The 144,179-nt window shown below is 47.7% G+C and overlaps 1 protein-coding gene across 3 annotated transcripts; it reads right to left on the reverse strand.

Moving 5' to 3' along the window:
* Nucleotides 1–2,742: 2,742 nt before the first annotated feature.
* Nucleotides 2,743–106,863, reverse strand: LOC132836248 (serum response factor-like). 3 transcript variants are annotated; one of them, XM_060855606.1, is made up of 8 exons: nt 105,777–106,863; nt 95,696–95,962; nt 53,575–53,815; nt 49,846–50,013; nt 26,491–26,637; nt 24,369–24,566; nt 17,721–17,797; nt 2,743–5,397 (listed from the first exon to the last, which is right to left on the reverse strand). In XM_060855606.1, the coding sequence occupies exons 1-8, from the start codon at nt 106,308–106,310 to the stop codon at nt 5,296–5,298; spliced, it is 1,734 nt and encodes a 577-aa protein (XP_060711589.1). In that variant the 5' UTR covers nt 106,311–106,863; the 3' UTR covers nt 2,743–5,295. The 3 variants fall into 3 exon arrangements, with proteins under 3 accessions (XP_060711589.1, XP_060711596.1, XP_060711603.1); XM_060855613.1 differs by lacking the exon at nt 49,846–50,013; XM_060855620.1 differs by lacking the exon at nt 24,369–24,566.
* Between the last annotated feature and the right edge of the window lie 37,316 nt (nt 106,864–144,179).

Genomic DNA, 144,179 nt, shown 5'->3' on the forward strand with positions numbered 1-144,179 from the left:
TTTTTACAAATACATTAAGGACAAAAGGGTAACTGGGAAGAGAATAGGGCCCCTCAAAGATCAGCAAGGTGGCCTTTGTGTGGAGCCACAGGAGATGGGGCAGATACTAAACGAGTATATGGTATCAGTATTTACTGTGGAAAAGGATATAGAAGATATAGAATGTAGGGGAGTAGATGGTGACATCTTGAAGAATGTCCACATTACAAAGGAGGAAGTGCTGGATGTCTTGAAATACATAAAAGTGGATAAATCCTCAGGACCTGATCAGGTGTATCCTAGAACTCTGTGGGAAGCTAGAGAAGTGAATGCTGGCCTCTTACTGAGATATTTGTATCATCGATAGTCACAGGTGAGATGCCGGAAAATTGGAGGTTAGCTAACTTGGTGCCACTGTTTAAGAAAGGTGGTAAGGATAAGCCAAGGAACTACAGACCAGTGAATTAGACATCGGTGGTGGGCAAGTTGTTGGAGGGAATCCTGATGGACAGGATGGACATGTATTTGGAAAAGCAAGGACTGATTAGGGATAGTCAACATGGCTTTCCCTCATTTACACAAATAATTTGGATGTGAGCATAAGAGGTACTGTGCTGGGTCCTCTACTTTTTGTTATTTACATAAATGATTTGGATGCGAGCATAAGAGGTACAGTTAGTAAGTTTGCAGATGACACCAAAATTGCAGGTGTAGTGGACAGCAAAGAAGGTTACCTCAGAATACAACAGGATCTTGATCAGATGAGCCAATGGGCTGAGAAGTGGCAGATGGAGTTTAATTTAGTCAAATGTGAGGGGCTGCATTTTAGGAAAGCAAATCTTAGCAGGAGTTATACACTTAATGGTAAGATCCTAAGGAGTGTTGCTGAACAAAGAGACCTTGGAGTGCAGGTTCATTGCTCCTTGAAAGTGGAGTCTCAGGTAGATAGGATAGTGAAGAAGGTGTTTGGTATGCTTTCCTTTATTGGTCAGAGTACTGAGTGCAGCAGTTGGGAGGTCATGTTGTGGCTGTACAGGACATTGGTAAGGCCACTGTTGGAATATTGCATGCAATTCTGGTCTCCTTCCTATCAAAGATGTTGTGAAACTTGATAGGGTTCAGAAAAGATTTACAAGCATGTTGTCAGGGATGGAGGATTTGAGCTATAGGGAGAAGTTGAATAGGCTAGGGCTGTTTTCCCTGGAGCGTCGGAGACTGAGGGGTGACCTTATAGAGGTTTATAAAATCATGAAGGGCATGGATAGGATAAATAGGCAAAGTCTTTTCCCTGCGGTGGGGGAGTTCAGAACTAGAGGGCCATAGGTTTAGGGTGAGGGGGGAAAGATATAAAAGAAACAAAAGAGGCAACTTTTTCACTCAGAGGGTGGTATGTGTATGAATGACCTGCCAGAGGAAGCGGTGGAGGCTGGTACAATTGCAACATTGAATAGGAAGGGTTTGGAGAGATATGGGCCAGATGCTCGCAAGTGGGACTAGATTGGGTTGGGATATCTGGTTGGCATGGACGAGTTGGAGCGAAAGGTCTATTTCCATGCTGTACATTTCTGACTCTATGACTATGACATAGGTGATCTGTCAAGTCTCTCATCTTTTCAAATGAACATGTTGGTTTCAGTTCCTTCATATGTAAATTGCAGAACATTTTTAAAGTTACATTCTCAAGCGAACTTTAACAATTGGTGTCATATTGACCCAGATAATGCATTTAACGTGAGGTGCCCTGTGCAAAGCTGTCTGCGCCACAATGTTCAGACTGATTCTCATCTAAAAAATTGATTTACAGCATTTTACATGAATTCATGCAGTTTTTGAGCAAAGTAAAATGTAATTCTGAAAGTACAAATTCACCCCACAAAAACTTATATATGTGTGTGTACATGTGGGTGCGTGTATGGTGGGGTTATGAATGTCTGTGAGAGAGTGTGTTTGAGTGAGTGAGTGTAAAGGGGTAGTAGTCTGTGAGAGGGTGCATGTGAGTGTAGGAGTGTATGTGTGAGTGTATGAAAGAGAGTCTGCGTGAGTGCATGGGTCTGGAGGAGTGTGTGTGTGTGTAGAAGTATCTATGAGTCTGTGTGTGTGCATTGTGCAGTGGGGTCACCTGTAGTGTGACATGAACCCAAGGTCCCGGTTGAGGCCATTCCCAGTGGTACGAACTTGGCTATCAGCCTCTGCTCGGCCACTTTGTGCTGTTGCCTGTCCCGAAGTCCGCCTTGGAGAACAGACACCCGAAGGTCCGAAGTCAAATGTCCTGGACGGCTGAAGTGTTCTCTGACTGGGAGGGAAACACTCCTGTTTGTTGGTTGTTGTGCTGTGTCCATTCATCCACTGACGTAGCCTCTCCAATGTACAATGTACCAATGTACAATCACACAAATACTCCCACACTCTCACAAGTCCTCTCACAGACTTATATCCCTTTACACTCACACACATACACGCACTTTCTCAGACACTCATAATCCCCTGCCCTACCCCCCCCACAAGTCTGTGGGGTGAATTTGTACTTGCAGAATTACATTTTATTTTGCTCAAAAACTGCATGAATCCAGGTCAGATTATGTAAATCCATTTTTAGATTAGAGTCAGTCTGAATATTGTGGCACAGACAGTCTCACACAGGGTACCTCACACCTTCAATGCATTATCTTGGACCAACATGATACCAATTGTTGAAGTTCACTTGAGAATGTAACTTTAAAAAAGTTCTGCAATTTATATATGAAAGAATTGAAAAACCAACATGGTCATTCTAAAAGATGTAAGACTTGACAAGCAAACTATGTCTTTTTCAATATTTAATTTCAGTTACATGACCTTTGCTATAAATTCTGTGTCTTACGAGCTTATACTCCACTACCACCTGATGAAGGAGCAGCGTTCCAAATAAACCTTTGGACTATAACCTGGTGTTGTGTGATTTTTAACTTTGTACACCCCAATCCAACACCGGCATCTCCAAATCATGATTGCTACCAATCACCTTGATGTTAGTAAAACATGACGCGGAGGTGCTGGTGGACAAAGCTTTCGCAGCACTGCTCCTTTGTCAAGTGAAGTCATTTAATGAAGGAGCCTGATGAAGGAGCAGCATTGCGAAAACTTGTGATTTTCAATAAACCTGTTGGATATAACCTAGTGTTGTGTAATTTCTGACTTAATAAAACCAGATTGACTGGCAAGCCAAAAACAAATGATCCGTTGCCGTGTTTCAGATCAGAGGAAATGTGATTTGGCAAGTAGCTAACCTCCCTCACACTCAGTTCCTACACATTCAGCACCAATACCTTCATGAGTCAGTGGAACTGTCGACCTGTCCTCTGGGAGATGCAGCCATTCACTGGACAACAACTCCACAAAGACTAAAACAGAAGTCGCTGAAAAAGCTCAGCGGGTTTGGCAGCATCTTTAGAAAGAGAAATCAGAGTTAATGTTTCAGATCCAGTGACCCTTCCTCAGAACTTCCAGTCACCTGACCCGAAACATTAACTCTGATTTCTCTGCACAGATGCTGCCAGACTTGTTGAGCTTTTTCAGCAATTTCAGTTTTTGTTTCTGACTTACAGCATCTGCAGTTCTAAACTCCACAAGAAGACAGTCATATACTTGAAAAGTGAAGAAGAGGGAGTAATTTGGGGTTTGAAGTATCCAAGCACATGATCCTGTTTAATCCTAGTCTCTTTCTGAGCAAGAAGCACTGGCCAAAGATCAGGATCAGGAACAACACTCATCCCCAATCACTGGACTGCGATCTGGACCAGGGTGCAATTTTATCACAGCCTAAGCCTATCCAGTAGAATTCTTTGGGTTATCATCTTCTACAGGAGAAAGGCCACAGTGTTATTCAAATTAACATAACAATCTTTAAAAGAAACAACCCAATTCCTAATGCTCCCAAAAAGCTGCTCATATAAAACAGCAAACTCCCCACATCTTTTCACTACCAACCCTGCTACTCCTACACCACGCCCCATCCCTGTTTTATCTTGTTCTCCCTAGATGTGTGGTTAATATTCAAATTTGAATGACAGAGGGTGGAAAGAGTTTGAACGGGCCAAATGTAGCCAAAGGACAAACAAACCCAATCTTGTCCAAAACTGAGAATCATGCAGCCACTAAAAACAGAAATTGTTGGAGCAACTCAGTGGGTCAGATATCATCTGTGGAGAGATAATTAGAGTTAATGTTGAGTCCAATGTGACTTCTTCAGAACAAGACTTGAAATGTTAAACTCTGTTTCTCTCTCCACAGACACTGACAAACCTGCAGTGATTTTCCAGCAACTTCTATTTTTATCACAGACATTCCTGATTCTGATCCGCTCCCAGTGAGGGCAGCACGGCCAATCCTGACCACCTCCCCCACCCCCACCCAAACAGGGCAGCAAGGCCAATTGTAATCGTAATATGCACACGTGACCTTGGGGCAGGTGGGGGGAACTGGACAACATTCAAGAGCAGAAACCTTTTTGACCGAATGTTTGCTCCCTTAGTGCAGAGTCATGAGTGAAGTCACTTATGGTGTTCTCCCTCCAAAGGCCACTCTAATAAATCAATTAATTAAACTTGGATCACGTTTCATATAGACTTCATTAAAAAAAACTTTCTAAATACTAAACGTTTTGTGTGTGCATATGAGCAACACATTATATATGGGTGTATATACTGTACCTACATATTACACACATGTATAATATACACATGCATATACACACACACACACACCTCCAACAATTTTGTTTTCAGTACAAATATAATCACAAAAGAATTGTTGGAGAAACAGATATGGAAAATTAATGCCATGATATCCTTTGACTTTCAAAACAAGATCGAAGCACAGACATCACCAAGGGTTGAAGCCAGCATACAGCTTAGGCAGACTCCTGTGTCTGTCCACATGCACCCTGCCCCGTCCCATTCCACTCCAAACCAAGCTAAAGCATCACAGCTAAAACTGGAGCAATGACAAAACCAGACATGTTTAGAACAAAATGTCAATGCTGACTTCGTCCTCCAAGGGACAGGTAGAAGAATGATTTCAGGTCTTTACAAAACTGTCACAACAGTGTTAAATTTTGGCTGGGTTTGGTTTGATATGGGTCCACAGCGTGCAAATCGCTTTGAATTGTGTAAAAGATAATCCTTAGGCCATCGGTAATTTCACATTGATTTAGAAAATGTTCCATCCAATCTTTCTGAATAAAACAGGGGTGAAGGGTGAGGGGAGAAAATAAATAAATATGGCGCTCAGTTTCCTTTTTAAATAGATGCCGCTTCTCTCAGTCCTAGATATGAAGGGTTAATCGTTCTGAGCCAGCTTGTTGCTGTGTGTGGTCTCCAGGCTGCTCACCTGAAGCTCAGTCAGGCTGCCAGTGCATGACTGCTGCCCAATGACTGCCATCTGTAAAATAAAAAGAGGCAAATAGTCACAGCCTGCTCACAGTAGACATTACTTCCCAATTCACCAACCTACCTCACCCCACTCCATTGCTCACACAGGACACCATTCCCCACTCCCACACCCCCAACCCTCACTCACACTGGACACCACTCCCCAATCCCACAGCCCCATCCCTCGCTCACACTGGACACCACTCCCCACTCCCACACCCCCCATCCCTCACTCACACTGGACACCACTCCCCAATCCCACACTCCCCTCCCTCGCTCACACTGGACACCACTCCCCAATCCCACACCCCCCTCCCTCACTCATACTGGACACCACTCCCCAATCCCACACCCCCCTCCCTCGCTCACACTGGACACCACTCACCACTCCCACAACCCCTCTCTCGCTCACACTGGACACCACTCCCCACTCCCACACCCCCCTCCCTCGCTCACACTGGACACTACTCCCCACTCCTACACCACCATCCCTCGCTCACACTGGACACCACTCCCCAACCCACACCCCCCTCCCTCGCTCACACTGGACACCACTCCCACACCCCCTCCCTCGCTCACACTGGACACCACTCCCCACTCCCACTCCCACACCCCCCTCCCTCACTTACACTGGGCACCACTCCCCAATCTCACACCCCCATCCCTCACACACTGGACACCACTCCCCACTCCCACACCCCCCTCCCTCACTCACACTGGACACCACTCCCCACTCCCACACCCCCTCCCTCACTCACACTGGACACCATTCCCCACTCCCACAACCCCCTCCCTCACACACACTGGACACCACTCCCCACTCCCACACCCCCCTCCCTCGCTCACACTGGACACCACTCCCCAATCCCACACCCCCCTCCCTCACTCACACTGGATACCACTCCCCACTCCCACACTCCCCTCCCTCACACACACTGGACACCACTCCCCAATCCCACACCCCCCTCCCTCACTCACACTGGACACCACTCCCCAATCCCACATACACTCCCTCACTCACATTAGAATACTCCCCAATCAAACCGCCTCACTCTTGTTCACACTGGATGCTACTCCTCAATCCCACTCTTTTTCCCTCGCTCACACTGCACGCTACTCTCCAATCCCATTCCTCTCGCTCTGGACACTGTGTCCCTCAATATCCCTCCCTCCCTCTACACATTGTGCTTCTCAATCCTCCTCCCTCCATCCCTCCCTCCCTGTGCCCCTAAATCACTCTCCTCTGCTCAGTCTAAACAATTAATCCTGCGTTAAACACAAACATGCTGGAAACACCGAGTGAAAATCAGTTTTTAAGTTGCAGGTCAAAGGTATTTTAGTTTGAACTAAGTAAAACTTAGGAGTTAATAGATTTTTAATGAATACAACAGGAGGAACACAATTCAAATTGGAAGGCATCGGATATGTGCTACACAGAAGACACTAAATGACAAAATGATTGGTTAAAGATAAATAAAAAATGTTAACGGAACGAGGAAATAAAAAGATGTGTTCAGAGGAAGTATGCACAACAGAATCCTCACTAAAAGATTAAGTCCTGAGATTTAATCTGAAATGACTGAACTGCATGTGGGTTTAGAAGCTGCATATATCCAACTAAAAGATGAGATGCTGTTCTTCAAACTGACCTTCATTCGCAGAGTGATGGGCCAAGGATAGAGAGGTCAGAGAATAAAGGAGTTAAAAATTAAAATGCCAGGCCAGCACACTCAGGACATATCTGTCCACAACATACAATGTGCGTTGCGATTTCACCTGTAGAGGCAACATGATCAATGCCAAGGGAGGGACCTGAAAGAAATACAACTGAAAGGAAGTTCTGGGTTCTGAGCTGGCAAGGACAGAGAAGGGAAGGAGTAAGTGTTGCATTTCCTGTCTTTGTATGGGAAGGTGCTGTGGGAAGTGATGAGAAATGAATTCTGTGCATTTGAGCATGTGCCTGTGCACGTGTGTGCATGTACTCAGTGTGGGTGAGTTCTACATCTTTGAATGACGTGGTTGAGCAAGAATCCATCAACCTCAAACTGAAGCTTCACTGAGTGAGTCGATGTAGCCACCTTTTTGGTTGGGATTTGCAGATGTGGTTTGCTGATCTCTTATCAATGAGAAGTGTCACTGGAAAGCAGTTCCTTTCAAAATCTTGAGTCCCTCATCTGAGTCACTCCATTATACCAGGGGACCAAGGCCCAGTTTCTGTCATCCCCTTTCAGAAGCTAACATCTGGTCAGTTTGGGAGTGTTTTCTGACACCAGCAACCTCACACGTTGAAATTACACATCATGTCATATACATTGCTGCCAACGTGCATGCACACGTGGAGCAATGGAGATCTCATAACACCTCCCCCACCTCGCATCACCCTCTCACAGCCCATACCACAGAGATGCAGGCGATGGTGGTGAATACAATTAACACTGTGCAGAGTTAGAGCAACCAGAGTGAGATTTGGAACTACAGTAGAGACAGAGTGCAGGAAAAAAAATGTTTCATTAGAAGAAGAGCTATTTAAGGGTTAGGTAAAGGCAAGCAAAATATAGACAGCAGAAGAGGGAAAATGAGGAGGTGGTTAGTGTGGTACCAGTCAAGCAGATTACTTTGTCCTGGACGGTGTCCAGCTTCTTGATGTTGCTGGAGCTGCACCTATCCAGGCAAGTGGGGAGTGTTCCATCACACTCCTGACTTGGGCATGGGAGATGGTGGGCAGTCTTTGGGAGTCAGGAAAGGAATTAATTTTCCTAGCTTCTGACCTGCTCTTGTCAGCACTCTTTTTTATGTGGCAAGTCCAGTTGAGTTTCTGGACAAAGATAATTCCCAGGATAGTGGGGGATTCATCGATGGCAAAGCCACTGAATGACAAGGAAAAATGGTTAAATTCTCTCTTGCTGGAGTAGGTCACTGCATGGCATTTGTGTGGCACAAATGTTGTCACATCAGACCAACTTTGGATGCTGCCAGGTCTTCCCGAATATGGAAACAACTGCTTCACTATCTGAGGAGTTACACAAGGTAGTGAACATTGTGCAATCATTGGCAATCTTGGACAGAAAGTCATTGAAGAAGCAGCCGAAGATGGTTGGACTTAGGACACTATCTTGAGGAATACTGCAGAGCTGCCTTGGAGTTTAGATGACTGACCTGCAACAACCATGACCTTTTTCCTATGTGCCAGATATGAGACTAACCAGCAGATTGCTTTTCCCCCTTATTCCCATTGACTCCAGTTTTCTAGGGCTCCTTGAAGCCACACACTTGGTCAAATGCAGCCTTGATATCAAAGGCTGTCACTTTAAACTTCACTGACTATACTAGCTTTTTGGTCTATGGTTGAACCAAGGCTGCAAAGAAGTCAAGAACTGAGTGGTCCTGGTATCACCCAAACTGGGTGTCACTGAGCAGATTATTGCTGAGTAAGTGCTGCTTGACAGTATTTTTGACGCTACTTTCCATCACTTTACTAATGATCACGAGTAGACTGATGGGGCAGTGATTGGCTAGAATGGATTTGTCCTGCTTTTCATGTACAGGACCTACCTGAGCAATATCTCCACATTGTTAGGGAGATGCCAGTGTTGTAACTGTACTGGAAGAGCTTGGGCAAGGGAGTGGCAAGTTATGGAGCACAAGTCTTGAGTACTATTGCCAGAACGTTGTCAGGGCTGGTAGTCTTTGCACTATCCCATGTCTTTATTTCTTGATATCATGTGGAGTGAACTGAATTGGCTGAAGACTGGTACCTGTTATTCTGGGGACCACTTAGCACTTCCACCTGAAGATCACTGTGAATGCTTCAGTTTTATCTTTAGCACTGATGTAATGGGCTCTCCCATTATTGAGAATGGAGGTATTTGATGAGCCTCCTCCTCCAATGAGTTATTTAACAGTCCACGACCATTCACAAGTGGATGTGAAGGACTGCAGAGCTTAGATCTGATCGTTTGGTTATGTGATTGATCAACCCTTTCTATCACATGCTGCTTCCACTGGTGGAGTCAGCCAGTGATAGAAAGTACACTGTACATAGAATACATAGAACAGAATATCATAGTACAGGCTCTTTGGCCCAAGATAATTCTGCTGAGCGTTTATCTTAATCTAAGATCAACCTAACTGACACACCCTTCAATTTACTGCCATCCATGCGCTTGTCCAGCAGTTGCTTAAATGTCTCTGACTCCACTACCACCGCTGGCAGTGCATTCCACCACTCTGTGTAAAGAACCTACCTCTGACATCTCTCCTATACCTTCCTCCAATCACCCTAAAATTATGACCCCTTGTAACAGCCATTTCTGCCCTGGGGAAATGTCTCTGGCAATCTAACTCTGCCTCTCATTACCCTGCACACCTCTATCAAGTCACCTCTCTTCAGTCTTCACTCCAATGTGAAAAGCCCAAGCTCACTCAGCCTCTCTTGATAAGACAAGCCCTCCAATCTAGGCAGCATCCTGGTAAATCTTCTCGGCACCCTCTCTAAAGCATCTACATCCTTCCAAAATGAGGCGAACAGAACTGGACACAATATTCCAAGTGAGATCTAACCAGAGTTTTATAGAGCTGCAGCAAAATCTCGCAGCTCTTAAACTCAATCCCTGTTAATGAAAGCCAAAATACCATTCACCTTCTTAACAACCCTTTCAACTTGGGTCGCAACCTTGAATCAATTGCTGAATTCATTAATCTCTGGTAAGGAGCAGGAGATTTAGAGGGGAGTTGAGCAATAAAGAAACACCAGAGGGTTGATGGGTATCTGAAACTCATTACTTGTAAAGAATGGTAGATGAAGGAACCCTCAAAACATGTTAGAATATTTAGATGAGTACTTGAAGCTCCATACCATACAAGGCTGTAAACAAAGTCGTAGAAAATGGAATTAAAACAGATAGATGCTTGATAATTGGCAAGGGTAGAATGGACCAAAGGACCTTTTCCAAGCTGTAAGAACCAAATGGTGACCCAAACCACGTACAAATGAAAAAGTAATGGTATAGCAACCTTGGAGGGGATTTGAATGACAAAAGCAAAACATTGTAGATGCTGGAGATCTGAAATAAAAACAATAACCGTGGAAAGACTGAGCAGGAGAGAGCATGTTTTATAGAGGTCCCTCAGCTTGCCCACCCTTCAACAAGATCACAGCTGATGTGCCCCAAGCCTCACCTTCCTCTTTCAGGCCATTCAGCAGAATTGTCAACTTGCCGATATTTCAAAAGTCTACCTCTCCCACCTCGAAATGCCTTGTCTGGTGTAGAAGCCACAATTCCGTACCCCAAAGAAATCCTGATATTCACCAAACGCTAGGAGAAAAAATTCCTTCACAACTTCAATATTGTCCCCTTGTTCTGTTACTATCGAAATAGCTACTTGTCATGAATCCTTGTCAAGCCCCCTCAGAAACCTATATGTTTCAATTCAATCACCCCTCATTTTGCTCAACTTCATGTACACAGTATTCAAGTTGTACCTTCACTAATATCCTGTACAGTTGGAACAAGACTTCTCCTATTTTTAAACTCCAAACTCCTGGCAATAAAGGCCAAAATTTCATTTACCTTCTTAACTATTCGTTGCAACAGCATGCAAATATTTCAGGCACAAGAACATCAGATCCCTCTGCACTGCACTACTTCGGAGTCTCTCTCCATTTAAACAAAAGACTTTCTTTTGTTTCTTCTTACCAGAATGCATTCCTCACGCTTTCCCAAACTCTATCTGCCCACTCGCTCAACCCAACTATATCTCCTTACAGATTCCGTACGTCTTCTTCACAACATGATATATCGCCTATTCTGCCCCATCCTCTAAGTCATTAATACAGACAGGAAGTAATTGAGAACCTAGGACTGATCCCCCCCTGGCTCTCTACTAGTCCTGTCTTTCCAACCGGAAAAATAGCCACTAATCCTGACCTTCAGTCTTCTGTGTGTTAACAAATCCTCTATCTATGATATTACATTATCCCAATACGATGAACTCCTATCTGGTATATTAACATTTTATGTGGTGATTATCAAATGTTTTCTGGAAATCTATGTATACTATACTAACCCTTCCCCGTTCCAGATTCTGCTTGTTATATCTTCACAGAACTCTAGCTCTAAACAAAATTACGTTCTAATCTGTCTCTTTAATTCAAGGTGAAATGAAGTAATGAAAAGGGAATCTGACTCGCTATTGGTTGTGTGTCATGATAAGCTTCTGATCTAAAGAAGAGTCATATTGGACATGAAACATCAATTCTATTTCTTCGGCATAAGTGCTGCTGAGTTTCTTCGGCATATTTTGTTTTATTTCAGATAAGGCTAAATGCCACGGGAACCTGTTGAGACCCAAGTGTCAGCATTCAAGAAGATAAAGGCAGAAGCATTCTGCTGGCCTGGCTTTATGCTGGGTTACAGATGTTTGGTCAGTCAGGCACCAGAACTCCTGACAGAGGGGCGGGTAGGGCAGAGAACGGTTGGGGGTGAGGGGGGGGAGACGGAGAGGGAGAACCTAAGAACAAGGAGCGGAAGTAGGCAATTCAGCCCCTTGAGTCTGCTTCGCCATTTAATACGATCACGGCTGATCTCATCTTGGCTTCAATTTCACTTTCCTATCCACTCTCCGTAACTCTTCAACCCATTTACTAATTAAATGTTGTTCCATCTCCTCCATAAAATTACTCCACGTTCCAGCATACATCATGCTCTAGGATAGTGAATTCCACAGATTCACACCCATTTGACATTAGATTAGATTACTTAGTGTGGAAACAGGCCCTTCGGCCCAACAAGTCCACACCGACCCGCCGAAGCGCAACCCACCCATACCCCTACATATACCCCTTACCTAACACTACGGGCAATTTAGCATGGCCAATTCACCTGACCCGCACAGCTTTGGACTGTGGGAGGAAACCGGAGCACCCGGAGGAAACCCACGCAGACACGGGGAGAACGTGCAAACTCCACACAGTCAGTCGCCTGAGGTGGGAATTGAACCCAGGTCCCTGGCGCTGTGAGGCAGCAGTGCTAACCACTGTACCACCGTGCCGCCCAACATCTCGATTTTAAGTCTCTTTTCCCCCCATGCTAAAACTAGAACTGCTTGTTCTAGATTGCCCCACATAAGGAAACATTCTTTGTCAATCCCTTTTATCATCTTATATACCTCAATTAGATCTCATCTCATTCATCTGAATTCCAAAGAGACCAAAACTGCTCAATCTCTCAGGAAAATTGATCCTAGTGACGCCCCTCCTCTCCAATGCAAGTGCATCCCTCCTTAAGTAAGGGACCAAATAAAATGCAAGTAAACTACAGCAGTGACAGCAGAATGCTAATGAGAATTGATCTCCTGTCTGAAAACATGGATCTCACACAGATTTAAAAAATTAAAGTCAGAGAGTGAGAATTTGTTCTGGAGAATTCCAGTGAAAGAATCTGGGAATATTTGCACCAACAGAATGAAGAAAGCCTGTAGAAATGTCAGGAGGGATTTGGGACTTCCAAAATCAAGACTACAGTTCTGCTGAGAGCATGACATAAGATACAAACATGGCTTGAGATTATCAGTCATGTTAAAAAGCTAATAACGAATACCTGCTCCTGGTTTAGACCATTACCTGCAGTGTGTATTTCTTGGTGGACTTTCTTGTTTGACACAGTACGAGTCTTAAGACATGAAATCCTTCATGTGATATTTTGAGTCTGCCATTAGATTTCAAATTTCTGTTTACAAGTTTGTTTAAAATCGTTGATCTCAGTGAGGATCATAAGAATGAGGAAAGGGATCTTAGGAAAGGGTGTTCTTAATAATTCAAAAACAAAATTAGAGATGAGGAGAGTACAAATCAGAAACTCTGTTTCAGGCACTTCAGTGAATCCACAAGGTATAAGGAGAGAGAGAGAAATGTGAAATATTTTACAGGAGAAGTATAGGTTAAAGGTGGATGCCTAAATAAGCCTTCTTTAAACACACACTGTAAACAAAACCCAAGTAAATGATACTAGCGTCCACCACAACCTCTGGCAGCTCATTCTATACACATATCACCCCCTGAATGAAAAAGTTGCCCCTTAGGTCTCTTTTATATCTTTCCCCTCTCACCCTAAACCATGTCCTCTAGCTCTGGACTCCCTGACCCCAGGGAAAATACTTTGTATATTCATCCTATCCGTGCCCCCCATGATTTTATAAACCTCTCTAAGGTCACCCCTCAGCCTCCAACGCTCCAGGGAAAACAGCCCCAACCTGTTCAGCCTCTCCCCATAACTCAAATCCTCCAACCATGACAACATCCTTGTAAATCTTCTCTGAACCCTTTCAAGTTTCATAGCATCCTTCCAATAGTAAGGAGACCAGAATTACACGCAATATTTCAAAACAGCCTAACCAATGTCCTGTACAGCCGCAACATGATCTCCCAACTCCTGTACTCAATACTCTGACCAATAAAGGAAAGCATACCAAATGCCTTCTCACTATCCTATCGACCTGCGACTCTACTTTGAGGTCCAAGGTCTGTTTGTTCAGCAACACTCTCTAGGAGTGGTAGAGGGTAGTACAATTGCAACATTTAAAAGGCATCTGGATGTGTTTGTGAATAGGAAGGGTTTGGAGAAATATGGGCCGGGTGCTGGCAGGTGGGACGAGATTGGGTTGGGATATCTGGTCGGCATTGACGAATTGGACCGAAGGGTCTGTTTCCATACCGTACATCTCTATGATTCTATAAATGCAGACATATTCAACCTGGAAGATAGGGTAAGTAGCCATTACAGAGGAATGTCTGTTACACACATTGGAGCAGTGACAACTCCATCAGGAACAATGAGCAAATTGATAAGAGATGGTGTAGGCTCACTGACAGTAAAGCATGACAACACAAAATAAGAGGGATGCAGGCAATAGAGACTTTATGGGTGGAGTAAAATAGGAAATAAATCAGGCTGGCAGTGGGGTTATATATATGATGGAGGATGTTGATTGTACACCTTTGACCCATCTGTCTGAGATGGACAAAGAGCGAGTCCAAACACTCTACACCTGCTCCGGTGAGAAACAGAGATACCAGACACGATACAGCTGTCCCTCTGAGAGACAGGCATAGAGATCAGGCACTATTTACCTGTCCCTCTAAGACAGACAGACACCAGACCCTATACGTCTGTCTCTCAGAGGCACCGAACGCTATTTGCCTATCTCCTGAAATCTTCAGGAGTTGCTGTTGAATAGATTTGAATTTGCACAGATTGGATTGACAGATGCTATATATCTCTAGTGACAGAGAATCTGTGTTCTCTGGTTCCTCTCCAGTTTCTCAACCCTTCATGATGACAAAAACATCTTTGACAAACATCAAAGTGACCAAATCCCTGAACTAGCCTCAGACCCAGATAAAGCAAACAGGCATCACTTCACGCTGACACCTCTTGTTTCTCCAGCCTATCTGCTGAAGGAGAAGGAGACAAGTAGGGAAAGGAGCAGGGGAGAGCGGGCCAGAGGGTGAGAAGTGGGAAAGGTGATAGAGGAGTGAGTGAGAAGGACAGAGAAGGGGAAAAGGAGATAAAGCACAAGCGGGTGGGGGAGGGGTGAAGGAGAAAGGGAGAGAAGAGGAGACATAAGGAGATAAAGACAGAGAGAAAAGGGGGTGGAATGAGATAGAGCAGAGGGAGAGACTTGGAGTGGAAGAACAAGGAAAGATGGGAGGTGCTGGTGGTGGGGAGGGAGGTGTTGGAGGAGAAAGGAGAGACAGAGCAAGAGAGAAGAGAGCAAGGGACATGGACAAGGAGGGGGCTTGGAAGGAGGGAAGTGGGAAAGTAGAGAGGGAGGGGTGGAAGGGGAGGGAATGGGGGTAGGAAGGAGAGATAGACAGACAGAAGGGATGAAGTAGAGAGAGAAGAGAGAGGGAAGGGCAGAGGGAGGAGAAGGAAGGAGAGAGGATGGAGATGTGGGAAAGAGGAGCAGGAAAAGAAAGAATGGGGAAGGAGACGGAGATGAGGAGAAGATGAGGAGAGAGAGGAGGGGGAAAGGTGAGGGAAGTGGAAGTAGAGAGATGGGGAGAAGGAGAGAGGCAGAGGAGGAAAGGAAAGGAAGGAGGTGTTAAGTAGAGAAAGAGAGGGGAGGAGGAGGAGGAGGGCAGAGACAAGGATGAAAGGGGGAAAGGAGAGTGAGGACAGAAGGGGTAGGGAAGGAAAGAGAGGGACAGAGAGAAGGGCAATGAAGGAGAGAAGAGGGGAAGAAGGGATAATGGACAAAGGGGAAACAATAAGGTACAAAAGCAAAGTTAATGGCTCTCTACCTGAATGCATGTAGTATTCAGAACCAAATAAATAAATTGATGGCACAAATTCTGGTTAACTTGTATGATCTTATAGTTATTATGGAGACATGGTTTCAAGGAAAGCAAACTGGGATCAAAATATTCAGGGCTTTGTGACTTTTTGAAAGGACAGATGGGAAGGAAGGGGCGATATGGGGACTTTCTAAATTTGAGAAATAATAAGTATGTTCATAAAGTCTTGGGTCAGAAGGTATAGAATACATTTGAGTGGTGATAGTGAATAAAAAGGGCAGTAGTAGGAATAGTCCCTCAAATAATCAGAGATAAACAAAGATACTATGGGCTATTAAGTCTAACATCAGCATAGAGTAATACATGGAAAAAAAATTCTGACAGATGGAATTAATCTCTATTTGGAGGCCAATGGTTGATCAAGGATCAGGCTTTGTTGGGGCAGATTACATCTCTGACAAATTTGATTGAATTTTTCAAGGAGATGACTAGGTATGGAGATGAGGGTAATGTAGTTGATACAGTTTACATGGGGTTTAGTAAGGCTTTTGTCAAAAGTCTCACATGGTAGACTGGTTAAAGAAGGTAAGAGTTCATGAGATCCAGTGCAATTTGGCAAACTGTATCCAAAATGGAGTTCTTTGCAGGAAACAGAGGGGGCTGATCAAATGATGTTCTTGTGACTGGAAGACTGTGTCTAGTGGTGTACCACAGGGTTTTTTGCTGTTTGTTGTGTACATTAATGATCTAGACATGAAGGTTGGAAGTATGATCTGTAAGATCACAGATGGTACGAAAATTGGTGGGGTGGTAAACAGTGAGGAGGATGGCCTCAGTCTACAGGATATAGAGGGGTTGGTCAGATGGATTGAACAGTAGCAAATGTAGTTTAATCCGGAAATGTGCAAGGTGATACATTTTGGAAGGACTAACAAGACAAGGGAATACAGGTTGAAAGGTAGGACCTAAGGATGTACACAGGATCAAAGGAACATTAAGCAGCTAGATGTTTGAAGACTGAAAGACAGGTAGATGAGCTGCTTAAGTAGGTATATGGGAGGCTTGCCCTTATTAGTGGAGGCATTGAATACAAGAGCAAGAAGCTTGTGAAGGAGTTGTAGATAATGTTAGTTAGGCTTACAGCTGGATTGGTGTGTGCAGTTTTGTCACCACACAATGGGAAAAATGTGATTGTAAAAGAGAGAATGGAGAGGAGACTCAACAGGATGCTCAGAGAAGGCTGAGGGGGGCCTGACTGAGATGTACAAAGCTCTGAGGAGCATAGTTAGATAGGCAGAAACTTTTTCCTTTAGTAGAGGAGTCAGTAACCAAGAGGCACAGTTTTAAAGTAATGGAGGTTTAAAGAGGATTTTTTAAGGAAGAATTGTATCTGGAACACTCCCATTGCCTAAAAGGGTGGTAAGAACATTCAATAAGTATTTAGATGATCCCTTTAGATGATCACCATGGGACAGACACTTGATCACTGGCATGCACACTATGGGCTGTTCAATGCTGTAAAGCTGTTCGATTCTATGAGAGACAGGAATGGTGGGGAGATGGGAATCTAAAGAGAAAGAGAGAGACAGCGAGAAAATGAGGAGAGATGGGAGAGGAAGGAAAGAAACGATGGATGAGAGAGAGACTAAGAGAGGAAGAAACAGAGGAGCGGCAAAGGTGAGGGAAATGTGGAACAGGTAACACAGAAAGTGGGAGAGTGGGTCAAAAAGGGGGAATATGGTGAGATGGGATAGAGACGGAGGGGAGAGACAGACAGAGAGAGAAAGAGAGAGATTGGGGGGAGGGGAGGGGAGAGACAGAAGGGATGTGGACCGATGGATTAGAGAGAGCAGGTGGAGGAATACAGAGACAGAGACACAGACAGAGGCAGACAGACAAACAGAGAGATGCAGTAAGAGAAACAGAAGAAGAGGTCCATTCAAGAATGACAATTCCCTGACCATCCAGCATGCATTAAAAGTGAATTTTATTGAGCTTTCCTGTAGGTCGGAGCTTTTCAGATAGTCTTGCCACTATACCTGGTGTAGCTGGACAGCTGACAATGGGATTTGAACTGTTCCTGTGGGAGCAGTGAGCACAACCTGAGGAACACCACCTGCAAGAGACCACAAGCAACTCAACGTAAACTCCAAGGCCAGGCTTACATTTTCAACCACATTCTTCACCAACCTTCACTTCCAAATGCATCTTCTCCCTCACACTGGTTCTGTCATTAGTTTCCTCAGAATTGTTTGATCTCATTCATTCTCAGCTCCAAAGATTTACTCCTATCTTGCAACATTCTGGCCCAGTGATTACACATTTACACTATTTCATTGGCTATGGAGTGTTTTGGTTAGAGATATAAAAGCTGCAGATGCTGGAATCCAAAGTAGACAAGGAGGAGGCTGGAAGAACACAGCAAGCCAGCAGCGTCAGGAGGTGGAGAAGTCAGTGTTTTAAGTATAACCCTTCTTCAGGATTCCACCCCCACTCCAAAAAGTTGACGTCTCCACTCCCTGACGCTGTCTGACCTGCCGTGTTCTTCCCGCCTCCTACTTGTCTACTATGGGGTGTTTTGGGACATGTTTACGTTGTGACATGTAAATTTCAAGTCCATCATTCGTTACCTCATGAAAATTTAGCTAAGGTGGACCTGAATGACACAAACCAATGCAGGCAACACACCACGTTAAACTGCACATGTGCAGGTTTCAGCAGAGTTGGGGAGGGGAAGAGAAAAGAAATTGGGACTGGGGATGTGAGGACAAATAGATTGGGACGGAGTGAAATTGAGACTCGGGGTGGGGGGGTTGGAGGTCAGACTGGGGTATATGATTAGAACTGGGGATGATGGGGGTGGAGAGGCTTGGAGATCAGGGATGAGGGAAGAGAAGAGATTGGCAGAGGGTGGGAAGGAAAGCAATTGAAATAGGGCAAAGTGGGAGGGATTAGATTGGGACTGGCCCTGCCACCTACGCCCTCCTTTTGTCAGCACCTCCCGGGTGCTGGGTTCTCCCTGTCAATCCCAACCCCAGCTTCTGGGTTCCCTTCCCTCCTCACTGAGTATTCCCTTTCCCGCATGCAGCGCCCCTCATCCCACTAAACCACAGTCCAAAATCTCCTTCACTCCCAGCTTTCACCTTCTGTCTGATGGCGCGCTGTAACATGGACCTGACCTTTGACCTTCTGTCTGATGGCACGCTGTAACATGGACCTGACCTTTGACCTTCTGTCTGACAATATGCTGTAATAGGATTCTGACCTTTCACCTTCTGCCTGACAGTGTGCCCTAATAGGGACCTGATCTTTCACCTTCTGTTTGACAGTGTACCATAACAGGGACCTGACCTTTCACCTTCTGTCTGACAGTGTGCTGTAATAGGAACCTGACCTTTCACCTTCTGGCTGACAGTGTGCTGTAATAGGGACCTGATCTTTCACCTTCTGGCTGATGGTGTGCTGTAACAGGGACCTGACCTTTCACCCGTCTGGCAGTACGCTGTAATAGGGACCTGAGCTTTCATGTGGGTTATCATTTGAACACCCCCCCCCTTCCAGGTTAAACTAATTTGCCTGCAGGAGGTGGGTTTATCCCCTTCTGAGCAAACATTCACAGTTCTCAGGGTGCTGGCACCATCCAAGTTCCAGAAGATCGTGGCCAGAACTCTTCACAATAGTTAATTTCCTTAGATGCCTCTGATCTGTTCCTGATGCTGTCCTGACTTTGGTGTAAGTCAGCTGTCCTCTTTCACAAATGCTAGCTTTTCAGTATTTCAATTCCCCCCTCTTTCTCTATGACCATGACATTATCTTCTCAGGAAAGACAAGTGCAAAGTACTCATTTTGTAATTCAGCTTACTCTTGGTCTCCATGTACAAGTCTCCATTGTGGTGAAAGTGAGGATTGCAGATGCTGGAGATCAGAGTCTAGATTAGAGTGGTGCTGGACAAGCACAGCAGATCAGGCAGCATCCGAGGAGCATAAAAATTGATGTTTCAGGCAAAAGCCCATCATCAGGAATGTCTCCATTTTGGCCCTACCTCCATAAAAGAACACTGGTTGCTGGTCTCTGCTCGTACTCCCTGTTGCTTGTTTTCCCTTTTGCATTACCTTTCTGAACTTTCTCCATCTGGCCTGACATTGCACTGTAGAATTGATTTGACATCTGTCAAAGTGCCCTTTTTCTGCCTCACCCTAATCTGCCTCTGCCACCATTCAGAGGCCAATGTTTTATTCATTCTACCTTTTGATATGTGGAAATGTACCACCACTATACCCCAAGTAGTTCCTCTTTAACAGCAGCCTTTGTTCAACTATAGCTTTTCCTCCCAATCTTAGATTATACATTCCCTGGGTCAGATGTGTTCTCATCCTATTACTCATAGATTCATATAGGACTGAAAAGGCCTTTCGGCCCACCGAGTCGACACTGACATGACTACCACTAAAAAGTGTGCTAATCCCAGTTTCCTACATTTGTTCCATATCCTTGAATGTTATCATATCTGAAGTGCTCATCCAAATTGCTTTTTTAAAAGTCATCAGGTTTCCAGCTGCCATGACCTTTCCAGACAGTGCATTCCAGATATCCACCATAAGCTGAGGGACAAAAGATTTTGTTAAAATCGTCTCTGAATGTCCTACCACTTACCCAAAAACTATGCCCTATTGTGAACAGCGCCTCAACTAAGGGGATTGGCTGTTCTCTATTCTTCTGTCCATACCACTCAATCTTGCACACCTCGATCATGCCCCCCCCCACCCCCCTTCAGTCGAATATGCTCCAAAGAAAACAATTCCAGTCTATCTCGCCTCTCTCTCTTGCTCAATTTATCCATCCAAGGCAACATCCTGGTCAACCTCCACTGTATCCCTTCTAGTGCTATTACATCCTTCCTGTAGTGACCAGAACTGCAAAAAGGATGACAGCCATGACCTGACCAACATTCTGTACAACTCCAACATTACATAGAAGTACATTACAGGCCCTTCGGCCCTCAATGCTGTGCCGACCTTTTATCCTACTATAAGATTAAAATACCATGGCAACCTACAACAGCCCGCCACAAGATCCACAACTCCACCAACCTTCACGTCACCAGCAAACTTACTAACCCACCCACCCCTTCACTTCCTCATTCAAGTCATTTATAAAAATCACAAACAGCAGAGGTCTCAGAACAAATCCCTGCAGAACATCACGGGTCACCAAGCTCCAGGGTCACCTTCCATCTATTACCACCCTGTCTTCTATGGGCCAGCCAATTCCGTATTCAGACAGCCAAGTTTCCCTGTATCCAATGCCTCCTTACTTTCTGAATGACACCACAACCACTGCTCTATCTTCATCAATGTGCTTTATCATATCCTCAAAAATTTCAATAAAGTTTGTGAAGCATGACCTGCACCTCTCAAAGCCATGCTAACTATATCTAATCAAACTATGCTTTTCCAAACAATCATATATCCTGTCTCTCAGAATCCTCTCCAATAATTTGACCACTATTGACAAAGGGCTGACTGGCCTTTCTTGAACAAAGGAATGACATTTGCCACCCTCCAATCATCTGGTACTACTCCAATAGACAGTGAGAACACAAAGAACATCGCAGAAATCTCTTTCTTCACTTCCTGTAAGTAACCTTGGATGTATTCGGTCTGGCCCAGGGTATTTATCTATCCTCATGTTTTCAAACTTTCCAGCACATACTCCTTCTTAACACCAACCTGTTTGAGTGTATCAGCCTGTTTCCCACTGTCCTCACAAACGACTAGGTCCCTCTCGCTAGTGAATACTGAAGCAATGTATCCTGAATGAATACGTATCGCCTCTGACTCCAAGCACAAGTTCCCTCCACTATCCCTACCCTACCCCGAGGGATTAACCTTATCCTCACTCTGGACATCCTCTTGTTCCTCACATAAGTGTAGAACGCCTTGGGGTTTTCCTTAATCCTACCCACCAAGGCTTTTTCATGCCCCGTTCTAGTTCTCCTAAGTCCATTCTTCAGTTCCTTCCTGGCTATCTTGTAACCCACTAGGATCCTATCTGATCCTTGCTTCCTGAACTTTAAATAAGCTTCCTTCTTCCTCTTGACTAGAAGTTCTACATCCTTTCCCATCCAAGGTTCCTTCACTCTACTATCCTTTCCATGCCTCAGTGGGACAAACCTATCCAGCACTATCAGCAAATGTTCCCTTAACAACCTCCGTATTTCCGTCGTGCATTTTCCAAAGAATATCTGCCCCCAATTTATGCTCCACAGTTCCTGCCTAATAGCATTGTAATTCCCCCTCCCTCAATTAAATGTTTTCCCATACCGTCGGTTCCTATCCCTCTCCATGTCTATAGTAAAGGTCAGGGAGTTATGATCACTATCACCAAAATGCTCTCCCACTGAGAGATCTGAACCTGACCTGGCTCATTGCCAAACACCAAATCCAATATGTCCTCCCCTCTAGTTGACCTATTAGTCCCCTCTAGTCAACATTTTGAGGGAGGAAGTGAGGACTGCAGATGCTGGAGATTGCTGAAGGGCTTATCCCTGAAACAGCAACTTTCCTGCGCCTCGGATGCTGCCTGACCAGCTGGGCTTTTCCAGCACCACACTTTTCGACTATCTACATATTGAGTCAGGAATCCTTCCTGGACACCCCTGACGAAATCTGTTCCATCCAAACTATATGCATAAAGGAGGTTCCAATCAATATTAGGGAAGTTGAAATAACCCATGACAACAACCCTGTAAATTCTGCTCCTTTCCAAAATCTGCCTCCTAACCTGTTCTTCCACATCTCTGTTGCCATTTGGGGGGGCTTCCCAAAACTCCCAATAAAGTGACTGTTCCTTTCCTGTTTCTGACTTCCACCCATAATCACTCAGTCGACAAACTCTCCTTGACGACCTCCCTTTTTGCAGTTTTGATACTACCCTTCGCTTCTTGCTCTTATACTCTATGCCACGACTGGCAAAAGCAAGCTTCCCATTTGCCTTCTTAACTCCCCTAATCATATGTTCTGCTAACTTCTGGGATCTGTGAATAATTCTCCAAGATCCCACTCTTCTTCTGAGCTACCCAGTATCTTGTTGTTCATTAAAAACTCCCACATTTTGTTTCTTCATTGAATGAATGAATATTGAATGAGCCCGCTTCCAATTGATTACTTTTACTCTTTGTTGCTCTGTGCCTTATTTCACACCTGGTTGTGTTCAGGTAAAACTCCTCCAGCAGGTACAGATCCCAGCTCCCTCACCAGCTAATGTGAACAGGCCTGAGCTCGAACCTGCTCCCTTTAGTACCATCTCTCTAGCCAGGCAATCAGCTGCTCAATCTTGCTGTTTCTGATCTCACTTGCATGTGAAACCAGGGGTAATCCAGAGATTACTAATTCAGGGTCCAATTTCCTAGTTTTTTAATGCAGACTTTGAAAATCTGTCTTTAGAATTTCACCTATCTTCTCTCAGTTTTGTGGGTACAAACGTGACTATGACCACTGACTATTCACAACCCAGTCTTCAGGGCACTCTGCACCCCCTCAGTGACACCTTCCCCCCCACTGCCAGCCCTACCCCTCAGGGCACTCTGCACCCCCTCAGTGACACCTTCCCCCCACTGCCAGCCCTACCCCTCAGGGCACTCTGCACCCCCTCAGTGACACCTTCCCCCCACTGCCAGCCCTACCCCTCAGGGCACTCTGCACCCCCTCAGTGACACCTTCCCCCCACTGCCAGCCCTACCCCTCAGGGCACTCTGCAACCCCTCAGTGACTGTTTCCTCCAGCACCTATCATGGTTGCAGAAACACTGGCTTGCTCCCAGAACTGTAAAATCCCCAATTCCAATTCCTTTGCCAGCCTTCCTCCTATATGGCTGAGCTAGCAGTGCAGTGGACTGGGCTTTGGCTACTTGCTTCAATGGAACCAATGCTCTCATCTATATTTACAGTGAAATGCAGGTTGAAGAGCAAAAAGCCCTGCACTATTTTACCAGATTCGCCTTGAATGCCTGGTGGTCAGCCATTCCTTCTTCCTTGTTGGCACAGCCCAATGCTGTAGAGTGAGCCCTTTTAGAAATGTGTCTCCTCAAAGGCTGAGCAGCACAGCTCTGTCACACTGGCTGCTGCTGAACCACCAAAACCCAGCGCTCAGATACAGCATCCAGCAACATGCACTGGTCCAGAATACAAGCAACACATGCACAAGATGCACATAAAATTGCCTGATACTTTTTTTATGTTAGACTGACAGAGCAGAAATAAATTCAAATAAAATGCAAATAGCAAACATTTGCTGGGATCCTGAGAAAAAATAGGGGAGTGACACTAACTGGACATAACAGTTTCAAAGAGCAAATGCCAACAAATAGCCTCTTCTGTGCTAAAAGACCCTGAGATTCTCAATCTAATATCTGAAGCAGTTTCTGCACTGCACATTGGAACTACAAATATTCAAACTCAAGTCACCACGGGAACTTAGAAACTTGAAAAAGGAGTAAGCTTTAGACAGCCAATTTAAATTCAGTCTCCATGATGAAAAGGAACGTGTACAAACACAATCCTTAACCAGTCCAAACATTCCCATGTCTCTAAGGATGGGACTGGATAGATCCTGCTGAACCCTGCTTATTCCTGCACGAAGAACTGCCTTTAGAAGGAGACCCTGTTAATGTTCAGTCATGACCTTACCCTGCTCTTGCATCTGGCCGTGAGAGACCTGCATACCCGAAGAAGGCTGAGAAAAGGCGTTGAGAACTGTGAGTCCGCCATCAGACAGGCCGGGACTGGAGGTCGTGTACATGACCGTACCATGTGGGCTGGGGTACATCACGTGACTGGCCATCGAGGTGGGTACAGACGACGTGACGATGGTTGCTGGCAGTGTCACTGACAAACCAAGAGGAAAGGTTTTGAACGTTTAGAAACTGTGCAGTCACTTTGATCACGTGGCTCGATATGCAAAAGACTATCATTCTCAGGGGAGGCCCCTCACTGACAGGGTAAATATGGCTTTGTAGCTCCCTACATGGAAGGGATGGAAATCAGACAAAATGGTACAGATTATGGGTGAACTCAATGACATGTTTAAGATAATTAAAAGAGTTGAGAGGGTAAAGAGAGAGACAAATTACTTCCTTTGTTTTAAAAGTCCAGATCAAGGAGCAGAATCCAAAAATCTTTAAGCCTTGCCATTAACGTCTGTTAAGAAACACACTCTCACACAGAGTTTGGAACTCTTCCATTAAAAATCTGTTTCATATGGATTTGGTAAGTGTTAAGGGGTTAACTCAACACTTCCAAAAAGAGCTTATGAGACCATTATTGGGCAAAGAGCAAAGGTTAGAGATCCATGACAGAGCCGCAGTTAATGTACAGATCATCCGTGTTCAGGCTGAAAGGGCAGACCAACTACTGTCTCACTACGTAACGCAGACAGAGTAACACATCCCCCACATACTCGTCTAAAGGACAGTAACTGTAAAGGACAAAAAACATTACTCTGTCCTACAATTACATTTCAGCAGACTGTAGGGATGTTTCACCAACAGCACCTCCCTCCATGATTTCACCAAATTCCACCAGGAACACAGTCTACATGAGAAGAGAAGATGACAGGCTATCCCTGTTTGGGTGAACTATCACCAGCAGCTGAGGTTTCCATAGCTTAAACTTCCTTCCATTGCTCAGGGCTGCAGTTATCAAGGGAGACGATACTCAGGGTGACGAGTGTACTGAATGCTGACACACTCTCGGAGACCTCCTGTGAATACGGAGATGAACTAGAAGTGGGGTCAGGCCGGGGACAGGCAGCAGTGCGGGACGGGAATCAGGAGTGGAGGTGTACAGAGATTGGGAGTGATGCTGGATAGGCACTGGGACCAATGGTGGACGGGCACTAGGAGTGGCGCAGGAGGGAAAACAGGAGTGGGGGTGTATAGAGGTTGGGAGCGATGTTGGACCGGCACTGGGAGCAGTGTGGGAGGGGGACCAGGAGTGGGGGTGGACAAAGATTGGGAGTGATGCTGGACAGGCATTGGGAGTGGTGTGGGACAGGGACCAGGAGTGGGGGTGGACAGAGATTGGGAGTGATGGCTGGACGGGCATTGGGAGTGGTGCAGTACCGGTACAAGGAGTGGAAGCATATAGAGATTGGGAGCAATGTGGAACAGGGACTGGGAGTGATGTGAGATGGGGACCAGGAGTGGGAGTGTACAGAGATTGGGAGCAATGTGGGATGGGGTCCAGGAGAGGGGGTGGACAGGGATTGGGAGTGGTGTGGGATGGGAACCAGGAGTGGGAGTGTACAGAGATTGGGAGCAATGTGGGATGGGGTCCAGGAGATGGGGTGGACAGGGATTGGGAGCAGTGTGGGATGGGGTCCAGGAGAGGGGGTGGACAGAGATTGGAAGTGGTGTGGGATGGGGTCCAGGAGAGGGGGTGGACAGAGATTGGAAGTGGTGTGGGATGGGGTCCAGGAGAGGGGGTGGACAGAGATTGGAAGTGATGTGGGATAGGGTCCAGGAAAGGGGGTGGACAGGGATTGGGGGCAGTGTGGGATGGGGTCCAGGAGAGGGGGTGGACAGAGATTGGGAGCAATATGGGACAGGGACTGGGAGTGATGTGGGATGGGGACCAAGAGTGGGGGTGTATAGGGACTGGGAGCAGTGTGGGATGGGCAGTGGGAGTAGTGTGGGACGGGGAGCAGGGTTGGCAGTGATGGTGGACGAGCACTGGGAGTGATGGTAGACAGGCACTGAAAAAGAGCCTGGAAAACTCACTATGTGATCTAGGTGATGCGGGCAATGCTTACTTGCTCCGCTGGTGGAGGCCTGAGAAATCTCGGAGTTGCTGTCGCTGGTAGATGGCGTGTGTTGCGTAGACTGGTGCACGCTCACCTGCCCGGAGGCTTGGTGTAACTGAATCGTCTGCACAGGAACCTGTTGGGCCATTGCACCACCTGGTCAGAGAAAGAGAATCAAGAGGGAAATAAAGACAAGATCTGATACTCAGGCATTGATGTCACATTCTGCTGTTTAGGACAACAGTATTCACACCCCCCAGCCACCTCAGGAAAGTCAGTGTTAAGGGGCAGCTCCAGGCATGTCAGTATTGACCGGGCATCACCAGGAGTGTGCCAGTATATGGGGCATCACCAGGAGTGTGCCAATATTTAAGGGGCGTCACCAGGAGTGTGCCAGTATTTAAGAAGCATCACCAGGAGTGTGTCAGTATTTACGGAGCGTCACCAGGAGTGTGTCAGTATTTACAGGGTGTTTCCAGGAGTGTGCCAGTATATGGGGCATCACTAGGAGTGTGCCAGTATTTAAGGGGCGTCACCAGGAGTTTGTCAGTATTTACGGGGCGTCACCAGGAGTGTGTCAGTATTTACAGGGTGTTTCCAGGAGTGTGCCAGTATCGTTGGTGCGTCACCAGATAGGTGTCAGTATTTACTGGGCATCACCAGGAGTGTGTCAGTATTTATGGGATGTTTCCAGGAGTGTGTCAGTATTTACGGGGTTTTTCCAGGAGTGTGCCAGTATTTATGGGATGTTTCCAGGAGTGTGTCAGTATTTACGGGGTTTTTCCAGGAGTGTGTCAGTATTTACGGGGTTTTTCCAGGAGTGTGTCAGTATTTACGGGGTTTTTCCAGGAGTGTGTCAGTATTTACGGGATGTTTCCAGGACTGTGTCAGTATTGATGGTGCGTCACCGGATAAGTGTCAGTATTTACAGGAGTGTTTCATTATTTATGGGATGTTTCCAGGAGTGTGTCAGTATTTACAGGGCATCCCCAGGAGTGTCAGTATTTATCGGATGTTTCCAAGAGAGTGTCAGTATTTACAGGGCATCATCAGGAATGTTTCATTATGTACAGGGTGTGTGCAGGAGTGTGTCAATATTTACGGGGTGTTTCCAGGAGTGTGTCAGTATTTACAGGGCTTCACCAGGAGTGTGTCAGTATTTATGGGGCGTCATCAGGAGTGTGTCAGTATTTACGGGGTGTTCCCTAGAGCGTGTCAGCATTTACTGGGTGTTTCCAGGAGTGTCAGTATATACAGGGCGTCTCCAGGAGTGTGTCAGTATATACAGGGCGTCTCCAGGAGTGTGTCAGTATATACAGGGCGTCTCCAGGAGTGTGTCAGTATATATGGCATGTTTCCAGGAGTGTGTCAACATTTACGGGGCCTCACCGGATACAGGTTAATATTTACAGGGCGTCACCAGAAGTGTGTCAGTACTTACGGGGTGTCACCAGGAATGTGTCGGTATTTACTGGGTGATTCCAGGAGTGTGTCAGTATCCACGGGGCGTCACCAGGAGTGGGTCAGTATTTACTGGGTGTTTTCAGGAGTGTGTCATGGTTTACGGGGTGTCACAAGGAGTGTGTCAGTATTTAAGGAGTGTGTCCAGGAGTGTGACATTATTTACAGGATGTGTCCAGGAGTGTGACATTATTTACAGGATGTGTCCAGGAGTGTGATATTATTTACGGGAGTTGTCCAGGAGTGTGTCAGTACTTACGGGGCGTCACCAGGAGTGTGTCAATATTTACGGGATGTGTCCAGGAGTGTGTCAGTATTTTTGGAATGTTTTCAGGAATGTGTCAGTATTAACAGGACGTCACCTAGAGTGTGTCAGTATTTATGGAGCGTCACCAGGAGTGTGTCAGCATTTACGGGTGTGTCCAAGAGTGTGTCAGTACTTACGGGGCGTCACCATGAGTGTGTCATTATTTACGGGGTGTGTCCAGGAGTGTGTTGGTGCTTAGGGGGCGTCACCAGGAGTGTGTCATTATTTATGGGAAGTGTCCAGGAGTGTGTCAGTATTTATGGGGTGTTTCCAGGAGTGTGTCAGAAATTACGGGACGTCACCAGGAGTATGTCAGTATTTACGGGACGTCACCAGGAGTATGTCAGTATTTATGGGACGTCACCAGGAATGTGTCAGTATTTACGGGGTGCTCCCTGGAGCGTGTCAGTATTTACAGGGCGTCTCCAGGAGTGTGTCGGTATTTACTGAATGTTTCCAGGAGTGTGTCAGTACTTACAGTGTGTATCCAGGGTGTGTCAGTATTTATAGGGGGTCACCACGAGTGCGTGAGTATTTACAGTGCATCACCAGGAGTGTGTCAGTATTTACGGGGTGTTTCCAGGAGTGTATCAGTATTTTACGGGCATCACCAAAGGTGTGTCAGTGTTTACAGGGTGTTTCCCGGAGTGTATCAACATTTACAGGTTGCTTCCAGGAGCGTGTCAGTATTTACAGGACATCACCAGGATAGCGTCAGTATTTACAAGTTGTTTCCAGAAGTGTGTCAGTACTTACAGGGTGTCACCAGGACCGTGTCTTCAGAATCCTTAAGGGGGAGGGTGTGCAGCCAGAAGTCGTGGTGCACATTGACACCAACGACATAGGTAGGAAGAGGGGTGGGGAGGTCATTCAGGAGCTCAGGGAGTTAGGCTGTAAGTTAAAAGCTAGAGTCGTCATTTCTGGGTTGTTGGCGGTGCCATGTGACAGTGAGGCATGGAATGGGGAGAGAGTGCAGTTGAACACGTGACTGCAAGGATGGTGTAGGAGGGAGGGTTCAGGTATTTGGACAATTGGACTGCATTTTGGGGAAGGTAGGACCTGTACAAGCAGGACAGGTTGCATCTGAACCAGAAGGGCACCAATATCCTGGGAGGTAGGTTTGCTAGCACTCTTCGGGGGGGGGGGGTTAAAACTAATTTGGCAGGGGGATGGGAATTGGACTTGTAGTCCAGCAAGTAGGTTAGCTGTTTTTCAGGTTGTCCGAGAATGTAGGGAGGCTGTGGAGAAGGTAGCACTGACAGGGAATACTTGTGGACACAGAGATGGGTGCAAGTGCGTATACTTCAACGCAAGGAGTATCAGAAATAAGGTGGGTGAACTTAAGGCGTGGATCGGTACCTGGGACTACGATGTTGTGGCCATCACAGAAACGTGGATAGAAGAGGGACAGGAATGGTTGTTGGAGATTCCAGGTTACAGATGTTTCAGTAAGATTAGGGAGGATGGTAAAAAAGGAGGGGGTGTGGCGTTGCTAATTAGAAATAGTGTAATGGCTGCAGAAAGGCAGTTCGAGGGGGATCTGCCTTTGGAGGTAGTATGGGCTGAAGTCAGAAATAGGAAAGGAGCAGTCACCTTGTTGGATGTTTACTATAGGCCCCCCCAATAGCAGCAGAGATGTGGAGAAACAGATTGGGAAACAGATTTTGGAAAGGTGCAGAAGCCACAGGGTCGTAGTCATGGGCGATTTCAACTTCCCAAATATTGATTGGAAGCTCTTTAGATCAAGTAGATTGGACGGGGTGGTGTTTGTGCAGTATGTCCAGGAAGCTTTTCTAACTCAGTATGTAGATTGTCCGACCAGAGGGGAGGCCATATTGGATTTGGTACTTGGTAACGAACCAGGACAAGTAATGGGCTTGTTAGTGGGTGAGCATTTTGGTGATGGTGACCACAATTCTGTGACTTTCACCTTGGTTATGGAGAGGGATAGGTGTGTGCAACACGGCAGGTTTTACAATTGGGGGAAGGGTAAATACGATGCTGCAAGACAAGATCTGAGGAGCATAAGTTGGGAGCATAGGCTGTCAGGGAAGGATGTGGTTGAAATGTGGAACTTTTTCAAGGAGCAGATACGACGTGTCCTTGATATGTATGTACCTGTCAGGCAGGAAAGAGATGGTCATGTGAGGGAACCTTGGTTGACGAGGGAGGCTGAATGTCTAGTAAAGAGGAAGGAAGAGGCTTACATAAGGTTGAGGAAACAAGGACCAGACAGAGCGTTGGAGGGATACAGGATAGCCAGGATGGAGCTGAAGAAATGGATTTGGAGAGTTAAGAGAGGGCATGAAAAATCTTTGATGGGTAGGATCAAGGATAACCCCAAGGCCTTTTATGCGTATGTGAGAAACATGAGTATGACGAGAACGAGGGTAGGTCCGATCAAGGACAGTACTTGGAGACTGTGTATTGAGTTGGGAGAGATAGGAGAGGTCTTGAATGAGTACTTTTCTTCAGTATTTACAAATGAGAGGGACCGTATTGTTGAAGAGGAGAGTATGAAACGGACTGGTAAGCTAGAGGAAATACTTGTTAGGAAGGAAGATGTGTTGGGCATTTTGAAAACCTTGAGGATAGACAAGTCCCCGGGCCTGACGGGATATATCCTAGGATTATGTGGGAAGCAAGAGAGGAAATTGCAGAGCCGTTGGCAATGATCTTTTCGTCTTCACTGTCAACTGAGGTGGTACCAGGGGACTGGAGAGTGGCGAATGTTGTGCCCCTGTTCAAAAAAGGGAATAGGGATAACCCCAGGAATTACAGGCCAGTTAGTCTTACTTCAGTGGTAGGCAAAGTAATGGAAAGGGTACTGAGGGATAGGATTTATGAGTATCTGGAAAGACACTGCTTGATTAGGGACAGCCAGCACGGATTTGTGAGGGGTAGGTCTTGCCTTACAAGCCTTATTGAATTCTTTGAGGAGGTGACCAAGCATGTGGATGAGGGTAGAGCAGTGGATGTAGCGTACTTGGATTTTAGTAAGGCATTTGATAAGGTTCCCCATGGTAGACTTATTGGAGTGGCAGTGTCATAAACTTTGGCGACCTTTAAGCAGCAATTGGATAGGTACATTGGTAGGTGCTAAAGCTAGGACAAATGTTCGGCATAACATCGTGGGCCAAAGGGCCTGTTCTGTGCTGTATTGTTCGATGTTCTATATACTTACAGGTTGTTTCCAGGAGTGTGTCAGTATTTACAGGGCGTCACCAGGAGTGTGTCAGTATTTACAGGGTGTTTCCAGGAGTGTGTCAGTATTTACAGGGTTTCCCAGAAGTGGGTCAGTATTTACAGGTCGTCACCAGGAGTATGTCAGTATTTACAGATTGTTCCCAGGTGCGTGTCAGTATTTACAGGGTGCTCTCAGGAGCATGTCAGTATTTACAGCTGTGTTGAGGTGTGTGTCAGTATTTACTGGGTGTTTCGAGGAGTATGTCAGTACGTGCAGGGCGTCACCAGGTGTGTGTCAGTATTTACAGGGTGTGTCCAGGAGTGTGTCAGTATTTACGGGGTATTTCCAGGAGCGTGTCAGCATTTACAGGACTTCACCAGGAGTGGATCAGTATTTACAGCGTGTCCAGGTGTGTGTCAGTATTTACGGGGCATCACCAGGAGCGTGTCAGTATTTACGGGATGTGTCCAGGTGTGTGTCAGTATTTACGGGGCGTCACTAGGAGTGGGTCAGTATTTACAGGGCGTCACCAGGAGTGAAACAGATGGTTTCTGGGACCATGTCAGTATTTACGGGGTGTTTCCAGGAGTGTGTCAGTATTTACAGGGCATAACCAGGTGTGTGTCAGTATTTACAGGGCGTCAACAGGGGTGTGTCAGTATTTACGGGGTGCTCCCAGGAGCGTGTCAGTATTTACGGGTGCTCCCAGGAGCGTGTCAGTATTTACAGGGCGTCAACAGGGGTGTGTCAGTATTTACGGGGTGCTCCCAGGAGCGTGTCAGTATTTACAGGGCGTCATCAGGAGTGTGTCAGTATTTACGGGATGTGTCCAGGTGTGTGTCAGTATTTACGGGGCGTCACTAGGAGTGGGTCAGTATTACAGGCGTCACCAGGAGTGTGTCAGTATGTGCAGGGAGTCATCAGGTGTGTGTCAGTATTTACAGGGCATCACCAGGTGTGTGTCAGTATTTACTGGGTGTTTCCAGGAGTATGTCAGTATTTAGAGGGTGTTCCCAGGAACGTGTCAATATTTACAGGGTACTCCCAGGAGTGTGTCAATATTTACAGGGCATCACCAGGAGTGTGTCAGCATTTACAGATTGTTTCAAGAAGTCAGTCAGTATTGACAGGGCGTCACCAGGAGTGTGTCAGTATTTACAGGTTGTTCCCAATAGGGTGTCAGTATTTACAGGGTGTTCTCAGGAACGTGTCAGTATTTACAGCGTGTTCCCAGGAGCATGTCAGTATTTACAGATTGTTTCCAGGAGCATGTCAGTATGTACAGGGTGTTTCCAGGAGTGTGTCATTACTTACAGGTTGTTTCCAGGAGTGTGTCAGTATTTACAGGGTGTTTCCAGGAGTGTGTCAGTATTTACAGCGTGTTCCCAGGAGCGTGTCAGTATTTACAGCACGTTCCCAGGAGCGTGTCAGTATTTACAGCACGTTCCCAGGAGCGTGTCAGTATTTGCAGGGTGTTCCCAGGACAGGGTCAGTATTTACAGGGTGTTCCCAGAAGTGTGTCAGTATTTACAGCGTGTTCCCAGGAGCATGTCAGTATTTACAGCGTGTTCCCAGGAGCATGTCAGTATTTACAGGGTGTTCCCAGGAGTGTGTCAGTATTTACAGGGTGCTCCCAGGAGGGTGTCAGTATTTACAAGGTGTTCCCAGAAGTGTGTCAGTATTTACAGGGTGCTCTCAGGAGTGTGTAGTATGTGCAGGGCGTCACCAGGTGTGTGTCAGTATTTACTGGATCTTTCCAGGAGTGTGTCAGAATTTACAGGGTCTTTCTTGGAGTGTGTCAGTATTTACAGGGTGTTCCCTGGAGCATGTTAGTATTTACAGGGTGTTCGCAGGATTGTGTCAGTATTTACAGGGTGTAACCAGGAGTGTATCAGTATTTACAGGGTTCTCCCAGGAGCGTGTCAGTATTTACGGGGTGTTTCCAGGAGCGTGTCAGTATTTACAGGGCGTCACCATTTACAGGGCGTCACCAGCCGTGTGTCAGTATTTCCAGATTGTTTCCAGGAGTGTGTCAGTATTTACGGCGTGTTTCCAGGAGCGTGTCAGTATTTCCGGGGTATTTCCAGGAGCATGTCAGTATTTACGGGGCGTCACCAGGAGCGTGTCAGTATTTACAGGGTGTTTCCAGGAGTGTGTCAGTATTTACAGGTTGTTTCCAGGAGCATGTCAGTATTTACAGGGCGTCAATAGGGAGTGTTTCAGTATTTACACTGTGTTCCCAGGGGTGCGCCGGTATTTACAGGGCGTCACCAGGAGCGTGTCAGTCTTTACAGGCTGTTTCCAGGAGTTTGTCAGTATTAACAGGGTGTATGCAGGTGCTTGTCAGTATTTACAGGGTGTTCCCAGGAGCGTGTCAGTATTTACAGCGTATTCCCAGGAGCGCGTCAGTATTTACAAGGCGTCACCAGGAGTGTGTCAGTATTTACAGGGTGTTCCCAGGAGCGCGTCAGTATTTACGGGGTGTCACCAGGAGTGTGTCAGTATTTACAGCGTATTCCCAGGAGCATGTCAGCATTTACAGGGTGTCACCAGGAGCGTGTCAGTATTTATAGCATGGGTGCAGGGGCGTGCCAGTATTTACAGGGGTCACCAGGAGTGTGTCAGTATTTACGGGATGTTCCCAGGCACGTATCAGTATTTACAGAGTGCACCCAGGAGCGGGTAAGTATTTGCAGGGTGTCACCAGGAGTATGTCAGCATTTACAGGGTGTTTCCACAGGTGTTGAAAATGTGTTGCTGGTTAAAGCACAGCAGGTTAGGCGGCATCCAAGGAATAGGAAATTCGACGTTTCGGGCACAAGCCCTTCATCGAAAAATCGATGCTGCCTAACCTGCTGTGCTTTAACCAGCAACACATTTTCAACTGTGATCTCCAGCATCTGCAGACCTCACTTTTTACCCAAAGGTTTCCACAAGTGTGTCAGTATTTACAGGGTGTTTCCTGGAGTGCGTCAATATTTACGGGGTGTTTCCAGGAGTGCGTCAGTATTTACGGGGTGTTTCCAGGAGTCTGTCAGTATTTACAGGGTGTTCCCAGGAGTGTGTCAGTATTTAGGGGGGCATCACCGAGAGTGTGTCAGTATTTACGGGTTGTCACCAGGAGTGTGTCAGTATACACAGGCGTCACTAGGAATCTGTCAGTATTTACTGGGTGTTCCCAGGCACATGTCAGTATTTACAGGGTGTTCCCAGGAGTGTGTCAGTATTTATGGGGTGTCACCAGGAGTGCGTCAGTATTCACAGGATTTATCCAGGAGTGTGTCAGTATTTACAGGGTGTCACCAGGAGCGTGTTAGTATTTACAGGATTTGTCCAGGAGTGTGTCAGTATTTACAGGGTGTCACCAGACGCGTGTCAGTATTTACAGGGCATCATCAGGAATGTTTCATTATTTACGGGGTGTGTCCAAGTGTGTGTCAGTATTTACAGGGTGTAATCAGGAGCGTGTTCGTATTTACAGGTTGTGTCCAGGAGTGTGTCAGTATTTACAGGGCATCCCCAGGAGTGTGTCAGTATTTACAAGGTGTTTCCAGGAGTGTGTCAGTATTTATGGGATGTTTCCAGGAGAGTGTCAGTATTTACAGGGCATCATCAGGAATGTTTCATTATTTACAGGGTGTGTCCAGGAGTGTGTTAGTATTTACAGGGTGTTTCCAGGAGAGTGTCAGTATTTACCGCCGGACACCAGAGTGTGCCAGTATTTACAGGTGTCACCAGGAGTGTGTAAGTATTTACAGGTGACACCAGAAATGCGTCAGTATTAGCAGGGTGGTTCCAGGACTGTGTCAGTATTTACGGAGCGTCACCAGGAGTGTGTCAGTATCTACGGGGCGTCACCAGGAGTGTGTCAGTACTTACACGGTGTTTTCAGGAGTGTCAGTATTTACAGGATGTTTCCAGGAGTGTGTCAGTGTTTACGGGGCGTCACCAGGAGTGTGTCATGACTTAGTGTGTTTCCAGGTGTGTGTCAGTATTTATGGGGTCTTTCCAGAAGTGTCAGTATTTACAGGGCATCAGCAGGTGAGTGTCATGATTTATGGGGTGTCATCAGGAGTGTGTCAGTATTTACAGGGCATCACCAGGAGTGTGTCAATATTTACAGGGCATCCACAGGAATGTGTCAGTATTTACAGGGTGTTTCCAGGAGTGTGCCAGTATTTACAGGGCATCACCAGGAGTGTGTCAGTATTTATGGGGTGTTTACAGGAGTGTGTCAGTATCTTCAGAGTGTCACCATGAGTGTGCCAATATTTATGGAGCACCACCAGGAGTGTGTCAGTATTTACAGGGCGTCTTCAGGAGTGTGCCAGTATTTATGGAGCACCAACAGGAGGGAGTCAGGATATACAGGGCTTCTCCAGAAGTGTGTCAGTATTTACAGGGTGTTTCCAGGAATGTGTCAGTATATACAGGACGTCTCCAGGAGTGTATCAGTACTTATGGCATGTTTCCAGGAGTGTGTCAGTATTTACAGGGCATCACCAGGAGTGTGTCAGTATTTACGGGGTGTTCCCAGGAGTGTGTCAGCACGTACGGGGTGTCACCAGGAACGTGTCAGTATTTACAAGGTGTTTCCAGGAGTGTGTCAGTATCTATGGGGTGTCACCAGGAATGTGTCATTATTTATGGTGTGTTTCCAGGAATGTGCCAGTATCTATGGGGTGTCACCAGGATTGTGTCATTATTTACGGGGTATTTCCAGGAGTGTCAGTATTTATGGGGCGTCATCAGGAGTGTGTCAGTATTTACAGGGTGTTTCCAGGAGTATGTCAGTATTTACAGGGTGTTTCCAGGAGTGTGTCAGTATTTACGGAGCATCACCAGGAGTGCGCCAGTACTTACGGGGCGTAACCAGGAGTGTGTCAGTAGTTATCAGGTGTTTCCAGGAGACTGTCAGTATATACAGGGCGTCACCTGGAGCGCATCAGTATTTATAGGGTGTTCCAGGTGTGCGTCAGTATTTACGGGGCGTCTTCAGGAGTGTACCAGTATTTACAGGCACCACCAGGAATGTATCAGTATTTACAGGGCGTCACCAGGGAGTGTGTCAGTAATTACAGAGCGTCACCAGGAGTGCGCCAGTATTTACAGAGCGTCATCAGGAGTGTGCCAGTATTTACGGGAGCATCACCAGGAGTGTGTCAGTATTTACAGGGCACCACCAGGAGTGTGTCAGTATTTACAGGGCACCACCAGGAGTGTGTCAGTATTTACGGGATGTGTCCGGGAGTGTGTCAGTATTTACGGGAGCATCACCAGGAGTGTGTCAGTATTTACAGGGCACCACCAGGAGTGTCAGTATTTACGGGGTGTTTCCAGGAGTGTGTCAGTATTTACGGGGTGTTTCCAGGAGTGTGTCAGTATTTACGGGGTGTTTCCAGGATTGTGTCATTATTTACGGGATGTGTCCGGGAGTGTGTCAGTATTTATGCGGCGCCACCAGGAGTGTGTCAGAATTTACGGGGCGTCACCAGGAGTGTGTCAGTATTTATGGGGCGTCATCAGGAGTATGTCAGTATTTACGGGATGTTCCCTAGAGCGTGTCAATATTTCCAGGGCCTCACCGGATACAGGTCAGTATTTACAGGGCGAATTCAGGAGTGTGTCAGTACTTACAGGTATCACCGGGAATGTGTCAGTATTTACTGGGTGTTTCCAGGAGTGTGTCAGTATCTACGGGTGTCACCAGGAGTATGTCATTATATACAGGGTGTTTCCAGGAGTGTGTCGGTATCCACGGGGCGTCACCAGGAGTGTGTCAGTGTTTATGGGGTGTTTCCAGGAGTGTATCAGCACATACGGGGTGTCACCAGGAATGTGTCAGTATTTACAAGGCGTTTCCAGGAGTGTGTCAGTATCTACGGGGCATCACCAGGATTGTGTCATTATTTACGGAGCGTCACTAGGAACGTGTCAGTATTTACAGCGTGTTTCCAGGAGTGTGTCAGTATTTAGGGGGCATCACCAGGAGTGTGTCAGTACTTACAGGGCGTCAACAGAGGTGTGTCAGTATTTACTGGGTGTTTCCAAGAGTGTGTCAGTATTTACGGGGTGTTTCCAGCAGTGTGTCAGTACTTGTGGGGCATCACCAGGATTGTGTCATTATTTACGGGATGTGTCCAGGAGAGTGTCTGTATATATGGGGCGTCACCAGGAGTGTGTCAATATTTACGGGGTGTTTCCAGGAGTGTGTCAGAAATTACGGGACGTCACCAGGAGTATGTCAGTATTTACGGGGTGTTCCCTAGAGCGTGTCAATATTTACAGGGCCTCACCGGATACAGGTCAGTATTTACAGGACGTCTTCAGGAGTGTGTCAGTACTTACAGGGTGTCACCAGGAATGTGTCGGTATTTACTGGGTGTTTCCAGGAGTGTGTCAGTATCTACGGGTGTCACCAGGAGTATGTCATTATTTACAGTGTGTTTCCAGGAGTGTGTCGGTATCCACGGGGCGTCACCAGGAGTGTGTCACTATTTACGGGGTGTTTCCAGGAGTGTATTAGCACGTATGGGGTGTCACCAGGAATGTGTCGGTATTTACAAGGTGTTTCCAGGAGTGTGTCAGTATCTACGGGGCATCACCAGGACTGTCATTATTTACATGGTGTTTCCAGGAGTGGGTCAGTATTTACGGAGCGTCATCAGGAATGTGTCAGGATTTACGGGGTGTCACGAGGGGCGTGTCAGTCTTTACAGGGAGTTTCCCGGAGTGTGTCAGTATTTACAGAGTGTTTCCAGCTGTGCGTCAGTATTTACGGGCATCATCAGGAATATGCCAGAATTTACAGAGCGTCACCAGGAGGATGCCAGTATTTATGTAGCATCAGCAGGAGTGTGCCAGTATTTACGGAGCATCACCAGGAGTGTGTCAGTATTTACAGGGCGTCACCAGGAGTGTGTCAGTATTTACAGGGTGTTTCCCGGAGTGCGTCAGTATTTACAGAGTGTTTCCAGCTGTGCGTCAGTATTTACGGGCGTCATCAGGAATGTGCCAGAATTTACAGAGTGTCACCAAGAGTGTGTCAGTATTTACAAGGTGTTACCAGGAGTGTGCCAGTATTTATGTAGCATCAGCATGAGTGTGCCAGTATTTACAGAGCGTCACCAGGAGTGTGTCAGTATTTACAGGGTGTTTCCAGCTGTGCGTCAGTATTTACGGGCGTCATCAGGAATGTGTCAGTATTTACAGAGCGTCACCAGGAGGATGCCAGTATTTACGGAGCGTTACCAGGAGTGTGCCAGTATTTCCAGGGTGTTTCCAAGAGGGTGCCAGTATTTACGTAGCATCAGCAGGAGTGTGCCAGTATTTACAGGGTGTTTCCAGGAGTATGTCAGTATTTCCAGAGTGTCACCAGGAGTGCGCCAGTATTTATGGTGCACCATCAGGATTGTGTCATTAGTTACGGCATCTGTCCAGGAGTGTGTCAGTATTTATGGGGCGTCACCAGGAGTGTGTCAGAATTTACGGGACGTCACCAAGTGTGTGTCAGTATTTATGGAGGGTCATCACAAGTGTGTCAGTATTTACGGGGTGTTCCCTAGAGCATGTCAGCATTTACTGGATGTTCCAGGACTCAATATATTCAGGGCGTCTCCAGGAGGGTGTCAGTATTTACAGGGTGCTTCCAAGAGCGTGTCAACATTTACGGGACCTCACCGGGTACAGGTCAGTATTTCCGGGGAATCACCAGGAGTGTTTCAGTACTTATGGGGTGTCACCAGGAATGTGTCGGTATTTATTGGGTGTTTCCAGGAGTGTGTCAGTATCCACGGGGCGTCACCAGGAGTGGGTCAGTATTTACTGGGTGTTTTCAGGAGTGTGTCAGGGTTTATGGGGTGTCACCAGGAGTGTGTCAGTATTTAAGGGGTGTGTCCAGGAGTGTGTCATTATTTACGGGATGTGTCCAGGAGTGTGTCAGTACTTACGGGGCGTCACCAGGATAGTGTCAATATTTACGGGGTGCTCCCTGGAGAGTGTCAGAATTTACGAGGCGTCACCAGGATTGTGTCAATATTTATGGGATGTGTCCAGGAGTGTGTCAGTATATATGGGGCGTCACCTGGAGTGTGTCAGAATTTATGGGGCGTCATCAGGAGTGTGTCAGTATTTACGGGGTGTTCCCTAGAGCGTGTCAGTATTTATAGGGCCTCACCGGATACATGTCAGTATTTACAGGGCGTCTTCAGGAGTGTTACAGGTGTTACCAGGAATGTGTCAGTATTTACTGGATGTTTCCAGGAGTGTGTCAGTATCTTCAGGTGTCACCAGGAGTATGTCATTATTTACAGCGTGTTTCCAGGAGTGTGTCGGTATCCACGGGGCGTCACCAGGAGTGTGTCTGCATTTATGGGGCGTCACCAGGAGTGTGTCAGTATTTACAGAGTGTTTCCAGCTGTGCGTCAGTATTTACGGGCTTCATCAGGAATATGCCAGAATTTACAGAGTGTCACCAGGAGTGTGTCAGTATTTACAAGGTGTTACCAGGAGTGTGCCAGTGTTTATGTAGCATCAGCATGAGTGTGCCAGTATTTACAGAGCGTCACCAGGAGTGTGTCAGTATTTACAGGGTGTTTCCAGCTGTGCGTCAGTGTTTACGGGCGTCATCAGGAATGTGTCAGTATTTACAGAGCGTCACCAGGAGGATGCCAGTATTTACGGAGCGTTACCAGGAGTGTGCCAGTATTTACGGAGCGTCACCAGGAGTGTGCCAGTATTTACAGGGTGTTTCCAGGAGTGTCAGTATTTACAGAGCGTCACCTGGAATGTGTCAGTATTTACGGGGAGACTCCTAGAAGGTGTCAGTATTTACAGGGCGTCACTGGGCAAGTGTCAGTATTTGTGGGTCACCACCAGGAGCGTGTCAGTATATGGGGGGTCACCAGTAGTGTGTCAGTATTTACAGGGTCTTTCCAGGAGTGTGTCAGTATTTACGGGGTGTGTCCAGGAGTGTGTCATTATTTACAGGGCATTTCCACGAGTGTGTCAGTATTTATGGGGCGTCACCGGAAATCTGTCAGTATTTACGGGGAATCTCCGAGCAGGTGTCAGTATTTACAGGGCGTCGCTGTGCAAGTGTCAGTATTTGTGGGTCGTCACCAGGAGTGTGTCAGTATTTACAGGGCGTCACCAGGAGTGTGTCAGTATTTACAGGGTATTTCCCGGAGTGTGTCAGTATTTACAGAGTGTTTCCAGCTGTGCGTCAGTATATACGGGCGTCATCAGGAATATGCCAGAAATAACAGAGCGTCACCAGGAATGTGTCAGTATTTACAGGGTGCGATCAGAAGTGTGTCAGTATTTAGGGGGTATTTCCAGGAGTGTGTCAGTATTTACAGAGTGTTCCCAGGAGTGTGTCAGCATTTACAGGGCGTCACCAGGAGTGTGTCAGTATTTACAGGAGTGTGTCAGTATTTACAGTGCATCACCAGGAGTGTGTCAATATTTACAGGGTATTTCCAGGGGTGTGTCATTATTTATGCGACGTCACCAGGAGTGTGCCAGTATTTACAGGGCGTCACCAGGAGTTTGTCAGTATTTACAGGGTCTTTCCAGCAGTGTGTCAGTATTTACAGGGTGTCGCTGTGCAAGTGTCAGTATTTGTGGGTCGCCACCAGGAGCGTGTCAGTATATATGCGGCGTCACCAGAAGTGTGTCAGTATTTACAGGGCGTCTCCAGGAGTGTGTCAGTATTTACAGGGTCTTTCCAGCAGTGTGTCAGTATTTACAGGGCATCACTAGTAATGTGTCAGTATTTACAGGGCATCACCATGAGTGTGTCAGTATTTTCAGGATGTTTCCAGGAGTGTGTCAGTATTTACGGAGTGTGTCAGTATTTACGGGGTGTGTCCAGGAGTGTGTCATTATTTACAGGGCGTCTCCAGGAGTGTGTCAGTATTTACAGGGTCTTTCCAGCAGTGTGTCAGTATTTACAGGGCATCACTAGTAATGTGTCAGTATTTACAGGGCATCACCAGGAGTGTGTCAGTATTTTCAGGATGTTTCCAGGAGTGTGTCAGTATTTACGGAGTGTGTCAGTATTTACGGGGTGTGTCCAGGAGTGTGTCATTATTTACAGGGCATTTCCAGGAGTGTGTCAGTATTTATGGGGCGTCACCTGAAATCTGTCAGTATTTACGGGGAATCTCCGAGCAGGTGTCAGTATTTACAGGGTGTCGCTGTGCAAGTGTCAGTATTTGTGGGTCGCCACCAGGAGCGTGTCAGTATATATGCGGCATCACCAGGAGTGTGTCAGTATTTACAGGGCGTCTCCAGGAGTGTGTCAGTATTTTCAGGATGTTTCCAGGAGTGTGTCAGTATTTACAGGGTGTTCCCAGTAGTGTGTCAGTATATACGGGTCATCACCATGAGTGTGTCAGTATTTACAGGGCATTCCCAGGAGTGTGTCAGTATATACGGGTCATCACCAGGAGTGTGTCATTATTTTTAGGGGGTATTTCCAGGAGTGTGTCAGTATTTACAGGTGGTTTACAGGAGTGTGCCAGTATTTACAGTGCATCACCAGGTGTGTGTCAATATTTACAGGGCGTCACCAGCAGTTTGTCAGTATTTACAGGGTATTTCCAGGGGTGTGTCATTATTTATGCGACGTCACCAGGAGTGTGCCAGTATTTACAGGGCGTCACCAGGAATGTGTCAGTATTTACAGGGTGTTTCCAGCAGCGTGTCAGTATTTACAGGGTCTTTCCAGAAGTGCCAGTATTTACCGGGCGTCACCAGGAGTGTGTCAGTATTACAAGGTGTTTCCAGGAGCGTGTCAGGATTTACAGTGTGTTCCCAGGAGTGCGTCAGTATTTACGGGGTGTCACCAGGAGTGTCTCAGTATTTACGGGGGTGTCCAGGACTGTGCCAGTATTTACGGGGGTGTCCAGGACTGTGCCAGTATTTATCGGGGGTCACCAGGAGCGTGTCAGTATTTACGGGTCATCACGAAGAGTGTGCAAGTATTTACAGGTGTCACCAGGAGTGTGTCCATAATTAAGGGGCATCACCGGGATTGTGTCAGTATTTATGGGGTGTCACCAGGAGTGTATCAGAATTTACAGGGTGTTCCCAGGAGCGTGTCAGTATTTCCAGGGTCTTTCCAGGAGTGTGTCAGTTTTTACAGGGTCTTTCCAGGAGTGCGTCAGTATTTATAGAGCGTCACCAGGTGTGTGTCAGTATCTACAGGATGTTTCCAGGAGTGTGCCAGTATTTACAGGGCGTCACCAGGAGTGTGTCAGTATTTACAGGGCGTCACCAGGAGTGTGTCAGTATTTACAGGGTGTCACCAGGAGTGTGTCAGTATTTACAGGGTGTCACCAGGAGTGTGTCAGTATTTACAGGGTGTCACCAGGAGTGTGTCAGTATTTACAGGGTGTCACCAGGAGTGTGTCAGTATTTACAGGGTGTTTCCAGGAGTGAGTCAGTATTTAGAGGGTGTTCCCAGGAGTGTGTCAGTATTTAGAGGGTGTTCCCAGGAGTGTGTCAGTATTTAGAGGGTGTTCCCAGGAGTGTGTCAGTATTTACAGGGTGTTCCCAGGAGTGTGTCAGTATTTACAGATGGTCAGAGCATGGAGTGTGTCAAGATTTGCAGAGGGTCCCCATGGTAGGCTACTGCAAAAAATATGGAGGTATGGCATTGAGGGTGCGTTAGAGGTTTGGATTAGGAATTGGCTGGCTGGAAGAAGACAGAGGGTAGTAGTTGATGATATAGGTTCATCTTGGAGTGCAGTTACCAGCGGTGTTCCGCAAGGATCTGTTTTGGGACCATTGCTGTTTGTCATTTTTATAAATGACCTGGAGGAGGGGTTCGAAGGTTGGGTGAGCAAGTTTGCGGATGATACGAAAGTTGGTCGAGTTGTTGACAATGAGGAAGGATGTGGCAGGTTACAGCGGGATATAGATAAGCTGCAGACCTGGGCAGAAAGGTGGCAAATGGAGTTCAATGTCGCTAAGTGTGAAGTGATTCACTTTGGTAAGAGTAACAAAAAGATGGAGTACTGGGCTAATGGTCAGATACTAGGTAGTGTGGATGAGCAGAGGGATCTTGGTGTCCATGTACACAGATCTCTGAAAGTTGCCACCCAGGTAAATAGTGCTGTGAAGAAGGCGTATGGTGTACTGGTTTTTATTGGTAGAGGAATCGAGTTCTGGAGTCCTGAGGTCATGTTGCAGTTGTATAAGACTCTGGTGCGACTGCATCTGGAGTATTGTGTGCAGTTTTGGTCGCCATACTATAGGAAGGATGTGGAGGCACTGGAACAGGTGCAGAGGAGGTTTACCAGGATGTTGCCTAGTTTGGTAGGAAGATTGTATGAGGAAAGGCTGAGGCACTTGGGGCTGTTCTCGTTGGAGAAAAGAAGGTTTAGGGGAGATTTGATAGAGGTGTACAAGATGATTAGGGGTTTAGATAGGGTTGACCATGAGAACCTTTTTCCACGTATGGAGTCAGATATTACGAGGGGGCATAGCTTTAAATTAAGGGGTGGTAGGTATAGGACAGATGTTAGGGGTAGATTCTTTAGAGAGTCGTGAGTTCACGGAATGCCCTGCCGGTAACAGTGGTGGACTCTCCCTCTTTATGGGCATTTAAACGGGTATTGGATAGGCATATGGAGGAAAGTGGGCTAGTGTAGGTTAGGTGGGCTTGGATCGGTGCAACATCAAGGGCTGAAGGGCCTGTCCTGCGCTGTATTTTTCTATGTTCTGTGTTTATCAGTATATATAGGGTTGTCCAACAGTCTGAGTGTTTGCAGGGAGCTCTCTGAGATTGCATCAGTGCTTACAAGGTGCTTCCAGAGTGGTCAGTTTTTCCAATTCCATTGTAGCCATACAACATAAATAGACATCATAAATAGTTTTAAACGTTGTAGTTTCTTGCTTTGAACATTAAATGGAATCTTTTTCAAATATGATTGCAAGCGATCACATCATGCAAAGTGACCACAGACGTTTCCAATCAGAAGCTGATAAGACAGAATTCCCATGTCATGTTCCTGGATTGTCACACAAAGGTTTATTGCATGGACCAGTACTAAACAAAGAGTAGTCATTGAAACTTATTATGCCTGAAATGGTGCTCACAGTTCATCACTAATCTCATACAAATGAATGATGGAATAAAACTGAAGGTGCTGTAAAAAGTCAGCAAATCTGGCAGCATCTATGGTGAGTGAAACAGATTAACTTGTCTCGTCCATCACGATCCTTCTTCAGAATGTTTAAAGCCTTAATTCTGTTTCTCTCAAAGGCTTCAAACATACTTAAGGAGAATCATGATGGACAAGACAAGTTATCTGTTTCTCTCTGTCCACAATGCTGATGCAACTGCTGAGTTTATCCAGCAATTTTTGTTTTTTATTTTAGATTTCCAACATTTGGCTTCCAGTCAAATTGACAACAATTTTGGGTCAGAGACAGGAACTAACAGTTATTTACAAAGTATCGGGTCATGTTCAAACTGACACATCCAGAACTCAATTGCAGAAGCAAGATTTCTGGTCATTGAAAGAAAAACTGAATTGAATATCAACTGACCCTTGGCTTGAGTGTAATAAGAATGGGCACCGGATGTTTTTGCTGAATGCCCAGAAGTGGTCAGTCATTGCAGGGGAGTCTCGGGGAGAGCGTCAGTCATTGCAGGGGAGTCTCAGGGAAAGCGTCAGTCATTCCAGGGGAGTCTCGGGGAGAGCGTCAGTCATTCCAGGGGAGTCTCGGGGAGAGCGTCAGTCATTCCAGGGAATCTCGGGGAGAGCGTCAGTCATTCCAGGGGAGTCTCGGGGAGAGCGTCAGTCATTCCAGGGGAGTCTCGGGGAGAGCGTCAGTCATTCCAGGGGAGTCTCGGGAAGAATGTTAATGAGTCCAGCCCTGTCAATCCAACAAAGCCCTCCTTCCCAACATCTCAGACTAGTGGGAAACTGTCTCACAGACGTTTCAAGCAACACCCTAACATTCTCTGCAATGTACGGTTCTGTGAGTATGACTGATACCACCATCACGATTCCTGATATGTCCTGTCTCATGAGAAAGACATGCTAAGCAGAGGAGGTGGCACAGTGGTATATAGTCAGAAAAGAATTGCCCTGGGAGTCCTCAACATTGAGAAGTTATGGCATCAGTCACAGAAGAACCATAGGATCTCTATAGTGTGGAAATAGGCCATCTCTGGCCCAATAAGTCCACACCTACCCTCCGAAGAGCATCCCACCCTGAACAATTCCCCTACCCAACTATTCTACATTTCCCCAGCTAATGCACCAAGCCTACACATCTCTGAACATTATGCGCAATTTACCGTGGCCAATACACTTAACCTGAACATCTTTGGACTGTGGGAGGAAACCCACGCAGACGCAGGAAGAACGTGCCAACTCCACACAGACAGTTGCCCAATGCTGGAATCGAACCCGGGTACCTAGCACTGTGCTAACCACTGAGCCAGTGTACCGCCCTTAAGTTAAACATGGGTAAGGAAGCCTCCTGCTGGTTTCCACACAGTGCTCTCTCTCAGCTAATGAATCAGCTCTCCTCCATGTTGAACAACACTTTGAAGAAAATACTGGTGGTAGAAAGGGTGCAGAATGTACTCTGGGTGGGGGATTTCGATGTTTACCACCAAGAGTGGCTCAGCAGCAGCACGACTGATAGAGCTGGTCAGGTCCCAAAGAACATAGCTGCCGGACTGGGTCCTTGGCAGATGGTGAGGGAACCAACAAAAGGGAAAAACATACTTAATCTCATCTTTATCAGCCTCTGTACATGACAGAATCAGTGACCACTTCACAGACTTCGAAATGAGGTGTCAATCTGGTAAAGTCACCAAACAGCATAAGCAGCAAGTGTTAGACAGAGCTAAGTGATCCTACGACCAATGGATCAGATCTAAGTTTTCCACTCCTGCCACATCTACTTGTGAATAGCAGTGGATGATTAAACAACTTGTTGGAGGAGGCTGCACAAATACTCCATCCTCAATGATGGAAGAGCCTAGCACATCAGTGTAAAACATAAGGCTGAAGCATTTGCAACAATCTTCAGCCAGAAATGCCAAGTGAATGATCGATCATCGGTCTCCTCCAGTGGTCCCTAGCATTACAAATGCCAGTCTCCAGCCAATTCGATTCACTCCGTATCCCCTGACCTTTGTGGAGAAATTTGTTAAGAGAAACACCTTTGACCAAAGTGGTCAGCACATAACGTCCTTGAAACCCTTTAGGAACAGGAGAGGGCAGATCCTGTCAAGTGGTTCTCTGGTCAAAGTCTTTTGGCAGAATGCCTCATCGCCACACTTTCAAACAAGCACCAGGACATGTTTTGGCTGGTGGTGAGAAAGGCTCTGCTGTGAGATCCTTTATGCATGCCCAGAATTTCCGCATCACCGCACTGACTCTTATATGCTGAGTTGCACTTCACAGTAATTGTCCCCTTTGCAAATCAACATGTGGTTTCCAATCCCAACATCTGACTTCTGATGCCTGAGGTGGGTCCCTGTCCCTGTGCATAAAGCAGCCTTGCAACAATATTGTAATGTCAAGTGTCACTGAACTCCAAAGTGCAGAGTTAAAGTGTTCAGCTCCACTATAAAAGTCCAACATCTGTCATGATGATGTGGTGAGGCTGATGCCTTGCCAATGCCAACCTCCACCATTAGTACTGAAGACTTGTGCTCTAGAACTTGCCACTCCCCTAACCGAGCTGTTCCAGTACAGTTACAACACTGCCATCTACCGACAATGTGGAAAATTGCCCAGATATCGCCTGTGCACAAAAATCCAGCTAATTACTCCATCTGAGTAATTACTAATTCATCCATAAAATGATGAAAGGTGTTGTTAACAGCAATGTCAAGCAGCAACTTGCTCAATGGCAGCCAGTTTGGTTTGGCTAGGGCCACTCAGCTCCTGACCCCATTACAGCCTTGGTTCAAGAACAGACAGAAGAGCTGAATTCCAGGGGCGAGATGAGGTGAGGTGAGAGTGACAATCGCTGACATCAAGATCACACTTGACCGAGTGTGGCAGCAAGGACCTCTCACAAAACTGGAGTTGATGCGAACTGGGAGGAACTCTCCTCTGGTTGGAGTCATACCTGACCATAGGAAGATGGTTGTGGTTGTTGGTCAGACAGCTTGGTTGCAGATATCTCTGCAGGAGTTCCTCAGAGTAGTGTCCTGGGCCCAACCATCTTCAGCTGCTTCAATGACCTTCCTTTCATCATAAGGTCAGAAGTCGAGATATTTGGGGCGGCACGGTGGCTCAGTGATTAGCACTACAGCCTCACAGCGCCAGGGACCCGGGTTCAATTCCCGCCTCGGGTGACTGACGGTGTGGAGTTTGCACATTCTCCCCATGTCTGCGAGGGTTTCCTCTGAGTGCTCTGGTTTCCTCTCTCAGTCCAAAGATGTGCAGGTTAGGTGAATTGGTCAAGCTAAATTGCCCATAGTGTTAGGGGTAAATGCAGGGGAACATGTCTGGGTGGGTTGCTCTTCAGAGGATTGGTGTGGACTTGTTGGGCTGAAGGGCCTGTTTCCACACTATACGGAATTTAATCATTCACCAATGATTGCACAATGTTCAGCACTTACTGATACTGAAGCAGTCCATGCAAACGCAACAAGGGTTGAATAGTATCTGGCTTGGGCCGAAAAGTGGCAAGTAACATTCGCACCACACGACTGCCAATCAATGACCATCTCCAACAAAAGACAATCTAACGATCACTGTTCGGCATTCAATGGCATCACCATCACCAAATACCCCACCATCCACATCCTGGCAGTTACGACTGACCAAAAACTAAACCTATTCCAGCTTTGTTTAATGAGACAGACTTGGTCATTGTCTACTCGATCTTAACAAGTGGATATTCAGAATTCAGTGAAATGTCAAGGCACTATGACTGGGTCTACCTAACCACTGCAGCGCTGGGGGACACAGTCTTTGTTCATTTGTTCCACTCTTGACCCTACATTGTCTGGCACCTCTCCCTGTCCTCGCGCTTAGTGGCTCTCCAAGGAGCGAGGAAGTCCAGAACACCCAACCTCATCATTAAGAGGAGCACAAGTCTCTTCACCACATCAAGGTTCACCTTCTAACAGTTCCTATTCTCCCCTTCATATCTCTGCCTTATATGACCCTGACCCTGCCTTTCTCTAACCGTCATGTCCCTGAGCCCTACAACACTTCAGAATGTTTGTGCTCATCTCGTTCTGATCCCAAGAACATCGTCTGTTTGAACCGCTGTGGTCTCAGCCTTTGCTGTCTCAACCCAAAAAGCTCTGAACTTCCCTCTCTCACACCTCTTTCAGACCTCAATCAAAGTTCTGCTCGGGATAAAAGCAAATTACTGCGGATGCTGGAATCTGAAACCAAAAGAGAAAATGCTGGAAAATCTCAGCAGGTCTGGCAGCATCTGAGAGGAGAGAAAAGAGCTGACGTTCGAGTCTAACTGGCCCTTTGTCAAAACATCAACTCTTTTCTCTCCCTACAGATTCTGCCAGACTTGCTGAGATTTTCCAGCATTTTCTCTTTTGGTTTCAAAGTTCTGCTCAATTGGATGTGAAATGTGTTGGCGTCAAAATTCTTTTTCACAATCATTTCTGTCGGAATTCTTCGTGATGTTAAAGATGGCATATTCTGTCAGTATAAAAGATTAACTATCCTGCTGCAAACCCAGAGTCTTTATGCTTTAGCTCCACTGCCAAACTGGTTATGGCGGATGGATTCTTCCGTGAGTTCCTACAATCCCATTGGGAAATCTGGTCCAATACTATCTTGAAACTTCTCGTAAAAATGTTTGTGCCACACATTTTCCACTCAGTGATAAGAGTCACAACTCCCTTGTGGCTAGTTGGCCTAGCCAAACTGCCTGAACTTGTCCTAGAGTCCAGGATCCCCAATACTTTAGACAGAAATCTGCAAACATTATTCAGAAGTTTTTCATGATTCACAAATGGAAGATGATCCAAAAGGGCCTTCTTAGCCATATTCCTTCACTCTCCCCACCCATGCACTCTCCCACCTAAACCTCCGCTCTCTCTTACTTGCTCACTTCTAGCCCACCCAATTTTCCCTCTCCTGCCTGGCTTTGACAAACTGCCTTCACCCACCCTCACCCTCCCCGCTCCCCCAAACCCTCTCCATACTTACTCCTAATCTACAGTCTGTCACATCCTAGACTCCACCAGCCACCTGTCCCGGGGTCACTAACATCAGCCCATCCCCTCTGCCATGGTTGAATGCTCCCAACCTCACAGTAATGTGACGTCTCTCTCTCTCCTACAGGCTCTAGCTGCCTCTTCTCACTGGACACTGTTTGGATTCTGAGCATCAGAATCGGCAGCAAGACATTCACTTTTACTGAGCTGAGCTGAGAGAAGCACACTCGCCTGCAATGGAGACTATTTGTCCGCCTGCAGATGCTGGGAAGCGAAAGACCGTCTGCTGTCCTTGTTGTGACTGACTGGTCACCACCTGACCCTGTTGACCCTGGATGGCCAGGGAATGTTGCTGGAGCTGACCAATCGGGATGGTTGGTGTGCCTTGCAGTGCTGTACCTGTCAGATGGAAAATATACAAACTGCGTGAGTGACTGGAACCACACTCACTCTGGTGGGCAAGGACAGAAGCATGGATACAGGGGTGGGAACAGCTTCACTGAGCTCTGCAAAGCAAGCTAAAGCTGTGTACTGGACAGGGATTAGGATGGTGTAACGGGACCAAAGGTGGCTAATTCAGAAAAATATCATGGCACAGTGAAATATTGTGAGATGGTTGGAGGTATGTTGGGTATTCGGGGGCGGGGTGGGGGGGAGGAATGCTGGGTAATAGGCTGAATGGCTGAGATGGTAGTAATTCCTGGTAACTTCTTAAGTCACGAGGATAGTTATGTGGGGAGGAGTGTAGGCGAGCCTGCAGAGAGGGAGAGAACGTGGGTCGACATTGAGGAGGGCAGTGGGTCGGCTAACAGAGGGTAATGCGTGATAGTGTGGAAGTGTCTGGGCAGGCCTGGGCCAGGGGAGGGATGGTGAATGGTCTGTTGGGCAAGGGTGCGTGTGTGTGTGTGCGCGCGCGCATGCACACGCGCATGCATGTCAAGGCAGGTGGGCGGCTGAGGGGAAATGTAAATGACACATTGACCACAATTAATTGGGACAGCAGTATTACCGTGGGTCTAAAACGCAAGACTATTTTGCACACTGTAGCTTCATATTCTCTGGAGTAAAGATTCTGGGGTTAGGTGCAGGTGTGGTCACTCAGCCGATTGAGCCTGCTCTGCCATTTCATGTGGTAGGGACTGATCTTATTCTAGTCTTAACACCACATTGCTGCCTGTCCTCCCCAATGCCTTCACCCCCTCTACAATCAAAACCTGCTCTAACTCTGCCTCAAATAATTCAATAGCCAGGACTCTACAGTCTGTGGGGAAGATGATCCCAAGGCCTGGTTCTGTTGCAGTAAGATTTCCCTGCTTTATATTCCATTCCTTTTGCAATAAAGGCAAGTTCCCATCTGCTTTCCGCCTTGCTTGCTGTATCAAACATTAACTTATCCATCAGGCAGGAGGTCACCGAGATCCCTCTGTACCACTGAGTTCTGCAATCACTCTCCATTCAAATCTTCTACTCCTTTTCAATTCTTATGAGGGGACAATTAAACTTCACATTATAATCCATCTTCCCATTTTTACCCACTCATTTAATCTACCTATAACTTTTTACTGAGTCTTTACATCCTCTGCACAACTAGCTTCCCTTCCCATCTTGTTCTCATGAGGGCATCTGACTGTAATAGTTATCCTCCATCCTCGTCATTAAGACAGGTTAATGCACATAACACAGCAGCAAGCTAAGAAGCTCAATCCCCTTCACTTGGGCTGTGTTCAGAAGCTGAAGATCAGAGAGCAGGATAAAATCCGAGATACTGAGCTGCTGGTTAAGCACCTACACCATGCTGGGACAATCCTTCGAGCCAGGAATACCAAAGCCAATCTTTTCTGGGTAGCTCATGTCTGGGAAGTGTTCGCACGGTGGTCAAAGGAAGCACTGCATGGACCACTCTGCATGCTTCACTTTGGAGTTTGAATAATCAGTTGCCAAGTCTCACACAGCCAAGTTAAAGAAATACTGTAGCCTCTTTAACAAACACGCATGGGGCAGAAGATGATCGAAATTAGAATCACGGGAAACCCAAAGCTATCACCTCATTCAAAACCCAATTGCCTCCAGCATTTGCTGCAGAACCTTACAGGTACAGATCAGTGTCAGCAGCAATCAATGTCCCATCAGAACATGATCAAACACAGCAGATAATTAATATATTTGCTCAGCTGAAAGACCAAAATGTGACTGGTTTAGAAGTAGTTAAAACCACAGCACTGAACCTAAATCACTCCAATAAGTAATAACCTAAATATGACCCTGTTCTCCTAACTCTCTGATACACGTTAATTATTCAGCCCTCCATCTATCCTCAAAACCAGAAGTTCTCATCTTGTGTATTAACCTTGTAAATGGTGTATTCTGAAATGCCTTTGGGACATCCAAATACACTGCGTGCAGTGGTACTCTGTTATTGACCCAGCTTGTTACATCTTCAAAGAACCCTAACAAATGTCAAATAGAATTGTCTTTCAAAAAGTCTATTATACAATTTGATAGACTTAATTTTTTGAACAGTTTGCTGCTGTATCTTTAATAATGGATTTGAGCATTTCCTAACAACAGATATTGAACTAACTGGTCTATAGTTTCTACTTTATGTCACCTTCATTTCTTGAATAGTGATGTTGTCTTCATGGTTGTTCAGCCTGCTGGGACCTAAGGAATTTTCAGATTTGTACCAATGCACTCCTTATCTCTGTAGTTGCTTCCTTTAAGACCTAGGATGCAGACCCATTAGATCCGGGGAACTTGTCTGCTTTCAGTCCCATTAGCTTATCCAATACGTTTTTCTCCAATGCTCATGATTGCTTTACGTTCCTCCCTTTTAGAATCTCAGAATGGTGACAACAGAGGCCACCTGAGGAACTAACTTTTCACACAGAGGGTGATGCATATAGGAAGCATATATGATGCCAGAGGAAGTAGTAGAGGCAGGCGCAATTACAACATTTAAAAGACATTTAGACAGGTACGTGGATGTGAAAGGTTTAAAGGGAAATGGGCCCATGCAGGCAAATGGGACTAGTTTAGATTGGGAATTGTGATCAGAAGGGTTTTTCCATGTTGTATGACTCTATGTGGTGTTTCAGGCAACTCTCTAAGGAAGAGCCCTGCACATTCTTCCTTTTCAGGTAATTATCCAATTTGAGTGCTGCGATTGAACCTGCTCTCACCATTCTCTCAGACTGGTCATTCCAGATCTTTCAGCTCCACATCACCATTTCAGCTTTTGCCAATTATCTTCAAACCAAGTCAAACGATTCTTTATTCCTCCCACCACTGGGGACAGTTTCTCCCAAATACTATGTCCAGATCCCTCAGGATTTTGAGCACCTGTCTGATTTTCCTTCTATTCCCCAAGGAAAATAGTCATGGCTTCAGTTCTCGAGATAAACTGAAGATGATACCACCCTGTGAAACCATTCTTGTAAACCTTTCCTCCAATCTCCAACACCCTCACATCTCTCCCTCAAGTTACCTGATGATGGTAGTGCCTTTCTATTGTAAGGGTGCCGGGAAAACACAGCCAATCAGTGACTTCTTTCCATTGTTGTTTCTTTGCTCCAACTGAGCTGATTCCAAATCTTGATTTTCTGGACCAAGATTATTTCTCACTGTATGCTGATGCCATCCTTAACCAATAATGCCATCCCACCTTCCTCCTCTTGTTATCCTATAGTTTTGAAAAGTAAAATATTCTTGAATGTTCAGGTTTTTTGCCCCATAACTCTAATGGTGATCCTATGTTAATTTCTATTTGTGCCACCCACCCAATACAGCCTGTTGCAAATGTTGTGTAAAATCAGAAAAGCAGCTTTTAATTCTCTGTATTTGACACTGCTCCACCCTCTCAAGCCTTCTGCACCTCCTCCTCCCTTACAGCCCCTCCCCTCTCCCTCAACCTCAGTCCTCCCATTTCCTCCATTCATCAGAATCTCTCTCACACACACACACCTGACATGATAGTGAATCCACTCGGGAGCTGCACCATGCTGCCAGAGGTGCCTGTACCAGTTGATTTGAAGACGGCGCCGTTGCTATTGGAGATGGCGGTGACAGGTGCAAGGTAGTTGGTGATAGGAAAGTTGTGACCCGTGCTGACCTGGAGATTAGTCGAAGTGTTTGAAGCTGATTGATTGACGCCTGTGGATCCTGGAACATTGGCCACTGTGAATGTTGTTGGTTTCAAGTTGTCCTGAGGAGGGGATTATCCAAGAATTAAACACAACAGAAGCGAGCATTGAATTGAAGAAACAAATTGCAGCATACCCTCACAGTAGATTGTGCCAGATTAGTGACCAAGATACAGTCTCCAGAAGGTTCCGGTCCCAATACCTAACAGCTTGACTAATTACCAGCTATAGTGGGGGCCCCCGTCCAAGACCATCACTGAGGCTCTTAGACCTCCCCCTATCCATAAACCACCCTATCTACATGCCATGTAAAAGAGGACGGGTAGGACACCCTTCACATCTGAAACCCTCAGGATCACAGCATAGAAGGAGACCATTCTGATGTCCGTGCTGGTTCTTCTTAGAGTTAATTTAACCAGTGCTAATTCCCCCACCTTCTCCAAATAGCCCTCCATGTCCTTCCTTCTCAACTAATAGATTCACTTAAGTGGTTTGATTGAAACATCACAGTAATACAATAAGAAGAGCGACATAGAGGAAAATGCAGTTTTAATGGTTCACTGCAGGACTGAGACATTTATCACACAACCACAGTTCTGACAGCTAGTTTGATCCCACACTGCAATCAGTTACTTCACAGCCTCAAACTGTTCTTCTAAAGCTCATTTGGTTCCCCTTGCTCAATCTTCAACCCAACAACTGTGGATAAAAATTAGATGGCAGAGACAACATCCTGGAGACAATCCAGTCCCCCATCACCTCAGCTCATTCAGAGTCTGACTAGTGAGGAAGGAGAAATTCAATTAAATTTTTGATCTAATGTTTCAAAATCATGGGAATTACATTGACTCTAGCATTACACTGCAACTTCCTACTGACGTGCTTTCGTGCCTGATGAAAACACGGGACAGAGTACATCTTAAAGGGAGGAAATTGACCAAACGAGAACCTACGTTATCTTCAATAAAGAAAAGGTACACATCCACTAACACACAATCAGGCACTCCGTCTCTGTGCCCAATCTCCCACAACATCCTAAATCCCATTCGCAAGCCACAAACCTACCCAGTGCCATATCCTAGATTCTGTGATCCAAGCCCCTGCAGCGAGAGACAGGGCCCGGGAGGGACTGCAGGGGAGGGACAGGGCCCAGGAGTGACAGGACCTGGGAGGGACTGCAGGGGAGGGACAGGACCCGGGAGGTACTGCACGGGAGGGGCAGGGCCCGGGAGGCACTGCACGGGAGGGGCAGGGCCCGGGAGGCACTGCACGGGAGGGGCAGGGCCCGGGAGGCACTGCACGGGAGGGGCAGGGCCCGGGAGGCACTGCACGGGAGGGGCAGGGCCCGGGAGGCACTGCACGGGAGGGGCAGGGCCCGGGAGGCACTGCACGGGAGGGGCAGGGCCCGGGAGGCACTGCACGGGAGGGGCAGGGCCCGGGAGGCACTGCACGGGAGGGGCAGGGCCCGGGAGGCACTGCACGGGAGGGGCAGGGCCCGGGAGGCACTGCACGGGAGGGGCAGGGCCCGGGAGGCACTGGGCCCGGGAGGCGCAGGGCCCGGGAGGCACTGCACGGGAGGGGCAGGGCCCGGGAGGCACTGCACGGGAGGGGCAGGGCCCGGGAGGCACTGCACGGGAGGGGCAGGGCCCGGGAGGCACTGCACGGGAGGGGCAGGGCCCGGGAGGCACTGCACGGGAGGGGCAGGGCCCGGGAGGCACTGCACGGGAGGGGCAGGGCCCGGGAGGCACTGCACGGGAGGGGCAGGGCCCGGGAGGCACTGCACGGGAGGGGCAGGGCCCGGGAGGCACTGCACGGGAGGGGCAGGGCCCGGGAGGCACTGCACGGGAGGGGCAGGGCCCGGGAGGCACTGCACGGGAGGGGCAGGGCCCGGGAGGCACTGCACGGGAGGGGCAGGGCCCGGGAGGCACTGCACGGGAGGGGCAGGGCCCGGGAGGCACTGCACGGGAGGGGCAGGGCCCGGGAGGCACTGCACGGGAGGGGCAGGGCCCGGGAGGCACTGCACGGGAGGGGCAGGGCCCGGGAGGCACTGCACGGGAGGGGCAGGGCCCGGGAGGCACTGCACGGGAGGGGCAGGGCCCGGGAGGCACTGCACGGGAGGGGCAGGGCCCGGGAGGCACTGCACGGGAGGGGCAGGGCCCGGGAGGCACTGCACGGGAGGGGCAGGGCCCGGGAGGCACTGCACGGAAGGGGCAGGGCCCGGGAGGCACTGCACGGAAGGGGCAGGGCCCGGGAGGCACTGCACGGAAGGGGCAGGGCCCGGGAGGCACTGCAGGGGAGGGACAGGGCCCGGGAGGCACTGCAGGGGAGGGACAGGGGCCGGGAGGTACTGCAGGGGAGGGACAGTGCCCGGGAGGCACTGCAGGGGAGGGACAGGGCCCAGGAGGCACTGCAGGGGAGGGACAGGGCCCAGGAGGCACTGCAGGGGAGGGACAGGGGCCGGGAGGTACTGCAGGGGAGGGACAGGGGCCGGGAGGCACTGCAGGGGAGGGACAGGGCCCAGGAGGCACTGCAGGGGAGGGACAGGGGCCGGGAGGCACTGCAGGGGAGGGACAGGGGCCGGGAGGCACTGCCGGGGAGGGACAGGGGCCGGGAGGCACTGCCGGGGAGGGACAGGGGCCGGGAGGTACTGCAGGGGAGGGACAGTGCCCGGGAGGCACTGCAGGGGAGGGACAGGGGCCAGGAGGCACTGCAGGGGAGGGACAGGGGCCAGGAGGCACTGCCGGGGAGGGGGAGGGATAGGGGCCGGGAGGTACTGTACTGGAGGGACACGGCCCGGGAGGTACTGCAGGGGATGGACAGTGCCCGGGAGGCACTGCAGGGGATGGACAGGGCCCAGGAGGCACTGCAGGGGAGGGACAGGGGCCAGGAGGCACTGCCGGGGAGGGACAGGGGCCAGGAGGCACTGCCGGGGAGGGGGAGGGATAGGGGCCGGGAGGTACTGTACTGGAGGGACACGGCCCGGGAGGTACTGCAGGGGATGGACAGGGCCCGGGAGGCACTGCAGGGGAGGGGGAGGGTCTGGGAAAAACTGCATGGGAGGGGTAGGGTCTGGGAGGCATCTCAGGGGAGGAGCAGGGCCCGGGAGGCACCTCAGGGGAGGAGCAGGGCCTGGGAGGCACTGCAAAGGAGGGACAGGGCCCGGGATGGGCAGAGTGGTGAGGTACTGCAGGGGAGGGGCAGGGCCGGGTGGTACTGCAGGGGAGGGACCGGGCCCGCGAGGCACTGCAGGGGAGGGACAGGGCGGCGAGGTACTGCAGGGGTGGGACAGGGCCCGTGAGGCACTGCATGAGAAGCCAGGGAGCAGAACAGGGAGAAATTGTTGTAGTGGGAGTGGGGGTGGGGGTTGGGGGGGTGGGAGTGGGAGTGTGTGGGAGGCTTGGAGATGGGACCGGCAAATAAAATCAGGGAGAAGGAAGGTGTAAATAAGAGCATTATTGAGCCAGAATAGAGAGACTTCAGCGTGTTCACATCCCTAGCCAAAAGGAATGGAAACAATTTTGAGAGTTCACGTAAAACATACTCCAATGTGTTTATTGAACTTTTGCAGACATGGTCATGACAATTGCCTCTTGTTCCTCCATATCCTGGTTGTAGTTTAGCTGGAATTCCCCTGTTCTGACCTTGAAATACTGTTCCTGTTGCACCTCATGGCTGTTTAAACAGCTGAAAAATTGCAAATAAAAATCTTTTAAAGCAGTTGGAAAAGGAAAGATTTTCAAACAATGTGTGACAAACTGTAATGCCCACACCCTCCCCACCTAACCCCAAAAGTGGGAACATCACCCACTTCATTCCGAAGCTGAGCCTCAGGACCCTCTCAGAGGTCTCTGTCCCCATCACCGTCAAGTCTCCAATCAGATCCTCAATAAACCCTGAGACATCACGGAGGTCAAATATTAAGGCATTGCAGGATAGAACAACAAAATTATTCCTGTACAGAAGGAAACACTCTGTGAAGGAATTACCCAAGGCCAATGTCTTGTGTTCACCCTATAAATCTGCACACACTATGACTATCCAAAAACTCCAATGCCCTCTTGGATGCCTCAATCGAATCTGCCTCCACCTCATTTCCAGGCAGGGATTTTGGTGGGGTGGAGGCACGGCAGGGTTTGGGGAGGGAAGGGCAGAGTTTGGGGGAGGGGTTTGGGAAAGGGGGTTAGCGGAATAGCGGGCTTTGGAGAAGAGAGGGAAGAGCAGTGTTTGGGGGAGGAGGGAGGGAAGAGTATGGTTTGGGAGAGGTAGGGAAAAGCAGGCTTTGGAGGAGGGGAAAGGAAGGGTGGGATTTGGGGGAAAGGAAGGGCAGGATTTGGGGAGGTGTGAAAGGCAGGCTTTGGGGGAGGGGAGGGGAGGGTGGTGTTTTGGGGGCAGGGAAGAGCGGGCTTTGTGGGAGGGGAGGGGAGCGCGGGGTTCAGGGACAGCGGGTTTCGCGGGGTTCAGGGAGAGTGGAGTTCGCGGGAGAGTGGAGTTCGCGGGGGAGGGGAGAGCGCGGTTTGGGAGAGGAGGAAGGAAGAGCAGGGTTTGGGGGTATTGAGGGAGAGCCTTGTTGGCAGAGTAAGGGATGAGCACTATTTGGGGGACAGGGAGGGGGTGGGAAGAGCAGGCTTTGGCGGAGGGGCGTGGGAAGAGTGTGGTTTGAGAGAGGGCATAGACCAGGGTTTATGGGGGATGAACAATGGAGAAGCGGGGGGGGGGGGGGGCAATATTGGTGGAGAGGTGGTGAACAGCAAGTGGGGAGAAGGAGGGAAATACAGAAAGGAGATTGACGGGACAGCGGAGGATAAAGGACAGGGCAAGGGAAGGTGGGTGAAAAAGGACCAATAGAGAGCACAGTGTGTGGGCAAAAAGACAAAGTAGACAGAATGTTGAGGGCAGGGACTGCCAGCACCTGACCCCAAGGGCTTAAACAGAGTATTTGTTGCCCATCTTTAATTGCCAGTGAATATCTTGGTCAACAATTGCAGAAAGGCAGTTCAGAATTGACCACACTCTTGTGGATACAGAGTTATGATGTGCTGGAGCAGGTGTTGGACTGAGGTGGACAAAGTTAAAAATGACACAACACCAGGTTATTGACCAACAGGTTTATTTGGAAGTACGCGGGCGAGGAGCTTTTTTTTTCATTGAATCGAACTCCAGATAATCGAATACCGGATAACAGTTTAGCCAAGTATCAGGACCTTGAGATCGTGCCAAGTAATCTGATATTCAGCTCAGCGAATGCCGCATAATCGAGATTCCTCTCTACAAGCTTTATGGGCACTGCTTCTTTGTCAGGTAACTAATGGGCAGGATACATAAGACACAGAATGTATATCAAAGGATCAAATGTCATCCAACAGTTGTGATGCATTCGACAAAAACCTGCTCCTCAGATGCTGCCTGACCTGCTGTGCTTTTCCAGCACCACTCTGATCCAAAAACCTTGATGGCTGTTAAGTCTTTAATCACTTAGAGTGGGGATGCAGATTTCAATTGACTAATATGTAAATTCCAGAATTTGTTTCAAGTCACAGCCCTGAGATAACTTAAGGTTTTATCAGTACATTAAAAAAAGTGATATCTCAGCTCATATAATATGTTAAAAGGTGTGAGGTTAGAGTGTGTGTATCCCAATCTGAAGTCAGATGGCTTCCATTTCTAAATTAGGAATTTATAAAATAGCACATTGACTGACTGCCGACAGATTATATTTTGTTCAAAAAGTACATAATGTATCTGCAAACACAAATTCACCCCATACACTTCTTGTGTGTGTGTGTGTGTGTGTGTGTGTGTGTGTGTGTGTGTGTGTGTGTGTGTGTGTAGGAGAGGGAAAGTGTATGCGCGTGTGAAAGAAAGGGGGGCAGGGGGTAGAAAGAGAGGATGTGCGCGTGTGCACCTGGTTGAAAAAGTGTGTGCATGCGAGTGTGATGGAGTATATGTAAGAGGGTGTGCGTGAGAGTGTGTGCGCATGTATGAGAGGAAGTGCGCGGGTGAGATAGAGTGTGCACAAATGTGTGTGTGCACGAATGTGTGAGAAAGTGTATAGTGTGGTGGGGTCACCTGTAGCATGACATGAACCCAAGATCCCAGTTGAAGACAAGCTCATGGGTACCGAACTTAGCTATCAGCCTCTGCTTGGCGACTCTGCGTTGTTTCCTATCACCAAGTCCGCCTCCGAGGACGTTCACCCAAAGATCTTGACCGCTGAAGTGTGTCCTGACTCTGTGTGTGTGTGTGTGTGTGTGTGTGTGTGTGTGTGTGTGTGTGTGTGTGTGTGTGTGTGGTGGGATCCCTGTCTCTGTCTAGCGATTGTTATGCCGTGTCCATTCATCCATTGTCATAGCGTCTGCTTGCTGTCGTCAATATACATTCAGACTCGAACTTTTGGGTGAATGTCCTCGAAGATGGATTCCAAGATAGGCAACAACGCAGAGTTGCCGAGCAGAGGCGGACAGCCACATTTGGTAGCCATGAGGACAATTTCAACTGGGATCTTAGGTTCCTGTCTCACTACATTCTCTCACACACACTCACACAGACCCACTCACATACACACCCTCTCACAGGCATGTACTCGGTCACACTTGCATACACACCGTCAAGTGCGCACTCTCTCTCTCACACCCACATGCATACACCTTCCCTCTCCCACACATGCATAAGTCTATGGGGTGAAATTGTATTTGCAGATTTGTATTTGAAGATACATTCTATTTCTTTCAAAAAGCACACAATCTGTAGGCAGTCAGTCAATGTGCCATTTTATAAATTCCTAATATGGAAATGGAAACAGTCTGACTTCAAGTTGGAATACAGACTCACTCTAACCTCACACCTTTTAATGCATTGTCTAAGTAGAGATATCACTTTTTTCATATTCTGATAAAACCTTAAGTTATCTCAGGGCTGTGACTTGAAAGAAATTCTAGAATTTACATGCTAATCAATTGAAACCTGCATCCCCATTCTAAGTGATTAAAGACTTAACAGCCATCGAAGCCTGTCTACTAACACATTATATCAGTTGTATGACACTTTGATCTTTCAATTAAAAATTCTATGTCCTATGTATTATGCCCTAATAGCTACCTGATGAAGGAGCAGCGGTCTGAAAACTTGTACCTTCACCAGGACTATAACCTGGTGTCTTTTTATTTCTAAACTGATCTACTAGAGTCAGATTTGGCCAGAGCAAGTAATGGTGTGAGATTTCCCACCATGAAGGACATTACTGAACTAGACAGGTTTCTACAACGATTGACTATGATTACATTCCCTTTTCATTCCAGATTTTTATCACCATGTGATGATGGGATTTGAACTCTTGCCTTCACAGCATTAGCTTGACTCTGTAGTTCTAGTGAAGTTACCACAACGTCTCTGCATCAAAATTTTAATCTCATCATTCACAGCTGAATCACTGCACATTCCAACATGAAAGGACTCCTTGGAGAAAGCCAATTAATTGACCTGGTATACCATAGTGTGGCGAAGGTGGACTGGGCCAGCCAATACTAGCACCCAATCAGACAAAGAAAGGCCACATTAATGTCCTATCATCACCCATCACTTTGCACACCCGCCCCTCCCTAGTCTGTGAAGAGTTTTCATGTTCTCCCCATGTCTGTGTGGGCTCCCTCCAGGTGCTCAGTTTCCTCCCAGAATCCAAAGATTAGATAGATTACTTACAATGTGGAAACAGGCCCTTCGGACCAACAATTCCACATCGACCCGCCGAAGCGCAACCCACCCAGGCCCATTCCCTTACATTCACCTAACACTACGGGACAATTTAGCATGGCCAATTCACATAACCTGCATGCTTTTGGACTGTGGGAGGAAACCAGAGCACCCGGAGGAAACCCACGCAGACACAGGGAGAATGTGCAAACTCAACACAGTTGCCTGAGGCGGGAATTGAACCTAAGTCTCTGGCATAGTGAGGCAGCAGTGCTAACCACTGTGCCACCGTGCCGCCCATAAGATGTGCAGGCTTGGTGGATTGGCTGCGCTAAATACGGGAATACAGGGATAGGATAGGGGTCTTGGTCTGGGCGGGATGTTCTTTGGAGTGTCGGTGCAGGCTCATTGGACAAAATGACCTCTTTCCACACTATAAGGATGCTATAATTTGATTCTACTATAACGCGTTTCTTTAATGCAAATCAGCTTTAACATAATTGAAGAATTTAGACTTATTTGTAGAAGGCAAACTTTCCTTATGTGTGTGTGTTGGGTATAACATGATTCCAGTCCCAATAGTTTAAATGGTGTGGCTACTGCGTGATTTTCTTATAACATGAGATAACACAAGAATGGGACTATTGCGTTATATCAGAACCGACTATAGGTTCATAATTTTAGCAGGCATGGTAAGATTACAGATGACACAAAAACAGTAGACAATGAAGATGATCAAAGAGTACAATTTGATGATCAATTGGGCCAGTGAGCAGAGAAATAGTAGATGGAGTTTAATTCACATAAATGCAGGGTGATGCATTCAGGAAAGACAAATTAAGGTAGGACTTACACAGTTAATGGCAGGAGCCTGGGAAGTGTACATATGTCTTTGAAAGTGGAGTCAGTAGGCAAGGTAGTAAAAGGCGGCTTTTTGTACACTTGCTTTCATTGGTCACAGCATCGAGTACAGGAGTTGGAACGTTATGTTATAGATGTACAAGACATTGGTAAGGCCACATTTGGAGTATTGCCTATAATGCTGGTAGCCCTGATATAGGAAGGATATTATGAAACCGGAAGGCGAGCAAAAAAAGATTTACAAGGATGTTATCGAGACTGAAGGGTTTGAGTTATAAGGAGGATCTAGATTGGCTAGGACTTATTTCCCTGGAGTGTAGAAGGGGTAACCTTTATAGAAATTTATAAAATTATGAGGGTCACAGAGAAGGTGAATAGCCAAGGTCTTTTCCCCAGAGTAGGGGAGACCAAAACCATAGTTCATAGGTTTAAAGGTGAGAGGAGAAATTTACAGCGGGCCTGAAGGGCAACTTTTACCATACACAGGGTGGTGCACGTATAGAATGAGCTGCTAGAGGAAGCGGTAGAGGCTGTACAACTACAACAATAAAAGGCATTTAAGACAGGTACATGGATAGGAAAGATGTAGAGGGATATGGACCAACTGCAGGCAAACAGAACTAGTTCAGTTTGGGAAACCTGGTCAGCATGGACGAGCTGGGCCAAATGGCCTGTTTTCGTGTTGTACACCCCTAGGATGCCTCTCCCTCCTGTCCCATATCACACATGCACCCTTCCCCACACAAGCATAGATCTCTCTATGCCAGAGGATAGCTGGTTGTGAACAGGATTGCTCGAAGCCACCACCATCGCAGCAGCAGCAGTTCAGGATGGAGGGAGGTGAACAGATCCTTTATTGTGACAATCCCAGTCACAAGAGCAGCTCTCCCAAAACCACTGACACTGAACCACAGGGCGGGATATTAAAGGAGAGAATTCTAGGAACTAGGGGCTGGAGAAAATAGAGAAACAGGAGAGATGTGATCACTGGGTTAAGAATTGTAAAACGTTGGCAACACAACAGTGTTATTCCAGCAATTATTCCAGCAATATCTGTGTGAACTTTACCAGCTATGAAAAATGCTCCCACAGTTCCAGCAGGAACTTAGTGCAGTACATCAGTTTGATTCTAACCATCCCTTTCACTCACTCCATTCAAACATGCCCCCGTTCCAAACACATTGCTCACTATTCTGCCTAAGTCAAGCAACAGGAACTCGTTTCAATGTTGGATGATCTGTCATGTTTGGTCCACATGAACACACCAACACCAGAGATGGAGAAACAGAGCCATGGTAGGTTCCTACTCAGTTGGCCATTCTACTGAATGTGACAACACAGAGCATACCACACAGAAACTGGCCATGCAACCTGTCAATCCTAGTGCTCTATCAAGCCCATGTTAGTTTTCAGTGCAATTGCTCGTGCAATCCAATTTATTTCCTGAAAGAGCCCACCCTAATTCCTTTTGAAATCACTGATCAGCTTTGCTCATAGTCCACGAGTTTCAGGAGAGTGTGAGATGTATGTCAGGCAAATTCTTCAAGCAAGAAAGAGGCAAAATATTATTAGTTGAGAGGGAGCTATGACTGGCAAAAAAAAAGAGAATATGAAACAGAAATGGCTGTCAACAGAAAAGGAACTCCAAAACCTGTCTACTGGGATGTCAGTGGTTGGTCATGTAACAGATAGTGTAGATGACAGCTGTCAGCTACTAAATGATATCGATGGTTTACTGGAGTTGGCAGATGAAGATCAACTCTGCTAAGCAAGAGGTAATGCATTTGGGGAGGTGAGGTCAAACAGGAAAAGGAAATACACAATAAATGGGAATACACTGAGATGGGTAAATCAAGTGAGAGATCTTGGCGTGCAAGTGCACAGGTCCCTAAAAAAGTAGCATTACAGGTAGATACCGTTATAAAGGCAGCATATGAATGCTCTCCTTGACTGGCAGAGGTATAAAATACAAAAATAGGGATATAAGAGACACTGGCAAGGCCAGAACTGGAGAATTCTGTGCACTTCTAGTCCCCACATTACAGGGAGGATAGATCTGTACTGGAGAGAGTGCAGAGCAGATTCACGAGAATGCTGCCAGGACTGGAGAATTGGAGCTCTGGGGAGAGATTGGGGTTGTTTTCCTTGGAACAGAGAAGGCTGAGGGGTAACATAATTGAGATTAAAGGGTGAGGGATTGAGATAGACCGGACAGGAGGAACCTGTTTCCCCGAGCACAGGATTAAAAAACCAGGGGTCACAGATTCAAACAGTGGCAGAAGGATTCGAGGGGAATAACCATTTTTTTAAACACAGTGGATGGTGGGTGTCTGGAATTTGCTGCTTGAGTTGGCATTGGAGGCAGAGACCCTAAACTCTTTTCAAAAGCACATGTATCTCCATCTTAAGTGCTGCAAACTGCAAGACTATGGGCTATGTGCAGGAATATGGGATTAGAAAGGGTGTCTAGGTATCTTGAGTCAGCATGGACAAGAAGGGCCCAATGGCTTTTTTCTGTGCTATATCATTTCTATGGCTTCTATGTTTAGTTAGTAAGAGCTTAGAAGGATCCCATTAGGAATCAAGTGAATAAAGTGTGCATTGAAGCGGAAATATTAATGAGCATTTTGTATCAGCATTTACTATGGAGGTGTTTGACAAAGTGCCACAGAGCAGTCTGCTTAAAGACACTGAGCTCCTGGAATAGAACAGACAGTAACAACTTGTGTGGAAACTGCCACAAGGAGAGAAAACAGTGAGTTGTTGATAAATGGGTGAGTTTTAGCCAAGCCAGTGGTGTCCCCACGTTAGGAGCTCTGCAGTGCTTACCATACAGAAATAACTTGGCCATTGGAATACAGAGTAAATTTCAAAATTTAGATTTGAAGGACTGGGAAACAAATAACAGATGGCATTTAAATCATAGGTGTGCAAGGTGATGTATTTAACAGAAGGGATAGGTTGAGGCAATGTAGATTAAAAGACCTAGTTCAGGGGACAGAGAAAGCTGGAGTTTCACATGTATCAATCTTTGATGATTTCAGCACATACTGTGATAAGAGTTCACAAAACATATGAGATCACGGGCTTGATAAACAGGCATATTAAACATAAAAGCAGGAAAATGATGCTGAAATATTTCCAAAAACTCTGGTTAGGCCTCGCTTAAGTTAATATATTCAGTTTTTAGATTAGATTAGACTAATTTTAGATTAGACTTACAGTGTGGAAACAGGCCCTTCGGCCCAACAAGTCCACACCGACCCGCCGAAGCGAAACCCACCCATACCCCTACATTTACCCCTTACCTAACACTACGGGCAATTTAGCATGGCCAATTCACCTGACCCGCACATCTTTGGACTGTGGGAGGAAACCGGAGCACCCGGAGGAAACCCACGCAGACACGGGGAGAACGTGCAAACTCCACACAGTCAGTCACCTGAGTCGGGAATTGAACCTGGGTCTCAGGTGCTGTGAGGCAGTAGTGCTAACCACTGTGCCACCGTGCTGCCCACATGCCTGGTTCTGGTCACTATGCTCTAGGAAGGATGTGAGGGTCATTGAGAGGGTGGAAAGGAGATTCCCAGAATGATTCCAGGAACAAGGAATTTTAGCCAGAAGGTTACATTGGAGAAGTTGGGGTTGTAGTACTTGGAGCAAAACAGATCGAGGGTAGATTTTATGGATATGTAGAAGATCCTGACCAGTTTAGAAAGGAAAACAAAGGTTGTTCTCATTAGCTGATAGTTCAACGACTGTGGACAGAGGCTTAAGGTTTTGGATAAGAGATACAAGGGGACATGAACCATAGAATCTATACAGTGTGGAAACAGGCCATTCAACCCACTGAGTCAACACTATCCCTATAACCCTGCATTTCCCATTGTTAATCCATACACCTACAGAGCCCTGGACATTATGGGTAATTTAGCATGGTCAATCCACCAACCTGCACATCCTTGTGACTGTGGGAGGAAACTGGAACACCTGAAGGAAACCCACACAGATATGGAGAGAATTTGCAAAATTCAGACAGTTGCTCAAAGGTGGAATCGAACCCAGGTCCTTAGTGCTGTTAAGCATCAGTGCTCAGCACTGAGCCACCACATCACCCCAAGATAAGCTTTTATATTATATGCTGAGTTGTGAAGACCTGAAACTCGTAGATTATGAGCAAAGCTGATCAATTTCCTCAAAATAAATTTGGGTGGGTTCTTGAGAGAAATAAATTTGCAGGACTAGGGGATAAGGCAGAGAAATGGAACTGACAACTGCTCTACACAGAGCTCACATGGATTTGAATGAAGTTGGATTCTGAATCAATATTCTCACACAGTTGCTGTAACAGTGCAAGATTATGGAGAAAATGAAATATTGAGTTTGCAGTGGATAAACCATTTAGCCTGGATGGCTTGCACCCAAATTGCTAAGGGTAAATTGGTGGAGAAATCAGAAAAGGGCTTGGCATAACTAATAATTTCCCTGGTCACAGAGGAGACGACAGAGAATTAGAGAGGAGTAAATGTGATACTTCTATTCACAAATAGATGTGGTCAACATTGCTCTGCTTACAGCCTTTACCCTTCTCCCCAGTATGAAGGCAAAGTTTACTCTTTTCAATTTCCACCCTAACAATCTCTGCATTCAAACAAGCTGCTAATTCCACCATCTTCAGCAGGATACCACCACCAAACACATTTTCTCCTCCCATTTCACTTTATAGGTTTCCTCTGAGACAACCCCTTCATCATTCCTAACACTTCCTCAAGCTTCCTCTCCACACAATCATAGAATGTGCAACATTTGCCCAATCACCACCCTCCAGCTTACTGTCCAAGGTCTCAAACACATCTCCTCCAGCCTCACTAACAACCCATCTCAGATATCTCAAGCATTACAATGCTTCCTTAACCCAGTATACATCTCAAGACCCGCACCCCTCCCCGTGGCCACGATCCCCTCCCCACCTCTGCGTTCCCGCGATCCCCTCCAGACCCGCACCCTTCCCAGTCGTTGCAATCCCCTCCCCACCTCCGCGATCCCCTCCCTGTCGTAGTGATTCCCTCCCCACCTCTCACCGTTGCAGCGATTCCCTGCGAGCCCCCCAAACCCGTGCCCCTCCCCGGCTACTCCAGACCTGCGCTCCTCCCCGGCTCTTCCAGACCCGCACCCCTCCCTGACTCCGAGAGCCCCTCCAGACCCGTGCCCCTCCCAGTGAGCCCCTCCCCGTCGCAGTGAGCCCCTCCAGACCCGCGCCCCTCCCCATCCCCGTTGCAGCGATCCCCTCCAGACCCACGCCCCTCCCCAGCTCCTCCAGACCCACGCCCCTCCCTGGCTCCGCGAGCCCCTCCAGACTCGCGTCCCTCCCAGTGAGCCCCTCCCCATTGCAGCGATCCCCTCCAGACCCGCGCCCCTCCCCACCCCCAAAGCAGCAATCCTCTCCCCATTCCCGCAATTCCCTCCCTGCCTCCGCGAGCCCCTCCAGACCCGCGTCCCTCCCAGTGAGCCTCTCCCCGTCGCAGCGATCCCCTCCAGACCCGCGCCCCTCCCCATCCCCATCCCCATAGCAGCAATCCTCTCCCCATTCCCGCAATTCCCTCCCTGCCTCCGCGAGCCCCTCCAGCCCGCACCCCTCCCCGGCTCCGCAAGCCCCTCCAGACCCGCACCCCTCTCCGGCTCTGCGATCCCCTCCAAACCTGCACTCTTCTCCGTCCCAGAGAGCCCCTCCAGACCCGCGCCCCTCCCCAGCTCCACGATCCCCTCCTGACCATAACTCTGGGGATTTATGTGCTCCTCTGATTCTGGTGTTGTCTATCCTGGATCTGAAATCGCTTTGGTACTGCTCATTGTTCTTTTAGCCCTCTCTCCCTGTGTTTGCCAAAGGTGCTCTGTGGGCCTGTGGTCAGTATTATCCAATCACAGGTGGCAGCCCGACAGAGAACAAGGTGTCAGGAAAACAGTGATGATCAGGAAGAAGTGTTAAACAGACACACAACAGGCTCATCACAGTTAGGTCAGGCTTATTCTGCCCACTGATGGGTGACAGTACGATAACGGAGCTCATTCAGAGGTGCCTGTAAAGAGAAGGACTCCTGGAGTTCAACCAGATTCCAGCCTAATCAAAACAGATTGGACATAGGGCACATGTGCAATCAGTTCACTACATCACAGGCTAAAAACATCGGCACTCACGGGGACATGTGGCACTGCAACAGATGCCAGCACAGAGACGGCAAGTGATCCCCCGATACAGCCCCTCCTCATAATTCAGAAATGCCTGCCTCCAGGACAGCTGCAGCTTATAAGGAATAACTCAGAGGCCCCAACAAGGATACTGCTGATGGAAGATGGCCATATATGGAAATGGTGGCGAACTCAAACTCTTCTCACTGAGTGAGCCACACAGACGGAGAGAGACAGGGACAGAGTTTTACAGACTGACAGACAAAGAAACAGACACACTCAGAGGCAAAGAGAGACAGGGAAACGAGCAGAGTGAAAAAGGGAAACAAGCAGACCGAGAGAGAGAGGGAGAGAGAGAAAAAAAATGAGAACGAAACAGGCCGAGTGAGAGAAACACAGAACAAACATTCCCCTTCCACTGGTCATCTAACGTATTCAAGTAGCTAATTTACTGTGCAACTACCAACAAGCAGTTTGTTTACTAATTCCTGACATCATGAAAGAAACAAGTGAAAGTTAAATAAAAAACTCAGATTTCCAGCATCTGCAATTCTGAAACAAAAGCAGAAATTGCTGGAAAAGCTCAGCAGGTCTGGAAGCATCTGTGCAGAGAAATCAGAGTTAATGTTTCAGGTCAAGCAGCCAGAGCTCTTATGCTTTTCCAATGTTTTTGTAAGTGAAAGTTAAAAGTCAGCTGAAGGATGATACAGCAAACCCCCTTAAAACCAAAGATCTGATCAAATGGATACAGAGAGAATGCTTACAAATAAGCACCTTCACAAGGAGAGGACACGTGCAATAGTTAAGAAATGGACAAAACACCTTCACCTAATGTTTAGTAGGAATGGAGAAAACATAACTAGAGTGAATCAACACAATTAAATGCACAAGTCGTGACTCCTTTTCTAACAGCACTGTGTGGGTGCCTCCTACACAGACCTGACTGCATTGGTTCAAGAACAAGCTCATCCTCAACACCATCTTCTCAAAAGCAACTGGAGATGCCCCAGCCAGTGACCCCCACAACCAGGCAAAGAATTCAAAATAAAACTGCCTTATTAATTATTTATGCTACTTGCCTGTTCAGTGAGTCTGGTGAATGGTAACCCCAGGATGTTGATCAGAGGGGATTCAGAATGGCAATGCCATTATAGCCTCCCCCAGGAAATGGACTCCCCCTATTTGGAGACGGTCATTTGCTAGCCAAATCCTGAACTCTGGATAACTCTTGCTGCATTTGGGCATTAATTGCTTCAGTATCTTAGACAGTGACTGTAATGGCAACGCCTGGATCAGGAAAGCTGCCAGGGGCACGATGGGTTGACTAGCCTAGCTGAGCAACAATTCTGCAATTTTAGCATCCATGATTCTAAAGGAGGAGACCAAGATGGATCGAGCTGGCACGTCTAGCTGGAGCTGATCCCATTAGCTTTACACTAATGTGTTACCCCCACTACCATGAATCGTTATCCATCATCATTCACTATTGGATGAGGCAAGGCTGCAAAGCTGAGACCTGATTTTTGCCTTTGTGGATTCACTGGCTAGATCACTTGCGACTTATGCTGTGTGATGCACATACAGTCCTCCTTGGTAGTTTCACCAGGTTGACCCTTAGGTACTGTTCCTGGCATACTCTCTTGCACTCTCCATTGAACCAGGGTTTTTCCCCCCAGCTTGATGGCAACTGTTGAGTTGGGGGTATGCCAGGCCAGAAGGTCGCAGCTTCTGATGGAAAACAATTCTGCTGCTGTTGAAAGCCAGTCGTGAGTTCCTACATCTGTTCAAAGTCGATTCTATTTAGCATGATCATCCTGCCACACAACACCATGTAAGGTAACATAACTGTGAAGTCAGGACTTGGCCTCTACAAGCACAGTGATGGTCATTAATGGACAGAAGCATCTGCAGCAGGCAGATTGGCAAGGATGAGGATGGGGTCAAGTACGTTTAGGATGTAATCACCTCAGTCAGTAGTGGGGAGCACTGAAATGGATTCTGGGCTGTGGGCACCCTCACTGCTTCCTCAAGTGGTGTTCATTATGGATGAATTGATTCATTGACTCAGCAGCTGGAACTGGTGGAGCAGATGGACAGGACATACCCAGGGATGGTGACAGCATTACCTGAGACTTTTGATTTGATTTGATTTATTATTGTCATGTTCAGAGATAGTGAAAAATATTATTTTGCGTGCCAACCAGACAAATCACAACCTATGCAAGTACTTCAGGATAATAGAACAGAATGCAGGTTACAGTGTTACTGCTACAAAGAAGATGTAGAGAAAGCTCAACTCAAATAAACAAGAGGTCTATTAATCAGTATGGTAACAACAGGGAAGAAGCTGCTCTTAAATCTGTTGGCCCGTGTTTTCAAACTTCTGAATCTTCTGTTTGATGAAGGAGGGCGAAAGAGTGTGTAACTGGGGCAGGAGGGGATCTTTGATTATGTTGGCTGCTATCCTGAGGCTGTGGGAAATTTAGATGGAATCAATGGAAGGAAGACTGGTTTTCATGATGGACTGGGCTGTGTCCACAATCTTCTGTAATTTTGTGTGGTGCCAGGTCAAGTCGCCATAGTTTTACCAGATGAGAAGGCTACTCTCTGAGATACATGATTGGTGGTGATTAAACCCTGAAGGCCACCATACCTCAGACAAGGTGGAGGTGGGGAAGGGGAGAAAGAATTGAGAAAAAGAGTTCTTCATGGTAACCTCAGCCAGTATGGGCAGAGTCCACACTGTTAGATCACACTGCTTTGCAAACAAAATATCCAGTCAACTGAGCTAAACCAACTCCACCTTGGACAGAGCAGTTGCCATATCAAGCTGTGATGATACAGGTAGGATGCTTTCTATGGTGTATCTATAACAATTAAGAGTCACTGTGACCAAATTTCCTTAGCCTTCTGAAGGAGTAGAGGTGTTGGTTTGCTTTCTTGACTGTAGCATTGATGTGAATGGACCAGGACAGATAGTTGGTGATATTTACTCGAGGAACTTGAAGCTCTTGACCACTGACACAAACAGGGATGTATCCTACACTCCTCTTCCTGAAGTCAATGACAGAGTATAGAATTGGACAGCATAGGAACAGGCCCTTCAGCCCACAATTTTGTGCCAAACATGACGCCAAATTAAACTAATTCCTTCTGCCTCATATCCCTCCATTCGTCACACATGCATGTGCTTATCTAAAACACCCGTATCATATATGCCTCCACCACCACCATTGGCAGCAGGCTCCAGAGTCCTACTACTCTGCATAAAAAAAAAGACTTGCTCCCTCTCACCTGAAACGCACGCACCTAGCATTAAGGTCCTCAATTTTATAGATTTCTTTCAAGTCTCCCCTCAGCTTCCATTGCTCCAGAGAAAACAAGCCCAGTTTTTCTAGCCTCTCTTTCTACTTCATACCCTTAAATCCATGCAGCATCCAGGTAAACCTCTTCTGCACCCCGTCCAATGCTTCCACATCCTCCCTGTAATGTGGTGACCACAATTGAATACCATACATAAGTGCGGACTAACCAAAGTCTTATAACGCTGCAACATGACATCCTGATTCTTGCATCAATTACCCAAGCTAAGGCAAGCATGCCATACACCACCTTAACCACCCTATTTGTGTGGCCACTTTCAGGAAGTTATGGACTTGAACCCAAAGATCCCTCTGTATGTCAATGCTGTTCAGCATCCTGCTGTTGACTATATATTTTTACTTAACATTTGATCTTCCAAAGTGCAGCCCCTCACACTTACCTGGATTAAACTCCATCTGCCATTTCTCTGCCTATATCTGATGCATCCTTTAACAACCTTCTATGCAATCCACAACTCAATCAATCTTTGTATCGTCTGCAAACTTACTAATCCACCCATGTACATTTTCATTCAAGTCATTAATATATATCACAAACAGCAAAGGTCCCTGGAGGAATCCCTGTGGACCACCATTAGTCATGAATTGCTAAACTGAAAAATACCCTTCCACAATTACCCTCTGCCTTCCATGGACAAGTTAATTCACGGTGGATTCCGTGCATCTTAACCTTCTGGATGAGCCGACCATGAGGGACCTTGTCAAAGCCTTACTAAAGGCCGTGGAGACAACATCCACTGCTCTACCCTCACTGATCTCCATCATCACCCCCTCAAAAAATTCAATCAAGTTATTAAGACATGACTCACTTTGCACAAAGCCCATGCTAAAAAAGGATAGATTGTCGTCTTTTGTCTTTCAGGTATGATTCCATTAGTATGATGACGTCAGGCAGTTGCTCGATACGTCTGAGACAGCACTCTTTCATTTTTGGCACAAGATCAAAATGTTAGTAATAATAATTTTTCAGGTCACTTGTGCTTGCTGTTTGTCTTCAGATTAACGTCAGGTGGCCTATACACTTTGATTCTTTTTCAACTTTATCAGTTTGATGCAACTGTGCTATGAGCTTGACCATTTCAGAGGGTTTTTGCATCAACTTTATTGCTATGGTTACTTGCAAATCGGACCAAGAAACTAGGGTGACTTACTTCCCAAAAAGATAAGGGCAGACTGTTTAAAATAACAATTAATGATATTTTAATAGTCACTATTATGGAGACTAGCTTTCCATTCCAGATAAAGTAACAAATTCTATTTAATAACTGAATTTACTTTTCACCAGCTCCAAGGTGAGGTTTCAACCAGTGTCTGTTCAGCACTAACTCAGGATTCTGGATTAAATGCCAACACCCCAGTCTACCCCTAGCATGTGCAGTGGAAAATACATCTAGGCAGCACTGGATGCCACTGTCTGTTGAGTACATACAAGAATACTTCACAACTACTCAGTATCCCAAACAATATCTATCGCCCTACAAATTCTCCCCTCACCTACTTATCCAATTCCATCTTACAAAGGTCAGAGCTAACACTGCCTCCATCACACACAATGTGCATTTCAGACCCTGACCACCTCCCTCTCACACTCTCTGCCTGTGCGCTCCAGGTCTTGACACACCCCCTCCACACTCTCCACCCATGCATTCCAGACCCTGACCTACTCCCTCACTCACTCACAACCTGAGCATTCCAGGGTCTGACCCACCTCCTCACTCACTCGCTGCCCACGCATTCCAGACTCTGACCCACCACCCCCCTCACTCACTCGCCGCCTGTGCGTTCCAGGCCCTGACCCACTCACTCTCCCTCCCTGACCATGTGCTATTTTAGAAAACATGATGAGTTTTTATTCTTAACAGCAATTAAAACTAAACTTGAAATGGGTGTCATAGGGTGGGTGGAGGTGTGGTTCAATTGTTAGGCCACAGCTGGAGTCACCACACTATCGAAACGATGTGCTGGCACTGAAGTGGGTGAAGAACAGATTCTCTAGAGTATTAAATCAGCTCTGAAGAGAGACTAGATACACTGGAGTTGTTTTCCTGTGAGCAGAAAAGGCTGAAGGGGGATCTGATTGAGATGTGCAAAGTTCTGAGGGACGTAGCTAAAGAGAACCTTTTCCCATTAGTCAAGCAGACAGTAACCAGGGGCACAGTCTTAAAGGAGCAGCAGGATCAAAGGGGATTGGAGGAATAATGCTTTCACCCAGAGAGAGTTGTGGGTATCTGGAACTCTACTCCTAAAAAAGGTGGCAGAGGCAGGAACTCTCAAGACATTGACAAGCCATTTACAATTGCCATTGGTATCTGAACAAATAATTGGTTTTGAATGGCAAGAGACAACAAGAAATTGTTACCCGCCCCATTATACAGACTGCTTCTTTCATTTACCACAAATGCCATGCACAAGCTTTGAATACATTCAAACCAACTAGCATTGTCCACAACATCCAAGAGTTGAGAGTGTTGCTAGAAAAGCACAGCAAGTCAGGCAGCATCCGAGGAGCAGGGAAATTGACACTTTCAGCAAAAGCCCATCATCAGGAGTGAGACAGGGAGCCTCAGATCTGGAGAGATAATGGGAGGAGGGGCGCAGCTGGGGAGAAGGTAGCTAAGACTGCAATACCGGGGTGGGGGGGTAAAGTTGATAGGTCGGAGAGGAGGGTGGAGCGGATAGGTGGAAAGGAAGATTGACAGCTGGGACAGGCCATGAGGATGGTGCTGAGCTGGAAGGTTGGAACTAGGATAAGGTGTGGGGTGTGTGGAAGGGAACTGGGGAAACTGGTGAAGTCCACATTGATGCCCTGGGGTTAAAGGGTCCCGAGGCGGAAGATAAGGCATTCTTCCTCCAGGTGTCGGATGGTGAGGGAGTGGCAGAGGTGGAGGCCCAGGACCGGCATGTCCTTAGCAGTGGGAGGGGGAGTTGAAATATTCGGCCACGGGGCAGTGGGGTTGATTGGTGCAGGTATCCCTGAGATGTTCTCTAAAGACCTCCGCGAGAAGGCATCCAGATGGATATGGAAGGCTTCTTTGGGCCCTGCATGGTGGTGAGGGCACAGGTTTTGCAATTCCTGAGTGGCAGGGGAAGGTGGTTCATTAGGGGGCGTGGACCTGACCAAGTCACAGACAGAAGGGTCTCTGGCAGTGGGGTTCATTTGTAGGTGGCGTAAATATCAGATGATGCCATTTTTGTGGAGGTTGGTGGGGTGGAAGGTGAGGATCAGGGGGTTCTGTCCTTGTTGCGATTGGAGCTCGAGGACAGAGGTGCAGGATGTGGATGAGATGCGCTGGAGAGCATCTTCAACCACGTGGGAGGAGAAATTTGTCTTGAGGTGGCCATCTGGTATGTTCTGTAGTGAAACCGGTCCTCCTGGGGGCAGATGTGGCGGGGGAATTGGGAATACGGGATAGCATTTTTACAGGAGGTAGGGTGGGAGTTGGTGGGTTTGTAAAGGACCATAAGACAAAGGAGTGGAAGTGAGGCCATTCGGCTCAAGGAGTCCACTTAATTAAATCATGGCTGATGGCTATTTCAATTCCACTTACCTGAACTTTCCCCATAGCCCTTAATTCCTTGAGAGATCAAGAATTTATCAATCCCTGCCTTGAAAACACCCAACAAACCCACAGACTTCCATAGCTATCTGATGACATCTCACCTTCCACCCCACCAACTTTCACATAAACCGCATCATCCGCTGATATTTCCACTATCTACACATGGATCCCATCACCAAAGATTTATTTCCCTCCCCATCCAGATCCGTTTCCAACAAAGACTGCTCCCTCTGCAACTACCTGTTCAGGTCCACGCCCCCTAACAAACCACCCTTCTCTCCCAGCACCTTCCCCTCCCACCGCAGGAATTGCAAAACCTGCGCACACACCTCCTCCTCACCTCCATCCAAGGCCCCAAAGGAGCCTTCCATATCCATTAGAGTTTCACCTGCACTTCCACAGAAGCCATTTATTGTATCCATTGCTCCAGATGTGCTCTCCTCTACACTGAGGAGCCTGGACACCTTTTCGTGGAGCACTTCAGAGATCATCTCTGGGACACCCACATCAACCCCACTGCCCAGTGGCCGAACATTTCAACTCCCCCTCCCACTGTCGAGGACATGCAGGTCTTGGGCCTCCTCCATCGCCACTCCCTCACCACCCAACATTTAGAGGCAGAACACCTAATCTTCCGCCTCGGGACCCTTCAACCCCAGGGCATCAATGTGGACTTCACCAGTTTCCTCCCAGTTCCAACCTTCCAGCTTAGCACTGTCCTCATGACATGTCCCACCTGTCAATCTTCCTTCCCACCTATCCGCTCCACCCTCCTCTCTGACCTATCACCTTCACCCCCACCTCCATCCACCTATTGCACTTAGCTACCTTCTCCCCAGCTCCAACCCCTTCCCATTTATCTCTCCATCCCAGAGGCTCCCAGCCTCATTCCTGAAGGAGGGCTCCGGACCGAAACATCGATTCTCCTACTCCTCGGATGCTGCCTGACCTGCTGTGTTTTTCCAGCAACACACACTCAACTCTAATCTCCAGCATCCACAGACCTCACTTTGTCCTAACATCCAAGAGTTACCAACTTTGCACAGAGGAAATAGACCAAAAGCACACCAGGTAAATGCACAAGCTTTATTCCAACAAAGCCCCAGCTTCAATCTGTACTAACTTTCTAACCAAACAATTATCCATTTGTGGGACATGGATGCTGTTAGCTTGGCCAAGAAGCAATGTTCATCGCCCATCAAATTGCTATGGTCCCTGTGGGGATCACACACCCAGTGCTGTTATGGAGCTCCAATATTTTGATTTGGTGACAGTAATAGAGCTGCGATTATAGCTCCAGGTCAGTGCTGTGTTTTATGTGTGGTCACGATGTGGAACTGGAGAGAATTAAATAATGAGGTGACATTGCTACTGTCTCACAAACTTGATTAAGTTTTTTGAAATAACAAAGACGACTGATGACAGCAGAGCAGTAGATGTGATCTATATGGACTTCAGTAAGGCGTTCAACAGGGTTCCCTATGGGAAACTGACTAGCAAGGTTAGATCTCATGGAATACAGGGAGAACTAGCCATTTGGATGCAGAACTGGCTCAAAGGTAAAAGACAGAGGGTGGTGGTGGAGGGTTGTTTTTCAGACTGGAGGCCTGTGATCAGTGGAATGCCACAAGGATCGGCGCTGGGTCTTCTACTTTTTGACCTTTTACCTAAATGATTTGGATGAGCATAAGAGGTACAGTTCGTAAGTTTGCAGATGACACCAAAATTGGAGGTGTAGTGGACAGCGAAGAGGGTTACCTCAGATTACAACAGGATCTGGACCAGATGGGCCGAGAAGTGGCAGATGGAATTTAATTCAGATAAATGCGAGGTGCTGCATTTTGGGAAAGCAAATCTTCGCACGTCTTATATGGTAAGACCTAGGGAGTGTTGCTGAACAAAGAGACCTTGGAGTGCAGGTTCATAGCTCCTTGACAGTGGAGTCGCAGGTAGATAGGATAGTGAAGGCGGCATTTGGTATGCTTTCCTTTACTGGTCAGAGTATTGAGTACAGGAGTTGGGAGGTCATGTTGCAGCTATACAGGACATTGGTGAAGCTACTGTTGGAATATTGCGTGCAATTCTGGTCTCCTTCCTATCGAAAAGATGTTGTGAAACTTGAAAGGGTTCAGAAAAGATTTACAAGGATGTTACCAGGGTTGGAGAATCTGAGCTACAGGGAGAGGCTGAACAGGCTGGGGCTGTTTTCCCTGGAGCGTCGGAGGCTGACGGGAGACCTTATAGAAGTTTACAAAATTATGAGGGGCACGGATAGGGTAAACAGACAAAGTCTTTTCCCTGGGGTCGGGAAGTCCAGAACTCGAGGGCATAGGTTTAGAGTGAGAGGGGAAAGATATAAAAGAGACCCAAGGGGCAACTTTTTCACACAGAGGGTGGTACGTGTATGGAATGAGCTGCCAGAGGATGTGGTGGAGGCTGGTACAATTGCAACATTTAAGTGGCATTTGGATGGGTATATGAATAGGAAGGGTTTGGAGGGATATGGGCCGGGCACTGGCAGGTGGGACTAGATTGTGTTGGGATGTCTGGTCAGCATGGACGGGTTGAACTGGAGGGTCTGTCTCGGTGCTGTACATCTCTATGACTCTGTGACACTAAGTGCTTTTGCCTATAAGCTCCTAAAGGCTAAGGTGCAAGTACAGCAAGATATTATGAAATGTTATGAAATGCAAGCATTTATTTTAAGAGTATTTGAGCACTGGAATAGTGATGTCTTACATCAATTGCATAGGATCTTGGTTAGACCACATTGTGAGCAGGTTTGCGGTGGGGATGGTGGTGTGAGGTCCATTGTAGGGCCTCAGAGAAGATATCATTGCTCTACATAGTGCAATGAAATCACACCAGACCACCTGGGATGTTAGGACTTTCCTATGAGGAAATATTAGGGAAACCAGATCTGCGTGTTGTAGAGTTTTGAAGAATTAGAGGGGATTGCACTGAAACTTAAAACATAGCTGAAGGGACAGATAGGGAAGATACTGGTTGGGGAATCTCAAACCAAGAGGCACAACTTAAAGTAAGAGGATTGCCAGTTAAGACCCAGATGAATTTGTTTCTCATTCAATCTTTCAGTGGAAATTGAGTCTTTGAATATGTTTGAGCTTATAGATAGATAGATTTCTGATTACTAATGGTGAAAAGGATTAGGGGAATCGTGGGTAATAGTCATTTGAAGTGTTCAATCAGCCATCACTGTATTAAGCATAAGATCAGAACCGGTCGAGTTGAGTTGCCTATTTCTTTCCCACCTTCCTGTCTACAGAAGATTAGAGATCTCCAACTTATTTAGATAGTCTTCATGTCTTGTGCAACAGAACGCAGCATTCAATCCTTCAAATCCCCCACATCGCTTTTCTAGTCATCCTGTCACTGAGAAGCTATTAAACCATAGAGAGAGATTGCAGAACTATGGTACAGATGGGTCTGTGTAATCAAGTAAGAGTTACAAAACAAATATGCAGATAAATCAAGTCATTAGGAAGAAGTGGAACCAATCACTTATTGTAAAAGGGAATCAACTATGAAGATGGGAGTGCTGCTGCAGTGATACAGGCTCATACAGAGACCATTCTGAGTGGTGCTTATAGCTTTGGTCTCCTTACTTAAAAAAAACCCACATAAGACGATGTTGAAAGAAGGTTCACTCCACTAATTCCTAGGATAAAGGCTTTCCTTTATGAAGGAAGGTTAAAGGGTATCTCTTACTGGATACCTGCTGTTTCCATGTCTATGCATGTAGAAAGAGACTAAAATTAGGGACACAGTTTGACAGTTTATAATATTGTTATTTGGGAACTATGTGGAGAAAAAAATAGATTTTGGTTTTCACTCCCGTGAAGACCTGACTTTTTTTTTTGAAGACCAGAAAGTAATTTTGAACATTGAATTCAAAAAAAGCATAAAAGCCATTTGGGGAGATGAAGGTACATTAGGAAATTTAGGTTTGAACATAGAAAAACCCATCTTTGACTTAAAGTCTGATTTGTATTTTTATGTTGCGTTAAAAAGGAAACACATGGTTTTACTTTCATTTCAGATTTGTTCCAAGATTGGTGCCAGGGTGGCTAATCAATGTAAATATGTGCATTTTTGTAGATACTTTAGAGTCTTGGACAAGAACTAAAGGTGAACAGCTCCCTGCATTAGAAACAAGGGTAGAATAGAAAGAAAACTAGCATTGAACAGCAATAGGAGTTCTGTATAATTAAGGTAGAACCAACTGGGAGCTTTCATCCTCCTTGGTTGCAGAGGTCACTGGTTTGCAAGGTACAAACACAGTTAGACAACTCTTCAAATCCTACACTGGAACATTTGAGAGATCTTAAAAAGCTGTAGCAATTAGAATCAGAGAGTGCATTTCAAGAACATGACTCAACCCAGTTTAAACTCCTACAATGTGAGAAATGAAACACGTTGAGTAAAACTGTTTATAAAATTACTCAAATTTGAAATCTGTTTGTAACAGTACTTTCCTTACAAAAGTACATGCAAAAAAATTTCAATTTAAATTGCAAGATCGATTCCCATGGACACAAAGTTCAGCAACTTCAGAAGACCTTCACCTCAAAATTCTAATTTTCCCGTTTTTGTTTTGATAGGTGAGCTTTCTTTCTTCCTTCATACCTTCAATCTTGCATTCATATGGCATTTTATGGTGCAATTCATGGTAAATTTGGACAAAATCTTATGTTTCTTTATAATGCCCATTACCATTCAGTCCTGCAATTTACTTCATGACATATGTTACTTATTCTCCCTGGCCTCCATCCTAACAGAGGCTTTCTTCTTTGTTCTTTCTGACCCCTCCACATCAACGATAACGCAGTCCAAAAACTAATTCCCACACATCGCTATTGTAAAGGGTTCCAAAATATTTTTTAAAAGAACCTTATTTATTGCTGATGACCGGAAGATGAATAGAAAATTAAGTTGTGAAGACGACAGAAGAAAACTACAAAAAAGTGGGAAAAGATTTGGAAAATGGTGTCTGTGAGAAAATGTTAAATTGCCCATTTTGGCAGGAAGAATGGAAAAGCAACATTTTACCTGAATGACCTTTCAGAGCTGAGATACAGATGGATCTGGGTATCCAAGTGCGTGAAGTGAAAAATATCATTCAGTATCGAAGCATTTAGGAAAGCCAATAGCATGCCATCACTTATCAGAAGTACTGTGCACTTCTGATATTTGTAATTGAAGGATGGATGTAAATATATTGGAAGCAATGTGGAGAAGATTTACAAATTGATTACCTGTATTAGCCGTTGCCTTAGCCGTTTGAACAAACTACACTTGTAGCTGGAGCTTAGAACAGTTAGTAATTTGACTGAAACATTTGAGATCCTGAGGAGCTTGACAGCGTGGTTTCTCTTAAAGAGAAGGTAGATATAGGGGTCACTGTTTAAACTCAGATCTGTATATAGAATTAGGCAAAATGCCTGAGGGTTGAATGTCTTGAGAATTCTCTTCCTATAAAAAGGTAAAGGAAGCAGAGTTCCTAATTACTTTTAAGGCAAGGATAGACAGATATTTCTAAGCATAGGTCACTGGACCTACAACATTAATTCAGACTTCTCTTCACAGATGCTTCCCAATCTGCTCAGTTTTTACAGCAATTTTTGTTTTCGTTTCTGATTTCCAGCATCTGCAGTTCTTTCGGTTTTTATAAACAGATGCTTATTAAGCAAAGGGTGAAAAGCGATCAAGGTAGACAGAAATGTGGATGAAATTCCAATTAGATCAGCCATGACTTTATTGAATAATGAAGGAGGCTTCAGGTGCTGAATGGCCTACTTTTATTCATATAACTGGAAATAACCAGAATAAAAGACAAGTACAGCCTCACTATTTTTAATGCATATCACATATTACACACGTATATATATTACACCAGATAATTGACATTGTGAATATAGGCTCTAGGTAAAGATTATATTTTATAAAAGGATACTCAAACTCCAGTAACTGCAAATGCAGGAGATCAGAATGGAGAGGGTGATGTTCAAAAGGCACAGCAGGTCAGGCAGCATCTTAGAAGCCCTTCATCAGGAATGAAACTTGTGGGCTGAGGGATAAATGGGAGGGGCAGATAGCTGGGAACGTGATAAGTAAATGAACATACAGGTGAAAGCGACAGCTCGGAGGGGAGGTTGGAGTGGATGGGTGGGACGGAAGATGGACAGGTAGGACCAGTCAAGAGGGGGTGCCACGTTGGAGGTTTGGGGCCGGGGTGTGCGCGCGTGCAAGCATGGCTAACTGACCTATATAAAGGGGCTGTGTTTTCTTTGTTCAGAGCCTCACTTTGACCTGACTTCGCATGTCTGTGAAGAGGGTTACCTAGGGTTGTACTGTACTGTGCTTAATAAATTTGGTTGCTTGTTCACAAATGTTGGTGTCCTGCAGTTGCACCAAGTGTAGAAGAATCTCAGGAGTAAAAGAACTTAAGGTTGGAGTGAGTGAGTGGGGTGGACAGATTGAGGCAGTATGTCATGGCAGCAGTTGGAAATGGAGATCAAGGGCAGGCAATAGACCGGCATGGTGTGTCCAGGTGAATGGGGCGTTATGGAGGCAGGCAAAAGGGTCCTTGGAGAGTGGTTGGAGTCTTGGATGAAGTGAGCTCAGAGGCAGAGGCAAACCTAGAGCATCTTAAAGTAGACAACAGCACAATCCACTATATGGAAGTAGCAACAGATCCAAATAGATATGGAGCCAAGGAGAGAGACTCCCAGGGTATGTGTAGAATGAGAGGTGGATTTTCAAAGATAGTCTTATAGGAATGTGAAGGATTTCCACAGCACCAACATACAAGTGATATGCCTTATTGTTTCCCCTCAAAGTGAAGATTGTTGCACAAGGTTAAATTGTTTAGAGATTAAACAGAAAGGGGCTTAGTGATACATGTGCATGAAACAAAGTTAACAGGTGCAGCAGGTAATCAGGAAGGCTAATTGAATGTTGGCCCTTATTTTAAAGGGGATTAAAGCACAGGGTATGAACTTCTTGCAGCAACTCGACAAGGTTCTGTCAGACCATATCTGGAATACTGAGAGCAGTTTGGATTCTCATATCACTTCATAGGAGGCAGTTCAGAGAAGGCTCACTGGGATGATCCCTGGTATGTGGGATTGTCTTCTGAACAAAGGTTGTAGTTATTGAGGAGAAAGTGAGGACTGCAGATGCTGGAGATCAGAGCTGAAGGTGTGTTGCTGGAAAAGTGCAGGTCAGGCAGCATCCAAGGAACAGGAGAATCGACGTTTCGGGCATGAGCCCTTCTTCAGGAAACTGTAGTTATTGACCCTACTCATTGGAATTAAGAAGAATGAGAAATGATCTCATTGAAACCTACAAGATTCGTAAGGAGTTTGACAGGGTAAGTGCTGAGTGGATCCTTTATCTCATGGGAGAGTCTTGTACTAAAGGGCACCGTCTCAGAAAAAAAAGGGCACTAATTTAAGACTGAGAGGAGGAATTTCTTTTCAGTGGGTTGAGTGTCTTTGGAACTCCTTGACACAGACAACTGGGTAAGTAGAGTCTTTATGTATATTAAGAATGAGATTGATACATTTTTGATCAGCAGGGGAATCAAAGGTTACAAGGAAAAAGGCGGGAAAGTGGATGTGAGGATTTGTCATGCTCCTATTGATTGGCAGGGCAGGCTCAAAGGCCAAACAGCCTATTCCTGTTCCTATTTCTTATAGTGTACATGGACATGTACTTAGTCTAACTGATGCCTTGTCACAGTCAATGTGCACATGGGCAAAAGCAAAATTAGAAATTGCTAGAAACTCAGGTTTGGCAGCATCTATGGAAGGAAAGCAGGGGTAACATTTTGGGTCTAATGATCCTTTTTCTAAATAGGGATGATTTAGTTTATTTCCAGCATTTAGTTTTTTTTTGTTTGTTTAATGCACACAGTGTGATCAATTAGGAAAATCTGCCAGCAGAGTTTACAAAATGGCAATAAGGCCTCAACCAGAATGCAATGTCAAACTGTAGTTACAGTATCACAATATAAGGTGCAGGTATTGGAGAAATCAGGTATGGTTAGAAGAAAGAAAATGAAGTACATGAAACTAAAGACAGACAAAGCAGTAGGATTTATAAAATCCTAATACAAAATTCATCAAAGACAATAGCGGCAGCTCAACAACCTCACTTTCTCAATGTTTGGTCATGCTTTTTGCAAACATTTACTATAAAAACACTGACTGGGACTCTGCCAGGATGACAGACCCAGTGTCTGTTTAGTTCCCTGTCATTCATTGAGTGATTCTGATACCAGTTTGCCAATTTCAAGTAAGACATAGTTACCTGCTCTGATCACTATGTGGGACAGGCTTCCTCAGTCCACTCCAAATACTTACCAATTTGTCAAGTTCCAACACAACCTCAAAATGGTTATGGCAGAGGAGGGCATGCAGCTCATTGCGCCCATGCCAAAAATCACAAAAGAGAAACTCATCTAGTACAACTGCCCTGCTAAACTTTTCAGATAATCAGCTAATCTCCTTAGAAAGCCACAAGTGACCCCCACATCTATTCCTGTCAAGCAACGCATTCCAAATAAGAGTCACTGTCCAGACATCTCACGAACATTTCCATTAAATTTGTATCAAAGTGCTCTTCACCAAGATGAACAGACCAACAGTTTCTTCCAATTTTATTGTTTCTCGTAGTAAGTGACAACACTTCTCACTAACTTCTTCCATAACTTAATGCTTCGCATTCTTGTAGAAGTGTGGCATCAGAACTAGACTCAGCACTTTTAGCTGAATGAGCATTTCATAAAGCCGCATCATGGATAAATCCTAACGACCTGATCAGGTGCACCAGAGAACTCTGTGGGAAGCAATTGCTGGATCTCTTGCTGAGATATTTGTATCACTGATAGCGACAGGTGAGGTGCCAGAAGACTGGAGGTTGGCTAACGTGGTGCCACTGTTTAAGGGTGGTAAGGACAAGCCAGGGAACTATAGGCCAGTGAGCCCGACGTCGGTGGTGGGCAAGTTGTTGGAGGGATTCCTGAGGGACAGGATGTACATGTATTTGGAAGGACAAGGACTGATTAGGAATACTCAACATGGTTTGTGTGTGGGAAATCATGTCTCACAAACTTGATTGAGTTTTTTGAAGGAGTAACAAAGAAGATTGATGAGGGCAGTGGATGTGATCTATATGGACTTCAGTAAGGCATTTAACAAGGTTCCCCATGGAGGACTGATTAACAAGGTTAGGTCTCACAGAATACAGGGAGAACTAGTCATGTGGATACAGAACTGGCTCAAAGGTAGAAGACAGAGGCTGGTGGCGGAGGGTGTTTTCAGACTGGAGGCCTGTGACCAGAGGAGTACCACAAGGATCGGTGCTGGGTCCTCTACTTTTTGTCATTTACATAAATGACTTGGATGCGAGCATAACAGGTAGAGTTAGTAAGTTTGCAGATGACACCAAATTTGGAGGTGTAGTGGACAGCAAACAAGGCTATCTCAGATTACAACAGGATCTTGCCCAGATGGGCCAATGGGCTGAGAAGTGGCAGATGGAGGTTAATTCAGATAAATGCATTTTGGGAAAGCAATTCTTAGCAGGACCTATATACTTAATGGTAAATTCAGACTGTGTTACACTCCAAGGTCTCTTTGTTCAGCAAGTTCATAGCCCCTTGAAAGTGGAGTTGCAGTAGATATGATAGTGAAGGCAGCGTTTGGTATGCTTTCTTTTATTGGTCAGAGTATTGAGTACAGGAGTTGGGAGGTCATGTTGCAGCTGTACACGACATTGGTTAGGCCACTGTTGGAATATTGCGTGCAATTCTGGTCTCCTATCGGAAAGATGTTGTGAAACTTGAAAGCATTCAGAAAAGATTTACAAAGATGTTGCCAGGATTGGAGGCTTTGAGCTATGGGGAGAGGTTGAACAGGCTGGAGCTGTTTTCCCTGGAGCGTCAGAGACTGAGGGGTGACCTTGTAGAGCTTTACAAAATTATGAGGGGCATGGATAGGATAAATATAGTTTTTTCCCTGGGGTCGGGGAGTCCAGAACTAGAGGGCAAAGGTATAGGGTGAGAGGGGAAAGATATAAAAGAGACCTAAGGGGTAACTTTTTCCACACAGAGGGTGGTACATGTATGGAATGAGCTGCCAGAGGAAGTGGAGGAGGCTGGTACAATTGCAACATTTAAGAGGCATTTGGATAGGTATATGAATAGGAAGGGTTTGGAGGGATATGGGCCAGGTGCCGGTAGGTGGGACTAGATTGGGTTGGGATATCTGGCCAGCATGGACAGGTTGGACCGAAGAGTCTGTTTCCATGTTTACAATCTCTATGACTCTATATAACTCCTTGCAAGCCGCAGGATCCCATTCACTTCATGAAGAACTCTCTCAACCTGCTTCAATGAATTGTGCACATTAATACAACAATCACGTGCTGCCACCTGGAAGAGAAATGGAGGGCAAAACCAGAATTGGCTGAAAAACCAGAAACAGATATAAATAGAGACGAGGACCAAATGAGGTTTGAGAAAGCCAGAGAGACAACATAATGCCAAAATAAACAGACTGCAGATGCTGGAAATCTGAAACATAAACAGAAAGGGCTGGACAGCAAGAGGATACGTAAACAAAGACTGTAGATAAGCCAAGAGAGATAATTGCTCAGAGGGTACTAATGATAAATACAAGTGGTTAAAAATAGGTTGGCAGTGCATAAAGTAGTCTGTACACAACAAGATGCAAAGATTTGGAGAAAGTAACAAACAAGAGGGTGTCCCCATTCTGAACCTGTTAAACTCAATGTGGAGTCCTGAAAGGTACCTAGGTACATGATGTTGGCCAGGTAACACAGTGGTGTGTTGAAGTGGCAGGCAACTAGAAATTCAAGTCATGTTTAAAAGGACATGGTGTAGGTGTTCCCAGTCTCATGGTTGTACAGCACAGAAACAGACCCTTCAGTCTGATTTGTCCATACCAACCAAATTTTCCAAACTAAACTAGTCTCACTTGCCTGCATTTGACCCACCTCTCTTCAAACCTTCCCTATTCATGTACTTATCCAAATGTCTTTTAAACACCGACTGTACCCACACTCACCACTTTCTCCAAAGTTAATTCCACATACAAACCAGTGCAAAAATGTGGCCTCTCAGGTCTCCTCTCAAATTTAAAAATATGCCCCTTAGTTTTGAGCAACCCCACCCCCCACAGCAGAGCTGAGGGGTGACCTTATAGAGGTTTATAAAATCATGAGTGGCATTGATAAGGTGAATAGCAAAGGTGTTTTCACGAGGTGGTGGTGGTGATTGGCGGGGGGGGGTTGAAGAAGAGAAAGGAGGAAGGGGTCAAAACCAAGGGGCATATTTTTAAAAAGCAGAAGAGAAAGATTCAAAAGGAACCTGACGGACAACTTTTTAAAACAGAGGGTGATTTGTATGTGGTATGAACTGCCAGATGAAATGGTAGATGCGGGTACAGTTACAATATTTAAAAGATATTTGGACGGTACATGAATCTGAAAGGTTTAGAAGAGTATGGAGCTGAAAAATATGTTGCTGGAAAAGCGCAGATCAGGCAGCATCCAAGGAGTAGGAGAATTGACGTTTCAGGCATCAGCCCTTCTTCAGGAATGAGGAGGGTGTGCCAAGCAGGCGAAGATAAAACGTAGGGAGGAGGGACTTGGGGGAAGGGCGTTGGGAATGCGATAGGTGGAGGGAGGTTAAGGTGAGGGTGATAGGCCAGAGAGGGGTTGGGGGCGGAGAGGTCGGGAAGATGATTGCAGGTCAAGAAGGCGGTGCTGAGTCCGAGGGTTGGGACTGAGATAAGGTGGGGGGAGGGAAAAATGAGAAAGCTGGAGAAATCTGCATTCATCCCTTGTGGTTGGAGGGTTCCTAGGTGGAAGATGAGGCGCTCTTCCTCCAGACATCGTGTTGCCATGGTCTGGCGATGGAGGCGTCCAAGGACCTGCATGTCCTTGGCGGAATGGGAGGGGGTCAAACAACACATTTTTCAGCTCTGATCTCCAGCATCTACAGTCCTCACATCCTCCTCTTCAAAAAGTATGGGTCAAACGTAGGCAAATGGGACTAGTTTAGTTTGGCAAACTTGGTCAGCATGGACAAGTTGAACTGAAAAGGTCTGTTTCCATGCTGTGACTATGACTCGAAGTCAATAGTGTGATGGAGTATTCCTCACTTGCCTGGATGAGTGCAGTTCCAACACCACAAGATAACTGACACAATCCAGGACAAAGCATCATGTTTGATTAACACCTCATGCACCATGATTATACTCACTCCCTTCACCACTGACCTCAGCAGCAGCAGCGTGTACCATCTACAAGATGCACTAGAACAGTAAATGGAGGCTCCTGACAACACTTTCCAAATCTGCAATCCTAAACATCTTAAAAGAACAAGGCAGCAAATACATGGGACCACCAAATATCCCTCCAAATCACTCACCATCTTGACTTGGAAATATATCGCTGTTCCTTCAATGGCACTGGGTCAAAATCCTGGAACTCCCTCCCTAACTGTGACAGATGTCCTAAAATATCCATAGTGCGAAACCGTTTACTCTCCTATATTATAGCCAATTTCATATCTATGCTGCTTTTGTTTTTGTTCCATGGATTTAAACTTCACCCACAATTCCGTTTTGTGGAAGTTTTAAAAAGTTGGGGCTTTGCAAGTCAATGTAAACCACAAATAGCATTACTGTCATCAATCTGCCCCTTACTAATTATCTTGCTTGAGATTTTAACACTCAAAATCAATACGGAAGTCTTTAATCAACATTTGTCCAAGTGCCTGTTCCAAATTTAAACTTAGGAAACCTAAACTGACTGGCTTATAGCAGCTTAATTTTATCTTTAAACCCCTTTCTTGAACAAGGGTGCAACATTTAGAATTCTGCAGTCCTCTGGCATCTTCATGAATACTGGAAAATTATGACTAGTGCCTCCACAATTTTGTTCCATACTTTGCTCAGTACCTTTAAGTTGCACCTCATGCAGTTCAGATGTCTCCATTTCAAGAAAGCTCTTGATTAATTTAAGGCCATCCAAACGTCTCACTTAAAAATACTTTAAACTTATCTTCTAATCAACCTGCTCAGAGATGTTATCACATACCTCTGAAACAGATCGGACTCCGGTTTCCTGGTAGAAAACTAGGAAAACTTTAAAAAGGACATTAGTGAACCAGATAGGTTTTTACGACAATCGATGGTTTCGGGGAGCCCCAAAGCCTAGTATTGGATGTAGGCGTGCTCGCCAAGCCGGAAGGTTCATTTTCAGACATTTCGTCACCATACTCCATAACATCTTCTGGGAGCCTCTGGACGAAACACTGAGGATTACTACTTTCTATTTATGTTTTATTTCTTTCAGCTGGTGATGTCATTTCCTGTTCTTTTTATCAGGGGGTAGTAAATGGGGTCCAAGTCAATGTGCTTGTTGACAGTTCCGTTGGAATCCCATGCTTCTAGGAATTCTCATGCAGGTCTCTATTTGGCTTGGCCTAGGACGGATGTGTTGTCCCAGTTGAAGTGGTGCCCTTCCTTAGTGATATGTAAGAATACTGAAAGACAGTCATGTTGTTTTGTGGCCAGTTGGTACAAGACTTGCACGGTATTTTGTAAATTATATTAGTTTTGTTTGTTGTCTGCATAAGGTCTTTCAAGTTCATTAGTTGCTGTTTTAGTGTGTTGGTGGATTTGTGGACTATCATGATGGCAAAGGATCGGTGTAGTCTGGCAGTCATTTCCAATATGTCTTTGATGTAGGGGAGAGTGGCTAGGGTTTCTGGATGTGTTTTGTCTGCTTGTTTGGGTTTGTTGCTGAGAAATCAGCAGATTGTGTTCATTCTTTTTGAATATAATGTCCAGGTGATTTTCCTCTGCTCTGCATAGTTCCTGTGCTGCAGTGTGTGGTGGCTCATTGAAAAATGTTCTGATGCAGCTTCATTTGTGAATGTTAGGATGATTGCTTCTGTAGTTCATTATTTGGTCCATATGTGTTCTTTTCCTGTAGATGGTGATTTGAAGTACCCCATTGGCTGTTCACTTTACTGTGACATCTAGGAATAGCAGTTTGCTGTTTTCCTTCTCTTTCATGGATTTTATGCCAGTAAGGGTATTAGGGATGGTCTTGAAGGTTTCCTCTCATTTGTTTTGGTTAGTGATGACAAAGTTGTCATCCACATAGTGGACCCAAAGTTTGGGTTGGATGCTTAGCAGAGCTGCTTGTTCAAGTCTGCATTATTGTCTCTGTTAAGAACCCAGATATTGGAGATCCCATGGGTGTTCCATTGGTTTGTCTGTAGGTTTTTGTTGTTGAAGGTGAAGCGGGTGGTAAGGCATAGGCCCACTAGCTTGATGATACTGTCCTTGCTGATGAAGTTGGTGGTGTTTCGTGTATGTGTCTTTGGGTCTTCTAATAGTGTAGTCAGTGTTTCCTTGGCCAGTTGATGTTGATTAATGTGAATAGGGTTGTTACATCAAAGGAGACCATTATTTCATCCTCTTCTATCTTAGTGTCTTTAATGGTCTTCAGGCATTCTTGGGTGGAGGGATGGAGTGGCATGAGTCTTCTATTACATGTTTTAGTCTTTGGTTTAGCTCCTTGGCCAATTTGTAAGTTGGTGTTCCAAGTAGTGAGACTATGGGTTTGAGGGGGCTCCTGGTTTGAGAATTTGGGTAATCCGCAGAAGCGTGGTGTGTTGGATCCTCCTGGTTTCATTTTTTGGAAGTCGGTCTTATTTCTTCAGATTTCTCAAGTTTTTTGAGTAGGGCTGTGATTCAGTTCTCTAGTTGTGGGGTCGGGTCTATCGCCACTTGTTGGTAAGTGTTGGTATCTGTAAGTAGTGTGTTTGCTTTTTCAATGTAGTCTCTCTGATTTAAAATGACTGTCAAGCATCCTTTGCCTGCAGGTAGGATAACAATGTTTTTATCTTTTTTTTAGTCTTTCTAGTGCTTTCCTTTCTTTATCTACTTAATCTTGCTGTGACTACCTGTCTGATAGTTGGTTGACTTTCATTGTTTCTAATGTTGCGAAGAAATCTTTGTCCGCATCCTGGAAGTTGTAATTTAATCCTCCTTACTAAGATGGCTTTTTCAGCGTCTGTTAAGGGTCGGTCAGGTAAGTTTTTTTTAATCCATGCTTCTGTGTTGTCAGCATTGTTACTTTGTGAAAGTTTGTCTAGCTTTTTCTGCAGGTCTAGTTTTTTGATTTTCTGTGTTTGTCACTGTCTAATATCTATGGCTTTTTGTACTGTGTCTGTCCATTCATGGTCTGTTGCATGACTGACTAAAGATTTTTGGTGCAAAATATCCTGGTTGTATTTACAGAGTCTGTTGTCAGCATTATTAATCATTTCTCTAAGCATTTTGCTGCTGTTTTGCTCTGATATTCTTTTGGTCAGTGGGGTGTTATGGGGAGGTTTGTATTTAGTTAGTACCTGTTTTCTTAGGCATTCGTGCAGGAGGTACAGCTGTTCATGGGTAGCACCCATTTCCCATTTTCAGGTCAGTTTTAGTGTATTGTGCCCATAGGTGTTAGCAAGTTGAGAAAATTTGTAGCTCAGGTGGAGGTTCTGGATGTAGGTTTGCTCACTGAGCTGGAAGGTTCATTTTCAGGCGTTTCATCACCACACTAGGTAACATCTTCAGTGAGCCTCCTGACGAAGCACTGATGATTCCTGCTTTCTATTTAAATGTTTGGGTCTCTTTGGGTTGGTGGTGTCATTTCCTGTTCTTTCTCTCAGGAGTGAATAGAGTCCAAGTCAATGCGCTTGTTCCGGTTGGAATGCCATGCTTCTAGGAATTCTTGTCCTAGAAGCAATGTGGCTCGACCAACACACTAAAACAGCAGCTAATGAACTTGAAAGACCCTATATAGACAAGCAAAACTAATATAATTTACAAAATACCATGCAAGTACTATAACAAACACTACATTGGACAAACAGGCAGATGACTGTTTGTCATCTTTATAAATGATCTAGAGGAGGGGCTTGAAAGCTGGGTGAGCAAGTTTGCGGATGACACAAAGGTCGGTGGAGTTGTGGACAGTGAAGAAGGATGTGGCAGGTTACAGCGGGATATAGATAGGTTGCAGAGCTGGGCAGAAAGGTGGCAGATGGAATTCAATGTAGCTAAGTGTGAAGTCATTCACTTTGGTAGGAGTAACAAGATGATGGATTACTGGGCTAATGGTAGGCTACTTGGTAGTGTGGATGAGCAGAGGGATCTTGGTGTCCATGTACACAGATCTCTGAAAGTTGCCACCCAGGTAAATAGTGCTGTGAGGAAGGCATATGGTGTACTGGGCTTTATTGGTAGAGGAATTGAGTTCCAGAGTCCTGAGGTCATGTTGCAGTTGTATAAGACTCTGGTGCGGCCTCATCTGGAGTATTGTGTGCAGTTTTGGTCGCCATACTATAGGAAGGATGTGGAGGCATTGGAACGAGTGCAGAGGAGGTTTACCAGGATGTTGCCTGGCATGGTAGGAAGATCGTATGAGGAAAGGCTGAGGCACTTGGGGCTGTTCTCATTGGAGAAAAGAAGGTTTAGGGGAGATTTGATAGAGGTGTATAAGATGATTAGGGGTTTAGATAGGGTAGACACTGAGAACCTTTTACCGCTAATGGAGTCAGCTGTTACTAGGGGACACAGCTTTAAATTAAGGGGTGGTAGGTATAGGACAGATGTTAGGGGTAGATTCTTTACGCAGTGGGTTGAGAGTTCATGGAATGCCCTGCCAGTAGCAGTGGTGAACTCTCCCTCTTTATGGTCCTTTAAGCAGGCATTGGATAGGCATATGGAAGTTATTGGGCTAGTGTAGGTCAGGTAGGATTTGGTCGGCGCATCATCGAGGGCCGAAGGGCCTGTACTGCGCTGTATTTTTCTATGTTCTATGTTTAAAACTAGCCACCAGGACACATGACATCAACTAGCCACAAAACAACATGACCCTCTCTCACTAGTATCCTTACATGCAGATAAGGAAGGACACCACTTCAACTAGGACAACACATCCATCCTAGGACAAGCCAAATAGAGATACACACGAGAGTTCTTAGAAGGATGGCATTTCAACCGGAACTCTATCAACAAACACACCAAGTTAGACCCCATCTACCACCCCGAGAAAAAGAATAGGAAATGACATCATCAACCCAAAGAAACCCAAACATATAAATAGAAAGAAGGAAACATCAGCAGTGCTTCATCCGGAGGCTCACTGGAGATTTACCTCATATGGTGAGAAAACATCTGAAAATGAACCTTCCAGCTCAGCGAGCAAACCTACATCCCGAACCAACCTGAGCCATAAATCTTCTCAAAACTCTCTAGTACCTAGTATTCCCAGGCAATCTCCCATCTAACTACTAACCAGGCCTGAGTCTGCTGAGCTCCCAAGGTCAGATGAAATCGGGCATTTTCAGATGAGCATGACCATATTACCATTTCTTGTTGTGGTTCTGTTCGCCGAGCTGGAAATTTGTGTTGCAGACGTTTCGTCCCGTCTAGGTGACATCCTCAGAGCTTGGAAGCCTCCTGTGAAATGCTTCTCTGTGTTGTTTCCTTCAACATTTATAGTGGTTTGTCTCTGTCGCTTCCGGTTGTCAGTTCCAGCTGTCCGCTGCAGTGGTCAGTATATTGGGTCCAGGTCGATATATTTGTTGTGAGAATCTGTGGATAAGTGCCATGCCTCTAGGAATTCCCTGGCTGTTGTGTTTGGCTTGTCCTATAATAGTAGTGTTGTCCCAGTCGAACCCATGTTGCTCGTCATCTGCGTGTGGGGCTACTAAGGATAGCTGGTTGTGTCGTTTCGTGGCTAGTTGGTGTTCATGGATACGAATCATTAGCTGTCTTCCTGTTTGTCCTATGTAGTGTTTTGTGCAGTCCTTGCATGGGATTTTGTACACTACGTTGGTTTTGCTCATGCTGGGTATCGGGTCCTTTGTCCTAGAACACCGAACGGAGAATTCACCACAAAGGTATACAGGAAAGCCACACACACAGACCAAGTCCTGAACTATGAAAGCAACCACCCCACCACACAAAAGAAGTTGCATCAAGACACTGTTCAAAAGGGCCACAACACACCGCAGCACACCAGAACTGCAAAAAGAGGAAGAACCACCTCTACAATGGATTCGCCAAAAACAGATACCCCAGCAATTTCATCAACAGATGCCTAAGAGAAAGACAAGGAATGAGGACATGCCACAACCCAAAGGACTAGCCACATTACCATACATCAAGAACATTTCTGAACTGACAACCAGACTATTACGACCACTAGGACTCTCAACAGCACACAAACCTACAGCCATTCTCAGACAACTCACCAGGACAAAGGACCCAATACCCAGCAGAAGCAAAACCAACGTAGTATACAAAGGATTGTTTTCTTTATTCATTCACAGGATGTGGGTGTTGCTGGCTGGGGCATAATTTATTGCCCGTCCCTAATTGCCCAGAGGACAAATAAAAGTCAAGCATATTGCTGAGAGTCTGGAGCCACATGTAGGCCAGATGAGGTAAGGATGGCAGTTTCCTTCCCTGAAGGATATTAGTGAACCAGATGGGGTTTTCCAACAATCGACAATGGATTCATGGTCATCATTACACTCTTAATTCCAGATTTTAATTGAATTTAGAATTCCACAATCTGCCATGGCAGGATTCGAACCCAGGTCCCCAAAACAATACCGGGTCCCTGCACTAACTGTCCAGCAATAATATCATGAAGCCATCACCTCCCCCCAGCTCCCTGTTAGTCTATCTGCTAACTCCCTACATCATGATCCTTTATTTTCTGCATTATTATCCAAGTACAGCTCATCTATTTCTATCCCCTTTACCCTCAACAAGTTATTTCACAAAGGACGTGAATAAAGTAGGTAAATACAATTTTCCTTTTACAAGACCATTTTGGCTAAGTCCTTTCACTTCGAACTAATCAAGTGCCCAGCTATAACACCTAACATTTTACTTGAACATAGCTCCCTGCTTTCTGCCTCCTTCCTCTTATGAATAAAGGAATTACATTCATTCTCTTCCAGTCTCATGGGACCTTCCAAGTCTAGGGAATTTTATCACATTAGCCACTCCTTTCAAGACTTTAGGATGGAGTCCATCAGGAGCAGAAGACTTACCAGTCCGGAGCTCCAGTAATTTGCTCAGTAATACTTCTCTGGTGATTCCAGAGGTCATTCATTCATTCATTCATCCTCTCACATTTCACAACACCACATCTTGTATAGCCTGCTCTCTGGTCAGCTCCAGAACTTGCTGTTCTGAAAAAAAACTGTCCTGAACTCATCCCATTAGCTCCTTTTCTTGCATAAATCTACTCTTCTGATCGACTAAAAATCACCAGGCAAGGGCATAGATTGACCTGCATAAAACTGCAACTAGTCTCTCGTCTGTACAGGTCCCAAACTTTACTAGAATCAGTCCCAATGTCCCAGCAAAAGATCTTTCTTAAATTGGTGAAGGCAGCCAGAGCATTGCAATTCACGAATCCAACTTCAAAGCATTTACCTTGGCACTGGGAGTGATGGTACAAGTTAATTGGCCTATAATTCTAAATTCTAACTTATCTGTTCCCACCTCTCTGATATTCACAACTCTGGATCATACCTATCTTGTCAGTATTTTCTCTCTCAGCATAAAGACGTTCAAACACAGTAAAGGTAATGCACAGCACAGCGCAACAAAATGTAAATAAAGGCTGTCGTATTAGTACACATTCACCAACTAGCTTCTAGCATTCTCATATAGCTGAGATGTCAGAAGATCCAGAGGGAGCGATTAGCATCAACCTGGTATCCTAACTCTGTACAAAGCGCAGCAATGCTCTCATTTCTAACAAGAGAAAGCCTGCAGCTTAAAAAAAGCTCTCTGATCACATCACTGTCAACCAACCATGTGAGTTTAAATTACAATGTGGTGCGTAACGTCCCTAAACTTGCTGGCAACCATTGAGGCCTAGGATTCAACCCAGGACCTCTGGAAGTTTGAAACATCTGCTGGGCTCTAACCAAAATCACCTTTGCCAGCCTACAGAGAGAAAACACAACTCTGATCACAAAGATATTGTTGGTCTTTCTGGAACCTGATTACCTGCTGGCCTGTCCCTCAGCACTGCTACATCACATTCTCTAGACATTATCAGGACCATTCACTGCATGGTCCCTTGTTATTCTTAGCATAATAATAGTTTTGATTTTTACCTTATTTTCCCCGCTGCTGTCAGTCTCCGATACCTGATATGTCAGATCGGTTTCCTCAAATCCTGTGGCACTCATCCTCTGATCAGTCGTGGGATCAGAACGCGGTGGTGAATCAGGAGAATTTAAACAGGTCTGGATCAATGCCTTCCCTGTCTCACTGGTAATCATAGGCTGAAGTTTTCTTGTGGCGAAGGTATATACATGTCCTGTCTCACTAGCTACCAGCAGCAGCACCTGGGTACCCGTCAGTGTGGAGAGTTCATAGGCCTGATAACAACACAAGAAACAACAAAGCAATAGTTCATCATTTAATCACAACATGAATCTCAGCAACCAAAAAAATCTATTCCAGTAAAAGACTACGTAATAGAACATGGTGATGACAAGTCTCAAAAACAATAGACAAGCATCTGGGATCCATGTAACATAAAAACACATTCAAGACACGCTGTACAAATCAACACTCTTTTACAATTAGACAATCAAGACTGTCAAATTTAGAGACTTTTGGAGATATAACTAGTTGGTTAAGTAAGGGGAAACCAGTAGATGTAGTACACTTCGACTTCTGAAAGATACAATAAAGTACCACACAAGTTTAATATACAAGATAAGCAATCATGAATTTGGAGATGAGATATTAGAATAGATAGAGGATTGATTAACAGACAAAAACAAACAAACAATAGGGATACATGGGGCATTTGCAAGTTGAAAATGTGTTGCTGGAAAAGCGCAGGTCAGGCAGCATCCAAGGAGTAGGAGAATTGACGTTTCGGACATGAGCCCTTCTTCCTGAGGGCTCATGCCCGAAACGTCGATTCTCCTGCTCCTTGGATGCTGCGCTTTTCCAGCAACACATTTTCAGCTCTGATCTCCAGCATCTGCAGTCCTCACTTTCTCCTAGGCATTTTCAAGTTGTCAGGTTTTAATCAGTGGACTGTCTCAGAGCTTGGCCTCAGTTCTTTACAATCAACATGACTGACTTAAATGAAGAGACATAAGTTACAAGATGGAAATCAAGGCAAAGATGTGTACAGGGTGAGGAGTGGACAACAACGAGGTAGATGGAGCAAAGCTAAAGAAGGTTGAGGTTAGTTACTTTGGTGAAAAAGGTAGGAAACTTGTAAAGACACTTGGGTGTACTTGTACAAGGAATACAGTTGGAATGCATGCACAAGCAATTAGGAAGGCAAACAGGACGTCATTGCATTGCAAGGGCATTGGAGTCATGTGTTGTTCAACAATTCATGCACATCCTTGAGAGTTTCTGCCGATTCTCCACCCTCAGATTTACAAGGTTATGAGGGGCATGGATAAGGTAAATAGGTAAAGTCTTTTCCCAGGGGTCAGGGAGTCCAGAATTAGAGGGCAAAGGTTTAGGATGAGAGGGGAAAGATATAAAAGAGACCTAAGTGGCAACTTTTTCATGCAGAGGGTGGTATGTGTATGGAATGAGCTGCCAGAGGAAATGGTGGAGGCTGGTATAATTGCAACATTTAAAAGGCATTTGGATAGGTATATGAATAGGAAGGGTTTGGAGGGATATGGGCCAGATGCTGGCAGGTGGGACTAGATTGGGTAGGGATATCTGGTCAGCATGGACGGGTTGGACCGAAGGGTCTGTTTCCGTGCTGTGCACCTCTATGACTATGACTCAGATCTTTGTGCACATATCCATGAGGCAGTAGGATTTAAAGAGCAGATTCTTCTTTCCTTCTCTGCTGCCACTCTGCCTCAGTTTGAGTCCATACCCCTGAACGATGATGCAACTTAATGAACGGGTTACTACCATTTTGGAACAATGGGTAGCAAATTCTTCCCATTCAGCCATGTCTATGTTAAGGAGGCCCAGAATTGGCCATCTGAGAGTCAGGAAAATAGGACTTGATCAGTGAGATGCTTTTCTCAAATCTGGACACTGTTCAATCTAGCAGAATTGATTATGCAGGAGTTTAACCTGTATATGACTTCAAGGATGACAATATTTGTTTGATCGCCCTCCACTGAATATGGAGGTGGCACTGCTGGTGCAGTTTATCTAGCTCTGAAAGAGTGCAGGTCTCAATGGAGCACAGAAATACTGCAACACCAACTGATTTGTTATTAAACATTCACATTTGCAGAAACCGAACTAGTGCCTTTAGTGATGTTTAGAGAGAGGTAGGAGAAACAGAACTTACCCCAGAATCTCACCTCCAACAAAAATGGGAGCTAGAATATTTGAGTGACCAGGGCTGATTCAAGTTTTGATTTGGCAACACAAATCAAGTCTATTGGAAATAGAATTGGAGAGATTGAGGTCAACTTGAAAATCCAGTGCAGAGTGGGCAATAACACTGCAATCATTTACATCTATGGTGGTCAACCTCATTTTGATACAGAGGCAACTGATGTGAAATGTTTTTCACCCAAGTGGCATCTAATTCTCACACCAGAAGGCAGTGTGCAGGGATGCCCATTCTCAGTCTATTCTCAGCAACACATTGAATGAACACTGTCCCAAAGTTATCCACGACATTCCGCCATCAAATCTATCCTCAGATCACCCCTTGTATGATATTCTGAAGGAAATCTGATGTAAGGAGGAGACCTCCACATTTATTGGTTCTATTATTTTTAAAAAGGTGCTAACGAAAAACCAGGGAAGTAAAGACCAGTGAGCTCAATGTCAGTAGTGGGTTGGTTGTTGCAGGTGATTCTGAGGAACAGGATTTACAGCGCGTTAGAGATGTACAGCACGGAAACAAACATAGAACAATACAGCACAGAACAAGCCCTTCGGCCCTCGATGTTGCGCCGACCTGTGAACTATTTTTAGCTCGTTCCCCTTTCACTATCCCAAAATCATCCATGTGCTTATCTAAAGGATTGTTTAAATCTCCCTAGTGGCTGAGTTGACTACATTAGCAGGTAGGGCATTCCATGCCCTTACCACTCTCTGCATAAAGAACCTGTCTCTGACATCTGTCTTAAATCTATCACCCCTCAATTTGTAGTTATGCCTCCTCGTACATGCTGACATCATCCTAGGAAAAAGACTTACATTGTCTACCCTATCTAATCCTCTGATCATTTTGTATGTCTCCATCAAATCCCCTCTTAGCCTTCTTCTTTCCAATGAGAACAGACCCAACACTCTCAGCTTTTCCTCATAAGACCTCCCCTCCCTGCCCTGCCCCCCCCCACCCCCACCCCCCGAAAAGACCAGGCAACATCCTGGTAAACCTCCTCTGCACCTTTCCCAATGCTTCCACATCCTTGCCGAAATATGGGGACCAGAACAGTACACGATATTCCAAATGTGGCTGCACCACTGTTTTGTATAATTGCAGCATGTTATTGCAGCTCCGGAACTCAATCCCCCTACCAAAGAAACCTAACACACCTTATGCCTTCTTAACAGCACTATCCACCTAGGTGGCAACTTTCAGGGATCTATGTACATGGACTTCAAGATCCCTCTGCACATCCACACTACCAAGAATCTTTCCATTGACCCAGTATTCTGCCTTCCTGTTATTCTTCCTAAAGTGCACCACCTCACGTTTAGCGGCATTGAACTCCATTTACCACCTCTCAGCCCAATTCTGCAGTTTATGTAAGTCCCCCTACAACCTGTAACATTATTCCACACTGTTCACTTCTCCACCGGCTTTAGTGCCATCCGCCTATGCCTAAGTCATTTATAAAAAATGACAAACAGCAGTGGTCCCAAAACAGATCCTTGTGGCACACCACTAGTAACCGGACTCCAGGCTGAATATTTTCCATCAACCACCACTCAGTGCCTTCTTTCAGAAAGTCAGTTTCTAACCAAACTGCTAAATCACCCTCAATTCCATGCCTCTGCATTTTTTCCAACAGCCTACCATGTGGAACCTTATCAAAGGCTTTACTGAAGTCTATGCATATCACATCAACAGCCCTACCCTCATCTATATGCTTGGTTACCATCTCAAAAAACTCAATGAGGTTTTTGAGACATGACCTGCCCTTGACGAAACCATGTTGACTATCGGAAATCAGACTGGTACTTGCTAGATAATAATAAATCTTATCTCTTATAATCTTTTCCAAAACCTTTCCTACAACAGAAGTAAGGCTCACTGGTCTATAATTACCTAGGTCATCTCTACTATACACAACATTTACAATCCTCCAGTCCTCTGGCACCAAACCTGTGGACAATGACGACTCAAATATCAAATAGCTCTGCTCTCTTCTCCCTGGCTTCCCAGAGAATCCTCTGATAAATCCCATCCGGCCCAGGGGAGTTGTCTACTTTCACTCCCTCTAGAATTGATAACACCTGTTTGAAACTAACATCGATCCCTTCTAGTCTAGTCGAATATCTCGCACCTCATTCTTCTCCTCTACAATATTCTCCTTTTCCCGAGTGAAAATCAATGAGAAATGTTCGTTTAGCACCTCTCCGATCTCCACAGGGTCCACACTCAACTTCCCACTTGTCTTTGATTGGCCCTATTCCTACCCTACATCATCCTTTTATTCCTCACATACCTACAGAAGCTTTAGGGTTCTCCATTATTCTATTTGCTAAAGACTGCTTGTGTCCTCTCTTTAAATCCTTCCTAGCTGATCTGTAACTCTCCATTACCTCATCTGAACCATCTTGCCTCATCAACACATAAGCCTCTTTCTTCTTCTCAAGAAGAGATGTAATTTCTGTAGTAAATCACGGTTCCCTTACCTTATCACTTCCTCTCTGCCTGACAGGGACATAACTATCAAGGACACGCAATACCCATTCCTTAAACCAGCTCCACATTTCCATTATCGGCATCATCTGCATTTTGCTACCCCATTCTATGCATTCTAATTCTTGCCTAATCTCATTATACTTGCCTTTGCCCCATCAATAACTCTTACCCTGAGGCATGTACCTATCCCTTTCCATCGCTAAGCTAAACGTAACTGAGTTATGGTTACTCTCTCCAAAGTGCTCACCTACAACTAAATCAAACACCTGGCCTGGTTCACGACCAAACACCAGATCCAGTGTGGCCTCCCCCAGTCGGCCCTTCGACATACTGTGTCAGGAAACCCTCCTGCACACACTGGACAAAAACTGATCCATCCAATGTACTAGAGTTATAGCATTTCCAGTCAATGTTGGGGAAGTTAAAGTCCACCATAACGACCACCCTGTTCCTTTCAGTCCTACCCAGAATAATTTTGCTAATCCTCTTCCACTTCCCTGGAACTCTGCAGAGGCCTATAAAAAACTCCAAGCAGTGTGACCTCTCCTCTCCTGTTTCTAACTTCAGCCCACACTAACTCGGACGTGTCCTCATCAAAAGTTCTCTCAGCCACCGTTATACTATCCTTGACTAACAAGGCCACGCCTCCCTCTCTTTTACCACCTTGCCTGTTCTAAATGAAAGATCTAAACCCTGGAACCTGCAACATCCATTCCTCACCCTGCTCTATCCACGTCTCCAATACGGCCACAACGTACTAGTCCCAGGTACCTATCCATGCTGCAAGCTCACCCACCATATTTCAGATACTTCTGGCATTGAAGTAGACACACTTCAAACCACTTTGCTATCTAGCAGCACATTCCTGCAAGCCTGAAATCCTGTCCTTGTCCTTCCTACTCTCATCCTCCTGTGCACTGCAACTACACCTCCAGTTCCCAACCCCCTGCTGAGCTCTCTCATCCTTGTCGACCAGATATCCCAAACTAATCTGGTCCCACTTGCCAGCACCTGGCCCATATCCCTCTAAACCCTTCCAACTCATATACCCAATCAGATGCCTTTTAAAAGTGTTGCAATTGTATCAGCCTCCATCACTTGCTCTGACAGCTCCATTCCATACATGCACCACCTTCTGTGTGAAAATGTTGCTCATTAGGTCTCTTTTATATCTTTCCCCTCTCATCCTAAACCTTTGCCCTCTAGTGCTGGACTCCCTCACCCCAGGGAAAATATTTTGTATACTTAACAGATCCATGTCTCTCATGATTTTATAAACCTGAGGTCACCCCTCAGCCTCCAAGGAAAACAGTCCCAGCCTATCCAACCTTTCCCTATAGCTCAAATCCTCCAGCCCTGGCAACATGCTTGTAAATTTTTTCTGAACCCTTTCAAGTTTCACAACATCCTTCCGATAGGAAAGAGACCAGAACTGCAAGCTATATTCCAACAGTGGCCGAATCAACATCCTGTAGAGCTGTAACATGACCTCCCAATTTCTGTACTCAATATTCTGACCAATAAAGGGAAACTTATCAAACACCTTCTTCATTATCCTTTCTACCTGCGACTGTACTTTCAAGGAGCTATGAACCTACATGTATTTGGAAAGGATAAAACTGATTAAGGATAATCAACATAGCTTTGCGCTTGGGACATCGCGTCTCACTGACTCGATGGAGCTTTTTGAAGAAGTGACAAAGATTAATGAAAGGAGAACAGCGGACATTGTTGAATGCTTTGCTGAAGTCCAGGCAAACAAAGTTCCACATGGCAGACTGTTTAGCAAGGTTAGATCACATGAAATACAAGGCAAACAAGCCATTTGGATTCCAAATTAGCTTGAGGTAGAAGGCAGGTGGTGGTGGTGATGGAAGGTTGTTTTTCAGACTGGAGGCCTGTGACTAGTGGTGTGCAGCAAGAATCAGTGCTGGATCCACTGCTTTTTGTCATTTATATAAATTATTTGGATGTGAATGAGGGATGATTAGTAAGTTTGCTGATGTAGTAGACACAAAGAAGCTTACCTCAGAGTACAACAGGACCTTAACAGATGAGCAAATGGGCCAAGGAAAGGGTATGGAGTTTAATTTAGATACATGTGAAGTGCTGCATTTTGGCAGAGCAAATCAGGGCATGACGTACACACTTAATGGAAAGGTCCTGGGGTGTGTTGCCAAACAAAGAAACCTTGGAGTGCAGGCTCATAGTTCCTTGAAGATGGAGTCCCAGGTAGACAGGATAGTGAAGGTACTTCATAGGATAGTGAAGGTACTTGATGTACTAGTCAATAAAGGCAAGTATATCGAGTATAGAACATTGGCGAGGTCACTTTTGGAATATTGCACTCAATTCAGCTCCCCTGCTATATGAAAAATGGCGTGAAACTTGAAAAGATTTACAATAATGTTGCTAGGGTTGGAAGGTTTGAGCTATAGGGAGAGGCTAAACAGTCTGGGGCTGTTTTCCCTGGAGCAGAGGATGAGGGGTGATCTTATAGAGGTTTATACGGTCATGGTCTTTTCCTGGGGGCGGGGGGAGGTCAAAAACTAGAGGTCATAAGTTTAAGGTGAGAAGGGCAAGATTTATAAAAGGACCTAAAGGCAAACTTTTCACAGAGGGTGGCATGTGTATGGAATGAACTGCCAGAGGAAGTGGTGGAGGCTGGTACAACTACATTTAAAAGGCGTCTAGCTGGGTGTATGAGTAGGAAGGGTTTAGAGGGAGATGGGTCAAACATTAGTAAACGGGTGTAGATTAATGGAGAATCTGGACGAGTTGGACTGTAGGGTCTGTGTACGCTGCACAATTCTATGACTCTACTTGCATCAGTGTTTCAATAACTAAGGTATTTTTAAACTATTGTTTTAAAACAAAACTTGTCTTCCCAGGCAAAAGCACAATATATATTCATTCTCATGAAAAATACACTATACTAGAATATTCATCAGGACGACTTATGTGAAGCATAACTGAAAATGATCAGTTTTCCATCTTCTGAATCACTGAAAATTGTTTCAAATATACTTCCCTCCTCAAAAGATGCACATTTAAATTGTTTGAGCTACAACTGTAGGAGTACATGGATTAAAGAACTAATCTCTTCAAGATCACTGCTTCTGCAGCAAGAGAATCTACTCCAACATTTTAGTAATTGTTTTTCTTCAAAACCCGAGCCGCTAGTCTGGCCCCGTCAAGGAGCACTGTTTTAGTATATATCCATTTGTACAATAATGTTCCCCCATCAGGTCGCTCTGGAAACAAATTCTTTCTAGCTCACCAGAGCAACAAATTATTTCCTGTCATCTATACCAATACCACTGTCATCATATAGAATCACTGCAACGTTACCTCTGTGTATACAGCAACAGTGGTATTGATGTACACAATCATGTGTTACCTCCCACTCCCGAGACCATACCAGTCACTATGTAGAAACACTTCAATATGTAGAGTGCTGGTCTCAACATCATTGTCACTATACAGAATGACAGCAACACAATACCATTTATACCCAAACCACTGTGACCATAAACAGCCACAAAGATATTACTCTCCAGGGCTTGCACTTGTACTGCAGTCACCACATAGAACCAGGGCATTGTCTCCCACTGACATGATACAGCATCAGCAGTATAGTAACCTCCACAACTATATTTCAAATCCCCCTTCCAGGCCCTAGCTACACCTCCCACAACTTTCTCTACCCTCCATACCCTGCTGTCTCCCACAGTTTCAACTTCCACTCCTTTCTCCTCCACCTTCAGCACCATTCTTCCTTCACAGCCTCACCTCACTCATCCAGTTCACACTCCAACATCTTTCCACCCATAACCCTGCAAAGACAGTTACTAAGGATCATATGCCTACCTTTTTGCCCCCCAAAACTCTTGCACATTATTTAAACAGACATCCTCTTGAATGCTTACTGTCTTCACCACAGACAGTTCACTGCAGATCTAAACTATGCACTCCGAAAAAGGTTCTTACTTCTATCACATTTACTTTTCTGCCGATCACTTCAATCTATACAATTTAAATTTAAATCCTTCATCCTTTTCAAGAGGGAAGTTTCTCTAATACTTTCCCATAGTATGGTCCGCAGAAACATATACAGTACTCCAGGTATGGTCTGACAAGTATCTTATACATCAAGTCTTTGCACTTGAAATCAATGCACCTATTAATAAAGCAGAGGACATTGCATGCTTTACCTACAGCTCTGCCTTACCAGCATTGCCACCTTCAATCAACTGTGGAGAAATAGACCAATTTCTTTCATCTCACAACTTCCTACTTGTTTTCTGCTGTCTTTCAATGGTCACAACCTGACCCTTTGGGGAACAGGAGTCACTTCTTTCTCTGTCGCTCTCCCTCACTCCACCAGAATCCAGGAGACATCTCTCTCTCTTTCTCTAGAACAGGAGTCACATCTGTCCCTCTGCCAACAGCCCTGCTCTCTAGGACAACGATCACTTTTTTCTCTCTCGATCTCTCTGCCAGCACCACTCTCTCAGGAACAAAAAAGTCTCCTCTTGCTCTCACTCCCCCCATTAGCACCCTTCTCTCCTTGGGACAGGAATCATTTCACTCCTCCTCCCTCCCCCTCCCCAGAGAGCCAAAGTACTGTCCACCAGCACCCCCTCTCTTTGGGACAGGAGTCATTTCTCTCTCTCCCCCACTCTCTGGGTCAGGAGTCACTTCTCCCTCCCTTCCCACCTCCTCTCTCTCCGCCCCCCCCCCCCCCCCCAAGCACCCCCACTCTCTGGGTCAGGAGTTACTTCTCCCTCCCCCAGCACCCCCTCTCTCTGGGTCAGGACCCACACTCTGGGTCAGAGATCACTTCTCCCTCTCCCCATCCCCCATCACCCCCACTCTCTGGGTCAGGAGTCACCTCTCCCTCTCCCTGCCCACCTTCTCTCTGGGTCAGGAATCACTTCTCTCTCTCTCTCTCCATCTCCCAGCACCCCCACCCCCACTCTCTGGGTCAGGAGTCACGTCTCCCTCCCCCAGCCCTCCTTCTCTCTCGATCAATAGTCACTTCTCCCTCTCCCTCCCCCCCCCCCAGCACCCCCACTCTCTGGGTCAGTGGTCACTTCTCCCAGTCCCCCTTCTCTCTGGGTCAGTGGTCACTTCTCCCTCTCCCTCCCCCCCAGCCCCTCCTCTCTCTGGATCAGGAGTCACTTCTCCCTCTCCCTCCCCCCCAGCCCCTCCCCTCTCTGGGTCAGGAGTCACTTCTCCCTCTTCCCCCCCTCCCCCACTCTCTGGGTCAGTGGTCACTTCTCCCTCTCCCTCCCCCCCAGCCCCCCCCCCTCTCTGGGTCAGGAGTCACTTCTCCCTCTCTCTCTCAGACTCACCTTCTTCATGATGCCGGTCTTCCTCTTACTGAAGGTCGTGTACCTCCTCAGTTTGTTATCGATAAATTCCATTTTAATCTTCACTCTCCCCCTGGTTTTCTTGCCAGGTTTTAGTCCGGCTCCTGGTGCAGTCCCTCCTGGGGCTGAGGTAGCCCCATAGCCTCCAGTCGCCGCTAGGCCCCCGGGACCAGGCTCTAGCCCCGGGCCGTGTCCGCTCACACCTGCCAGGCCCGCCGCGGCCGCCGCCTCCAGGTCGGAGAGACGCCTCTTGACCCCCCGTCTATCAAGAGGGACCGGGGCCGGGGCCGGAGCCACCACCAGCTCCTCGTCCTCGTCGCTGCTGGGCTCCGAGCAGCTGTAAGGGGGCCCTGGCAGTGGGGCCTCTCTGTCCCGGGACACCAGAACTGCAGCGGCGGCTGCTTGGGGGCCCGGGCCTGGGCCCGTGCCCGGAGCCGCTGGCTGCAGGCTGCCCGCCGGTGACGACGAAGAGCTGTTGGGTTCAGGAGGAGCGGCAGCGGCTGGGTTCTGTAGCATGGCCCCCGGGGGGCGGGGAACAGCGGCCCCTGTCCCGGTCTATCCCAGACTGTCCAGGTCTGGACCCCGACACTGAGCCGCTCTCTTCTTGTTCCCTTTCGGGGCCACTTGTCCCGATTTTACCCAGGTTCAGCCCCGCTCTTAGTCTGGTTCTGGTCTTCAAATACTCCCGGCCCGTCCTAGTCCTTTATCCGGTCTAGTCCCGGTCTGTCCTCCCGGTCTAGTCCCGGTCTGTCCGGGGCTGCCCTCCCGGTCTAGTCCCGGTCTGTCCTCCCGGTCTGTCCGGGGTTGCCCTCCCGGTCTAGTCCCGGTCTGTCCGGGGCTGCCCTCCCGGTCTAGTCCCGGTCTGCCCTCCCGGTCTAGTCCCGGTCTGTCCGGGGCTGCCCTCCCGGTCTAGTCCCGGTCTGCCCTCCCGGTCTAGTCCCGGTCTGTCCGGGGCTGCCCTCCCGGTCTAGTCCCGGTCTGTCCTCCCGGTCTGTCCGGGGCTGCCCTCCCGGTCTAGTCCCGGTCTGTCCGGGGCTGCCCTCCCGGTCTAGTCCCGGTCTGTCCGGGGCTGCCCTCCCGGTCTAGTCCCGGTCTAGTCCCGGTCTGCCCTCCCGGTCTAGTCCCGGTCTGTCCGGGGCTGCCCTCCCGGTCTGCCCTCCCGGTCTAGTCCCGGTCTGTCCGGGGCTGCCCTCCCGGTCTAGTCCCGGTCTGTCCGGGGCTGTCCTCCCGGTCTAGTCCCGGTCTGTCCGGGGCTGTCCTCCCGGTCTAGTCCCGGTCTGTCCGGGGCTGTCCTCCCGGTCTAGTCCCGGTCTGTCCGGGGCTGTCCTCCCGGTCTAGTCCCGGTCTGTCCGGGGCTGTCCTCCCGGTCTAGTCCCGGTCTGTCCGGGGCTGTCCTCCCGGTCTAGTCCCGGTCTGTCCGGGGCTGTCCTCCCGGTCTAGTCCCGGTCTGTCCGGGGCTGTCCTCCCGGTCTAGTCCCGGTCTGTCCGGGGCTGTCCTCCCGGTCTAGTCCCGGTCTGTCCGGGGCTGTCCTCCCGGTCTAGTCCCGGTCTGTCCGGGGCTGTCCTCCCGGTCTAGTCCCGGTCTGTCCTCCCGGTCTAGTCCCGGTCTGTCCGGGGCTGTCCTCCCGGTCTAGTCCCGGTCTGTCCGGGGCTGTCCTCCCGGTCTAGTCCCGGTCTGTCCGGGGCTGTCCCCCCGGTCTGTCCCGGTCTGTCCGGGGCTGTCCTCCCGGTCTAGTCCGGGGCTGTCCCCCCGGTCTGTCCCGGTCTTGTCCGGGGCTGTCCCCCCGGTCTAGTCCCGGTCTGATCACGGTCTAATCCGGAGGACGCTGTCTACAAGGTAGAACCCGGAGACACCGGGAAAGGAAACCTCAGCCGCATCACTCCCAGCCACACCACACATTAAAATAGTGCCGGGCTAGCTGGACACTCTCTTCAACCAGACCCTCAGTGACCCCTCGCCAAAATGCTGTTTCCCTTCCCCCACCCACCCCCAGGCTACAGTGTCCCCCAAATCCGCGGAATCCACTGCTCTTGTGGGGGAGCTGAGGACGGCAGGCGGAGAGAAGTGATGGGGCCTACATCCGGCACTATTTCCACCATATAAAGACACAATGTTTCCTTTTATGGCGCGGCCGCTCCTTATTTGGTGAGTCACCGCTCAGCTCTCTGATTGGTCTAGAGCCTGGATCCCAACCCCCATCCGGAATAATCCACATACCAGAGAGGCCAGGGCTAGACACAGTGGACAGGACAGGAGGGTTGGACACACTGGGCAGGACAGAATGGTCAGGACCAGACACAATAGACAGGACAGGAGGATCAAACACACTGGGCAGGACAGAGTGGATAGGACAGGACAGGAGGATCAAACACACTGGGCAGGACAGAGTGGATAGGACAGGACAGGAGGATCAAACACACTGGGCAGGACAGAGTGGTCAGCGCCAGACACAGTGGTCAGGACAGGAGGGCCAGACACTGAGCAGGACAAAGTGGTCAGGTCCAGACACAGTGGACAGGACAGGAGGGTCAGACACACTGGGCAGGATAGAGTGGTCAGGCCCAGACACAGTGGACAGGACAGGAGGGTCAGACACACTGGGCAGGATAGAGTGGTCAGGCCCAGACACAGTGGGCGGGATCGGAGGCCATGGCCAGACACAGTGGGCGAGATCGGGAGGCCAGGGCCAGACACATGTGAGGGGACTGAGAGGCCAAGGCCAGACACAGTGGACGGGGCAGACAGGAGGGTTAGACACAGTGGGCAGGACAGAGTGGTCAGGACAGGAGTGTTGGACACAGTGGGCAGGACAGAGTGGTCAGTGCCAGACACACATTGACCAGGGCAGATGGGAGTGCGTGGACAGGCTGGCCAGAGCGGACCAGAGAGGGTGGACATGCTGGCCAGGGCGGACCGGAGAGCGCGGACACACTGGCCAGGGCGAACCAGAGAGGGCGGACACAATGGCCAGGGCGGACGGGAATGGGCAGACACACTGGCCAGGGCGGACCGGAGAGCGCGGACGGAATGGCCAGGGCGGACGGGAGTGCACAGACACACTGGCCAGGGCAGATGAGAGTGCGCAGTCACAGGCCAGGGTGGACCAGAGAGCGCAGACACACTGGCCAGGGCAGATGGGAGTGCTCGAACATGCTGGCCAGGGCAGATGGGAGAGCGCGGACAAGTTGGCCAGGGTTGATGGGAGTGCTCGAACACACTGGCCAAGGCAGATGGGAGTGCTCGAACATGCTGGCCAGGGCAGATGGGAGTGCTCGAACACGCTGGCCAGGGCAGATGGGATGCTCGAACATGCTGGCCAGGGCAGATGGGAGTGCTCGAACACACTGGCCAGGGCAGATGGGAGTGCTCGAACACACTGGCCAGGGCAGATGGGAGTGTGCGAACACACTGGCCAAGGCAGATGGGAGTGCTCGAACATGCTGGCCAGGGCAGATGGGAGTGTGCGAACACACTGGCCAAGGCAGATGGGAGTGCTCGAACATGCTGGCCAGGGCAGATGGGAGTGTGCGAACACGCTGGCCAGAGGAGACGGGAGAGAGTGGACACACTGGCCAGGGCGGACGGGAGTGCACAGACACAATGGCCAGGGCAGATGGGAGTGCTCGAACATGCTGGCCAGGGCAGATGGGAGAGCGCGGACACAATGGTCAGGGCAGATGGGAGTGTGCGAACACGCTGGCCAGGGCAAACGGGAGAGTGTGGACACAATGGCCAGGGCGGAACGGAGTGCATAGACACACTGGCCAGGGCAAACGGGAGAGTGTGGACACAATGGCCAGGGCGAAACGGAGTGCATAGACACACTGGCCAGGGCGGATGAGAGTGCGCAGCCACAGGCCAGGGCGGACCAGAGAGCGCGGACACACTGGCCAGGGCAGATGGGAGTGCACGAACACGCTGGCCAGGGCAGGTGGGAGTGCACAGACACACTGGTCAGGGCAGACGGGAGTGCGCGGACAAGTTGGCCAGGGCAGATGGGAGTGCGCGAACACACTGGCTAGGGCAGATGGGAGTGCTCAAACATGCTGGCCAGGGCAGATGGGAGTGTGCGAACACGCTGGCCAGGGCAGAGGGGAGAGCGTGGACACAATGGCCAGGGCGGACGGGAGTGCACAGACACACTGGCCAGGGCGGACACGAGTGCACGGACACACAGGCCAGGGCGGACCGGAGAGCATAGACACACCGACCAGGGCGGATGAGAGTGCGCAGTCACAGGCCAGGGCGGACCAGAGAGCGCGGACACACTGGCCAGGGCGGATGGGAGTGCTCGAACATGCTGGCCAGAGCAGATGGGAGTGCACAAACACACTGGTCAGGGCAGACGGGAGTGCGCAGACACACAGGCCAGGGCGGACGGGAGTGCACAGACACAGGCCAGGGTGGACCAGACAACGCAGACACACTGGCCAGGGTGGGTGGGAGTGCGCAGACACACTGGCCAGGGCAGACCTGAGAGCACGGACAATTTGGCCAGGGCAGATGGGAGTGCGCGAACACACTGGCCAGGGCAGACTGAAGAGTGCAGACACACCGGCCAGGGTGGACCGAAGAGCGCAGACACACTGGCCAGGGCAGACAGGAATGCGCAGACACACTGGCCAGGGCGGACTGGAAAGCGTGGACACACTGGCCAGGGCAGACAGGAATGTGCAGACACACTGGCCAGGGCGGACCGGAGAGCAGACACACTGGTCAGGGTGGACGGGAATGCGCAGTCACATAGCCAGGGTGTACCGGAGAGAGCAGACACACTGGCCAGGGCGGACGGGAATGCGCAGACACACTGGCCTGGGTGGACCTAAGAACGCAGACACACTGGCCAGGGCGGACCGGAGTGCGTGGACACACTGGCCAGGGCAGACTGGAGCGGGCAGACACACTGACCAGGGCGGACGGGAATGGGCAGACATACTGACCAGGGCAGACCGGAGAGCATGGACACCCTGGCCAGGGCAGACGGGAATGCGCAAACACACTGGCCAGGGTGGACCGGAAAGCGCAGACACACTGGCCAGGGCGGACCGGAGAACGCAGACACACCGACCAGGGCGGACAGGAGAGCGCAGACACGCTGGCCAGGGCAGACGGGAGTGCTCGAACATGCTGGCCAGAGCGGAACGGAGTGCACAGACACACTGGCCAGTGCGGACCAGATAGCATGGACACACTGGCCAGAGCGGATGAGATTGCACAGTCACAGGCCAGGGCGGACCAGAGAGCGTGGACACACTGGCCAGGGCAGATGGGAGTGCTCGAACATGCTGGCCAGGGCAGATGGGAGTGCACGAACACGCTGGCCAGGGCAGATGGGAGTGCACAGACACACTGGTCAGGGCGGACGGGAGTGTGCGGACAAGTTGGCCAGGACAGATGGGAGTGCGCGAACACACTGGCCAGGGCAGATGGAAGTGCGCGAACACACTGGCCAGGGCAGATGGGAGTGCTCGAACATGCTGGCCAGGGCATATGGGAGAGCGCGAACACACTGGCCAGGGCAGATGGGAGTGCTCGAACATGCTGGCCAGGGCAGATGGGAGTGCTCGAACACGCTGGCCAGGGCAGATGGGAGTGCGCGAACACACTGGCCAGGGCAGATGGGAGTGCTCGAACATGCTGGCCAGGGCAGATGGGAGTGTGCGAACATGCTGGCCAGGGCAGAGGGGAGAGCGTGGACACACTGGCCAGGGCGGACGCGAGTGCACGGACACACAGGCCAGGGCGGATGAGAGTGCGCAGTCACAGGCCAGGGCGGACCAGAGAGCGCAGACACACTGGCCAGGGCAGATGGGAGTGCTCGAACATGCTGGCCAGGGCAGATGGGAGTGCACGAACATGCTGGCCAGGGCAGATGGGAGTGCACAGACACACTGGTCAGGGCGGACGGGAGTGTGCGGACAAGTTGGCCAGGACAGATGGGAGTGCGCGAACACACTGGCCAGGGCAGATGGAAGTGCGCGAACACACTGGCCAGGGCAGATGGGAGTGCTCGAACATGCTGGCCAGGGCATATGGGAGAGCGCGAACACACTGGCCAGGGCAGATGGGAGTGCTCGAACATGCTGGCCAGGGCAGATGGGAGTGCTCGAACACGCTGGCCAGGGCAGATGGGAGTGCGCGAACACACTGGCCAGGGCAGATGGGAGTGCTCGAACATGCTGGCCAGGGCAGATGGGAGTGTGCGAACATGCTGGCCAGGGCAGAGGGGAGAGCGTGGACACACTGGCCAGGGCGGACGCGAGTGCACGGACACACAGGCCAGGGCGGATGAGAGTGCGCAGTCACAGGCCAGGGCGGACCAGAGAGCGCAGACACACTGGCCAGGGCAGATGGGAGTGCACGAACATGCTGGCCAGGGCAGATGGGAGTGCGCGGACACACTGGTCAGGGCAGACGGGACTGCGCAGACACACAGGCCAGGGCGGACGGGAGTGCACAGACACACTAGCCAGGGCAGATGGGAGTGCGCAGACACAGGCCAGGGTGGACCAGACAACGCAGACACACTGGCCAGGGTGGGTGGGTGTGCGCAGACACACTGGCTAGGGCAGACGGGAGAGCGCGGACACACTGGCCAGGGTGGACCGGAGAGCGCAGACACACTGGCCAGGGCAGACGGGAATGCGCAGACACACTGACCAGGGCAGACAAGGGAGCGCAGACACACTGACCAGGGCAGATGAGAGTGCGCGAACCAGGTTGCATGGGAATGCGCAGACACGCTGGCCAGGGTGGACCGGAGAACGCGGACAGGCTGGCCAGGACGGACCGGAGAGCACAGACACACTGGCCCGGGTCAACCGGAGAACGCAGACACTCTGGCCAGGGCGGATGGGAATGCACAGACACGTTGGCCAGGGTGGACCGGAGAGCGCAGACACGCTGGCCAGGGCAAACGGGAGTGCATGGACACACTGGCCAGGGCGGACGGGAATGCGGAGACACGCTGGCCAGGGCAGACGGGAGTGCAGGGACACACTGGCCAGGGCGGACGGGAATGCGGAGACACACTGGCCAGGGCGGATGGGAATGCGCAGACACGTTGGCCAGGGTGGACAGGGATGCGCAGACACACTGGCCAGGGCGGACCGGAGAGCGCGTACACACTGGCCAGGGCAGATGGGAATGCGCAGACACACTGACCAGGGCGGACCGGAGAGCGCGTACACACTGGCCAGGGCAGATGGGAATGCGCAGACACACTGTCCAGGGTGGACGGGAATGCGCAGGCACGCTGGCCAGGGTGGACTGGAGAGCGCAGATACACTGGCCAGGGTGGATCGGAGGGCGTAGACACACTGGCCAGGGCGGACCAGAGAGCACAGACACACTGACCAGGGCGGACAGTGATGCGCAGACACACTGGCCAGGGAAGACCGGAGAGCATGGACACACTGGCCAAGGCAGACGGGAATGCGCAGACACACTGGCCAGGGCGGACCGGAGTGTGCAGACACACTGGCCAGGGCGGACGGGAATGCGGAGACACGTTGGCCAGGGTGGACCGGAGAGCGCGGACATACTGGCCAGGGCAGATGGGAATGCGCAGACACACTGACCAGGGTGGATGGGAATGCGCAGGCACGCTGGCCAGGGTGGACTGGAGAGCGCAGATACACTGGCCAGGGCGGATCGGAGAGCGCAGACACACTGACCAAGGCGGACCAGAGAGCGCAGACACACTGACCAGGGCGGACAGGGATGCGCACACTGGCCAGGGAAGACCGGAGAGCATGGACACACTGACCAGGGTGGACGGGAATGGGCAGACACGCTGGCCAGGGTGGACTGGAGAGCACAGACACACTGACCAGGGCAGACAGGGATGCGCAGACACACTGGCCAGGGCAGACAGGAGTGCAGGGACACACTGGCCAGGGCGGACGGGAGTGCAGGGACACACTGACCAGGGTGGACGGGAATGGGCAGACACGCTGGTCAGGGCAGACAGGAGTGTGCAGACACACTGGCCTGGGCGGACGGGAATGCGGAGACACGCTGGCCAGGGCGGACGGGAATGCACAGACACGCTGGCCAGGGTGGACTGGAGAGCGCAGACACACTGGCCAGGGAAGACCGGAGAGCGCAGACACACTGACCAGGGTGGACGGGCATGCGCAGGCACGCTCGCCAGAGTGGACTGGAGAGCGCGGACACACTGGTCAGGGCAGACCGGAGAGCACAGACACACTGGCCAGGGCAGACGGGAATGGGCAGACACACTGGCCAGGGCAGACAGGAGTGTGCAGACACGCTGACCAGGTTGCATGGGAATGCGCAGACACGCTGGCCAGGGTGGACCGGAGAACGCGGACAGGCTGGCCAGGACGGACCGGAGAGCACAGACACACTGGCCCGGGTCAACCGGAGAACGCAGACACGCTGGCCAGGGTGGATGGGAATGCACAGACACACTGGCCAGGGCGGACGGGAATGCGGAGACACGCTGGCCAAGTCAAACGGGAGTGCATGGACACACTGGCCAGGGCGGATGGGAATGCGGAGACACGCTGGCCAGGGTGGGCGGAATGTGCAGACACGCTGGCCAGGGCAGACGGGAGTGCAGGGACACACTGGCCAGGACAGACGGAAATGCGGAGACACGCTGGCCAGGGCGGATTGGAATGCGCAGACACGTTGGCCAGGGTGGACCGGAGAGCACGTACACACTGGCCAGGGCAGATGGGAATGCGCAGACACACTGACCAGGGCAGGCGGGAATGCGCAGGCACGCTGGCCAGGGTGGACTGGAGAGCGCGGACACACTGGCCAGGGCGGATCGGAGAGTGCACACACACTGGCCAGGGTGGACCGGAAAGCACAGACACACTGGCCAGGGCAGATCGGAGAGCGCAGACACACTGACCAGGGCAGACAGGGATGCGCAGACATCCTGGCCAGGGTGGATTGGAGAGCGCGGATACCCTGGCCAGGGCGGATCGGAGAGCGCAGACACACTGGCCAGGGCGGACCAGAGAGCCCAGACACACTGACCAGGGCGGACAGGGATGCGCAGACACACTGGCCAGGGAAGACCGGAGAGCATGGACACACTTGCCAAGGCAGACGGGAATGCGCAGACACACTGGCAGGGCGGACCGGAGTGTGCAGACACACTGTCCAGGGCAGATGGGAATGTGCAGACACACTGACTAGGGTGGACGGGAATGCGCAGGCACGCTGGCCAGGGTGGACTGGAGAGTGCAGACACTCAGGCCAGGGCGGACTGGAGAGTGCAGACACACTGACCAGGGCGGACAGGGATGCGCAGACACACTGGCCAGGGAAGACCGGAGTGCACGGACACACTGGCCAGGGCAGACGGGAGTGCAGGGACACACTGACCAGGGTGGACGGGAATGGGCAGACACGCTGGCCAGGGCAGACAGGAGAGCGTGGACCAGCTGGCCAGGGCAGATGGGAATGCGCTGACATACTGGCCAAGTCAGACCGGAGAGCACAGACACACTGGCCAGGGCGGACGGGAATGCGGAGACACGCTGGCCAGGGCAGACGGGAATGCGGAGACACGCTGCCAGGCCAGACGGGAATGCATAGGCACGCTGGCCAGGGTGGACTGGAGAGCGCGGACACCCTGGCCAGGGTGGACCGGAAAGCGCAGACACACTGGCCAGGGCAGATCGGGAGTGCAGACACACTGACCAGGGCAGATCAGAGAGCGCAGACACACTGACCAAGGCGGACCAGAGAGCGCAGACACACTGACCAGGGCGGACAGGGATGCGCAGACACACTGGCCAGGGAAGACCGGGAGCATGGACGCACTGGCCAGGGCAGACGGGAATGCGCAGACACGCTGGCCAGGCTGGACCGGAGAGCGTGGACACACTGGCCAGGGCAAACGGGAATGTGCAGGCACACTGGCCAGGGTGGACTGGAGAGCGCGGACACCCTGGCCAGGGCGGACCGGAGAGCGCAGACACACTGTCCGATCTGCCCTGGCCAGTGTGTCTGCGCTCTCCGGTCCGCCCTGGCGAGCGCAGACACACTGGCCAGGGCGGACAGGGATGCGCACACTGGCCAGGGAAGACCGGAGAGCATGGACACACTGGCCAGGGCGGATGGGAATGCGAAGACACGCTGGACAGGGTGGACAGGGATGTGCAGACACACTGGCCAGGGAAGACCTGAGTGCACGGACACACTGGCCAGGGCGGACCGGAGAGTGCAGACACCCTGGCCAGGGCGCACCGGAGAGCGCAGACACACTGGTCAAGGTAGACCGGAGAGCGCAGACACACTGACGAGGGCGGACCAGAGAGCGCAGACACACTGTCCAGGGCAGAAATGAATACGCAGACACACGGGCCAGGGTAGGCCGGACAGAGCAGACACACTGACCAGGGCGGACAGGAATGCACAGACACACTGGCCAGGGCAGACGGGAATGTGCAGACACACTGACCAGGTTGGACGGAAAAGCGCGGACACGCTGGCCAGGGAAGACCGGAGAGCATGGACACACTGGCCAGGGCAGATGGGAAAGCGCAGACACACTGGCCAGGGCGGACCGGAGTGTGCAGACACATTGGCCAGGGCGCACCGGAGAGCGCAGACACACTGGTCAGGGTAGACCGGAGAGCGCAGACACATTGACGAGGGCTGACCAGAGAGCGCAGACACACTGTCCAGGGCAGAAGTGAATACGCTGACACACGGACCAGGGTAGGCCGGACAGAGCAGACACACTGACCAGGGCGGACAGGAATGCACAGACACACTGGCCAGGGCAGATGGGAATGCACAGACACACTGACCAGGGTGGAGCAGAGAGCGCAGACACACTGACCAGGGCGGACAGGGATGTGCACACTGGCCAGGGAAGACCGGAGAGCATGGACCCACTGACCAGGGTGGACGGGAATGCGCAGACACTCTGGCCAGGGCGAATGGGAATGCGCAGACACACTGGTCAGGGTGGACTGGAGAGTGCAGACACACTGGCCAGGGAAGACCGGAGTGCACGGACACACTGGCCAGGGCAGACGGGAGTGCAGGGACACACTGACCAGGGTGGATGGGAATGGGCAGACATGCTGGCCAGGGTGGACTGAAGAGCGCGGACACCCTGGCCAGGGCGGACCGGAGAGCACAGACACACTGACCAGGGCGGACAGGGATGCGCAGACACACTGGCCAGGGAAGACCGGAGTGCACGGATACACTGGCCAGGGTGGACGGGAATGGGCAGCTACGCTGGCCAGAGTGGACGGGAATGGGCAGACACCCTGGCCAGGGCGGACCGGAGTGCGCAGACACACTGGCCAGGGCGTACGGGAATGCACAGACACGCTGGCCAGGGCAGACGGGAGTGCAGGGACACGCTGGCCAGGGCGGACGGGAATGTGCAGACACACTGACCAGGACAGACAGGAGTGTGCTGACACACTGGCCAGGACGGACGGGGGTGCAGGGACACATTAGCCAGGGTGGACAGGAATGGGCAGACACGCTGGCCAGGGAAGACAGGAGTGCACGGACACACTGGCCAGGGCAGACGGGAATGTGCAGACACACTGGCCAGGGCGGACGGGAATGCGGAGACACGCTGGCCAGGGCGGACCAGAGAGCACAGACACACTGGCCATGGCGGATCGGAGAGCGCAGACACACTGACCAAGGCGGACCAGAGAGCGCAGACACACTGACCAGGGCGGACAGGGATGCGCACTCTGGCCAGGGAAGACCGGAGAGCGCAGACACACTGGTCAGGGTAGACCGGAGAGCGCAGACACACTGACGAGGGCGGACCAGAGAGCGCAGACACACTATCCAGGGCAGACGTGAATACGCAGACACACGGGCCAGGGTAGGCCGGACAGAGCAGACACACTGACCAGGGCGGACAGGAATGCACAGACACACTGGCCAGGGCAGACGGGAATATGCAGACACACTGACCAGGTTGGAAGGAAATGCGCGGACACGCTGGCCAGGGAAGACCGGAGAGCATGGACACACTGGCCAGGGCAGATGGGAATGCGCAGACACACTGGCCAGGGCGGACCGGAGTGTGCAGACACACTGACCAGGTTGGACGGACTTGCGCGGACACACTGGCCAGGCTGGACCGGAGAGCGTGGACACGCTGGCCAGGGCAGACCGGAGAACACAAACACGCTGGCCAGGGCAGACCGGAGAGTGCAGACACGCTGGCCGGGGTGACGGGAATGTGCAGACACACTGGCCAGGGTGGACCGGAGAGCGCAGACACACTGGCCAGGGCAGACGGGAATGCGCTGACACACTGGCCAGGGCAGACCGGAGAGCACAGACACACTGGCCAGGGCAGACGGGAATGTGCAGACACACTGGCCAGGACGGACCGGAGAGCGCGGACACACTGACCAAATCGGAGCGGAGAGCGCAGACACACTGGCCAGGGCAGACGGGAATGCGCAGATACACTGGCCAGGGTAGGCCGGACAGAGCAGACACACTGACCAGGGCAGACGGGAATGTGCAGACACGCTGGCCAGGGCGGACCAGAGAGCGCGGAACAGCTGGCCATGGTATATGGCAGTGTGCAAACACGCTGACCAGGGTAGACCGGAGAGCGCAGACACACTGACCAGGTTGGATGGGAATGCGCAGACACACTGACCAGGTTGGATGGGAATGCGCAGACATGCTGGCCAGGGTGGACCGGAGAGCATGGATACGCTGGCCAGGGCAGACGGCAGTGTGCAGACACACTGACCAGGGCAGACATGAATACGCAGACACACTGGCCACGGTAGGCCGGACAGAGCAGACACACTGACCAGGGCGGACAGGAATGCACAGACACACTGGCCAGGGCGGACGGGAATGTGCAGCCACACTGACCAGGTTGGACGGACATGCGCGGACACACTGGCCAGGCTGGACCGGAGAGCGTGGACACGCTGGCCAGGGCGGACCGGAGAACACAAACACGCTGGCCAGGGCAGACCGGAGAGTGCAGACACGCTGACCAGGGCAGACATGAATACGCAGACACACTGGCCACGGTAGGCCGGACAGAGCAGACACACTGACCAGGGCGGACAGGAATGCACAGACACACTGGCCAGGGCAGACGGGAATGTGCAGCCACACTGACCAGGTTGGACGGACTTGCGCGGACACACTGGCCAGGCTGGACCGGAGAGCGTGGACACGCTGGCCAGGGCGGACCGGAGAACACAAACACGCTGGCCAGGGCAGACCGGAGAGTGCAGACACGCTGGCCGGGGGGACGGGAATGTGCAGACACACTGGCCAGGGCGGACCGGAGAGCGCGGACACACTGACCAAATCGGAGCGATGAGCGCAGACGCACTGACCAGGGTGGACGGGAATGCGCAGACACATTGGCCAGGGTGGACCGGAGAGCGCAGACACACTGACCAAATCGGAGCGGAGAGCGCAGACACACTGGCCAGGGTAGGCCGGACAGAGCAGACACACTGACCAGGGCGGACAGGAATGCGCAGACACACTGGCCAGAGCAGACGGGAATGTGCAGACACGCTGGCCAGGGCGGACCGGAGAGCGCGGAACAGCTGGCCATGGTATATGGCAGTGTGCAAACACGCTGGCCAGGGTAGACCGGAGAGCGCAGACACACTGACCAGGTTGGATGGGAATGCGCAGACACACTGACCAGGTTGGATGGGAATGCGCAGACATGCTGGCCAGGGTGGACCGGAGAGCGTGGATACGCTGGCCAGGGCAGACGGCAGTGTGCAGACACACTGACGAGGGCGGACGGGAATGCGGAGACACGCTGGCCAGGGTGGACTGGAGAGCGCAGACAACCTGGCCAGGGCAGACCGGAGAGCGCAGACACACTGGCCAGGGCGGACGGGAATGCACAGACACACTGACGAGGGCGGACAGGGATGCGCAGACACACTGGCTAGGGCGGACCGGAGTGCGCAGACACACTGACCAGGTTGGATGGGAATACGCAGACACACTGACCAGGGTGGACCGGACAGCGCGGACACACTCGCCAGGGCAGACGGGAGTGTGCTGACACACTGGCCAGGTCAGACCGGAGAGCACAAACACACTGGCCAGGGCGGACGGGAATGCGGAGACACGCTGGCCAGGGCAGACGGGAGTGCAGGGACACACTGGCCAGGACGGACGGAAATGCGGAGACACGCTGGCCAGGGCGGATTGGAATGCGCAGACACATTGGCCAGGGTGGACCGGAGAGCATGTACACACTGGCCAGGGCAGATGGGAATGCGCAGACACACTGACCAGGGCAGACGGGAATGCGCAGGCACGCTGGCCAGGGTGGACTGGAGAGCGCGGACACCCTGGCCAGGGCGGATCGGAGAGCGCAGACACACTGGCCAGGGTGGACCGGAAAGCGCAGACACACTGGCCAGGGCAGATGGGAATGCGCAGACACACTGACCAGGGCAGACGGGAGTGTGCAGACACACTGACCAGGGTGGACGGGAATGCACAGACACACTGGCCAGGGCGGACCGGAGAGCGTGGACACACTGGCCAGGGCAGACGGGAATGCGCAGATACACTGACCAGGGTGGTCGGGAATGTGCAGACACGCTGGCCAGGGCGAACCGGAGAGTGCAGACACGCTGGCCAGGGCAGACCGGAGAGCGCGGGCACGCTGGCCAGGACGGACCAGAGAGCGCGGACGTACTGGCCAGAGCAGACCGGAGAGCTTGGACACACTGGCCAGAGTGGACTGGAGTATGCAGGTATGCTGGCCAGGAGAGGATGGGCACACAGCTGGATGGCACAGTGGCTTAGTGGTTAGCACTGGTGCCTCTCAACGCCAGGGACCAGAGTTCGATTCCAGTTTCAGGCAACTGTTTGTGTGAAGTTTGCACATTTCCCCCCCAGGCCTGTGAGGGTTTCCTCACACAATGCAAAGATGTGCAGGTTATTTGGATTGGCCATGCTGATTTGTCCATCGTGTTCAGTGCAGTAGTTAGGGGTAAATGTAGAGTAATAGTATAGGGAAATGAGTATGGTTCGGTTACTCTTCGGCGGGTCCGTGGAGACTTGTTGGGCCAAATGGCCTGTTTACACACTGAAGGGATTCTATGACACTGGACAAATTGGACAGTAGATCGTGGACACACTGGAAAGGGTCAACAGGAGAGTGCAGACACATTGGACAGGGTGGACTGGAGAAAACACTCCCAGCCCACAGGACAGGTCAGAGTGTACTGGACAGACTGACCACAATGTCCATCATGACAAAACAAGGCCTTATTGTCCATTCCAGAGAGACTGTGGCTACTTCAGTTTGAATCCTTAAGTCAAAAATGTTTTTGAAAGTACAAAAAGAGTCTGCTCAGCCCTGTGTGTCTATGCCACTCTTTTCTATTCCTATTTTTTGCACTTGGCAGGACAGAGACCAGTCTATAGAACTATCCAAAATAGATTAATCACCATGTCCATCCCAGAGAAAATATTATACATAGGTATGGCACTTCAAATACTCATTGAAATACTTCTGAAATCTAGTGAGGATTTCTGATTCTGCCATCCTTTTAGGAAATGAGTTCCAGATAACCTCAACCATCAAAAGAATTTCCGGGGGGATCCAAGATGGCGGCGACCCAGCAAGACTGAGTCCACAGTGCCCTACCCAAAACTTGGGAAAAGTGGGCTATCCACCCCCACCACACTCACTAAACCATTTATAATAGTTGTTAACCTTAAATAGTTACCTATTAGTACATTTAAATAGTCTAATACTAGTTGGAAAATGAGTAAAGGGAAGGGAACAGGCGGCTCGAAGAAAGCAGGGACCCCTCCCCCACCCTCTCCCTCTTCAGCTGCAACAAAGGTGTCTTCAGCTACTTCAGGAGATTTACCAATGAAGATGAGCTTTGAGGAGATGTTTGCCAGGTGGGAGGCGAAGATTGATGCTTTTATCGATGAGTCTCGGCAGAGCAGAGAAGCACTATCAGCCGAGCTGCAGAAGCAGGGCAGAGACATTCAGGAATTGGAGTGCCGAGTCAGAGAGGTGGAGTCGAAGGCCGCAGCCTCAGAGACTGCGATAAAATCAACAGCCGACCACATCCGTTTTCTCGAGAATCGAGTCCAGAACCTAGAAAACCACATTAATGACCTCGAAAATCGATGTCGTAGAAAAAATATTCGGTTGTTGGGCCTTCCCGAGCAGGAAGAGGGAGGCCAGCTGACAGCATTCTTAGAGCATTGGCTGCCACAACTTTTAAATCTGCAGGCTGGATCAGGCCAGGTAAGGGTAGAATGGGCCTACCGGGTCACAGTACGTGGGCCCGGCTCAACCCAGCGCCCACGCCCGGTCCTGTTCCAGCTGCAGAGCTATAGGGAGAGGCAGATGCTCCTGGAAGCCTCAAGAAATCTGGGAAAAGATCCCCAAGCTATGACCCACAAAGGATCCAGGATCATGCTGTTCCAGGACTTCTCCCCAGCTTTGGTCCGAAAGAGGAAGGCATTCGATGAGGCGAAGAAGCGTTTAAGGGACTTAAATATCCGGTACTCCTTATGATATCCAGCGACGCTACGCCTTAGCCACGAAGGATCCATATATAACTTCGGATCACCGGAGAAGGCTAAGGAATTCTTGGACTCTCTTAAATAAGCTGTAAGAGATTGTGGACGCTGGTCTGCCTTTCCCATTATTTTCGTTTACATCCCTTCATCTTTTCTTATCTTTCCCCCTATGTGTGTATGTATATATATATGTTGGGGCGTTTGGTTAATGTTGATGGGGAGAGGTGGTTATCTTATTCTATTTTACTTCTGTTTTTAGGAGCGGGGTTGTTTTTCTTTCCGCTGTTATTTTGTGGTATTATATTTAAGTATTACGTGTTGAGATTGTAATCTTATAGTTATATATGGTATTAATATTCCCAAACATATTTAGATGTGGGTGGGGGTGGGGTGTTCACTGTTAACTCTAGCTTTATATTATATTTGAATTCTCCTCATTTTATTGAGGAACACCTGGGTCAAGGGTGGGGCACTGGTTGGAAGAGGGTAAGATGGACTGTGGGAGAGGAAGTGACGCTCCCTGTGAACAAGGGAGAAAATCTCCAATTCGGAATGTTTTATATTTTTTATACTTAGAAAGAGTTTTTTGTTATATTGTTTTGAGTGTATCAGAGAATCTTTACTTTTGTAAATCTTGTATGCTCCATGCTCGGGATGTTCTAGATAGGGTTTCCCCTCCCGAGGGGTCTCGGATCTGTCCAGATGATTATGGCTGAACAGTCGGTTAAGTGGTGCACCTGGAATGTCAGGGGGAGTAATTCGCCAGTTAAAAGGAAGAAGATATTATCAAATCTTAAGAAGGAGAGAGTTGATATAGCTCTCCTACAGGAGACACACCTGTCGGATAAAGAACACTTAAAATTACGACAGGGCGGATTTGATCAGGCCTTTTTTTCCTCTTTTAATTCAAAAAGCAGGGGAGTCGTTATCCTTGTCCGGAAGAACTTCCCTTTGAAAATTCTAAATCAGATAAAAGACGAATCTGGACGATATATTTTGATTAAAGCCCTCATAAATGGAGAGGAATATGGGATCTTAAATGTATACTGCCCCCCGGCACACCCCTTTAAATTCATAACGGAAGCTTTTTCAAAACTGATGGCCTTTGGTGCCCGTCATACAATTATAGGGGGAGACTTTAATTGTATTATGGATCCGGAAATAGACAGGATTCCCAAGAGTGCCGCTGGAGTATCTCCCAGATCTAGACAACTGGCGGACCTGAATAAAGAATTAGGATTGGTAGATGTATGGAGATGTCTCCATCCACAGGGTAGAGATTTTTCTTTCTACTCTAATCCACATAAATGTCACACAAGAATTGATATGTTTTTTGCCCCATCGATTTTTCTAAACTCTATAGCAACCTGTAAAATAGGTACTATAGCAATCTCTGACCATGCCGCTGTATACATGGAAACTAAGGTAAAGAACAATGGGACATCTGCTCGGCATTGGCGTATGGACCCCTTCCTGATAAAAGATAGCAAATTTTTAAAGTACTTCTCCCAAGAACTTAAAACTTTTTTAGAAATTAATACTGGTACGGCTAGCAATCCGTCAATGATGTGGGAGACCATCAAAGCTTATGCACGAGGTTTGATCATCTCCTATTCAGCGACCCAGAGGAAAATGAAGGGAGAGCAACAGCGTCTGCTCGAAGCTCGCCTAAAAGCAGCCGAAACAGCATACGCTGATAGACCTTCTATCACAAAATTGCAGAGGATTACAGCTCTTAGGACAGCTTTAAACACCGCGCTTACTCAAACGGCTAAAAGGGAAATATTATTTGCGAAACAAAGATTATATGAATATGGCGACAAACCGGGTAGATACTTAGCATTTCTTGCAAAGAAAAAGAAAGCCCCTCAAACTATTCCGACCATCAAGGAAAGTACAGGTATCCTGACTCATGATCATAAAAAGATCAATGCGACCTTTAAAGAATTTTATTCTGAACTATATGGATCGCAGGATTGTGAAGATAGGATTAGGAGGATGCAGTCATTTTTTAAAAATTTGACCTTCCCGGGCCTGACTCCGGAACAGGTGTCGGCCCTAAATACCCCTTTAACAGTCCAAGAAATACTTGAGGCAATTAGGCAACTTCAGAGCGGAAAAGCACCGAGCCCGGATGGTTTTCAAGCTGAATTCTATAAAGAATTTACAGGAATATTGGTTGACCCACTTATGGATATGTATAATTTTGCACATAGTCAGGTCTGTCTCCCGCCCACGCTGAAAGAAGCAAATATTTCTCTTATCCTCAAAAAAGGAAAAGACCCAGAAGATTGTGCATCTTACAGACCAATATCCTTACTAAATGTAGACTTTAAAATTCTCTCAAAAATGTTAGCACTAAGACTAGAAAGGGTACTGCCATATATTATAAAGGAGGACCAGACGGGATTTATTAAGGGCCGCAGATCATCCAATAATATCAGAAGGGTCTTGAATATGATCCAAGCCTGTCATCAGGGAAAGATACCAGGAGTAGTAATTTCATTGGATGCGGAAAAGGCATTTGATAGGGTTGAATGGTCATATTTATTTTACACATTGGAAAGGTTTGGCGTTGGACAGGTGTTTACCAAATGGGTTTCAACATTGTATAATGACCCCAAAGCAGCTGTTATTACTAATGGGTTAAGATCGGATGGCTTCAGTGTGGGTAGGGGCTGCCATCAAGGATGTCCTCTCTCACCATTGTTGTTTACACTGATAATCGAACCATTAGCAGAAGCCATCCGGACTGATCCTAATATAACGGCCCCGAGGATTGGTACAGGTAAACACAAAATTACCCTCTATGCAGATGACGTTCTCTTATTCCTCAGTAATCCTTTAATGTCAGTGCCTCGTCTAATTCAAGTTATTAATACATTTAGTGCATTCTCAGGCTATAAAATTAATTTTTCAAAATCGGAAGCCATGCCAATGGGTGGTCTGGCTATGATACCCCACTTAATGGACGGATCCCCTTTTCCCTTCCGTTGGTCCCTGGAGGGCTTCTTATATTTAGGTATTTTTATCACGCCAGTATTTGATCAGCTGTATAGGGCTAATTTTGTACAATTAATGGAAAGGATAAGGCAGGACCTCCAGCGATGGAGAGACCTTCCGATTTCCTGGCTAGGGAGAATAGCATTAATTAAAATGAATGTTCTGCCCCGTCTCTTATATCCTATGAGAATGCTCCCGCTGATGCTGCCAAGGCTAGCCCTACGTAAATTATATGGCTGGTTGGGCTCCTTTATTTGGAACCATAGACGGCCCCTTATTAAGCTGAAGAAGCTACAGCTTCCACAGGCAAGGGGAGGACTGGACTTCCCAGACTTTAGGAAATATCAGTTAAGCTCCCTACTAAGTTACATAGCTGATTGGGTTTCATCTGATCCACAATCAATTTGGCTGGATATCGAAGCCTCCCAAGTAAAATACCCACTTATTAACCTTTTATTTTCAGATAAGAGGAAAATCATTACAGACCACTGTAAAAATCCCATAATATTAAACACAATTAAGGGCTGGAATATAATGCGGCAAAATGAGGGTAACTCACATAAAACATCCCCCCATGCACCAATAGTAGGCGCATGGGGATTCCAACCGGGGATTACAGATGCCACCTTTAAACTCTGGAGATCCAGGGGCATCTCATGCTTAGGGGACCTATTTAAAGATGGGATCCTGATGTCCTTTGAGCAGCTGCGTCTGAAATTCGGAATACCTAATGGGGATCTCTTTCGATACTTCCAAGTTCGAGATTATATACAGAGGAAGACTACATTTATAGATAGTCTTTATAAATCAGACAGAGAACGTAATGTCTTACGACCAGCGGGGGCATCCTCCGTTAGTACTATATACCATTTGCTACATGATGGAGTCTCAGGAGACATGGATGACCTGCTTAAAACATGGGAGCAGGACTTGGGGCTAGAAATCTCTGAGGATATGTGGAATGACATTTGGGAAAATGCTAGAAGAATTGCTATCTGTAACAGAACTCAGGCTATCCAACTAAAGATACTTCATAGGGCCCATATAGCTCCGGCTCGACTGGCAAAATTTAAGGCAGGAGCATCTCCAATGTGTCCCAAATGCAAAATAGAGGTGGGTACTCTTGTACATTGTCTGTGGACTTGTCAGAAAATCCGCAGTTACTGGACTAAAGTGGCAAATACCCTGACAGAAATTTTAGGAACGGAAATTAGGGTGGACCCTGTATCTCTCCTTTTGGGCTTTTCGAACCTCTCATCTCTGGATATGCATGGGAAGAGACTATTTTCTATTCTCTCTTTCTGTGCAAGGAAAAATATTTTGGTGAACTGGGTGGCTGAGGGCCCCCCTGGACTTTCAAATTGGCACAGATTAATTATGGAATATATCCCCCTTGACTTCCTCACAAATATGGTGCACCGAAAGACTGAATTATTTTATAAAATATGGCAGCCCTTTTTGAATTATATAAATGCAGATATTTCGGCTATCCTAACAAGGCCTTTTATTTAGTGAAGATTTCAGACCGGGCTGCTCCGGGGCCTCTTGGGAGAGGAATCCTGCGCGAATATGGGTTTTATTATATTTGATGTTTATACATTCCGAGCATGTAAGAGACTTAGGTATACACTCTGGTTAGTTATAGGTTAGATTAGTAGAAAGTTGAGTTTTTTTTTCTTTCTTTTTTCGTTTCTTTTTTTTCTTTTTTTGTTTTCTTTCTTTCTCTTTTCTTTGTTAAATTATGACTATTGTATGTATGATTTAATTGTACATCAATGTTTGTATTTGAGAGTTTTGTTTATTTTTGTAAATTTGCAAAAATGTTAAATTTCAATAAAAATATCTACAAAAAAAAAGAATTTCCTCAAATCCCCTTGAAACCTGCTGTTTCTTTAAACTGTGCCCCAGGATATTGCCCCCTCTACTCAGGGAAAAGCTCCTCCCCATCTACTCTATCTATTCCCGTCAGAACTTTGTACACCTCAAGCAGATGCCCCTTCAGATTTCTCTGCCCAAAGGAAAACAATCCAACAATATCTAGACTTTCTTCATAGTTGAATCATTCCAGGCAGCATTCTGGTGCTCGAAATGTCAATTCTCCTGCTGTTTTGATGCTGTCTGACTGGCTGTACTTTTCTAGCACCAGACGTTTTGACTCAGATTCTCAAGGAGGTGACTAGGTGTTGTAGATGAGGATTGTGCAGTTAATGGCATAGCAGTGAGACTTTTGATAAGGTCTCACATGGCAGTCTGGTTAAGAAGGTAAGAGCTCATTGAATCAAGGCCAATTTGTCAAATTGGATACAAAATTGGCTTCATGGCAAGAAGCAAAGGACAATGGTGAAGTGTGTTTGTGTGACTGGAAGCCTGTATTTGGTATGGTACCACTGGGTTCACTGTTGCTTTGTTGTATATATTGATCTACACATAAATGTAATAGATATGATCAGTAAATTCTGAGATAAAATGAAAATGGTTGATGTGGTAGATAGCAAGGAGGAAATTATTGGATTACAGGGGGATATAGAGGGGTTGGTCAGATGGATTGAACAGTGGCAAATGGAATTTAATCTGAAAATGGTGAGAGGTGATGGATTTTGGGAGGACCAACAAGACAAGGGAGTACAGGCTGAGAGGTAGGAACCTAGGAAGTACATTAGATCAGAGGGACATTAATCATGCATAATCATATAGACTCTTGAAGGTTGAAGGACAGGTGCATAAGCTGCTTAAGAAGGCCTATGGGAGACTTGCCTTTATTAGTAGAGGCACTGAATACAAGAGCTTGTGATGGAATTGTACATAACATTGGTGTGTGCAGTTCTGGTCACCACACAGTGGGAAGGATGTGATTGCAAAAAAAGAGTGCGGAGGAGAATCACCAGAATGCTGAGTCAAAAAAGGAGAATCACTCCTTGGATGCTGCCTGACCTGCTGTGCTTTTCCAGCACTACACTCTCTGACTCTGATCTCCAGCATCTGCAGTCCTCACTTTCTCCTCCTTGATCAGGTCAGGTCAGACTTGATCTCTCCCTAACAAAACTACTGTGGATTTATTGACTTTCCAGCCAACACCGGTTTGACAAAGGGTCAGTTCGACTCGAAACGTCAGCTCTTTTCTCTCCTTACAGATGCTGCCAGACCTGTTGAGATTTTCCAGCATTTTCTCTTTTGGTTTCAGATTTCAGCATCTGCAGTAATTTGAACCTTCTGTATTTACCATAAGCTTCCTTTTTTCTCCCTGATCCTATCCTGTATGCCCCTTAATATCTATGGTTGTTTGAACATGTTGATCCCAAGCTTCGCCTTTTATGGGAACATGTCAACCCTGCATGCTCATCAATATCCTTATGAATGTCACTCACTGTTGTGATGTGGCTTTTCCTCCCAGCCCACTTTGTCCAGATCCTGACTTATCTTACTCAAGTCAGCCTTCCTCCCCCAGTTGGGACAGTAGTAGGCCATTCAGCCCTCAACCTTGTTCCACCATTCAGTAGCAGATCTGAGGCCGAACTTCATATACCTACCTTAGGCCCACATCCATTAATATCTTTGTTTAAAATTTATCAATCTCAGGTTTAAAATTAACTGATCCGAGCATCCACTGCTGTTTTGGGAGAAATTCCAAACATATACCACTTTTTATGTGTAGAAGTGCTTCCCAACAACTCGCCCGAACAGTCTGGTCCTAATTCTCAGTTATGCCCCATAGTCTGGAATTCCTAACCAGTCAAAATAGTTAATCTCCATCCATTTTATGCTATCGTCCATACTGTCTACAATGCCACCAAACTTTGTGTCATCAGCAAATCTGGATATGTGACCATTATCTAAGTCCTCAATAATGTGAATAATTGAGACCTTAATATCGTTTTGGGCCACTACTTGTCACATACTGCCAATTTGAATACCTACCCTTTATCCTACTTTCTGTCATCTACCACTTAAACATGTCAGTAATTTGCCATCAAGTTCACAGGCTTCCAACTCAGTTAACAATCTCTAATGTTTTCTGAAAGTCCATAATAACAACATTCCCTATCATTCCCCTGTCACGTCTTCAAAAAGAAATCAGAATCTTTATTTCCAGTTCACCTTTGTCTTTGTCAATAATTATCTTGACATTTACTGAATTATGATCATTATCACCTAAACGCTTTCCCATTGCTACATCTACCACTTGCCTGGCTGCGTTCCCTAATATTAACAGAACCACCCCTCTCTTGTAGGATTTTCCACATTCTGTCTTTCCAAAAAAAACAAACACCCCTTGACTTATTTTAAGAATTCTGTCTTCTCTAACTCTTTCATACTTTGTCTACTTTGGGGAAGTTGAAATTTCCTATTACCATTACCATATTTCACACAACACTGTGTAATAGTCCAACAGGTTTATTTGGAAGTACAAGCTTCCAAAGCACTGACAGCTACCTGATGAAGAAGCACTGCTCCAAAAGCTTGTACTTCCAAATAAATTTGTTGGACTATAACCTGGTGTTGTGTGATTTTTAACTTTGTCCACCTCCGTCCAACACTGGCACCTCCACATCATATTACTTTTTAAACTTCTCTATGATTTGTCTACTGTCTCTTTGTGACAGAGTACATGTCCAGCAAAGTGATTGCCTCCTTTTTGTTTTACCCATATGACTTAATTTGAGGAACCTTTGAAGATAGTATCTCTTCTTAATGCGCAATAATTGACTCCTTAGAGTCATAGAGATGTACAGCATGGAAACAGACCCTTTGGTCCAACCTGTCCATGCCGGCCAGATATCCCTGCCCAATTTAGTCCTACCTGTCAGCACCCGGCCCGTATCCCTCCAAACCCTTCCTATTCATATACCCATCCAAATGCCTCTTAAATGTTGCAATCGTACCAGCCTCCACCACATCTCTGGCAGCTCATTCTATACACGTACCACCCTCTGCGTGAAAAAGTTGCCCCATAGGTCTCTTTTATATCTTTCCCTTCTCACCCTAAATCTATACCCTCTCGTTCTGGACTCCCCGACCCCAGGGAAAAGATTTTGTCTATTTATCCTATCCATGCCCCTCATAATTTTGTAAACCTCTATAAGGTCACCCCTCAGCCTCCGACGCTCCAGGGAAAACAGCCCCAGCCTGTTCAGCCTCTCCCTGTAGCTCAGATCCTCCAACCCTGGCAACATCCTTGTAAAGCTTTTCTGAAATCTTTCAAGTTTCACAACATCTTTCTGATAGGAAGGAGACCAGAATTGCACGCAATATTTCAACAGTGGCCTAACCAATGTCCTGTACAGCCGCAATATGATCTCCCAACTCCTGTACTCAATACTCTGACCAATAAAGGAAAGCATACCAAACACCTTCTTCACTATCCTATCTACCTTCGACTCCACTTTCAAGGAACTATGAACCTGCACTCCAAGGACTCCTTGATAGATTTGTAACAACATTTCTTTTATGAACACCTCCCTCAACCCCTCATCACCTGAAGATTCCAAACCCCAGAATACTGCGTTGCCAGTCCTACCTTTCTTCAACTCTGATTTGCAGGTGCCAGTGTTGGACAAACCTTTCAAAGCACTACTTATTCATCAGGTGGTTGTGGAGCAGAATCATAAGACACAGACCTTAAAGCAATAGGATTGCAGTGTCATGGGATGTAACATTAAACAAATTTAGCTTGTGTCTTTCGTCTATTAGAATGATCATGTTAGTTACATTTTCAAGATAGCTTTTAAGAGCAGATCCACACACTCACACAGACCTCTCTCATACACAAGCTCTCTTTCATATGCTCATACATACGCACCTCACAATCTCATCCACACACAACCTCACCCACACACGTGCCCTTTCACAGAGCTATACCCCATTACACTCACGCACAGACACACACACTCACACCCCAGTGCACACATTCACTCGGTCTCCCCACACACAGACACGCATGTTTGTGGGGTAAATTTGTCCTTGCAGAATTGTATTTTATTTTGCTCAAGAACTGCATAGACCCATATAAGATTCTGTAAATCCCACTTTGGAAATAGAATCAGTCTGACCTAACATTGGGACACAGACAGATTTTAACTTCACACCTTCAATGCATTATCTGAGCTAAGATGACACCTATTGTTAAAAGCTATTTTGAGAATGCAACTTTAAAAAAGCTCTGGGTTTATATTTGAAGGAACAAAAACTAACAATGATCATTCTAAAAGATGAAAGACTTAAGATAAATTTGTTTTAGATTACCTTCCATAACACTGCAATCCTGTTGCTATAAAGTCTGTGTCTTATGGGTCTGCTCCACAGTAGTGTCACCAGGCGTGGTAATAGAATCAGTAGTGACACCAGGTGTGGTTATAGGGTCAGTAGTGACGCCAGGTGTGGTTATAGAATCAGTAGTGACACCAGGCGTGGATATAGGGTCAGTGGTGACACCAGGCATGGATACAGGGTCAGTAGTGACACCAGGCATGGTAATAGAATCAGTAGTGATGCTAGGCGTGGTAATAGAATCAGTAGTGACACCAGGCGTGGTTACATGGTCAGGAGTGATGCCAGGTGTGGTTATAGAACTAGTAGTAACACCAGGCGTGGTTATAGAATCAGTAGTAACACCAGACATGGTTATAGGGTCAGTAATGAGGACAGGCGTGGTAAGAGAAACAGCAGTGACACCAGGTGTGGTTCTAGGGTCAGTAGGAATGCCAGGCATTGTAATAGAATGAGTAGTGACGCCAGGCGTGGTAACAGAATCAGTAGTGATGCCAGGTGTGGTTATAGGGTCAGTAATGACGCCAGGCATGGTAATAGAATCAGTAGTGATGCCAAGTGTGGGTATAGGATCAGTAGTGATGCCAGGTGTGGTTATAGAATCACTGGTGACACCAGGCATGTTTATAGAGTCAGTAGTGACACCAGGCGTGGTTATAGGGTCAGTAGTGACTCCAGGCATGGTTATAGAATCATTGGTGATGCCAGGCTTGCTTATAGGGTCAGTGATGCCAGGCATGGTAATAGAATCAGTAGTGACGCCAGGTGTGGTTATAGGGTCAGTAGTGACACCAGGTGTGGTAACAGAATCAGTTGTGATACCAGGCCTGGTAATAAAATCAGTAGTGATACCAGGCGCGGTCATAGAATCAGTAGTGACACCAGACGTGGTAATCGAATCAGTAGTGACACCAGGCGTGGTTATAGAGTCAGTAGTGATGCCAGGTGAGTTTATAGAACATAGAAAAATGCCAATAAAGACTGCTACTGGCAGGGCATTCCATGAACTCACAACTCGCTGAGTAAAGAGTTTACCACTAACATCTGTCCAATCAAAACAGCCCCAAGTGCCTAAGCCTTTCCTCATACGATCTTCCTACCATACCAGGCAACATCCTGGTAAACCTCCTCTGCACCCGTTCCAGAGCCTCCACATCCTTTCTATAGTATGGCGACCAAAACTGCACACAATACTCCAGATGCGGCCGTACTAGAGTCTTATACAACTGCAACATGACCTCAGGACTCCGGAACTCAATTCCTCTACCAATAAAAGCCAGTACACCATATGCCTTCTTCACAGCACTATTTACCTGGGTGGCAACTTTCAGAGATCTGTGTACATGGACACCAAGATCCCTCTGTTCATCCACACTACCAAGTATCTGACCATTAGCCCAGTACCCTATCTTCTTGTTACTCTTACCAAAGTGGATCACTTCACACTTAGCTACATTGAACTCCATTTGCCACCTTTCTGCCCAGCTCTGCAGCTTATCTATATCCCGCTGTAACCTGCCACATCCTTCCTCACTGTCAACAACTCCACCGACTTTCGTATCATCCGCAAACTTGCTCACCCAACCTTCTAGCCCCTCCTCCAGGTCATTTATAAAAATGACAAACAGCAATGGTCCCAAAACAGATCCTTGCGAACACCGCTGGTAACTGCACTCCAAGATAACCTTTACCATCAACTATTACCCTCTGTCTTCTTCCAGCCAGCCAATTCCTAATCCAAACCTCCAACTCACCCTCAATGCCATACCTCCATATTTTTTGCAGTAGCCTACCATTGGGAACCTTATCAAACGCCTTACTAAAATCCATATACACCACATCTACCGCTTTACCCTCGTCCACCTCCTTAGTCACCTTCTCAAAGAATTCAATAAGGTTTGTGAGGCACAACCTGCCCTTCACAAAACCATGCTGACTGTCCTTGATCACATTATTCCTATCCAGATGTTCATAAATCCTATCCCTTACAATTCTCTCTAAGACTTCGCCCACAACAGAAGTGAGACTCACCGACCTATATACTAGGGTTATCCCTACTCCCCTTCTTGAACAAGGGAACCACATTTGCTATCCTCCAGTCTTCTGGCACTATTCCTGTAGACAACAAGAACATAAAAATCAAGGCCAATGGCTCTGCAATCTCCTCCCTTGCTTCCCAGGGAATCCCAGGATAAATGCCATCAGGCCCAGGGGACTTATCTATTTTCACCCTTTCCAGAATTTCCAACACCTCTTCCCTACATACCTCAAAGCCATCCATTCTAATTAATTGTGACTCAATATTCACATCGGCAACAATGTCCTGTTCCTGAGTGAATACTGACAAAAAGTATTCATTCAGTGTTTCCCCAGTTTCTGCAGCCTCCATACGCAACTTCCCACTACTATCTTTGACTGGACCTATTCCTATCCTAGTCATACTTTTATTCCTGTACGGTCAGTAGTGATGCCGGGTGTGGTTATAGGGTCAGTAGTGATGCCAGGTGTGGTTATAGGGTCAGCAGTGACACCAGTCGTGGTACTAGAATCAGTAGTGACAACAGGCATGGTAATAGAATCCGTAGTGACACCAGGCGTGATTATAGGGTCAGTAGTGACACCAGGTGTGCATATAGAATCAGTAGTGACACCAGGTGTGCATATAGAATCAGTAGTGATACCAGGCGTGGTAATAGAATCAGTACTGATGCCAGATGTTGTTGTAGAATCAGTAGTAACTCCAGATGTGGTAATAGAATCAGTATTGATACCTGGTGTGGTAATAGAATCAGTAGTGTTACCAGGCTTGGTAATAGAATCAGTATTGATACCAGGCTTGGTAATAGAATCAGTATTGATACTAAGCGTGGTAATAGAATCAGTAGTGACACCAGGTGTGTTTATAGGGTCAGTAGTGATGCCAGGTGTGATTATAGAATCAGTAGCAATACCAGGCGTGGTAATAGAATCAGTAGTGACACCAGGCGTGGTAATAGAATCAGTAGTGACACCAGGAGTGGTTATAGGGTCAGTAGTGAAGCTAGGTGTGGTTGTAGGGTCAGTAGTGACACCAAGCGTGGTATTAGAATCAGTACTGATACCAGGCGTGGTAATGGAATCAGTAGTGATACCAGGCTTGGTAATAGAATCAGTAGTGATACTAAGTGTGGTTATAGAATCAGTAGTGACACCAGGCGTGGTTATAGGGTCAGTAGTGACACCAGGCATGGTAGTAAAAACAGTAGTGACACCAGGCGTGGTAATAGAATCAGTAGCGATACCAGGCGTGGTAACAGAATCAGTAATGACACCAGGAGTGGTTATAGGGTCAGTAGTGATGCTAGGTGTGGTTGTAGGGTCAGTAGTGACACTAGGCGTGGTATTAGAATCAGTACTGATACCAGGCTTGGTAATAGAATCAGTAGTGATATTAAGTGTGGTAATAGAATCAGTAGTGACACCAGGCATGGTTATAGGGTCAGTATTGACGCCAGGTGTGGTTATAGGGTCAGTAGTGACACCAGGCATGGTAGTAGAAACAGTAGTGATACCAGGCGAGGTAATAGAATCAGTACTGATGGCAGATGTTGTTGTAGAATCAGTAGTAACACCAGACGTGGTAATAGAATCAGTATTGATACCTGGTGTGGTAATAGAATCAGTAGTGTTACCAGGCTTGGTAATAGAATCAGTATTGATACCTGGTGTGGTAATAGAATCAGTAGTGTTACCAGGCTTGGTAATAGAATCAGTATTGATACCAAGCGTGGTAATAGAATCAGTAGTGACACCAGGCATGGTTATAGGGTCAGTAGTGACACCAGGCATGGTAGTAGAAACAGTAGTGATACCAGGCGAGGTAATAGAATCAGTACTGATGGCAGATGTTGTTGTAGAATCAGTAGTAACACCAGACGTGGTAATAGAATCAGTATTGATACCTGGTGTGGTAATAGAATCAGTAGTGTTACCAGGCTTGGTAATAGAATCAGTATTGATACCTGGTGTGGTAATAGAATCAGTAGTGTTACCAGGCTTGGTAATAGAATCAGTATTGATACCAAGCGTGGTAATAGAATCAGTAGTGACACCAGGCATGGTAATAGAATCAGTAGTGACACCAGGTGTGTTTATAGGGTCAGTAGTGATGCCAGGTGTGGTTATAGAATCAGTAGTGACACCAGGCGTGGTTGTAGGGTCAGCAGTGATGCCAAGTGTGATTATAGGGTCAGTAGTGACACCAGGCGTGATAATAGAATCAGTAGTAACACCAGGCGTGGTTATAGGGTCAGTAGTGATGCCAGGCGTGGTTATAGAATCAGTAGTGACGCCAGGCCTGGTAATAGAATCAGTATTAAAACCAGGACTGGGTATATGGTCAGTAGTGACGCCAGGTGTCGTTCTAGGATCAGTAGTGACACCAGGGGTGGTAACAGAATGAGTAGTGACGCCAGGCGTAGTAACACAATCAGTAGTGACGCCAGGTGTGGTTACAGGGTCAGTCGTGATGCCCAGGCATGATTATAGAATCAATAGTGATGCTAGGTTTGGGTATAGGGTCAGTAGTGATGCCAGGTGTGGTTATAGGGTCAGCAGTGACACCAGTCGTGGTACTAGAATCAGTAGTGACAACAGGCATGGTAATAGAATCCGTAGTGACACCAGGCGTGATTATAGGGTCAGTAGTGACACCAGGTGTGCATATAGAATCAGTAGTGACACCAGGTGTGCATATAGAATCAGTAGTGATACCAGGCGTGGTAATAGAATCAGTACTGATGCCAGATGTTGTTGTAGAATCAGTAGTAACTCCAGATGTGGTAATAGAATCAGTATTGATACCTGGTGTGGTAATAGAATCAGTAGTGTTACCAGGCTTGGTAATAGAATCAGTATTGATACCAGGCTTGGTAATAGAATCAGTATTGATACTAAGCGTGGTAATAGAATCAGTAGTGACACCAGGTGTGTTTATAGGGTCAGTAGTGATGCCAGGTGTGATTATAGAATCAGTAGCAATACCAGGCGTGGTAATAGAATCAGTAGTGACACCAGGCGTGGTAATAGAATCAGTAGTGACACCAGGAGTGGTTATAGGGTCAGTAGTGAAGCTAGGTGTGGTTGTAGGGTCAGTAGTGACACCAAGCGTGGTATTAGAATCAGTACTGATACCAGGCGTGGTAATGGAATCAGTAGTGATACCAGGCTTGGTAATAGAATCAGTAGTGATACTAAGTGTGGTTATAGAATCAGTAGTGACACCAGGCGTGGTTATAGGGTCAGTAGTGATACCAGGCATGGTAGTAAAAACAGTAGTGACACCAGGCGTGGTAATAGAATCAGTAGCGATACCAGGCGTGGTAACAGAATCAGTAATGACACCAGGAGTGGTTATAGGGTCAGTAGTGATGCTAGGTGTGGTTGTAGGGTCAGTAGTGACACTAGGCGTGGTATTAGAATCAGTACTGATACCAGGCTTGGTAATAGAATCAGTAGTGATATTAAGTGTGGTAATAGAATCAGTAGTGACACCAGGCATGGTTATAGGGTCAGTATTGACGCCAGGTGTGGTTATAGGGTCAGTAGTGACACCAGGCATGGTAGTAGAAACAGTAGTGATACCAGGCGAGGTAATAGAATCAGTACTGATGGCAGATGTTGTTGTAGAATCAGTAGTAACACCAGACGTGGTAATAGAATCAGTATTGATACCTGGTGTGGTAATAGAATCAGTAGTGTTACCAGGCTTGGTAATAGAATCAGTATTGATACCTGGTGTGGTAATAGAATCAGTAGTGTTACCAGGCTTGGTAATAGAATCAGTATTGATACCAAGCGTGGTAATAGAATCAGTAGTGACACCAGGCATGGTAATAGAATCAGTAGTGACACCAGGTGTGTTTATAGGGTCAGTAGTGATGCCAGGTGTGGTTATAGAATCAGTAGTGACACCAGGCGTGGTTGTAGGGTCAGCAGTGATGCCAAGTGTGATTATAGGGTCAGTAGTGACACCAGGCGTGATAATAGAATCAGTAGTAACACCAGGCGTGGTTATAGGGTCAGTAGTGATGCCAGGCGTGGTTATAGAATCAGTAGTGACGCCAGGCCTGGTAATAGAATCAGTATTAAAACCAGGACTGGGTATATGGTCAGTAGTGACGCCAGGTGTCATTCTAGGATCAGTAGTGACACCAGGGGTGGTAACAGAATGAGTAGTGACGCCAGGCGTAGTAACACAATCAGTAGTGACGCCAGGTGTGGTTACAGGGTCAGTCGTGATGCCCAGGCATGATTATAGAATCAATAGTGATGCTAGGTTTGGGTATAGGGTCAGTAGTGATGCCAGGTGTGGTTACAGGGCCAGTAGTGACAGCAGGCGTGGTTATAGAGTCAGGAGTGATGCCAGGTGTGGTTATAGAATCAGTAGTGACGCCAGGCATAGTTATAGAATCAGTAGTGATACCAGGTCTGGGTATAAGGTCAGTAGTGATACCAGGTATGGTTGTAGAATTAGGAGTGACACCAGGCGTGGTTATAGGGTCAGTAGTGATGCCAGGCGTGGTTATAGAATCAGTAGTGACGCCAGGCCTGGTAATAGAATCAGTAGTAAAACCAGGTCTGGCTATAGGGTCAGTAGTGTCGCCAGGTGTGGTTCTAGGATCAGTAGTGACACCAGGGGTGGTAATAGAATGGTTAGTGTCGCCAGGCATAGTAACAGAATCAGTAGTGACGCCAGATGTGGTTACAGGGTCAGTCATGATGCCCAGGCATGATTATAGAATCAATAGTGATGCTAGGTTTGGGTATAGGGTCAGTAGTGATGCCAGGTGTGATTACAGGGTCAGTAGTGACAGCAGGCGTGGTTATAGAGTCAGGAGTGATGCCAGGTGTGGTTATAGAATCAGTAGTGACGCCAGGCATAGTTATAGAATCAGTAGTGATACCAGGTCTGGGTATAAGGTCAGTAGTGATGCCAGGCTTGGTTATAGGGTCAGTGATGCCAGGTGTGGTTATCGAATAAGTAATGACGCTAGGCGTGGTAATAGAATCAGTAGTGACACCAGGCATGGTAATAGAGTCAGTAGTGATACCTGGTGTGGTTATACGGTCAGTAGTGATGCCAGGTGTGGTTATAGGGTCAGTAGTGATGCCAGGCGTGGTTACAGGTTCAGTCATGATGCCAGGCGTGGTAATAGAATCTGTAGTGACACCAGGCATGGTGAGAGGGTCAGTCGTGAACCCAGACGTGGTAACAGAATCAGTAGTGACATCAGGCATGGTTATAAGGTCAGTAGTGAAACCAGACATGGTTATAGGTTCAGTAGTGATGCCAGGTGTGATTATAGGGTCAGTGGTGATGCCAGACATGCCTATCAGACCAGTAGTGATGCCAGGCGTGGTAATAGAATCAGTTGTGACACCAGGCATGGTAGTAGAATCAGTAGTGACGCCAGGTGTTGTTATAGGGTCAGTAGTGACACCAGGCGTGGTAACAGAATCCGTAGTGACACCAGGCCCGGTTATAGGGTCAGTAGTGACACCAGGCGTGCGTATCGGGCCAGTAGTGATGCCAGGCATGGTAATAGAATCAGTTGTGGTGCCAGGCGTGGTAATAGAATCAGTAGTGACACCAGGCGTGGTTGTAGGGTCAGCAGTGATGCCAAGTGTGATTATAGGGTCAGTAGTGACACCAGGCGTGATAATAGAATCAGTAGTAACACCAGGCGTGGTTATAGGGTCAGTAGTGATGCCAGGCGTGGTTATAGAATCAGTAGTGACGCCAGGCCTGGTAATAGAATCAGTATTAAAACCAGGACTGGGTATATGGTCAGTAGTGACGCCAGGTGTCGTTCTAGGATCAGTAGTGACACCAGGGGTGGTAACAGAATGAGTAGTGACGCCAGGCGTAGTAACACAATCAGTAGTGACGCCAGGTGTGGTTACAGGGTCAGTCGTGATGCCCAGGCATGATTATAGAATCAATAGTGATGCTAGGTTTGGGTATAGGGTCAGTAGTGATGCCAGGTGTGGTTACAGGGCCAGTAGTGACAGCAGGCGTGGTTATAGAGTCAGGAGTGATGCCAGGTGTGGTTATAGAATCAGTAGTGACGCCAGGCATAGTTATAGAATCAGTAGTGATACCAGGTCTGGGTATAAGGTCAGTAGTGATACCAGGTATGGTTGTAGAATTAGGAGTGACACCAGGCGTGGTTATAGGGTCAGTAGTGATGCCAGGCGTGGTTATAGAATCAGTAGTGACGCCAGGCCTGGTAATAGAATCAGTAGTAAAACCAGGTCTGGCTATAGGGTCAGTAGTGTCGCCAGGTGTGGTTCTAGGATCAGTAGTGACACCAGGGGTGGTAATAGAATGGTTAGTGTCGCCAGGCATAGTAACAGAATCAGTAGTGACGCCAGATGTGGTTACAGGGTCAGTCATGATGCCCAGGCATGATTATAGAATCAATAGTGATGCTAGGTTTGGGTATAGGGTCAGTAGTGATGCCAGGTGTCGTTACAGGGTCAGTAGTGACAGCAGGCGTGGTTATAGAGTCAGGAGTGATGCCAGGTGTGGTTATAGAATCAGTAGTGACGCCAGGCATAGTTATAGAATCAGTAGTGATACCAGGTCTGGGTATAAGGTCAGTAGTGATGCCAGGCTTGGTTATAGGGTCAGTGATGCCAGGTGTGGTTATCGAATAAGTAATGACGCTAGGCGTGGTAATAGAATCAGTAGTGACACCAGGCATGGTAATAGAGTCAGTAGTGATACCTGGTGTGGTTATACGGTCAGTAGTGATGCCAGGTGTGGTTATAGGGTCAGTAGTGATGCTAGGTGTGGTTACAGGGTCACTAGTGATGCCAGGCGTGGTTACAGGTTCAGTCATGATACCAGGCGTGGTAATAGAATCTGTAGTGACACCAGGCATGGTGAGAGGGTCAGTCGTGAACCCAGACGTGGTAACAGAATCAGTAGTGACATCAGGCATGGTTATAAGGTCAGTAGTGAAACCAGACATGGTTATAGGTTCAGTAGTGATGCCAGGTGTGATTATAGGGTCAGTGGTGATGCCAGACATGCCTATCAGACCAGTAGTGATGCCAGGCGTGGTAATAGAATCAGTTGTGACACCAGGCATGGTAGTAGAATCAGTAGTGACGCCAGGTGTTGTTATAGGGTCAGTAGTGACACCAGGCGTGGTAACAGAATCCGTAGTGACACCAGGCCCGGTTATAGGGTCAGTAGTGACACCAGGCGTGCGTATCGGGCCAGTAGTGATGCCAGGCATGGTAATAGAATCAGTTGTGGTGCCAGGCGTGGTAATAGAATCCGTAGTGACACCAGGTGTGGTGAGAGGGTCAGTCGTGACCCTAGACGTAGTAATATAATCATTAGTGACATCAGGCGTGGTTATAGGATCAGTAGTGAAACCAGGCATGGTTATAGGGACAGTAGTGATGTCAGGCATGGATATAGGGTCAGCAGTGGTGCCAGGTGTGGTTATAGAATCAGTAGTGACACCAGGCGTGGTAATAGAATCAATAGTGATACCAGGCGTGGTAATAAAATCAGTAGTGACGCCAGGCATGGTAACAGAATCAGTAGTGATACTTGACGTGGTAATAGAATCAGTAGTGACACCAGGTGTGGTTACACGGTCAGTAGTGATGCCAGGTGTGGTTATAGAATCAGTAGTGACCCCAGGCGTGATAATAGACTCAGAACTGACACCAGGCGTGTTTATAGGGTCAGTAGTGACGCCAAGTGTGGTTATAGGGTCAGTAGTGATGCCAGGTGTGGATATAGGGACAGTAGTGACACCAGGTATGGTAATAGAATCAGTAGTGATACCAGGTGTGGTTATAGGGTCAGTAGTGAGACCAGGCATGGTAGAAGAATCAGTAGTGATACCAGGTGTGGTAATAAAATCAGTAGTGACGCCAGGCATGGTAACAGAATCAGTAGTGATACTAGACGTGGTAATAGAATCAGTAGTGACACCAGGTGTGGTTACACGGTCAGTAGTGATGCCAGGTGTGGTTATAGAATCAGTAGTGACCCCAGGAGTGGTAATAGACTCAGAACTGACACCAGGTGTGGATACAGGGTCAGTAGTGACACCAAGTATGGTAACAGAATCAGTAGTGATACCAGGCATGGTAATAAAATCAGCAGTGATACTAAGTGTGGTAATAGAATCAGTAGTGACACCAGGTGTGGTTATAGGGTTAGTAGTGACGCCAGGTGTGGTTATAGGGTCAGTAGTGACACCAGGCATGGTAGTAGAATCAGTAGTGACACCAGGCATGGTTATAGGGTCAGTAGTAACACCAGGCGTGGTTATAGGGTCAGTAGTGACGCCAGGCGTCGTAATAGAACCAGTAGTGATATCAAGCGTGGTAATAGGATCAGTAGTGACGCTAGCCGTGGTAATAGAATCTGTAGTGACACCAGGGTGTGGTTATAGGGTCAGTAGTGATGCCAGGTGTGGTTGTAGGGTCAGTAGTGATGCCGGGTGTGGTAATAGAATCAGTAGTGACGCTAGCCGTGGTAATAGAATCAGTAGTGACACCGGGCATGGTTATAGGGTCAGCAGTGACGCCAAGTGTGGTTATAGGGTCAGTAGTGACACCTGGCGTGGTTATAGAATCAGCAGTGATGCTAGTCGTGGTAATAGAATCAGTAGTGATACTAGACGTGGTAATAGAATCAGTAGTGACACCAGGTGTGGGTATGGGGTCAGTAGTGATGCCAGGTGTTGTTATAGGGTTAGCAGTGGTGCAAGGTGTGGTTATAGATTCAGTAGTGACACCAGGCGTGGTAATAGAATCAGTAGTGACACCAGGCGTGTTTATAGGGTCAGTAGTGACACCAGGTGTGGTTACAGGGTCAGTAGTGATGCCAGGTGTGGTTATAGAATCAGTAGTGATACTGATAATAGAATCAGTCGTGACGCCAGCTGTGGATGTAGGGTAAGTAGTGGTGCCAGGCATGGTTATAAGGTCAGGAGTGACATTAGGCGTGGCTATATGGTCAGTAGTGACGCCAGGCATGGTAGTAGAATTAGTAGTGACACCTGGCATGGTTATAGGGTCGGTAGTGACGCCAGGCGTGGTAATAGAATCAGTAGTGACACCAGGCCAAGTGTGGTTATAGGGTCAGTAGTGACACCAGGTGTGGTTATAGAATCAGCAGTGACGCTAGCCATGGTAATAGAATCAGTCGTGACACCAGGTGTGGTTGTAGGGTCAGTAGTGGTGCCAGGCATGGTTATAAGGTCAGGAGTGATGCCAGGTGTGGCTATAGGGTCAGTAGTTATGCCAGGCGTGGTAGTAGAATCAGTAGTGATACCAGGCATGGTAATACAATCGGTGATGACACCAGGTGTGGTAAAGGAATCAGTAGTGACGCCAGGCGTAGCAGTAGAATTAGTAGTGACACCAGGCATGGTTATAGGGTCAGTAGTGACGTTAGGCGTGGTAATAGAATCCGTAGTGATGCCAGGCGTGGTAATAGATTCAGTGGTGACACCAGGTGTGGTTATACAGTCAGTAGTGATACCAGGCGTGGTAATAGAATCAGTAGTGATACCAGCTGTGGTAAAAGTGTAGTGACGCCAAGCGTAGTAGTAGAATTAGTAGTGACAGCAGGCATGGTTATAGAATCAGTAGTGACGCCAGGCATGGTAAAAGAATCAGGAGTGATACCAGGCTTGGTAATAAAATCAGTAGTGATACCATGCATGGTAATATAATCAGTAGTGATGCCAGGCGTGGTAATAGAATCAATAGTGATGCCAGGCGTGGTAATAGAATCAATAGTGATGCCAGGCGTGGTAATAATATCAGTAGTGATGCCAGGCTTGGTAATAGAATCAGTAGTGATACCATGCATGGTAATAGAATCAGTAGTGACGCCAGGCATGGTAATAGAATCAGTCGTGACGCCAGGTGTGGTTGTAGGGTAAGTAGTGATGCCAGGCATGGTTATAAGGTTAGGAGTGACACAAGGCATGGCTGTAGGTTCAGTAGTGATGCCACTCACCTCTGTCCCTGACTCTGTTGAAATTCTGATATGTTGCTTGTGATTTCCACTGTGAAAACTGACAGGAAGTATCTATTCAGTTCCTTTGCCATCTCTTTGTTCCCCATTACTACTTTTGCAGCCTCATCATGTAATGAGGCAGACTTGATAGGGGAGCTGAAGGTGAAGGAACCCCTCTGGGGCAGTGACTATAATATAATAGAATTCACCCCGAAGTTTGAGAGGGAGGAGCTGGAATCAGATGTAATGGTATTACAAATGGCAAGAAGGTGTTGAGTTTTTTTTAGATATCTAAAAAGGTGAGAGTGCCAAGAGTGGACATTGTCTAGATTAGCGGTGGTGCTAGAAAAGCACAGCAGGTCAGGCAACATCCGAGGAGCAGGAAGATTGACGTTTCGGGCAAAAACCATTCATCAGGAATGAAGGCAGGGAGTCTCCGGGTTGGAGAGATAAATGGGAGGAGGGTGAAGCTGGGGAGAAGATAGCTAATAGTAAAATAGGTTGGTGGAGGTGGGGATGAAAGTGATAGGTC

This window comes from Hemiscyllium ocellatum, chromosome 3, assembly GCF_020745735.1.
Source record: "Hemiscyllium ocellatum isolate sHemOce1 chromosome 3, sHemOce1.pat.X.cur, whole genome shotgun sequence".
Taxonomy (NCBI): Eukaryota; Metazoa; Chordata; class Chondrichthyes; order Orectolobiformes; family Hemiscylliidae; genus Hemiscyllium; species Hemiscyllium ocellatum.

Coding starts and splice junctions, on each gene's coding strand:
- LOC132836248 (XM_060855606.1), bottom strand. CDS start 106,310: ATGCTACAGAACCCAGCCGCTGCCGCTCCTCCTGAACCCAACAGCTCT. Junction 95,963..105,776: donor AGACCGGCATCATGAAGAAG/GTGAGTCTGAGA, acceptor TGTTGTTATCAG/GCCTATGAACTCTCCACACT. Junction 5,398..17,720: donor CAGCTGTCCAGCTACACCAG/GTATAGTGGCAA, acceptor TTTATTTTACAG/ATGGCAGTCATTGGGCAGCA.